The sequence below is a fragment of the Netta rufina genome (genome assembly GCF_964035555.1).
Source record: "Netta rufina genome assembly, chromosome: 4".
NCBI classification, from domain to species: Eukaryota; Metazoa; Chordata; class Aves; order Anseriformes; family Anatidae; genus Netta; species Netta rufina.
In genome coordinates, this window is record NC_140127.1 from 19,606,703 (window position 1) to 19,750,881 (window position 144,179).

Genomic DNA, 144,179 nt, shown 5'->3' on the forward strand with positions numbered 1-144,179 from the left:
TTTTTTTTTAGCTGCACTTGGTGTAGCAATTGCAACTGTTTCTGCCCCATAGAGACTGAGCCATAATTATCCTTGCCTTTGCCATCAGTTTGAGCCGGTACAATTCAAAGTACTGATATCAATCTTTAATGCTTTATGTAGCTTAAAGTCCCTACACATTGAGATTAACTTCTCTTCTCCAAAATGGGAGCTGGGAGATCAGTCCAAAGTACTCGAGATAGCATTCCCTGTGTGCATATGTGGGGCTGGAGGACACTTGACTTCAGTATTTACTTCCTAATTATTGACTTGCCCAGTTCATATATCAGCTCCTTTTTGTTAAATACATAGCAAATAAGAGTTGAGATCTACAATGTTAGGCTTTGAGGTGGATTAGTGAGAGTGTTAGTGCTACAATGTCTTACAGGGAGAGGATAATTAAGAGGGAATGCCATTTCTGATTTTCTTTTATGACAAAGATTCTCTAACACAACTGTTCACTGGCAGTCTGATACCAGATTTCTATTCCAGTTCTTGGGAACTAAGTCTGAATTTGAAGTATCTATATGTCTCTTAAAATAAAACTATCTAATCTGAATAACTGTATTTATTTATTTTCCATTTACAAAATGAGCCAAAAATTGCTTCATCTTAGACAGTATCATAAGAACAAGGGTATGTTAATAGATCATAGCTAACACCAAGTCTAGAACATATTTTGCCACAATGGTTGTAAGACTGGAAGCTTTTTACAGCAGCGTATTGAGCCCTAGGCACTGAAGTGTGATTTCAAGTATTCCCTTTTATAACAGCCCTATAGATTAGCACAATGCATACATTAGAATATACTAATATACCACAGAATATATTAATTTATTTAGCACATTATATAAAAAAAAATACTATGGGCGGATTCATCCTTAAAAGCGTAACAATGATTGTACTATCTTTATTAACACTATTTCTGAGGGGAAAAAAAAAAAAAAAAAAAAAAAAAAGGGAGAGAGAGAGCAGAGAAAACAGGAAAAGAAAATGGAATATCAAGCAACTATGTTATCAGAATGGCTTTGTCAATATTATTCACGATATTAGAAACCTGTTTCAGAAGTTAAAATTATATATATCAAGATGACTTATGTATGCACTTGCTTGGACATCTTGGCTCCAATGTTTATCTGAAGTGCTAAGCCACTGCCCACTGATAGAGAATGACAGCATATCCTTTTATTCTTCATCTTTATCTTTATCTGTCAGCACAGCATGAATATACCAGAAAATCCAAATCAAAAGCCCCTATATTTTGTCTAAATTTACCAGATACTTTTGAAAGATGCTTCTGCCCCACTTATAGGAGGTTAGTTTAATTAACCACTAACCTTCATTACTCATCTCAGAAATCAGCTATAACATGGCTATAAATCTGAACAATAGCTAATTTTATACTCCGAAAATATGAACTATTTGCAACTTTACTGAGTAGTTGTTTCTAGCCCTCAACTATGAAGTCTTTAAAATGTTCCCTTGTCTATCTCTTTTCAGGAATGCTATTTTCAGTGCAGTTTACTTTACGAAGATCCCTTTGAAGGAGTCCTCACAGAAGGAAAGATCATTTGGCCCAGTAGCACTTGGATAAGGACTTAGTATAATTCCATTTAGGATCTTCAGAAAGTACCTCTGAGATGCTCACTAAATCAATCAGCTGTGTCTGTTGTGGAAATCTACAAGGCCAGAGAATTTTGACATTAAACTTTCCAGACAGGTTCATTCAAAGTGATCGTTCCCAGGGTGAATTGGCTTGCGTGCACTATTTGGAAATGTACTTAGTATTTATGCACTGCAGTATGTATCTGCTCTTCCTAATACAGAATGTACTGCATGCTCATTTGGCTGGTAGATTTCACTGGTGTATCTTATAGGAAACAATGACCCAATGACTTCAGAAGTCAGTTTGAGTTTTGGAGGAAAGTCCAAACTTCTAGGTCCTTAGGGATAAACGGTGTCACAAAATAAGATTTTACTTTCTGAGAATCTCAGAGTGCTTTACAAATTTAACGTTACTCTCTCTCTCAGGTGAGCTGCTTTTAAAGCCATTTCTGTAGTTTTTCCAAAATCTGATAAACCCCACCATTCAGTATTGACTCAGCCCCTGCTTGCAGCTCACTTTGACTTCACAGTGCCACCTCTGCAGGTCTGTATCAAGAGTGACTGATCGGTGGTCACTCAAAATGAGGGGGCAGCACAATGTAAATATGATAACCATGCCTTGCTTGGTTGTGCTTTAGTGTTTTTTTTTTGTTTGTTTTTGGGTTTTTTTTTTTTTTTTGAGAAGGAACTGCCTTTTTTAAATTGTTGTTCAAGGTGGGAGGTAGACAGGAAGCCGTTTGTGGAGAGGAGAGTTCAGTCAGAAGGGACCCACGAAAGACGGAGAGGGAGAAGGAGAGAGAGAGGGAGAGGGACAGGAGAGCTCCAGCCCTGGCGTGCCTCCGGGAGGCGATCCCCGTGCTCGGCCCCCCGGCAGCCAGGCGTCCCTTCCAGCGGCAGTGCCCCGCCGTGGACCCGCTGTGCAGGAGGGGTCGCGCTGTCCGGCCGGCGCGGCGACGGCGGCGGGGTCGCCCCCGCGGCACGGTCCTGCGGGGGCAGGGGGACAGCGGAGGGGGCCGCCTCGCCCCACCTCACCTGCGGCCGGCCGCGGCCCAGGTGCGCGGCAGCGGCCCCGCGCGGAGCCCTGTCGGAGCGGCCGACGGGAGCCCGGCGGGGTGCGCGCCGCCGCCGCGGTGAGGGGAAGGAGGGGGTGGCGCCGCCGGCAGCAGGGTCCGGGGGGCGGACGGAGCTCCAGAGAAGGGGGAGAGGGAGGGAAGGAGGCGGGGGAAGGAGGGAGGGAGGGAACCAGCGATCCGTCTCAGCTTCCCCACTCACTCTCTCCGCCGCTGTAACTCCGCAACTCTCCCGTTCTTTGCCTGGACATGTCTTGAGAAAGTTGGATCTCTCCTTTTCGCCTGCTTTTCCTCCTTTTTATTTTTATTTTTTTCCTTCTGCTTTTAATCTTTTCCCTCCCTCCCCATCTCTTCTCCCCCCTTCCCACCGCCGTTCGAGTAGCAGGCAGCCGATGGGAGGGAGCCGACATGCCGCGCTGTGGCGATGGGGACGGGCGCCGCGCTCGCTGAGCGCCGGGGCCGCGGCCGGCTGCCCGCTGTAGAGGTGCGCGGCCGCCCGGGCTGCTCCCGTTCCTTCGCCGAAGGCCAGGAAAAAATAAGAAAGAAAAAGAGGAAAAAAAGAAAAAGAAAAAGGAGGGGAGGGAAAAGGACGCGCGCGGAGATGAACTGAGCTGTGGAGCAGACTTTGAGAGGGGAGCGCCGAGTCCAGCTGGCCTGGTGAGTTCTTTGTTTGAGGAGTTTATTCGCAGAGGTGCTTCACGTGGGGCTCGCCGCGCTGCTCAGCGGCAGCGCTCGGGGGGCTTGCGCCTCACAACCCCGGCTGCTGCAGTTTAAAGCTGCTGTGTGCGTATATCTTTGTATATATGCACCCACGTATATACGGGTATATATATATAGAGAGAGAGAAGCACGGCGACTTGACCTAGACGCACCCGAGGCACCACCGCCGCCTTCCCGGACCGACCCGGGAGCCGGGCTGTGCTCCGCGGGGCTCCGCGCCGGGCTGGGGGCTGGCGGCCGGCAGCGTGCCCGGCCTGCGGTGCGCTGTGGCGCGGCGCCCCCTGGCCGGTCGCTGCGGAACTGCGGCGCCGCCGGCGGCTGCGAGGGGGCTCCGGGGGGCTGCCCCGGGAGGGGGCGAGGGCGGCTGAGGGGAGCGGAGCGGCGCTCCCCGAGGGAAGGAGCCGCCCCCCGAGGGAAGGGACGGCTCCGGGAAGGGGCCGCTGTCTGAAGGCGCCGCTCTCTTCTGATCTCCAGCCCCGGGGCGCGCAGGGCTCCGCTGAGGGAGGGTCCCCCCCCCCCCCCCCGCACAGCTGGCTTTATTTATGTACGGGGCTAATAAAGCGCCCCACTCGCGCCCCCGCCGGCTCCTCCCGCCCGCAGCCGAGCCGGGAGGGATTCCCCGGCGAACGTTTGATCGCTGCCGAGCGCGATCGCTTCTGAAGGAGCGGGGAGCGCTCCTGCGGGGCGTTCATCTGCAAAGCCGGGCCCCTTCAGCGAGCCCCGCGGGCGCCGGTCGCTGGAAGCAGAGGGCAGCAGCAGTTAAATGCCCGCTGCGCTGAGCGCCCTGAGCGGGGACTGCGCGTCCCAGCGGCGTCCCTCGAGCTCCCCTTCCCTCTGCAGGCGCCGCTGCCCGGGCGAACTTTCCCAGCCGCCTCCCCCAACCCCCCCCCCCCCCGTTCCGCACTTCACCGCCCGGGGGAGCGGCCGCCGGCCCCGCTCCCGCCTACCCCGCGCCTGGCCCGGCCCCGGGCGGGGCGGAGGGGCCGGGGTGCGGGGGCTGCTCCCGCGGAACGCCGGCACAAACGAGATCCGGAGCGGCCGGCGCGGCGGAGGAATACGGAGCTGGGGGTGGTGGAGACGGGGGGGGGACACGGCCCGGAGGCGAGGGGCAGCGAGCGGCGGGACGGGCGGCCGGCGGCGGAGGAAGGCGAGCGGAGCGCGCTGCGGAGCTGCCCGGTGCGGGGTCGCCATGCGGGGCTGGTCCCCGCCCCGCGGGCATTGAGGTGGGGGCGGCTGGGAGAGTCGGGGGAAGTTTTGGGGGGTCTGCCGGCCGAGAGGGGAGGGGAGGGAGGGAGGCGAGGCGGCAGGTTGCTCCGAAGTTATGTCGAGGAAAAAAAAAAAAAAAAAAAAAAAGGGTGGTGATCATATTTTCCCCCTGGAGGCAAGGTGTCTGCCGTGGGATGTGTGTAATGGGCCATTGTGAACTTAATTCCCGGGTAAGCCGCGGGGAGAGGCTGGCAGCGAAGAAGTGTCTCGGGGTGATTTTCTCCCTTTGTTCCCGCTGGAGCGCGGCGCCTCCCGGTGCTCCCCTCGCCGGATTCCTCGGCGAGATGAAGGCGAGGAGGCGGCTCTCGGGGACCCCGGCAGCTCGCCTCGCTCCGCCTGGCTTCTCTGGCAGCGCAGACAAAACCAAGCTTTGTTGGGAAGGTGTCCTTAGTTTCCTGGGGTCAGCAAGTGGCAGTGGAGCTTCCCATAGCCAATGCTTATGAACTTTTTTTTTTGGGGGGGGGAATGCATTAAGAATTTTTTTTTAAAAAATCAACGCTGGCTTCTAACAGCAGTTTTTCCTGCGGTTTGAGGTACTTACAAGTTGTTCCCAGGCGGCCGCATGGGAAATACTGCTCCTGCTGTCTTGCTGTGAAAGAAAGGAATAGTGTGTAATGGCTGTGTCTCCTGCTCGCTACATACTGCCTTTTTACCTGTCTAAGCATGTGGTTGTATTATCCAGCTATTTAGTGTGTAAAATTCCCTGTTTTATCGCTGAATAAGACTATTTCAAAGCTTTTTGTTCTCTGTGAGATCCTGAAATCTCGCATTTAGGATACTGGAAGGTGAGCTTTAGTAGTTGCAGCAATAGGCTACTGCTTTTATAACTTAGCATGAGAAAGAACCTTATATGGCCAAGTTATAACTGGTTTCAGTGAAAGCAAGGAAGCAAAAGAAAAAGCAGAGCTCTAAAACAGTGAAGATTTATATCTGTTATTTATTTTAGTTTAAAGCTGAGTGCAAGCTCAGTAAAACTATTTTTGGTCCTCGAAAAGTTGTCATCATATTGAATTTCAACCAAACTTCTTAATTCCCAAAGATTTGCTTTTCTGTGTACAATGGATGAGTTCAGTATTAGACACACGGCAGTTACTGGTATATGTAAATAGCTAAAATTGCCGGTGTGAAACTTTGTTTTGCTCAAGCTTGAGAATTTTTCCATGCTGTTTGAATACAGCAGCTGCATTTCATTTAACAGCAGAGATCTTGACTGCACAAATCAAAGTATCTCATGAGATTAAATCCTACCGTGGGGAATATAAACATAAACCTTGCTGGAGTTTAGTCACAAGATGGAACTGCGAAGTTAATCTCTACGGCAACGTACATTTTTTGAATAACTTACTAGCTTTACTTAAGTAACTTTACTGTATGCTTTCATCATGTGTTAATTTTCTGTCTACCAACACACAGATGCCTCCCACTGTTGTCCCTGTCCCTTCCCCCTATTCCCAAAATCAATGAAAGCCTCTTTCAGTGTTTATTTCAAAAGAAAATCAGATATTTATTAAGTTTTTGGTTGGAGTTCTGAGGATGTTGAAACGGTTAAACCTGACTGGTCTACATAAATGATTGCTTTTAAAAAAATGAAAGAGAAGGTGTAACTGTACAGTTCGTACAGCCCACAAAGCCACATGATCTCCCTTAGACTTCTACAATAGGAACCCTGTCATGACAGTTTAGTTACTGCGGTAATAACTTTTCACAGTGAGTTTGTGTCAAATGGCATCACTTGTACGTGCTGATCAAAACTGACCTTTAAAGTAAATTGGCGATGTTTTGATCAGTAGAGACATTTTAGTGTTAATAATGTAAAGTTGCTATTCAGGGAAGTTGGTGTGCATGTGCCAAAAAAACATAGAGAACAAAGCAAAGTGCTACCTCATTTGTTACAAATTAGTAAAAGTTTTCAGAAGACAATCATTGCACAAACAGCACTAAAGGACTTATTTTAGTCCCCAAAATGCTCCCTGGTGTTTCCCAAGTGCAGTGTTCACAGGCCGTGTTCTGAGTCTGGTTTGGCTAACACAAGCAATGTAGCGTAGTGTTGCAGGAAGTCCTTCTGGGCTTAACTGGCAGATCTTGTGTGTAGAAAGGGGATAACAATGGCACTGAGGCTCGTAGTAACAGCCTGTCTGGCCCAGTTAAGGGGCTTTTTCTGCCCGTGATTTTTCTGTGATTGGTTGGGGAGTAACTCCCACAATGTTTGTTCACTCTTGATACATTTTGTGGAAGACAAAGCTTGTTTTGCCTGTTTGGCATTGAGGTTGCTACATACTGTGTTTGATGCTTAAAACAGTTAAACTTGCAAGTTGCAAACTACATGTATACAGGTTGAAGACCATGTACTGCAAGCATTCCGCAAAGAGAAACATGTATATAACTTGCATCTTAGCCAAATTATCAGCATTTGAAAGTTTTTAGTATAAGGTCACCCAGCCCACCTGATTCTCTGATTCTGTTGCCTTTATGAAGTTAGTTCATATTTTTAAGTTGTGTTAGTATTTTTTTCCCCATATGTGAGTGACACTGAGTTAAATCATTTTGTTAATGCAGTATCTAAGTAGTAAAACTGTCATTGGTATGAATATGCACATAATAATAACCATCCTTCCAAATAGGAAATCAGAGTTTGTTTGAGATCAGCCTTCCAGAATAAATATGATGTACTTCTTGTAAACCTAGGGCTATGATGTTTTATTAAGCAAACAGTTGCGTTATGTCTTGGAAATGGATGCAGAAAATCCTAAAGTGGTGATACTCCAAAGATTTATTAAAAAAAAAAAAAAATAAAATAGTTCAAAGCGTAGCCCTTGGCTAAAATGTTTGTGAAATTTAGTCATTCTGGCTCCCTGTAATGAGCCATCTGAGCTTGCATCTAACACGCTATCATTTTATCTTAACGCTTTCATGCTTTCTCTTAGTCGATAACTTTTTACATTGTTTAATACTTTAGATATTTATCAAGATTATATTATATGTGGATAATAGTCTTGGTTCAACAATTTTTAATTTCTGGTAGCTCTCCAAATTATGGCACAAGATGGGGAAAATATAATGTAACAGAAATATCTAACTTCTTTTTATTTAGCGCAGTTAACTGTCCGGTTGAGGGATGCTCTTCAGTTGTAGGTTGTGACTCAGCAGACATTAGAGGTTGCTGCTACAGAATGGACTCTTACTGGTAGTTGCATAACTGTGTTCAGTAGCCTGCCTGTTGCCAGTTCTGAGCAGTTATTACAGAAAATAAGCAAAGAGTACTTAAGGTATTATGGCACAGAAAAATATTTATGTAATAGTAAAACCTACACATATGTTCAACTTAGAATTTTAATGAGGAGCTTGGATATCTTAGTGTAGTCTAATGCATCATAGTCTAACGTGCCTGAGATATGAGGAACAAATGATAAAAGATGCAGACAGATAGTGTTTTACATAATAAACACACCAGTTCTGACAGCTTATTGCCAACTGCTAGTACGTAAGAGCTGTGAGTTACAGGATGCTATAGCTTCAGAAGACAAATGGGGTTTTGGATTTCAGCATAAATAAAAACAAACAAACAAAAAATCCTGGTGCAACTGACGAAGGAAAAGAGGGAAACTATGCAGTATAAGACCTGATCAATAAGTAGCTTTGGGTAGTGAAGAGCTGCTAAAATTCCAACAAATGGAGTAAAAGAACTAATAGCAGCCCCATAAATACAGAATCAGAGTTGATGCTCTTTGCTACTGAATTTTAATAGATTATAGGCCTAAAATGTGTCCAGTTTTGACAAGAGTGCAAAATGACTGGTGAAAGCTTAAGGAATTGTATTGAAGTGACTAGAGAGGAGCTACCTTGGCTCTGAGAAGAATGCAAGAGGTTCACAGAGAAATGTTCTGATAGGTAGGAAAGACTAGACAGTAACTTCTGTTTCCCTGAGTGTATGGTTTTGGAAGTACCACAGTTTTTGGAAGGCTCTTGTGGACCAAGTCAGGTGGTGAGCATTTTCTCTTTAACAATTTAATTTATTTGATAAAGCAGAGCTCCTTTCACCTGTCAGAGTTGAAGGTCCCAAGACTTCCACAGGGAGAGTTTTTTCTGTTGATTACTTCAAAGGATGTAATCACTTTTGATGTGTGTCTTAGTGCAGTATAATGACTTCTTAAATTGCTTGAAATTTTAGAGGTATTGATATAGGTTATTTATTGCAGTAATTTTTGTGATGAAAATATTCATTTATTTAGTGGCATATTAAGAAAATGAAGCCCTGGAGTCCCAAGTGTCTGCTTATTCTAAGGATAAACCATAGCCTAGGGAAAACAGTAGAAAAGAGAGAAATGATATTGTTAACCCATTGAAATCGTGATTGTTGCAACCTCGTTCATTTGCCCTCCCAACCTTTCATTCTTCCAGCTTTAAGACCTTTTAAGTAGTGGTTCTAGCTAGTGACTTACCTTTTATTTTCTGCTATGGTTATAGCCTTAATCAAGTAAGTTAATTGCTAGATTTGGAAGACAGACCACAGATTTTTGCTTTTTTTCTTCCCCAGATGGATTTTTCTTATTCCTCTCTAATATTTCCTTTATCTTTGTGAATCTGAGTCCTAAGTCCTTAGAAGTCCTTAGGACTTAGGACTTCTCAAAAGCGCTGATTTAATAATGGCTGTGACAGAATCAGCTGCTTCTGAGGCTTTGGAGTGAACTGTTAACACAGGCAGGTTAATTTGCTCTAATATCTCCTAGTGAGCAGAGATGATCCGTGGAATTTCAGCCAATATGATATTTCAGGTATCTAATCAAGCAGGTAGGAATTAAGGGAGAGACAAACAGCAGTAAGAGAAAATGTGAGTGGTGGAAGACGACAACAGAATGAGATGCACTTGAAGCTGAGGTGAGCAGAACCAGTGTGAGGATAGGCACAGAGGAAAGTCTGGCAGGCAGAGGTAGAGAGTGGGAGAATAGGGATAAAATGGGGAGAGAATAGGGATAACATGGGGGAGAAAAGGTTGGGAAGAATGAAAGGAGAGTATGGTTGGGAATTAGTATGCAAGTTGTATGAAAAAGACCAGCCAGGGAAGGAAAGACTAAAGAAGAGGCAAGGGAAAAATACTGAAGATAAATAGGGGAAGGTAAAAGAGAAGAATGTATGGTACTTAATCAAGTTAAAGATAAATGGCTTTCTACTTGCTGCAAATAAATCCACCCCCCCACGCTTTTTTATTTTATTTTTTTGTTGTTGTTGTTGTTTTGAAAGGTTGGGTTTGTTGAGGAAGAATTTTAAAGCTTTGATTTATCATCCTGTGAGACATCCGGGAGTAACAACTCTTGCTGTAAACCCAGATGAAGAGGGTGGTCTTGAAGGGTCTTGTTCCTGAGGTTTCTACCTTTTGTTATGCTGCAGTCTTTCCTGGATTTAGACATTGGAAATTATATACTGACTTCTTCCTCAAAAGGTACAGCTGATGAGGCATGTCTCCATGTCTGTCTTGCTGTTTCAGACGTTTTCCCTGTCATTTCTGGAGTGTGTTTAAAAGAAACGCATCTCCATAGATCTTCCAGTTATTTTTATAGATTCATGTTCCTGTAGCTCTTGATCCTCATTTTTCAGATCTGTTCAGAGAGGGGAATAAAGGAATATGCCTCATTCTTTATTGATGGTCGTATAGCTTAGTGATGAGCTTGGCTTTAAAAAAAGAAAAAAAAAAAAAAAAGGCAATGCTATCAACTGTTCTTATCAGGGTACTGAGACAGGACAGAATAAAACAGGTATGGAATAATTCCCTGTTTATAATTTTTTTTTTTTTTCTGCATCATTAGATATTAGTCATTTTACAATCTAAGTGAAATGAGCAAGAATAATTTACTATCAGAAAACTAGAACTAGAGGACTGGAGAGAGTACTCCAAATTCATGCAGATCAAGTTTGCTCACTTGCTTACTTCAGTACTGGCATATTTCTCCTAACAGTGTTGCTTCATGAAGTGTTTCAGATGAAGTTAACTGAATGCATTCTCCTTGTGTCTAATTCTTAGAATTTGGTCTTAAGGATTCTTGAGAATTTGGGGGGATTTTAATTTACCTGCTTTTTTGTTACTGGAAATCACATTGAAACTTTCAGCAAAAATGGTTATAACGTAGATGTATAACTAATAGTGTTTTTGCAAGTGTGTGTTCTAAACTAAGCATCAAGGTCATCTAAGTAGTATTTGAACAGTCATAGGTCTTAATTCTTCTTTCTCTTGTTTCAGGTTTTTTTTTGTAATTGCTGCCATGGGAAGATACTTGACTATGCTGTCGCTGCTGATGCTGCTGGTGCAGCATTTTGGAAACTGTGAAGGAAATCAAATCCCACATCATGCTCCACCAATGCAATTTACACAAGCACAGTATAATGCCACTGTGTATGAGAATTCTGCAGCAAAGACTTATGTTGGGCATCCAGTGAAAATGGGCATTTACATCACAAATCCGTTATGGGACATAAGATACAAAATTATTTCTGGAGACAATGAGAATTTGTTTAAAGCTGAAGAATATGTTCTTGGAAATTTCTGCTTTTTGAGAATACGGACCAAGGGAGGAAACACAGCTATCCTTAACAGAGAGGTAAAAGACCATTATATGCTGACTGTTAAAGCAGTTGAAAAAAATACAAATGCTGAAACACGCACGAAGGTCAGGGTACAGGTACTGGATACAAATGACTTGCGGCCTTTGTTTTCTCCAACATCTTACAGTGTTTCTTTGCCTGAAAACACAGCAATAAGGACAAGCATTGCCAGAGTCAGTGCAACAGATGCAGATATAGGAACCAATGGAGAGTTCTACTATAGCTTTAAAGAAAGAACAGATGTGTTTGCTATTCATCCAACTAGTGGTGTGATAGTGCTAACTGGTAGACTCGACTACTCGGACACTAAGCGTTATGAAATGGAAATTCTTGCAGTGGATCGTGGACTGAAGCTGTATGGTAGCAGTGGCATCAGCAGTATGGCAAAACTAACTGTGCACGTAGAGCAAGCAAATGAATATGCGCCCATTATTACAGCTGTTACACTGACTCCCTCAGAATCAGATAAGGATCCAACTTATGCAGTTGTAACTGTAGAGGACAATGATCAAGGTCCAAATGGAGAAATAGCATCATTAAATATTGTTGCAGGTGATCCACTTCAGCAGTTCAGAACAGTGAGGTCTGTTCCAGGAGGTAAAGAATACAGAATTAAAGCCATTGGTCCCATCGACTGGGAGAGCCACCCCTTTGGATACAACCTTACCCTTCAAGCTAAAGATAAAGGAAATCCTCCACAGTTTTCATCTGTAAAAGTTGTTCATGTGACATCACCACTGTTTAAGTCTGGTCCTGTCAGATTTGAAAAAGAGATATATAGAGCTGAAATAAGTGAATTTGCTCCTCCAAACACACCTGTGATAATGGTAAAAGCTCTGCCTAGTTACCCCCATTTAAAATATATATTTAAAAACACACCTGGCAAAGTAAAATTCAATTTAAACACTCACACTGGTCTCATTACCACTTCAGAACCCATAAAAGCACAATACTCATCCCATTTTGAACTTGAAGTTGTGACAAGTGACAGAAGAGCTTCTGCAAAAGTATTAATTAAGGTACTAGGCATGAACAGCAATCCTCCTGAATTTACTCAGACATCCTATAAAGCTTCTTTTGATGAGAATGTGCCAATAGGTACTAGTGTCATGAGAGTAAGTGCAAAAGATCCTGATGAAGGGGAAAATGGTTACGTGACTTACAGTATCGCAAACCTAAATCCTTTGCCCTTTGTGATAAACCATTTCAGTGGGGTTATTAGTACCTCAGAAGACTTAGATTATGAATTGATGCCAAGGCTTTACAATTTAAGGATTCGAGCTTCTGATTGGGGTATACCATATCGTCGAGAAGTTGAAGTTCCTGTTACTATTATTTTAAATAACCTGAATGACAATGTACCTCTGTTTGAGAAAATAAATTGTGAGGGAACAATCCCCAGGGATCTTGGTGTTGGAGAACAAATAACAACGGTATCTGCCATTGATGCTGATGAGCTTCAGTTGGTGAGATACCAAATTGAATCTGGAAATGAACTGGATTTATTCAGCCTAAATCCAAATTCTGGAGTACTTTCTCTCAAGCAGCCGCTAACAGATGGCCTAGGTGCTAAAATTTCTTTTCACAGTTTGAAAATTACAGCTACAGATGGAGAAAACTTTGCAAAACCATTGTATATCAACATAACTGTAGCTACTAGTCGCAAACCGGTCAACTTGCAATGTGAAGAAACTGGCGTTGCCAAAATGCTCGCAGAGAAGCTCTTGCAAGCAAATAAATTGCACAGCCGTGGAGAAGTTGAGGATGTTTTCTTTGACACTCACTCAGTGAATCTGCATGCACCTCAATTTAGAAGTACGCTCCCCAGTAGCATTGAGGTAAGAGAAGACCAACCTGTGGGCTCCAGCATAATACTTATGAATGCTACTGATCTTGATACTGGCTTCAATGGAAAGTTAGTGTATGTTATCTCTGGAGGTAATGAAGATAGTAGTTTCATTGTTGACATGGAAAGTGGAATGCTGAAAATCTTGTCTCCCCTAGACCGGGAAGTAAAAGATAAATATACACTGAACATTACTGTCTACGATCTTGGAATACCACAGAAGTCTGCCTGGCACCTTCTAGATGTAAGAATTTTGGATGCTAATGACAACCCACCAGTGTTCCTACAAGACAGCTATTTTGTAGAAGTGAGTGAAAACAAAGAGCTGAACAGTGAAATTATTCAAATTGAAGCTACAGATAAAGATTTGGGGGCTAATAGAGAAGTAAAATACTCTCTTCTTACAGATACAGACAAGTTTACTATTAACGCTGTGACAGGAGTTGTGAAAGTTGTGGGGGTTCTGGATCGTGAAGAACAGTATGTCTATTTCTTGAAAATAGAGGCTAGGGACCAACCTACTGAAGAACCTCAATTATTTTCAACAGTTATTTTGAAAGTGTCTATAGAAGATGTTAACGATAATCCTCCTAAATTTATTCCTTCAAATTATCATGTGAAAATTCGAGAAGATCTTCCTGAGGGAACAATTATTACATGGCTAGAAGCCTATGATCCTGATTTAGGCCAGTCAGGTCAAGTACGGTACAGTCTTTTGGACAGTGGAGATGGCACGTTTGATGTTGATAAACTAAGCGGAGCGCTACGTATTGTACAAAGACTGGATTATGAAAAGAAACAACTTTATAACCTGACTGTGCGGGCCAAGGACAAAGGAAAACCCATTTCATTGTCCTCTACGTGTTATGTTGAAGTGGAGGTAGTTGATGTGAATGAAAACTTGCACCCGCCACGGTTCTCTATATTTGCTGATAAAGGCTTTATAAAAGAAGATGCTCCTGTTGGCTCCTCAGTAATGACAGTATCTGCTTATGACGAAGACACAGGACGAGATGGGGAGATTCGATATTCTATCAGAGATGGGTCTGGTGTAGGAGTCTTCCGCATAGATGAAGAAAAAGGTAAGGCATTTTTATGTTATCTTTATGCTCTAAGTAAAATGATATGCTGGCAAAGAGATGATAAAAGCTGCATTGTCACTGTTGAGAGAGGTGTTTTTGTTAGGACCAAAAAATAAAAAGTCACCAATAATGAGTACAGTTCCATCTGCCACTAGTGAAATTGTAAGTGTATATTTGATAAGTACTTTTCCTCTGTCCTCATTTTCATCCAGCATACCTAAATGCATGGTAGATCTTAAAATATCTACCATGTGGCAAAAAGAAGAATGCTGTTGATATAAAATGAAGGTCTGTTTCAAGTAAACAGTTGTCTTGAGGACTGTGGGGCGTGTGAAATAGAGGGATTAAATTGATTTCTATCCAAGGACTGAATTCTGACATTTTTATGCTTTGCATTCTTAAACTACAGCTCTGGTGCTTCGTTTACTAGAAGTATTTATCAGTGCAGGTATTTATACTGCCATACTTGCTGTTTTTGTATCTACCTTTTATGGTTATAGGTGCTCATGTTTATGTTAGTAATCAGTACTTTCTTCATGGAAAGGCTCTTGTAAAGAAAACATTGATGCAGCCTTTAAAAAGCTTGTATAAATCAAGCAGACTGAACTGTTGGCTTACCTCATTAGTGATGCATAAATTGAGGAGCAACTTTGAGTTATTCAAATGCCATGTATTCAGAAAAAAGCAGAAGGATGGTTTCTGAAGAAATCTAGTGCTGACTTCTAGTAGTGCGTCTCTGTAACTACCTGTTCTTTTACATATCTGATAAAGATAGAGAACACTGATATTGTGTTACTCTTCGGTGGGTGTATGAAGAGGGGTTGCTTTTTTTTTTTTTTTTAATCTTAGGGAACAAATTCCCTCTTAAACACTAGAGTGGGGAAGAATTTGTTTGCATTTGGTGGATGTGTTTGTCTTCAAACTTCGATCTAAACCAAGAACCTGGTGAAAGAATGTAGAGCATTTTAAAGCTTGACAATGTAGCTTAAAATGTCTTTTTTTTTCTTTTTTTTTTTCTAAGAAATCACCAGCATTGTTACAGAAGGCACTCTTTGTGCTTAACTATCTGCATATTTTTCATTCTTTTCAAAATGAACTGTCCTTGATATAAGGTACAGACTGATAATTAGTCAAGAAAGCATATTAAAGAATTTGTGGAAAGATGAGATGCAGGAAGCAACTTGGTGACTTTTTCAGCTTGGTAAAAGGCTCTTCTGACTTCACCTTTTAAGTTTCCTGCTGTCTGAGAGAATTGTACTGCACTTCCAGTTCAAAATTTGATAAACTGGATTTTGGAAGTCTACTATTTTCAGTGGTTGAAAATTGTTTTATCCCCTGCTTCTAGGAATTGAGGACAACAGTCACATTTTCAGGAAAAAAAAAATAGATTACTGATGGTGTTAGAAGCATCAATTAGAAGCATCAAGTTCTAGACATGGAATTGTTGCTGGCTTTCAAGCTATTGTTTCTATGTTAGTAGTTTTTATTCTGTACTTCAGAAGGTATGAAATTGTATTAGTGTTTGGTATTTTTACCCTTAATTCTGAAATGTTCTGGCATTTTTCCAAAGATAACTTAATATAACTTTGCCACTTTTTTTAAGACTTACCATTGACTTAGGCCAGCTGGTTTTCATAGGTTGTCTGTCTGCAGTTCTGTCCAAACCCTTAGAAGTGAATATCTTAATGGGGGCCCTAATGCGCCCATACTGCTAAACTCAGGAGTTGCTTTGATTACTTTGTTGTCTAATTGCTTCAATCTGTGATGCTTTTCAAGAAGACACAGAAAAAGTGCATTAGGAATGAATTGGTAGGTGGTCATATTATAGCTTTCAAATAAATATTTCTTAGCTCATAAATATGACAACAGTAGGGAAAGGTAGAGAGCAAGTTGATAGCCTATAAAATTGCAATAGTTTCTGTAGCACCTTCCCCATCTCACTTTCTATGTACTACAATGTAAGAAATGGTTGCATACAGTTAACATGCAGCCAACCTAAAAGGAAGTATTTTTCACATGCGGTGTAATAAAGTCAAGAAGCTCATTTCCCCAGGAAGTTATAGAGACCAAAAGTATGACTAAAGTAAATAAAAGATACTAATGAGTTTATTTTGAGGTTCAGCCTTATGTTATCTCCAGCTTATAAATTGTTAATTGGAAGCCAAGTGGGTGAGGAAGGAGATCATAATTTGCTACTTGACCTGTTCTTTTATCCTTGTACTAAGTATCAGTGGGTTGTTACTTCTAGGGAGGGCACTGAGCCAAAGGTCATGTTACAGAAGTTCTTAGGTCGTCATAAGGATGTCTGAAACATAGAGTGTTTCCTGTTTTCACTGCCACTTCAGAGATGAGGAAGATGGAAAATCCTTTCTGTTTTTGCTGTACACATCATCTTAGGGTGCTTTATGAGTCACTCGTACAGAGTGCATGCTGAGATAATTAAAGTGAAACAGTTGGTTATCACTGTAGTCGATGAGGGGTTTAGCAAACTCCATCTCCAGAGACCACTTAAAGTGGGAGGTCATACAGGGAGAGCATGTCAGGGAGGGTTGCTGACATTCACTCACGATGCTAGAAATAAAAGCAAGTGTAGGATTTGAGAGATTGAGTCAGACAATTCAGTTTTACAACTAATGAGTGAATCTAACAAATGAGAGAAGAAATGCCTGGAGGAGAACCTAAAGCAGAAGTTATATGGTACTAAGGCAACATTGAGTCCTTTTTCTTTCTCCTCCCAGATACCATACCAGCAGGCAATAAGGTAAAATGTCTTCCTATTTGTTGTTGTTGTTACATATAAAGATGAGTGTTTTCATTAAGTATTTGCACTTCTCAAAGGTGAAATAAAAGATGGAAGCTCTAGTACGTGAAAAAAGGTGTTGGAAAGAACTGCTAGTATTTCTTCCAGTTGTATAGGTTAGGTGAACAAGGCCATCCAGTGTTACCACCGGGGTGTATGTGATACTACTGTAGGATCAGCAGCATCTGGTGAACTAGTTTCCACATAGATTTTCAGTTGTTAAATGAGAGGAACCATTACTAGTTTTGCGCAGTATCTGCTTGTCCTTCTCCAAGGAATTTGTTCCAAGCAGGCTGTTCTCTTCCTGAAGATAGCAGGACTTCTGGGTTATTACTGTGAGCTAGTTTTTATCTCGTATCAGAGTTTTCTTCTTTTGGTTTTGGTTTTCTTTCTAGTTCTCAAAATCTAGACAGCTGAGGGAATCAGCAGGCTCAGGAAGTATAGATGCCCTAGGACATTGCAGTGTTTGTGGAAAACAGGAGCCCATCTTGAAAGCTGTTCAGAAACGAAGGAAGTTTCAAACTGAATTCCTTTGTGTCCAGTTGCGTCTAACCTGATGTGTACTGGAGTGGCTGGACTCTGAGCACTTGTGCTTCCAGTAAAATTTCCCTAGTGATGATTTATTTGAACTATTTTAATAAACCATGGATAATTTTACAAACATCTTTATCAGAAAATTCCCATGTAGGTCAACTGGCAAGGCTACCACCAGCAGGTGTTTTCTCAGTTTCTGCAGTTCTGGATATTTCCCAGAAGGTAGCCTAGTTCCAGAAAGGTGTCAAGGGTGATGTGGCAGTCTGAAGTTTGTGCCTGATAACCTTTGTACTGCTCTTGAATCACGTAATTTAGTTACCTGTTACTAGGAATCTTAGTTTTTTTTTCAGTAACCTGTGTTTAAGTTGCTGTGTGTGAGGCTTACAGAATAATAATTCAATTCTAACAGTAACAAAAATTTCAGATGATAAAACTAATTTGCTGCTTGGAAAAGACACAAGTAATACTGTGTTTAATTAGAACAAGGGTCTGTTTAACCTGCTATACCATCTCTAGCAGTTTAAGTAAGAACTAGAACAGAGCAGACAGGTGGTACTTCTTTCTAATAGTTTCCCAAACTGGTTGCTTTCTGTTACGGAGTTCTTGAATTAAGTGGGGCTTGCAAATATTCAGTGGCCGTTAGTGGATTCTTTCCTGTGTTGTGCTCCCTTGGAGTCATGTAATTTTTGGGTGTAACCTTACTACCTTAATAAGGAAAGATTATTTGTTTTGGTAAAGAATGTTAAGGGAGCAAGTAAAAAAATATTAAGGGGGCGGGGGAATGTAGAGGAAAACTCATTTTACTGCACTATCTCTGTGCATAAAATACCATCAATAAAGCTTAATGGCTATGAGACACTTTTTAATATTACCAGAACTATTTCCAGCAGGGAAGACAGTAATTCATTAAGGAGAATGAATAGGATTTTAACTACATGGAGCAAAGTACTGAATTATGTTCTTAAAAGGTACAGAGTATTGCTAACACATAATAAGCATGTTAACATTTCTTTGTAGTGCTCTCAAAATTGCATTAATTAAAAGGCAGGGTATGGTTTACATTTGCACCTAAGGGACAACTTCAAATTCTGTATCTTCAGCACTCATTGGCTTTTGAGCTTTTTTTAATCATCCTACCGCTCGCTGGTTTTGAGTTTTAATGATGAAGACAGGCATTAGCAAATATTAGATACGTATCATCAGTGGAGCAGAACACGTAAGTACCTTTTGGATATCTACTAAACCAGCGGTGTTTTCTGGAACAGAAGCCAAATGGGCTGTGTCTGACCTAACGGCTATGATACCTTCCAAACAGGGTGGCTGCACCCAGACTGTTGGGTATGGTCGCTGCTGCTCGTCGGTTCCTAGCTCCGTCCTGGCACTGTCTGGGAGAGCAGTGCCTGGCACAGGCCAAAAGCTGTTTAGCAATACAGAGAAGCAAGTTCCAATGCCTGGGAACATTTTCTAGGCTTGTTTTACTAATACAGTCTTAAACCACGTGAAGGTGGAAGTGGTGTTTTTAATAAAAGCTGAGAATGGTATGATTTTGGTTAAGTTGATTGTAGTTCAGCAACCTCATACTTGGAGTTCAGCAGCTTTACAAATATGGGCCTTTCTTTTCACTTTCAGTGAGTGCCTCATGTTGAAGTTTTCCCTTCTGTTTACCTCTGTTTGTTACCTTGTTTATGTAAGTCATAAACACCAGTATATGTAACAACTTAATTTCATTCAGGTTAAATTTAAAACAAAAACTCCAGGGGTTCCTAACAATCTCCGAATTTCTACTATGCATATTCCAGCCATGCTGCTGTCAAAGCTATGTGGTGACTATATGCTCTGTTTATTTGTAATTGTTACATTCTGTAATTCTGTGATCTATCAGATTAATAGTTTTCAGTGACCTATGACCTGAGAAAGTGTTGAACAAATCATGTTTTATAAGAAACAGTTAAACAAGAGATTTAAAAACTGCAATTGATGAAGTTGGTGTTGATAGCCAGGAAAGAATATTCCTGGTGGGTTTGATATGGCAGACTATGAGGATGTGTTTTAAAATTTCCTGATTGCTTGCATTTGTCAGTGACATTTCTAGCTTAGCTTCTGTCCACGAATAGTCTCATCAACACATAAGTTTTGACATTAAAACTTCTCATGTGAATATTTTGACGAGGTAAAAATGAGAAGTAAATGGGGAAAAAGACCTTCTCTGAGGGGATTCTCAGTGTTTTCAACTTGCAAAGTTCAATGCTTCTTTCCACTTTTTTTGAAGAGAGAGCTGGATTAGGAGGTGCTCTGTTTCTGAAGAATACTAAATGGTTGCAGCTTTTTGCACAGGAAATTCTTGTTCTAGCTAGTTCAGGTACTGAAGTCAATAAAACTCAGAGCACAGACTAATCTCCCAAGTATCTAATTAGCTTTGCAGAAGTTTTTTCAGCCTCCCACTGAATTCTGTACTGCCACATTACTTTGCTAGTGGTACTTATGGTAAATGATCTGCCCATGTAGCTATTGCAGCTAACCTCCTTCAATGACTGAGGTCTAAATGTACCAGATTCAGAATTTTTAAGGTTATTCTGAAGCATTTTGTTCAAAACAAAGTCTAGTGGAACAATGACTTGGTTCTACAAACTCTAATTTAAAATTAAATTCTTAGGACTATGGATGTTGATTTGGAAGGTTTTTCTTTTCAGTAAGGGGCTGTGTCAGCACTACAGTTAACATCTGAGAGCTGAAACCTGACTGTAGTGTGTACACTGGGGATTTCAGTGAAATTCAAATTTCACTCAGATGAGAGTATGAGGAGTTTCTTTTAATCACAGGATTTATGGAGGTTGTTCTTAGATTCTGGGATTGATCAGTCAGCTGCCTATGCTAGCATCTGAAACAGAATTTCAGGTCAAAACGTGGAACTCAAGCGCAACTTATTAAACTCATTCTTGGGAAAATTATACAAGAACTGACATCTTTTATTTGTTTGAAAAGGTTATGATTAAAGCTCTGAAATTCAAAGGACATTTTCTGAGTTTGTGATAGATGTCTTCTATGCCTTTTTTTTTTTTTTTTTTTTTTTTTTTTTTTTTTTTGTAGAAGTGTCAGAGTTATTATTAAAAACAAACATAGGCAACTGTCCATGCTCTGGAAACAGGAGGCATTCAAAGAGAAAGACATTCTCTTTGTAAACTCTACTTTCATGGAAAGCTTAACAAAATTGTGTGTGTGTGTGTGTATATATATATATATAGAGAGAGAGAGAATATTTTAAAAAGGTGAAGAGGGGCAAGCAAAGACAGATTTTGTAGCTGCCTGCTCTTGAAAGATGTTTTCATGCTGATGTATTCGGTGTTTTTTCCAGTGGCATGTTTATTTTATGCTGTAGCTGGGCATTCCCTAGCTTTGATACTGAATTGGGAAAGAACAACAGCATAAGATCAAGTTGAATTAATGTAACTGAAAGACAAGCTTTGACCATTTCAACTTCTTCATTGGTAGTCTTTTGAGTCCTTACCAAACTTCTCCAGAGCCCAGCAGAAGAAAAGGGTGGTCGTGGCAATACCTATTGAAGGCAGTTAGCAAATTATAGCCACTCAAAGTCAATAATTTGTCTTCTAAAGCATTTATCGTGTATTTTAATGACTTATTTTCCATACCAGAATCTTCAATGATAGTCAAACATGCAATAAGTAGAGCAGAGCTGAAAACCTAGTTTAGTCTGCATGACGAAAGAGACGATTGTGTCTGTTGTGTGCAGGACATTTAATTTGTGGAGGCATATTATAGTGGTTGATTACAGCTATCATAAAATTTTGTTGTGTAGGCTATTTTTAGAATGGGATATCTTCTGCTTTCTAGGTAATGATATGTGTTGGATTTGAGTGTGCTCAGCATCATCTCTGTATAATCTTCACTCTTATTTTCAAGGAAGATCTGCATGCCTTCACTCTTCTTACAGAATTTTTCTTCAGTGGCATTGAGCCAAACTGGGGCCATTCTGCAAGGCAAAAGTAGTTATGTTTAAAAAGAAAAAAACAAAAACACCCCACACATTTATATACTTTGTGCCTAGATTGAGTAATAATTTGCGTTCAAAAACATTTGTTTAAAATTTCATGCAACTAAAATATATTTTCCACCAATTTGTTATGGTTTTATAAATGAAGTGTTTGGCACATAGATTTAATTTTACTAGACAGAACAAATAGCTGTAACAGAAGCTTACTAAGAGTAACTTTTATCTTTAAATCCTTTTTAGTATTGTGAGAAATTTCAAAACTTTTTTTGAAGATATATAAAACCACTTCAGCACAATTTGTGTCTGTTCAAAGAAGTAAAGGTTAGAGCCAGAGACCTGCTGTCAGCTAGACTGAAGACAAGTCCTAAATTCACTGCTATCCAGAAAGCAATCCAGAAAGCTTTTCTTTAGGAAATAACTAACTTTGTGTGAGTGTTGTGTTGCATTATTGCTGGTACCTACAGCCTGGCTGGGTGCTCACGTTTAGTTGTGCTTGTAAATACTCGCGTTCAGAAGGAATTACCTTGTTAATTTTTCAGTCCAGTCGCAACTCCAGCCTGCAGTTATTTAAAGCCTAATTATGTTCATTCAGGCTAAGATCTGGCAGTGAAGGTGCAGCTGGGTTAATTTTGGGATAATTCTGTTATGTTTAGGTTACTGTTCAAATGGGTAGATGGTGCTAGAGTAGAGCATGGCATTTGGAGCTAAGTTTGTTTGGCAGTGATTAAGGAGCCCTGGATTATGCCCAGGTTTGCACAAGGGTAACCGAGGTCCTATCTGTCCTGGAGCTAGCTGATTACCTTGCCTTCCTAGGCTTGAAGGAAATCGTATGATTTGCATTTGTGATGGTGGTAAATCAGAGTGCTATTAGGTTGTTAATGTGGCTTTGACAAGGTGGCTTTGGAAGAAGCTAAATTAGTTTTAAACATATTTATCTTGTGTTTTACTGTTGGCAGGGGTATCTTCCAAAGTAGTTTGAGAGTTGTTTTAGGTATCCTGCTGAGCAAAACATCACCTCAACTGCCAAATAGAGATTCTACACAAAAGCTTGGGTTCCCATCCTCTTCTGCTTCTGCTGAAAGTGAGGGATTGTTTTGTTGTGCAAGGTGTTGATTGGGCTGCAACTTGGTCTGATGAAAACAGAGCAGCCTAGGGGCTGCCTCTCTGTAGGAGATGAGCTGAAGCTGAGCCACATGTGGTTGCAAAGATTACCTTATAAGCAGCAATCAATTCAGCCAGTGGAGTACATATTAAGGGCCTATTAACTTGTTTAGGCCTCTCTTTGACTTGAAAAGCACTTGTGAGCAAAGGAATAATAAAAGGGAAGGCTTGCCAAAAGCTATGGAAGGTGCATCTTGCCATATTGCTGTTGGTACATCTGTTGAGTTGGGGGATTTATTTCCTACTAAGCATCTGTTTAGCTTTTGAAGTACATATTAAGGTCAAAAGAGAGGAGCTTGAAAATGGTTACGTAATGTTTATTCTTTTCTTTGAAGATTTTAAACTTTAATCATACAGCATTTGGACATATTTAACAAAGGACAAACCTACATGAGTACTTGGCAAACTTCCACAGTTCATAACACGCGGTATTGCAGCTTTAGATCTTGGACCTAAAAATACTTTTGGCCTTGCTGAAACTACAGTTTGCAGGTCCATTTTACAATCTCCATGTAATTCGTGTTTCATCTGTGATTTTATTGCACTAGTCATCCGAAAGTGACCAAGAATAAAGATCCAACCCAGCAGTCTCTGTGTGGCCCAACAAAAATAAAAAATCTCTAGCATTCCAGTGTCATCAAAAAGGAATTTGGGGAAAACCAAAAGTGGCCAAAGAATCTAGCCACAGGACTGTAACAGATAATTTCCTTACTCAGAAAGGAGGTTTCCCTGCTTTGTTTTATCCATGCTTCTACTAGCTGCTTCTGTTTAATTTTAAATTTTGTGAACAAGGATAAATGATACATTTGCAGGTTTTGTAAAGAGTTGCCTAATTTTAATAGACCTTAGGGCTAAAGAGCAAACTGCTGAGCTAGTGGGTATAAATTGTCTTGAGCTACCAGTAGAGATGAGCATTTGAGTTCTTTCTGCTTAGAGCTGTGTCCATGCAGACTTGTAGTTGTGGCATCACTGATGCCAGAAAAGAATCTCGCCTGCCTGACAGGCGACATTACACACAGAACATTTTGTAGTTGCATTGTTCTAAGGCCCAGTGTACTTTTTAGAGTAATCTTTGCTGGCATGGATTGGCTCCAAAATCTGCATGTTTCCTAAATCAAGCTTTAGCTTATTTATACAAAAGGCTATTTTTATTTTGCTGATGTAAAAAGCCTGAATCCACCTCTACGTGGTAAACTAAGAACAAACAACAACAAAAATATTCCTGGAATTAAATATATGTACAGAAATTATTATACAAAATTCATATTTTGTACAGGATTTAAGGATTAGGAGATTATGATATTAAAAGTTCTCAGAAGGCTATTCTGTTACCTATATGTTTTACACTGACTGTTGTGTTAATGTGTATGAGCACTACAGAACTGCTACAGTTGTGTGGGTAAAGAAATGAAGAATTTGGTAACCTAGTGTGCTAAAAATGAACACAATTCTCATGTGTCGCCTGTAGTCCCAGCTGTATTTATGCACAGAGGGAGTTCTTGGTAGTTCAGCTTGAAAGAGTTGCATTATAAAGAAGCTATGATGGAATGTATGAATGGAGCTATGTATGGGATCTTATATTTTTATACCTTGTCCCCTCTATTTCTCCAAAGTTGTGAGAGTGAGGTGCATAGCTTTTTCAGTGAGAATACATTTCCATTCTACAGATTTATACCCCTGTCATCCTGTCCTGTCCCCCCTCCCCTCCCTCCGATCCTTTGCCTGTAGATTTGCCATGACAGGGTATATCCTGTCTCTATGAAAATTAGAGATTGCTGTCTAATGATAAGGGTTTAATCTGCAACGAATCAGACATGTGGAAACTTCTGTCTATGGAATTTTCTGTTTGATCTGAGAGGAATGCCCTTGCTGTGCCCTTCCTGTAATGAAAGCAAGGTAGAGTGAATCAAAGTGATTCTAGATAAGGTTGGAATGTGTTCATTGGTTATGCCTCTATTATATTTGGTGTTAAAATTTTGGTTATATGTATTATTTTACTTCCCAAGAACATCATAGTTCATCTTTTTAAATATACCTTTTTTCTGTTTTAGTTCAAGTGCTATTTTTATTGATTAAATTCCTGAGCTAATTACTCAGCTTTGAACCTTGGAAGTGTCAAAAAGACAGATATTCTTGTCAAACATTGAGCATGCTCTGATAATACAACAGATTTGTTGTTACTTTAAATAATTTTACACTATTAATTAAATTTTCTGTCTTAAAGATTTCTCTTTGTGTAATGTTGTGAAGAACAGCTAACATTTTCTTTCCCTGTGCTTTTTTTTTTTTTTTTTTTTTTTTTTTACACAAACAGTTAATGATTAACAAATGTCCAGCTGCCTGTGCAAGGAATGTTAATTACTTTGGGTGGGGGAAAAAGATGACATGCCTTTGCATAAGGATGTTTGGTATCATAGTTCACTTTAAAGGTACTTTGAATAGTACAGAACCAATTTCAGCAAATTAATCAGAAATGGAAGAAAATGAAGTGTGTCTTTCTTCAATGGCTGTTTGGATATGTACTTCCATACCTGTGCTACTAGCTAGGACAGGAATATTTCTGTGTTGCCTGGGTTTGTGTAGAACATTTTAAAGCAAAAAAGTGTGTAAGAAGAAATAACAGCTTGCTAAGAAGTCCTCAGAATTGTTTTGTGTATGCATTTAGGGAAAACATGGGAGGAGAGGAGGGGAAATAATAAAGACCTAACCAGTTCTTAGTCCCTACTACTTAATACCATTTCTGACTAGTTTTCCAAAGTTGGACTTGTGTGTCAAGTAAGGACGGAAGCCCAGAGATCAAGAACTGTGCTTGCAAATGCTAAAAAATATCTTGGACCCTGCACTTTTCAATTTAGTTTCTTGCTTACATTAAAAAATATTCATGCTGAATGGTGACGTTTTGGACTGACTTAAATCTTCCAAAGGGTGGTAGCAAAAAGAAGTAATTAAAAGATCTGACATGGAAGAATGCCTTTGTTAAAATTAGTGTTAAAAATAAATACAGGTGCTACAGTATTAGGGGAAAAAAAGATGAGTTGTCAAGCTGACAAGTCAATTTTGAGGTGCACTGTTTCTTAATAAGAGAATGATGATTACAGTGAGAACAAGATTACTGCAGATTATGTGGATTAAATTTGAAGTGAATATTGACCTAGCATGTGATGATAGGAGCAAATGGAGTTAGCAATGTATGCCATGTAATGTCTGTAATTCCAGAGGTGATTAAAAATCCTTTTGAAACTGAGTAGCTCAGTCTAGTCAAACACGAGAATGGCCAGCATTTTTGAGAACAGTTGTGCACAAATAAAAAGACTTGAGGAGGTCACCTGATGCAATTCCATCTCTAGTTTCTGCATATTATTTGAATTACTTAAAACAAGAAAAAACCTTCAGTGGTCCAGGAGCAAAATACATTTTGTGCCTAAATAGTCTGCCAGTTACCTACAATATCATAGTACCCTTTCACTTGCATTAAGTGTTCTACTGTAGAAGGAGTTGATCAAGGTTTTATCATGATTTTATGACAGTTAAACTTAAACTTCTTGTTTGACCAAGAGTTTTTCAGTCACATAACTCATTCTCTTTGATGTTTTCACTAAAGGTGCAGAATCATCTTCATTGAAAAATGTTTCTGTGGAGAGTAATTAGTGGAGGTTTCCAGCAGAAATTCTAACAGAGATGCTCTGTGTTTATGCAAATGCTTGCAAGTTCTATTATTAAGCAATAAATATGGGACAAATGAAATCTATAGATTAAATAATTTTTAAACTGTTAACTTGCATTAGCTTCTACTACCTTTAGTTATTCTTTTTTTTTCCTTCCAGAAAAGTTCTAATAAAACTCTGCAGGCAGTTATACATTATTTATGTGAAGGAAAACAAGCAGAAAAAAATCGCACCAGGAAACTTGCAATTAAGCAAGCTTGAGATCTAATAAGTCATTTATAGTTTTCTAGGTGTAACTGTACTTTTTACTTGTTAAGTATTGATTCTTCGGTGTATGTGTAATAATTTGTTTATATGTGGAGGATTTCTCATTTTCTTGTTATGATCATTGTAACCAAAGAAAATTAACTTTTTTCAAATCTCAAAGTTCTTTGTCTTCATGAATGATCTGTTCTCTCCTGTAGTCAGTGTTCACTCAGAAGCAAGTTCAGAAACACTTCTTTGACTGCATTTTGTTTATTTTGAATCATACACAAAGGCAAATAACATAAAATTAGTATGGCAATTACTGATTGGTACTAGATCCCCTCTAGATACATGAATAGAAATAAAGCCTGAATAAATAAATGGATACTTTGAAGGTTAATAAAACTGTCAGAACGAGGATGAATGTCTTTTGATGTCACTGGATCCCAGATGCTTTAATCTCATGACTTCATTGATTTGCTTTGTTCTCTAACACTCACATACCCACAGGTACACCAGCTCTTCTTTGTACACACTAAGCTGTTTAGGAACAGTGTTTCTTTTGGCAGTCATAAGGTGCTGTTGTGCATACAGCTGCCTGGAGTAATAACATGAACAGCAATAGCAGCCTGGGTTGCAGTATTTCCACAGCATGCTTTTCTTGTCTTTTCATGTGTATCAGTATGCTTTCTAGCACAGACTTGCTCTGGCAACTGTCACTGTTCCCAATTAGTTTCTGCACCTGAAAATAGGCTGGAGACTGAAAGCTTGAACCACAATTGCAGTAGTTCAATACACAAATTAGTATAGCTACCACGCACGTGCTAAACTTCTGTTCCTGCATGTAATAAGTCATGAGCCAGTGGTGCTGTGAAACGCGGCTGTAATTGCTTCTTACTGCACAATGGGACTGCTCTGCATAACTTGTTAGGCTTTCAAATTATTTATATGGAGGTAGTATGAGGTAGACTGCAATTGTTGAAATTGCAACCAAAAAGGGAATGTGAGAGAAATGTGTTGTATGCTGGAGAAAGATTTTTGGGTTGCTTAGGACAATTTTCCTTATTTAGGACAGTTGTTGAATTTTGAGATTTACAGACAAAAAGCAAATATACTTGTAGAACTGTCCAGGTATTTTAATAGTTTGCAGAGGCCTAAACAACTGCATCCTTCTGGATCAACAAAATCACTTTCTGTACAATTAAATATGTTTTTCCTGTGTGTAATTGGCTTCCCCGTGTGTCTCATTATTTTCCTTGTAGCCTCTTCTTCTGCCTAAGGGGGGACCTAGGTTAATCTGTCAACTCCAGTTAGTTTTGAAATTCCTGAGGCTGTTTGCAGAGGAATTTCCCCTTCAGAGGCTCCCCATTTCCCAGTTAAATTTATTGGAGTGGTAACACAACTATTCACATTGTCAACAATTCTTTAGTACTGGGAAGGCTGACAGCAAAGTTAAGATTCTTACTGGGTGAAGCTGCAGTTCTTAAGGATACCTGCTTATTTATATGTGAGTATACATACACATTCTTACAAACTTGCTGATACACAAGCAAGTACATACACACACACACTAAAAATTTGATGAAATAACATTTCGTTCTTGGGTAAACAAAGCCTAGGCCCATACAACCCTTTGTTTCTAAACTTCAGACAGCTTCAGTCAAACTTCTACAATTGCATGACCCGTGTTTAAGAGATCAGGATTTAAAGGTAACTGAATAGTGTAGCCAACATTATCCCAAAGTATTTTTGTTTAAATATATTGAATTATTTAAATTTTTATGATAATTGTGTAATTATATTTCTTGGGACACAGAAACCTGTTGTGTCTAACTGAAGACAAGCGTTCACCCTGAGTAAAGGGGTGGACAACTGGGACTATGATGTGCGTCACATTTCTGCAGTTTGCTCGTGCTAGAGGGTAAGATGAACTGCTTTTGTGGATACTGAGAACAGCGTTCGGCACACAATCTGCTGGCCATTTCTGTGTTTGCTAATATTTCACAAACCTGCAGTAATGCTGGTTTCCAAAAGCTTCCGTGGTGGAGTCATGTTTTGCAGCATGTTTTCTCTCAAATAACATATGACTGATCCCATCAGAAACAAAGCTTGTTTTACATGCTCTCTTCAAAGAAATATAGTTTGTATGTAGTAGCATTACAATAATTTTTCTTAGTGTCATAGGAGTTGATGCTTTGTTTCCCTAATGTCATCGGGGGAGGTTGTCCCTCTACACTGAGCTTCGGCAATATGGAACTGTTACTCCCCATATTAGAGTGCCTGTCTGAAAGCCTGATGTACAAGTAGCCTAGCTGACAGAAATAAGCTGGAGCTATTAAAATAACCGTAAATGAAGCTGACAATAGGAGCTGTCTGCCATTGTCCCAAAAGATTTTTTGAACTGGAAGTAATCAGCCGAGTTCTAAGGCAACCCCGTCAGGGATCTTCTAATTGCAAAAATTCCCCCTCGCCACCCCCTGACTTCCTGAAAGCAAGTTCACAATCTTTGGGGGCCTTAGCACATTTATTACTTTTAGCCCAGACTACATTAGTATGGAGTCATAATTTCTGGGCATAATCTTTTATGTAGACAGTTTAAAGAACGTATTTTTAGAACTTCTCTAGAACAGACTAAACACTGTTTTCAGTTCATTTGACTTGTTTTTGTACAAATGTGCTGAAAGCAATGTGGCAAGAACTGGAAGCCAAAACCTTGCTGGGTCTAATTATTTATAAATCTTTTTCTTGGACCCTAATGTGTTCTGCTTTGCCTCCTTAACTAAGATGTGCAAAATCTGTTTTCTTAATGTTTTAAAATAGAGTCCTGTGTTTGTTGCAGAGTTGTAACTGTGCGCATCTTTTCTCCTAGGTCTTCATACTACCTCTAGGTATTTGATTAAGTAATAGCTGCTCTCTAAGCTATTGAACGTTTTGTATTTCTTCTTAAAATATCTGTATCTATCTCATGTATAAGCTGCACATAGGGGAGATCAATAGTGACCCTTTCTCTCCAACACAATTCAAACTGCTGCCATCTGTTCGTAGTTCAGAAGCGATTCATAAACTGTTCTGTGTTTTAAGCTTTATGTCAAGGTCTGGGTTTGACCATATGCTGAGGCTCTCTGGATGCCAAGTTTTTGTCCCAAAATACTGTTTTATTATGAATGCATTGGGAATTTCTATGCATTTATGAAGGTGAGTCTGCCAGGTTTGACTGGACACTGCTAATTTTTGGCTGTTCCAACTAGTCTCACTGTCGTTACATTAGTGTCATAGACAGAAATTATTTCATTTTTCATACAGTAGATTATTTTATGGAAGTTGGGAGTTTTTAAAACTTATATCAAATTTACTTAAAGTAATGGTAGAAAACTGGATTTGTCTGTATCCTTTGTTATATTTCACCTTTTCAGTGGTGAAACTTAATGTTCATAATTTCATGATAAAAATCATAATCATAAAACTGATTATGCTTGAGCCTTTAGTTCATTATTATTTTTTTTCTGTTAAAATCTCAGATCTGTTCTAATGGTGATAATACTACTTTTTACGTGGTATTAAAAGTTGTGTGTGCTCTAGGGACCATGTATGCCCTACAGTGTTATTTTTCCCCTTTCACCTTTCTGAACTTGCAATAACTGGACCGTGGAAAGAGCACAAGCATTGGTGGACATGACATGTTTGAAGTTCCTGCAGCTCCACAGTGAAATGTCATCTACCGGTTAAAGAACTGGTGCGAATTCATTACAGTTACATCAGCTTGCTAATACTGCTAGTGAGAAGTTATTTGAAACTTTCTAAGCAGTGATTTATGCTAGAAAATGAGCCATTTGTCCTTGAAACCGTAACTAGAGTTGCTTTCCATTTAACAGTACTGTCTGAGCATGATTTTTCAGATGGTAGTACACAAGATGACATGAAACTTATCCAGCTTTCTCTGTCAAAGAGCTATACATACAGAAGTTTCATTCAAATTTCTGGGTATCTGCTTTTATAAAGGGTGACAAAAGACTTGTGATTCCAGTATATTAATTTCAGCTTATTTTTAGTGTTTTTTTCCCTAGGTAGTCCTGAGAGAGATTTTTTGAGTTTGATGAAGCAGAAATTATAAAATCTGATATTTTATTACTTATCTTCAATAACATATGCAAGAAATATGTTTTTTAAAAGAAAAAACTAGGATACAACCACTGTATAGAAACATATTGAGTGTCTAAATAAATAATTACATAAAATCTAAACATGTGACAAGCTGTAAATGTTAAAAGAAATATTGATGACACAATAGATGACATTTAAAGCCTTTTGGGCTGCAAGTAATAATCCTAACTATAGCCTGTGAACATAACCTGCTGCAGAATTTCTCAAAGGTAGTTGTTTTTCTGGAGGGTTAAGGTTTTGTTTTTAATATTATTTTTGGAAAGCAGTTATCCAGGATACACACGAAAGGTAAAGGCACAAAGTTACTGAAAAAAGAAATCAGAATGTGTTAACTTAAGGTTCAACTATACTCAGGCAAAATCAAAGAATCACTGAATTGTTAAAAAGAAACAATGCAACTGTTTCAAACTAAATTGAATTCTTAGTGATGCATATTCATATTCCTTGGATGTTTGCAAACAAGTAATTTGAATTCTTCATGAGTTATGCAAAATGCAATATTGATGGCTTGTTGCTAGGCTGCAGTCTTCCTGCGTGTGCCTAATGAGATGCTCCTGGAGAAGAGGAGAGAGAAAAGTAGCGAACACCTCCCATTTATGTGTGATTCAAAGGCAAGCAATAGCTGCTGCAACTTCTTCCTCTCCTTCAGGGCTGTAACCAAGGATTATTTATATTCTGAAACAATACAGTTTAGTCTGTTGTGTGAATCAGACTTCTTGCATCTGATATGTGTGTAGCTTGCATTGTCAGTGATAAGTTTTTAAATTACTACAAGTTCAAACCATATTTCTCTGGGTGGCTCTTGCACTTTTTTCCATAGAAGCATAAACAGGTGATGCTTCCTGTTACAAGTGCACATGTGATACAGGTACGCAAGGCTAGCACTTTTCCAGTTCAGTTTATTTATCAAAATACTACCACTCTTATAAGAGAGAGGTTGTATATCATTTGTAAAAGTTTGTGCTGCCAGCCGCAGGTCTTTAGTATTTCACAAGTTAGAGTGCAGAGCCTTTTTTGGCATACTGCCCTGTTTATACAGGGGACAAGCTGACATTTCACTTCTGCAAAAAGAATCTCATTCCATTCCTTCTTCAGCAGGAGATTGTTTCAAGTTCACAGGATGCAGATTTTGGTCTTTTCAACTGACATTTTAAGTGCTGAGTAGTTCCTTGTCTCTGTGACAGGACATACTCAAAATCTTCAGTACTTAAGGACAGTTGGTTTGTGTAGTATAAAGACCAATGTTTTATTGTGCTGCCTTGTTTGTATTGGTTTTGTTAAGTGGTTATTATTTGGCTGATCAAATAATATTAAATTTTGTTGTCATTGGATGCTATTGTAAAGGAACTGTAGGCTTAAGGCTCAGTTGTTCCTCACAGGATGCTCTGCAGAGACCTAAGTTACAGTAGCACAGCAGCCACAGGGAAAGTAAGGTTTTCTTTTTCTTTTTTTATTTTTCCCCCTTGGAAATTCAGTATGTTCCATATGTCAAAGCTTTCTCTTTTCAGTGCACTCTATGGCACATAGGACTACTTGGCTGTACATATGGCCATACTTAGCTACTTCATGGCATTTTCAGTGTTGGACTGTAGTGGCGGTCAGAGGTTGTCTGGCCCATCAGAAATACAGATAAATTGGCTAGAGGATTTTTTTAAATTGTATTAAAAGTGCAAAGGATCTGAGATATTTCACTGGTGATAATTAGTTCTAGAATCACAATTTGTACCAGGTACTACAGACAGGTATAGTACTTGTAAGTAGTGTGCCCTGGTCTGCTGTAGTTTCTTTTATCTTGTGCACCATAACTGTTACTAAATTTTCATTCCCCCCACACCCCTTTGCTTCCCCCAAAACTACTTTGCATAAAGTGGAGGAAAAAACAACAACATACATAATACACAGGGTTGCATTTGCCTACTGTCCTGGTTTGACTGTGCCTCTAGAAATTACTTAAGGGGAAAAGGAGAACGAAAGAGTATGGATGTTATTTGACTCCTCTGGGGACTGCAGAGAAGCAGATAAGTACCATGTCTTCTATTCTGGATGCTTGGATGCTCTTTATTTTTATTTATTTTTTTTCCTCATCCTATCAGATCTGTTATAGCCTCTGTATTTATACAGCTCAGGGAAAAGATGGTATAAATTTCTTATTGTTAGAAGACAAAGCATGATAATGTTGTAATATTTAGTAAGATTTTACTTTAAAAAGAAATAAAAAAAAAAAAACAACAACCACACCAAACCACTAATCAAGGACTCTGATGTGATTATTTCGTTGTTCTAAATGCCTAAGTGAAGTTCCACAAAACTTAAAGCAGCAATTTGACCAGAAAAAAATGCAGACTTTTGAGATGGGGTTCTTTTGACCCGTGTCCACGTAAAAACTAATTTTATAAATATTGGTAACTTTATAGAAAACTGTATGCAGCCTATGTAGTGGTAAGAGAGATTCAGGTAGTAAATGGCAGTGTGTACTAAGCTGAATACCACCCCTAATTCTAGTTTTAATTGAAAAGATTGTGTAGACTTTAGTGATGGCTTACAAGAGTAAGTGACTTACTCTTTGGTCAGAACTCGAGCCAAAGTTACAGTCTGTGTTGGTGTAAATGCAGGCTTGTGCCGCTGAGGGACAGCATGCCGTTGGTAATAACGTGCTTAATCTGCTCTTTTTTTTTTAAGTCTTTAATTGGGATTGGCTGTTCATTGACGGTCATATTTGATCAAAACCTGTGTTCCTGCAGTTCTTAAAATATTGCCTTTTCCCCTCAGAGATGGCATTTAGGCAGCTGAAGAAGCTTTTTGATTTGTCCAGCTTATTAGAATTTAGATTAATTAAGTTTGTAATCAGATTTCAAGAATCGTGTTCCAGGCCAGGGATTTCTCTTAGTGTGGTTCAAACGTTGCTCCCAGGGCAAGTTCTACTAAACTGTGTTTTCATGCTTTGCTGAGAAATGATTGCAGGTTTTGATTTCCATTACAGAATCATTAATATTGTTAATGAGAGTTCTCATGGATAAGTACACTTAAGGAGGATCATCCCTGGGAATTGGAGGTATTATAGTTTAGGCATTTGTTAATCAGATAGAATTGGCAAAGGTAAGACTGTGAGATTTGAGATGGATTTATATGTTTATTTTTGTTTTAAGAGTGACTGGTTTTAGTGATTTGGGTTATGGGATTAAAGTTGGAAGTGATGTTGGTTCTTGGCCTGAGTGGGGTTAATGTTCTAATTTTTCCCCATTTGCTGTATTCTTAAACCAGCATGTTCCTCCATACTGAATGCTGTCTTATTTCCGTAGTATAGTATTCACTTAGGACTTTTTCCTTCTTATAATAAAATCAACAGAAAAGTCCAGTTGCATCAAACAGTAGCAATATCTAGTCTAAAATTTCAGACTCACGGAGATTATAAAACTCCACTGTCGTCTTGCAAATGACTGAGAAACATTTCATCAGAGCTCTTTTGTATTCCCCTTTGGCAGTTAGCAACTGATGAATATTAATTTATTTTTATCCTAACCACCTGAAAAGCTTAAAGATTGCATGTCCAGCGAAGTGAAAATGTTTTTGGAATACTCATTTCAACATATTTTATGAAAAATAATATTTACAGGTCTTTGGGATTATCGTGCATGCTAAAGATTCTCTGGTGGAGCTCTGTGGAAGATTTATCTACTCGTCTTGCTACATAGAAAGCAAATGGCTTGTAAAAGTCAAATGTACTGATTTGCTCTCAGCATAGAGAATAGGAAATTTGCTGACTAAAAAAAATTTTTTTGGATGTGAGAAGAGTTGGAGATAGAGCCTTTAATACATTGAAAATATAATAGAAGCACTTAAACTGTACTCCCTAAATGCGATTTGCACCACTGGAAGAAAAAGGCAAAAGTACTTCTAAGAAGACGAAACTTGCTGCTGAAATTGATGATACTGATTAACATCTTGCTGATACTTAATGGATCTAGCTGATTGTAAAATTAAAACAAATTAACTCTTACTTGGATTGGTTTATCACTTTTTTGACGTTTGATTTCTCATCATTATCTGCTGTAATGACTGGTGTGAGGTTAGATTGTGCAGTAATGTTAGAGGGGAAAAAAATCCAAGTTCTCCTGATTGTGTTTTCTGACACCAGAAGAATTCAGGTGTTGGTAGTCAGTGCTTCCCCCCCACCCCTCCCAATCTCCGCCCAGGCTTGTGTACCGGATCAGTATCTGCTCCATTTTATTGTTGGGTGGCAGCAAAGTGCAGAAAGTTGAGTCACGTTAATAGACCAGTCATGCCTTCTCTATCTGCTCGCCGAGCTCTGAGTAATGAAGAAGAACAAGGTGTGGTGAGCTCCCCCACCCCCTCAACATGCAAGCAATGAAAGGAAACTTTTGCTCTTATATCCTCCGGTCTTCTTTTACATGTTTTTTATACCGGAGGTATGTTATTTTGGGTCTTCATTTTAATATTGTCAAAGTAATCCACTTGTCATGCGTGATGTCCATCTAATACATTTTCCAACTTCCATACATGCCTGTCTATTCCATCTATTTTAAATTCTTTAAGTGGGAGGGGTGGAGTATTTTTTTTTTTTATGTTTTTTAAGTAACCTTTGCCTCTAGGAAGTGTTTGATTAGGAATTAATCTGTTAATAACAGTAAAATATAAACAGTTACGTAGGCTTTTTCGCATATCTGAATGCTCGTAATATGTTATTTCTAGCTACTTTATACTTCCATTTGTGGTTATAAACAGCAGAGCATAGAGAGAAAATGTTCATCCAGTGTCTGTTGGGTAAGAAACATGAGAAAAATGGAAGAGTAATTTTTAGTGAATAACATTTTGTGTTACTTTTGCTAATGCACACAGCCTATCGGTGACCCTGTAGAAAAATGGAGATATTCTGAAAACCAGAGCTACCCTGTTGGACGAAAATCTGTGTTATATGACTTGTTGAGTAGTCAGGTACTCAGACAGATTGCAGCCCTTTTCATTGGGCATTTCTGCAAAAGTCAGTGTCAAATATGCAGCAGTAATGCCAGATAGCCAGAACTAACTTGAAATGAAAAATGAACTGAAAATAAAGTTGTCCATTTTCTCTATTGTAAAATTAGTCACTATTCCTGTATCCCAGTAATGCTTCTACATATTTCTTTCTGAAATACTTACTGTTGTTGGTTTGGTGTGGTACTTTTTTCTTCCCTTTCCCCCTTTAGAATACGTGATATAAGAGAACAGAGACATGAGAAATGGCAGTTCACGAAAGCATAATTGGTTCAGTCTTCCTTTCCTTGAGGGAGGCTTTGATAATTAAGGTGGTAGAATCTATTAATGCCAGGTGAACAGATTGCGGGAGAGCTCCACTACTGTGAGAGTCTCTTTCTCTGTTTCTTTAATATCAGGCAAGGCTATCTTAAAATTAATCTGCCACTTCTGATGTAGTTACTGTTAGGAATGCAGGGCAGGTGTAAAATGATAATGGTTGCTCAGTTCAGCACGTAAGCATCACCACTGTGCTTTGCACAGACTGCAAGCAACAGAGCAGCATTGCTGGAGGCCCTGCAAAGAGGGAATTACAACAGGCTAGGCTTGTGTTTGGGAGGACATGAATGTTTTACAAAATTTTCTGAGGCATGCACGGAATCTACCCAGACTGAAGATGAAGTGCTTGCATGCCACATCCAGCATTTAGGTTTAGAAATGAGGCCACAAGAATTAACACATTTATTTACTCCCGGGCAAGTCTCCTGGCTGAAGCAGAGAAATGCAAAAGGTGTAACATAAGCAAGTTACAAAAACAGAATCCAGGTAACTGTGCTCAAGACTAGGTCTCCTTTTTTGAGAGAGCAAGTTCATGGTATCCTATTTAAAATCACTCTTTATATTAAATTGAGAAATTGTGCTATTAGCCACAGCACAAAGCAGCGTCTTTATAGGATTTTTTTTTATAACAAACTGAAATTAAACAATGCAAATAAATACTGAGCTAAAGAGATGAATTGTAAAATGTCAGCGTCCTTAAAGTGAACACCTTGACTTGGTTTCTGACGGTGTTCCTCTTCAAAGAAGGAATTTATAAAGCCACCAGTTAGCTTTCAAGAAAACTTGTATCTAATGCATATAGATTTTTTTTTTTTTTTTTTTTTTCAAAGTGCAGTGTGTTACTTGCCACTTTTCATCCCAGTGGTCTGAGACTGTATACAACCAATTTCCATACTGACACCTGGTGGTAGTTCTGGGATACTGTGTTGCTTAAAATGCTATATATGGGCATTTTGCAGGTTTAGGTATTAGACGCTGTTTCTTCCAGTCTTCCTAAGATCTTACTGACATCTTAAAATATAAGATGGTCACCATCAACCCTTCATACATTCTCGCAAAAAGCAAAGAAAGTAATGAGTAAATCAGTAATTCCTCAATATTTATCTAATTTTGTTTAGCCTGAATATTTAAAAAATAAAAATGTCTGGGATACGTGAAGGAAATCATATCTATAGTTAGTCATTTTTTGTAGGATTTATTGTGAAAGGATAGTGGCATAGTTCATCAGAGTGTTACTTAACTGACAGTATGCATGTTTTGTGAGTGGCTGGGCTGAGGACAAGGGCCACACCATATATTAGAGTATATAATAACATTTTTTCTTATCAGTATAAGAAAAAATAAGAGCCATGTCAGAGCCTTTCGAGATTGCCACAGGAGTGGCTGCAAGGTGTTGGTCTCTTCCTTCCTCTGGAATGTATTTAGCTTCATTTTAAGTTCTATATAGAAAATGATTGATTAAGACAGCCAGTAAGAGCAACTCGATTAAGAAAATAAAAGTGCAGTTTTATGGTGCAGTAACTCTGTGAATCTGTGTAATGTTCATCCCTTGACAAATAAGTTATGCCATGTCACAATTTTTTGATATACAACATATGCATTTTATGACTGTAGATTGTAGACTAAGGTGCTTGTAAAAACAGGGCTGTATTTCCTTCACAGTGGATAAAAATTTGAGCCCCTCATTATTTATTTAGTTCTGGTTCAGACAAACTGCTGTATGAGGTTTGTCTAGGTGTTCCGTAAATGGTAATTCATTTTATGGGTGCTAAAATGAGCTAGGTGTTGCTTTCTATTATCAAAGTAATGGCAACCAGTGGTTGGTCATAATGCTACAAAGGTTGCCTTCAGGTCTAACTTTGTTTTCCTTTTCTGTGAGATTTCTGTGTGAGTCTAAATACTTATGCACATTAAGAAAATTCAGTTAAATAATTTATTTGGGCATGTAGATAAGAATGTTTTATATTTAAGTATATTAATATGTGTAACAGTAAACAGATCAAGAGTCTGGTATCCAAATCAGTTTGATATACTATAATATTCAGTATATTAATAAGAGAGTCATTCAAGCCCCCCAAAATTGTGTATTACCCATTATATTTAATCCTTCCAGCAAAATAGTTTTGTGTTTTTTTTTTTTTTTCAATAGTGTTAATTGATCTGATAAATCTCAAAAGACAATGGAAAGGAAGTTAAGTAATATATTGCTTTAATATCTGGAACACGTAATCGTTGAAAACTGTTTTATTGATTTTGGTTTTGGTGTTTTCAGGTTAGCTTTAATGCTTGTGTGTGTATATTAACGCAGCTTGTAGAATCAATGTCAGCTATCCTGAACTTGTTGATTTTTTTCTTATTTTCTAAGCTTGTTGCTTGCTCTGTTTCTGCAAACTTCTGTATATTTATTGATCGTTCTCTGTTTATCTTTTGTCCTGTTAAACAGGTATTATTGAGACAGCTGATCGCCTGGATCGTGAGACTACTTCACATTACTGGTTGACTGTTTATGCAACAGACCAAGGTGTTGTGCCTTTATCATCTTTCATTGAAATCTACATAGAAGTTGGTGATGTTAACGACAATGCTCCTCAGACAACAGAACCAGTTTATTACCCAGAGGTCATGGAAAATTCACCTAAAGATGTATCTGTCATTCAGATTGAGGCATTTGATCCAGATTCTAGCTCAAGTGATAAATTAACCTACAAGATTACAAGTGGAAATCCACAAGGATTCTTTTCGATAAACCCCAAAACTGGTAAGTACAACACAATGTTTTATTTTAAATATGAGTGAATCAATTTATTTGCATAAATACATAAAATGGACAAAATCAACATCTCTAATATTGTAACCATGCTTCACAGTAGTTATAAATGGGTATCTTGGTCTCTGTCAATATCAGTAATGTTTACAAACCTGTAGAAGACTATCTGAGAGTGAAACTGTTCAAAGTACTTGAAATCCGCACCCTGCACATTTAGGGAAGGCTTACTTCAGAGTAGCTTAGCTTTAGACTAGTCAGTGTCCATTTCCATTTGCAGTGCTGTGATTGTGCTCTTAGAATGCTTTAGCTTGGCTACATCCAAACTGTTTTTAGTGATCTCTCTCTTCAAATTTTCATTCATAGTTTATTAGCCCATGCCCGTCCACCAGCTAGTGTTAGCCAAGACAGTGCAACGGGATGTATGCATAACTGTTGCCGCTGTACAAGATACAAAATCTGGAAGGTAATCTCTATGTGTGGTTGATGTGTAGTGAAAAGGAAGTGTGAATTCAGTGCTTGATTGGAAAACTTCAGAAAAACTTACTGAGGGTTTAACAGGAAAGTACAAATACAAGAAACAGCTCACCTTTTAGTATCTGTGAATTACAAATACTGAAATCTATGTAGGGCAGAGAGACAGCAAACAAATAATCCATTTAAACTGAAGCTGCAGAGTGAGTTTAAAAACAACATAAATGTTGTTCTCCATCCCTTGTGAATGAATACTGAGAAAATAGGTATTCCGGATGTTTTTTACGCAAATCTTTCCTGATATTAAAAAAAGAGGTAGCTGGGTAGAGCATGGTTCAGCTTTTCATATGTTATGTTTAGGTGCCTTTCTATAGTACAAATTACAGGAGACTTTTCTGATTCACTCAAATTTCTCAGAATCCAGAGATTTTTATACTAGAGATGCTATAGGAATATAGATGGTGATTTTAATCTGTAACAAGACTAGTAAGTAGAAAGGCATGACAAAAACCTTGTTATTCATTTAGCTCTTTGTTCACTGATGGATGGAATTTCAAGGGGATTTAGAGGAGAGAGAGGAAAAAAAACAACAAACTATGAGTGAAAAGTGTTTTGTAGGTTGTGTTAACACTATAGCCTTCATTCTGTTTCATAGTTGTTTCAGCTTAGGGTATGAAAGACTTATATGCTGCATCAGCTGCAATTGCTGTGTCAGCAAAGCTCTGACTGCAAACAGAGGTATGTTATTTGGGTTATTTCTGACAAAAATTTCTTAGTGTGTAAGTCTACTTGTGAGACGCTGCCAACAGGCACATATGAAATAGCTATAGCAAGAGAATGTCTTTAGTATTGTTAAGGCCTATATTGACTATGTTTACAGAAATGCTGGTTTGCAACAAAGGCAGCCTACGAAATAAAACAAGAAATATTCAAAACCAGTCATCTAAACTGGGTGCAGTAACTGTGTTTCTTTTTCTTTCTCTGCTCACACACAATTCAAAAGGAAAACTTTTATGGTCATTCTTTATACTGTTACTCCTCCCTTCTTTCTGTTTTTGGAATTTATCATTTGCCTGCTGCTTTGATATTTATTTTTGTCTCAACCAGTGATACTGATTTAAAAAAAAAAAAAAGGCAGAAAAAAGTACCTGTGAGTTACCTGGAAAGAATTTGACTGGCTTTGGTGCTCAAACTGCAAGTGAACATGAATTCTACCTACATTTACTCTTTACTGTATATAATTGGCTGATCTGCTTTTGTGTGCTATGTCCTTATATCTTCTATACTGCATTTTCTCTTCTTCTTTGTTCCGGTCCTTTCCAAGTCCTCTCTGCCTTCCCTTGTGTAGCATTTTCCAGACTTTGTGTAAAGGACAATTGCATGCCTGCCTCACATAAGTTTGGAGGTGAAGAAACATCTTTATTCTTATTTTACGGGTAGAAAAATCAGTGTAGGAAGGGACTGTGACTTATCTTCAGACAGAGTTTGTAGTTTTCCACATCAGTAGCTTACTGGTGATCTCATTTATGCTAGAAAGAGAGCTTGAAGGAGCCCACACACAAGATGTTGAGGTGATAAAGAACACTTAATAGAAAGCTAATAAAGATTTTCTGTCAAGAGAGTTTCTTACCTGCCTTTATTGTGGCATACATACTGTAGAAGTAAGTATTGCAGTCTGGAGTACTGCTCAGCTCTGCATTAAAGGGGAAAAACAAATGGAAATAATTAAGTCAATAGATTGTACAATACAAGCACTGCAAAGAAAAAATCTCCCTCTGATTTACATTCAGCAGAGGAGGAAATACTGCCTTTGAGGGTGGTTAGAATAGCAGAGATGGGTAAATTCCTTGGTGTCTACTACTGCTACAGTTAGATAGACAAAGTTAATAAATGCAAGAGGAGGGAAAGAGAAGAGGTGGGCAGAGGAAAAAACTCTCTTGCTGATTTCTGTTGTGTTCCCAGAGTTGCATTCAAGTAAGTTCAATGAAAATTAAATAGTTAGACTTCATACAATGTCTCCCATGCTATACAGGACACTAGATTTCATGTCATCTAGTGGATGGTATTCTTGCTTTCTTCTACATGTTCAGTTTGAAACTAAATCTGCAGTAGATAGTAACATAGTGATCAAGGTGAGTTTTGAGGTTATCATATTTGTTACTTCTAAAGTCTTCTGTCTACTAACAATCAGATCTGTTTAACCTGGATAAGTCTTACTAGGGGTGAAAGCTCTTTCAATAGGACTGCAATGTTAAGGACCTTAAAGATCACTTTAAAAGATTTCAGTTATTGTTGTAACTGATAAAATACACAGTGTATTTTATCCCCCTCAGTTAATTAAAACAGGACTCAGCTGAAGAGTACATTTGACCACAATTAGTGAGATCAAATCCTGTTATGTTTGCTTCTGCAAATGTGTTACCCTTGTTGGACCTTGTCAGGCTGTCACACTGACTGTATTTGTCCAAGCAAGAGAAACCTTTGCAGGGCCCCAGGTTTCCCGTCCAGCTGAAAGGGAGATAGGTCTGGAATATGAATCAAGCTTTTAACTGTATGCCATTGTAACATTGAACGTGACAGAGTGAAAGTTAAGCATCTGTTACGTTTGTTACTTTGGTTGGCTCTGCAGCCAAGGACTGTGATGGCATTCAGTCCAAGTAAAGCAAAGACAAGTGTTTGGGTTCTTAAAATATGTGGTGAGTGCTAAAAATACATTTCAGCTGATACTATGTTATTGTCTCCTCTCTAGGTCAAGGATCCATCTTTTTCTGTCTTTTTATAGATTTAAACACTGTTGTATCATGGTCTGTGGCTACAACTTCCACACATTATAGTAATATAGGTTATAAATAGCAATAACCTACATGCAAATTATGTCGAGTAAAGTACTGCTGTCTGTTCTCATGCATGTAGCTAGTTTATTTCTAGAATTTATAGCCTCTAAAATAGGATGCATGTGTGTATTTGTGCAGTAAGCATGATTTTTTAGGTGGAGAAACTGACATGGACCTTTGTAGGGGATAGTGCTTCTGTCACAGAAAGAAGATTATTTTTATTACAAGAAGTATCGATTTAACTGATCTGCTGGAAAGAAAGTGCTACTAGCTGAAGTGCTATCTGCATGCTTCTTAAAGTGATCAGTTTCTGAGTTTCCAGTAGATCTTCATTGGCACTTCAAAATATTTTTATTATTTTAAGTTATGAAATAACTTCCTTGAAAAGAAGCATTGCTAAGTTTCTCTTTGCATGCAGAAATGCTATTTCACTTTTTGGAACAGGATATACGATGCAGTATATTGCATGATATCTGTAATCTTTTCAGATACACTTAGCCTTTGGTTAAAGTAAATGAAATACATTTGTCTTTAGTTTGGGAGTTCCCATATTATGGAGGGAGAAAAAAAAAAAAAAAAGGAAAAGAAAAGCTGCTTTACATTTAAGCTAGCTAAGTGTAATAAAAATAGTTGCCATAATATTATTTCCAGGAAAGAATTAGAGCAAAAACTAATTGCACAATTTTCATAGTCAACCTGAACAGAACTGTAGATGAATATGTCTACAAGAGCATAGATTTAGACTGGATATAAGGAGGAATTTTTTTCATGGTGAGGCACTGGAACAAATTGTGCAGAGAAGTTGTGGATGTCCCATCATTGGAAGTGTTCCAAGTCAGTTTGGATGGGGCTTTGAGAAACCTGTCCCTGCTCTTGTTGGGGAGTTGGGAGTAGACTTGATCTCAGAGTCACTTCCAACCCAGACTATTCTATGAAACTATGTAAAGTCAGAGTAAGTACTTTATATCTAGTTAACTTCTTGCAAAATAGCTTATAATTAAATATGAAAGGTATTGTGAAGGAGTTGGAATTGGCAGAAATTGATAGCTATTCAGAACACATCCTGGGGACTACTGTGCTTTATCTTACCACTTAAAACTGGAGCTATTGTGCTCCAGGAAAGGTTTGTGCTTTTAACAACGTTCATGTGATTTTCTAAAGCAAAGGATTATGTTAAAGTAAACATTTTCTGTTTTTTGTGCTCCAAAACTCAGTCTGTGTTGTTTTTTTTTCTGGTATGTATAATAGAAAACAGTGATTTTTTTACTTACTGTGGGTGTGGCTCACGTGCTTGTAGGGTTTTTTTCTTTTTCTTCCTCTTTTTCTTTTTCTTTTTACATTTTGTTATTGCCTTCTAAGAAGGTCAAAGATTTTGAAAATTAATTATTGAAATACTCTTTAGTTGCTAACTTTCATTTTTAGAGGTGATGGAGAGTTCTATAATAATATTGTTCTGCTTATATGGCAGTAAATATCTTATAAGGAACATAAGCTGCCAGAGTGCTCATCAGAAAACATGTCTTTTTCCTAGGTGTTTTATTCACAATCTGCTGCTATAGGTAAATTACAGGTACTACACCATTTAAATGCCTTTTAAGAGTTCTTAGGCTTCTTGTGTACAGGTAGAGTTTGACAACTATCCATCCTACCTACCTACAAGTACAGGTGGTATCTATTGGATACAATTGTGTACATTTTGTCTGAGAAAGCAACAAATTGGGCAAAAAATCTATGTGTTAGAATAAAGTATTTTACATCTCGGTGAAATCTGCCTCTCCTTTAACAAGATCTCTTACTTTAATAAACATGTCTGTTCATCTTCTACTTTTTTGAAGAACTGTACTCACCTACCTAAAGTAAGCAGAGAAAAATGTGTACCATCATTAATTTGAGTCTGTCAGCTCAGCGGGTGTTTTATTATCAATTTATTCATTAATATATGCAAATTCTGTCAGGGGTAGTATATTGACTTCAGACTCAGACTAAATGGAATGCTTATGTAGTATTTGTTTTACATCTGCATATATTTTTTTTAGATGTGGATGTTAAAAACTTGTTATTGGAAACTCTTTTCTTCAAAAAACTACTTAAAAATCTGTATTGGTTCCTTTGGGAAACCTTATTTTGTTTGTTTTGTAGACAAGTCTCTTACTGGTCTGGAAAACAGAGATCATACTTTATAGCATTCCAGCTATACGCAGTGAATCACATCCATGGTTGTTTTTGTAAAATATTCAATGCAAACATTTAATATTTTTATTTTGACATGAGCACAATTGCACTGGACAAATTTATACTTTTGTTCCATCTTTTATTCCTTCATATTATAATATCTTGATTTTCTTTATTGCTTTTGATGAGGAATGTTTGAAGCATGATGGTTAACATGCAGTAGTTCTTAGAAAGCAGAACAGGTATTTAGTATGGCATCTACAAATAATAGCTGATAATATTGTATACAAGCGTATATTTATAAGCTGTTTATGAATTATGTAGTTGCTAGTCTATATTGGATTAATCATTCAGAAATTGATCTGTTAGTACCAATTCAAGAGAGTTATTGTATTCATTTTACTAAGAGCTTTCAATCGAAACATGTAATTTCATTTCTATCTGAGAAATGAGAGGAGCATGAATTAGATGATTTTTGCTGTTGTACCTGGCAGGAATTGTAAAGGTAGTAGCCAAGCCAGCTCCTCATTGTAACTGCAAAGAGGAACTTAGAGTTCCTCAGTGCTCCATTGTAGTGGACTGGAATGGAATTCTTGTTCTGTCCTTGCTTCTTGTGTTTTGTAGTTTTATTTTATTTTTATTCTTTCATGCGGGGCAATCCCAAGCACAAATACAGTCTGGGTGAAGAATGGATTGAGAGCAGCCCAGATGAGAAGTACCAGGGATATTGGTTGATGGGAAGCTCAACTTGAGCCAGCAATGTGTGCTTGCAGCCACAAAAGCCAACTGTATCCTGGGCTGCATCAAAAGCAGCGTGGCCAGCAGGGCAAGGGAGGGGATTCTGCCCCTCTGCTCTGCACCTGTGAGACCAATATAAGAAGGACATAGACATATTTGAATGAGTCTAGAGGAGGGCAACAAGGATGGTAAAGGGGCTGGAGTGCCTCTTCTATGAAAACAGACTAGGAGAGAAGAGTCTGGTGAGACCTTATAGCAGCTTTCCAATACCTAAAAGGTGCTTACAGGAAAGCTGGGGAGGGACACTTTGTCTGGGAGAGTAGTGATGGACATGGGGCAATAGCTTTAAACTAAAAGAGGGGAGATTTAGATTAGATATTGGGAAGAAATTTGTAGGATTCTGTGATTGCAAACTTGAAGAAAGGTATTCAGCTTTAACTGACGAACAATAATGGTTCAACAAAGTCAAAGCATGGATATGTAAGAGCTAAGAACATCCTTAATTGCTGTAGAGCTAGAACCATTAAACTCAACTCTGTAAACAAAGACATCTAACTGAACTGTAGGCCTTACTCTGTGTCATTTTCACACAGATAGTATTGTTTTGCCATGTCATTATTTTAAAAGATAGCTACTCCTCAATGATACAGGCTTCATCTAAATAGCATGTCAAAGATTGCTGAGATGACGTATCTGAAAGAAGCCTGTACTGCTTTCTTTTAAGTGGCAGGATATACAATGGAATGGCAAAGACTCCATTTGCAAAGCTAAAAGAGTTCCAGCTCTCCTTAGTATTACTGAACAAAAGATTGGATCCTAATCAGATATATATAGGATAAACGAAGACCCTTTCACACTCTTTTTGATTACCTTGTCCATGTATTCAGCCCAGAAATAATTTCTTATCCTGTGAAATAAGGTTTGGATGTGTTTTTTCTTTTGTTGTTTTTTTGTTTTGCCAAATTGATTTGCTTACTTCCACTCCCCTGGGACTTCTGCTACATTTATTGTACTGACTAGATTTGGCTTGGGGAAAGAATTGGGTAGTAAATAACATTTTCTCCAGAAGCCATCCCTCAGTTCAGAAATTGAAAACAATAATAGCAAATGAGGCAGGGAGCTACCTGATGTTGCTTCATATAAGAATTTTGAGTCAGACATGCAGAAATGCTGAGTGCAAAAGCATAGCTTCATGCCTTGATATGAGAGTTGGTGTATAAATTCAAAAACTAGAGTGGGATTCATAACCTGGGTAGGAAATTAACAACATTATTTTTGAGTGCTCGCTACCCAATACTTCAGTTTTGCAGGTATAAAATAGGAATAATTGCACTACCTAATTGCATTGGAGTGTTGTGAACGTGTTCATATTTATGAAGCACTTCAAGTAGTATTATGAGAATTCCACGGTCATTCCTTTGAAATTAGTAATCTGCTGGTGTAGGAGTTAGACCATTTAGATAAGGCCTCCCTTATCCAGAGAATTCCAACAGAAACACTGAGTAATTACCCATTTTGGAACACACTGTGTCCTGTGATCTGAACGAGGCCTGAGTCTGTGTATCTTAACACACACTTACCAGAAAGTCAACTTCAGATGACTTTGCAGCCTTGACTCTGGAATTTCCAAGCTGAGTGACTAAATCTCAAGATTAGTGTTTTGTATATGATTTAATATTATTTGATTCAACTTCTAATCATCATATTTTCTTTTTTTCTATGTTCTTTTTTAGTATCCAAAGTTTTGAAAGTACTTACACTAAAGTGATCCTGCGGTGGTTTAGGATTGTGGCAGTTTGTCTTCTAAATAATACATTCACCTCAAATATACATTATGAAGTTCACAACAACCTTCAAGCAGAGATAAAAACTTTTCTGCATATACAATCCTACCATATATATATATATATTTTTTTTTATATAAAAAGTTTGTTCTATCAAATGGGGATAAAAGTTTTGGTAGCGCTTAGTCTATGGATCTTGCTCTCTGCTTATTAGTTAGTGTCTAGCAAACAGAGCTTTGAATGTATAAAATTATAGTAGCTCATGTTTGTACCTTTAAAGCAGTATCTCGTGTGTGTGTTTGATTTGGAGACTGAGTGAAGTGAAATAGGAAATGGGTACAGCTGCAAACAACTTCCATGGGTTTCCGATAATGCTGGAGAATTACTCAGTGAGGAAATGAAGGGGCAGTGACCACACAATAGTATACACTTCATTTTGACAAAGGAAATCTTTGTTGCTTAACTACGTGTGGTTTTTAATCCCAATTGAGCTAATAGTTTAGAACTCAAATAAAACAGGCACTACTACATTACACGCAAATGTGATTTACAGTTAAATAAAAACCCCAAACACTGAAATTATTTTTCTTGCTACTTTAGCTGACAACAAATGACATGCTCCATTATTGTTCATTCATGTCCCACAGCTCAAAGTGTATGTAACGAGTATGTGCCCAACTATTTGTCACGTGCAGAGAAAATAAAGCATTTCATTATATTGACTGTAGAAGAATTTTTTTTCCTTCACCTTTATTGAATATGTGAACAGAAGTAACCCAAATGTTTGTTAAACTTCTTCTGCAACTAGAGAGGATTACATGAGTAGACAAAAGTTTATATAGATTTTTTTTCTTGAGCCTGGGAAAACAAGTTTATATCTGTAAAATTATTAATAACATCTTCACAGTCACCGTACAATTTTTAAAGATTTAACATTTAAAAAGATGGAAAATCTGCTGTGTTATAGATAGTTTTTTATTACTATTTGCAAGCACTTATGTAGAGATCACTTCTTTTAAATTTTTAGATGATGCTGTTAGAGCTTTTTAAATTAATATTCTGTTATATCTTTAGAAAACTGAGCTGGGAAGAGCAAAAGGGGGAACAAAGTAGCAGTGCAGCAGTCCTTCCCCTCCCTCTTTCTGTCCTGGAACCACATAAAACCTTCAGGTCATACTCTATGATTTATGTAATGAAGTGGGAATTTAAAAGAAATTAAGATTTTCTTTCCATTATTCACCCTTACCATACCGTGTCACAGAAATGGTGATGGAGACATAGTCACTGTATAACTAATTTTTATAGTAAGAGCTAAGAACTCCATTTTGAGATTGAATATATAATGTGGGAAATTACAATTCTGGCCAGGGAAGAGTTGTTGGTGAGATAGAATTATGAGCCTCTTGCATAGTACCACTGCGTATACCAGAGTATAATGGCTTGCAGAGGTGTTAGCCTTTCAATGATAGGCTGTCTGAGTAGCATAACTGTAATGAAGTTTGTATATCTAAAAACACTACTACATTAGTATCGATTTCCTATTAAGAGATGTTTATTCAGTCAGAAGTAGTGCCCATGTTAACAAACTTGGCTTGATTTTTTGAATGATGAAAATAAAAGATCAAAACCTGAGTGATTATAATTTGTTTTAGCTAAAAAATTCACAGGAGTCAGTCAAAATCTAAACGAGCTAAAGAATTTCTCTCCAAATCTTGAACCAAGACATTTGACAGCAGTTTGTAATCATCTCTGTCATGAGTGTTGCACGGAGGACTTTACATATGGTCTGGTTGCAAAATCAGTTTCTTCTAAATCTGTAGGTCAAAGGCATTTCAGGATTGTTATAGTTGTATTCTGTCTTGTAAATATAGAAAATAACACGCAATTAAAAGAAAAAGAAGAAAGAAAGAGCATTGTGTAAATCAAACACTCACTCAGATATGTTGGGAGTTGGTTGTATAGACAAGTACTGCCCTCAAACAATTACCTGTAATGGTGTAATAACAGTAGTGTTCTTAGTGACATTTGAACAATTTTCTGAGTAATTTTGTAAATTCATATATTATCCTTAACCCCTTCTTAACGTCAATGAGGAGGATAATGAGGAGGATTACATTGCACAGCATTGTTGCCTGAACTTTGCTTTCATTTGAAAGATTGAAATGAGTAGCCAAAGAAAATTCCAATAAGGTTATTTGTAGGCTGTCTAAAACCCTGAAATATCTCAACATGATAATTTGTGCCTCATTTATCCACATACTCACACTATTTGAATTGGAAGAAGGCACCTCAAAAAAAAAAAAAAAAAATTTTGACTGATTGATTATTGATAGTGTTAGAACATACGATGTTACTACCAGCATGCTACTCATAGTTCTTGCCTTGGTTCCTTCAGAATATAAGCTTTTGCTTCCAGTGTTATTTCTGTGATAAATGATTGAAAAGCCTCTGCCAAATCTCATTTTCAAATCTTCCTTTGCATGTTGTCCAAAAGCTATCTTTATTTTACCAATAGAAAGATAGTTCTGTTTGTTCCTTTCTTAAGGAGACACATTCTTGAACTTGCCTACGTTTAAAAATGTAGAAGACTGTAATTTTAAAATTGGATTGCCACTTCCACAGTTGACAAAGCAAGACCAGCCATCTTTTGCAGCTGAAGAGCTTTCTTAAGGAAATCCTTGTGATTTAATGTAGCGAAAAACAAAAAATTAAACAAATAAGCCACATAGATAAAAATAATAAGTATCCATGGATGGGGGTTCAGAAGGTGAATTTTGCTCTTCCGTAACCCGTATTTTCAAAACTGTAAAGGACTGGATTTTGTCAATAACAGTCAGTTAGTTAGTGTTATATCCTTTCTGTGCAAATCATTTAAGTAAATATTATTTTTTCTTGTTTCTATGTTTTAAAATGTAAAATTAGTTGCATAAAACATTGTGACCTTCACAGATCAGTTTATATTTTATTAATTAATATTTTCATTTAATTACAGTTAACAAACTGTATTATGTGTGTCTTCTTACTCCCCTGTGTTTGTTGTTGTTGTTTGTGATGGTGTCAATTACCCGCATGGTTTTGTCATGGAAATCTAAGCTACATCTAATCATCAAGAAGTTCTTGTTTGCACTGGCAATACTTTATGGTCTGTGCACATTCAGGTCCACTGGGTGGTCTCATTTGTATAAAAATAGTCTTAGATGCACTACAATAATTGAGATCAAAACCCACCCTTTAATGTTTTGTTTCCATGGTTGTTATAGTAAGAGAGACCACATAGGAAACTAGTACTTCTGTTCCATTTTCTGGCATCCCATAGGGTTATTTGGAAACTACTTTCCTGAAAGGCACTTCTTCATAGAATAAATGCTTTTAACTACAGATTTTAATTTCCTGTTTAACATGGAACATGCCGGTATAATTTTTCAGAAAATTTTAAACCACAGTACTCATGGTTTAAAACAAATCTAGCAGTACTAAACTTTACTCTTCCTTCTACTAATATACTTTACTGTTTGGAGAATTTATTAAATATCAAAAAGAGTTCCATAGTTTCAAGAGTTCAAATGTTACCTAGTTGTTCTTAACCAAAGCTGTCATGATGTACATGCTATAATTGCACCAAAACAGACACTGGTATCTATCTTAGTAAAAATGGTTGAATTACACAAGAGCAAGTTTGACGTCAAGGCGATAGCCAACACAGAAATCTGCTCCAGTATTTTCTTTGAGGTCATGTATTCTTAATTAGCTGTAATAACTTCTAAAATCTCTCCATTAAATTTTAGGTTTGTGTAGCAAGATGTAGTTGAAATGCATGAAGGCTCTGATTTTATGGTTGTTGATATGCACCTGTAACTCCAAATCTGTTTGTTGATTAATATGTTCAATTAACTCAATGCAAAAACGTCATGACTAAACTTTGTTTAATTTCAGAGACAGCATTTACCAACTGTTAATAGCAGTTAACAACAGACTGAAGTCCAAAGAGTATTTTTTTTCTTTTTTTCTTTTTTTTTCTTTTTTTTTTTTTTATGAATTTGCTACTTCCTGGCAACATACATAATCCATATATATATGTTTCAGTGGTATTATGGGAGATTAATTATGGAATTGTAAAACTGTGACAGAGAAAGTGGCCACAAAACTCATCTCACTCCTTTAATAATTGTTTTCAAATATTTCTCTCAAATAATTATGACTTTTTAAAGCATAACTCAGCGATAGCCACAGTGAGATAAAAACTTCATTTCCTTGTTCAGGGGAAAAAAAAAAAAAAAGCCAAGTTTGGAAAGGAGCATAGGGTTTCTTTATTCAAACACTACAAATGCAGCAAGATTATGTTACGTTGGAAAAGGTTGTTCAAGGTGTTGTGAGATTTTATAGCAATAATCCTGCACTTATTTATTGAAGATAGTAAGTCTCAAAATGAGGGAATAAAGGAGAGTGATGAAGATAAGGTTAGTAAGAGAGTTAATTACTCTAGGAATTTGGGCTTTGAATGGGTGTGACATCACTGTACCAGATAGGGCTGATGGCAAGAGTATTTTTGCAAGGTCAGCAAAGAGATAACAAACTTACAGTTTTCTGTTGATAATAAGATCAAAGTTAATTCTATGGGAAATTTGTCATCACTGTTACTAGCTTCCTTTTAATAATTAAATTTAGGTTTAAGGTTCTTTTTTCACACAAATTTATTTTAAACAATTTTTATAATTTATTAAGTTGGTTTGTGTGTGTGTGTTTGTGTATGTGTTTGTGTGATTTTACCTTATACTGCTTATGACTTCCAATTTTTTTTTAATCTTCTCAAGTACAAGAGAAACAACCTAAAAAAAGTATATGATTGCCAGTAAAAGCAGCTACTTACTAAATGCTCTCAAGTATTCATCTTTCGAGGTCCCTTCCAACCCCTTCAATTCTGTGATTCCATGATTCAGAATGATGAATATTAGACTTAGGTTAGTTTTTCCAGTGTAGCTATTGTGCATGGGGAAGGGTGTATGGGGGAGGAGGAAGTGGTGTGATTATTTATATAATTATATTATTCTCCAAACAGTTTTACTAGTTAAAAATAAAAAATAAAAAAATGCAGTGGTAGTTATACCATTATCTTAATAAATAAAGGCTGAACATAAAGTACTCCATGACTGTAAAGCTACACAGTTAATGTTATAGGATACGTTTTGAACAGTTTCCTATAATTATATGGTTACTAAACACAGATTTTATACTTCAGCTGAAGTATAGCTCAAATTCCACAATATTTATTGGATTAAATGACTTGGTTATTTACGTAAATCGTTTTTTCCTCTGTATACCATATGTTAATAATCTTTGGTGGGTTGTTTGTCTTTGCTCTCTGCTTGCAGTCACTAAAATGATTAATGAGCACTCTGATCAGCAAATTCCAGGTCTTTGTATCTGGATGCTGTTAAAATAGTTGAGGGAAGTGATTCTTAATAAGTGCAAGGTGCACATAGGAAGTTATACTTTGTAGTTGTACCTTTGAGTACTTTGAGTAATTAAATTGCCTGGCTACTGATTAACTTGAAATGTTGCCAGAGATCTAAGTAACTTACTTTTTGACCCTATATACAAAGCTTTCAGTCCCTCCTAGTAACATGTAACAAACTTATAAACACTGATGTAGTTGTACCTCAATAAATGGCTAATGTGCTGACACAAGCAAGACCCTATGGTCTAGGCTTGTTATCCCTTATTTAATGCAGTCTTGGGCTGGGTGGAACCAAGATCTCAGTTACTCATTATGTTTCTTTCATAGAGTACTGTTCAAAGGGCAAGACGTTTATTCAACTGGCATAAGTGTGACAAAAATGATTTTTGTGTATGAAATTTAGAGTATATGCATCAGCATCTGAAATAGGAAAGAAGTAACTGCCTAAATAAAAGAAGGTGATCTCCAAAGCCAATGAAGTCTGGACTCCTGTGAAGCATTTTAGCCCTTTAAGTCTCAACTTGACCTTGCTGCATGTGCACTGGGAATGGCTGCTGGCTTTTGCCTCATCAGCTGCAGGTGGGAAATGAAGACAGAAAAGCAGCTAAATGCTGAAAGACTGTGCTGGTTGAGTGCAATCATGCTATACTTAACAGAAAAGGAAAACTGATTTCAGCACAGTATACTACAGTAGCATCTCTGTTTTAATTTTTCTAAAGCTAGCTCTTTATAAGTGGTGAAACCCTTTTCTGTAAAATAATCAAATCATGCATGAATCAGGTTCATACATGAAGTGGAAAACTTCCTTAAGCCCCCAAAGTAGATTTAAACTGCCTAGAAAAGTCTGCTAAGCACCAGAGTGGAAGGAGAAACCTGGGCTTTCAGTCTCAAATTTGTCTCATTTTTATACTTCCCAGTCTTTTGTTAAAATAATGGAAATGATTACTTTTAAATGCTTCACTTGAGCAGAAAAGGTATTTCCAACCATTTAGCACTTTTAAGTGGTATAGCTAGTTTCTTTTGGGACTGTATGCTTATAATCATATTTTCAGCATTTGAAAATTATTGGTGATGGTTTTGTCAGTGGTTTTATTGAGAGCTGTTAAGGCACTTAGGTCAAGGAAGAGTTTGAAAAGCAAGTCAAATTGCTAAGGAACAATCTTCAGGGCCATGTAATAAAAGAAAAACGTACCATTTCTTCATGGTATGCTCTCTCTAGTATGATAGTTGATTAAGTTGTTCATTTTTGGTTTTTGTTTTTGTTTTTTTTCTGCTCAGCAGCCTGCATTCATAGTGATATGTTACAAAGTCTCACTGTCTAGCTTGAAATCATCTATATATGACTGGTGGGACATGGACTTTAAATTTTAGCAGCTGCAAAGCTGAAATCTGATCTAAAATCCCTCTTCTATTGCTTTCCATTGACTTATTTTTATTAACCTGTTTATTTACTTCACTTGTGAAGAAATGTTTGGCTTACGTAGAAGACAAGGTTTGACTGTAGTCTTGCCAAAAGTATATCTGAACATAGTATCAATAAAGAATTTATTTAGAAAGGAAGTATGAACCTTTTTTGATGGTCACTGTAAAGTAAATTAAATGCAAATCATAATTAATTTGAAATCAGTTGAAAGAAGATCGGGGGAGGGAGGGGGAAACACACTTGTTTTTCCATGGCCATGATGAAACAATCATGGATTATTAATCATTTTATCCATTCTTTCAGAAAATGTTGAAATACCAAAAGCAGTTCCAAACATCCTAAGAGGTCTTCCTGACAGTGGGACTTGAAGTTCAGTGTATTCATTTATCAGAGAAGTCTAGGATGTGACTTGATCACATTGAGTACTTTAATGAGGAGGAAACTACTGATCCCATACCTAAGGGCACAACAGCCTTTTTTTTTCTTGAAGAGATGTAATTGGTTATCACTGTACAGAGAATGTATCCTGTAATTGACCCGGTATGTTAGGGTTGTGTTATGCAGTAGTCAAAACTAGGTTATCATTAGAGCCACATGTAAATTTAAAATCCATACTTAAATTCTTACACTGATCGATATTTTTAGACATTGTAAAGAAAATTCCAAGATAATAGTTTTTAATATTCATTAGTAATTCACCATTTTGGAACTCAAACTGGGGGAATGGAAGTGTAAATAATTAAACTGATCTAGAGCTTTAAATTGAGTTGTACTTAAACAGTCTAGGAAAAAAAAACATTTCTGCAGACTGGTTATGGTTTGCATTCAGCAGGGAAGACAAAAATCTCGTCAACAAAATGTAACTGTAAAATTATGACTACCCTTATCAGATTTAATTCCAGTGTCTTGTGTCTGTTGTTGATAAAAATGTTATATCTGCTTTCCATTTCCTTAAACCTTCAGTGCCAATGCATTCAAAGATCAAAGAAGCTGTATTTATTTTTGTATACTACAGTTCAAATACCGTTACACTGCATTCAAACCAAACCAATCAGCTCCAACTCACTGGAAGCAACTAGCAGACTTGGCACCTGGTTTAGTCTTTTGGATTGTGGGGTTTAGGGTTTTGGCTATTAGCCAAACTCCCACCCAGCTGCTCACTCCAGTGGGATGCAGGAGAAACTAGGAAAACCGGAAACAAAGAAGGCTCATTCATCGTGATAAAGACAGGAGGATTGCTTACTGACTGCCATCGCTCCCAGGCTGACTCAACCTGAGGGAAATTAACTTCATTCATTCTCAATCAAAATAGATTCCAATAGAACCACTGAGATGATCCATGTGGCTAATAGAGTGGCGTTACTATTTTTATCATGGTACCTACCTACTGTCCTAGAATTTTTTAAAAGAGTTTGCCATTTCAGTATTGATTGGAGTTGTTGTTGAGGTGTTATTTTTCAGATATGGGACTGAGATGCAGAGGTAATGGGATGTAACTAGGCACTGAGATGAAAACATGTGGGATAGAATAAATCCCTACTAATGTCAGCTCCCTTGTGCTATTTTCTTGTAGCAGTTTTCTTAATATTTATGCAATTCAATGCTGTACTTGCATTTTTGTCTGCTTAATATTGTTTGAAGTGAACAACTGAAATAAATTGTATTTGGATACAGTTGTAACTGTTTTGATTTTGCAGTAGACCTCATAGTAGATATCCCCCGAATGTAAACTCTAAGGAGGAAGGAAGGAGGAACAATACAATTGTTTGTTACCTGGTGTGGGGTTTTTTGTTGTTGTTTTTCTCAAGGATGTTTACAATTAGTTTCAATTCATTACAGTATTTTTCCATCTAGTGAGGCATAACAGCTGTGGTTTTATCCAAAGACTCTAAATTATACAGCTGCTGTTATGAAAATGTTACTGGTGAGGTGAGTTTTAAAACATTACTGAATGCAAAGATTGAACTAATTTTCTAAAGGCACCATTTTCTCATCATTAGCTTAGAAATGTTTGTTATAAACTTGTGTTTTCCCAAGGATGGCTGACCTATCTTGACTTACTGTGCACTGATTCCCAGGTGGAATAACAGTGATGGAAATTACTGGAGCTGATAGTTCCTGTTGTGTTCTGGGGAGGACAAGAGGGGAGAAGTGTGCAATAAGAGGGCGCAGAAGGAAAACAGGAAAATATGACTGCAAAACAATGCTCTGTGAGTCAGTTTTGCTTCAAAAAGGAATGCATTGTCACAGTGAACAGATTCTCCACACCATGTAGTAAGGATCTCCAAAGTGATTATGTTACACACTTCTTCAGAAATTAATTAAAAATCATCTTTCATTGTCACTTCTGTGCTTTGCAGCATTGGTAGCTAGGTAGCCAGGGCTCATCACAACCCCAGACTAGCAGCAGAAGAGTAAAACATTTGCTCTAACACAATACACTGCTGTGAGTTTAAGGACAGTGGTTTGGCTTTCCTGTAATGGTGCCTTCTTTTATGTATTTAAGATGAATATCTAAAAATATTTTATTAGAATTGAGAAGCATCACCATGGATGGAAGATGCAGGAGTTGGCTTAGCTAGAGGTTTGCAGCAGTTTTGGCAATAGAGGCAGTTGATCAGACAATTATGAATATAGTCTAGTGAAAGTGAGGTGCAAGTTTCACAGGACTAGCATGATGGGGACAAGGATCACTTTGCTGAATGTTTGTTGGGCAGGAGAATAGGAACAGAGTTAGGCTGGAATTGAGGGCCATTTAATGGTCAGGTGGGGATTTAGTGTATGCAGAAGTGTGGATATTCATTTATGTGTGTAAAGGTAGGGCAATGAGATCTCCAAACTGTTACAGGAAAGAGGGGGAACTCGATCTAAAAACTTTGAGAATGTTAACTCAGTAGAAAGAGCGGACTGTTGGCTCCTGTCATGGGGAGCTGATTTACAGTAAGTCCAAAGATTCTCTCCAACCATCTTAATGAGCAGTCAGAAAAGCCATAGTGCTTGGATTAGGAACGCTGGACTTTACCATCCTGGCTGTAATTCTGAAATGCTCTAACAACAAATTAAATCTATCAGTGCAGCACTGGGTGTTTAGAATGTACAAAAGCTTGAGGGGAAAAAAAGAAAAAAAAAAAAAGGAAAATCTCAGTGTTTGCTATAATCAAACCCTTTATAATGTTAAACTGTTGTGAAACAAACCTCACTCAAGCTAATGTTTCACTTAGGAAAGTGGCTAGCAGTAAAGGGTTAAATGCAAAGAATGTCATGCATGTGTATGTGATTCTAAATCCAGAAGTGTTACATTTCCTTTGTTGGCACTAGTTTCTGCTGAATTTACAGGATATATATGGTGAAGACTAAGCCCTTCTGTTAATGGTCTGAAGTGTTTTAACAGCAGTGTGGCATGCTTGGTTGAAAAGGTTGGAAGATTTAACAGATCAAAGCATTATACATTTTGTTCATACTGTATACTTATCTATCTGCTTACCTTTTTGAGTTCTACTGAGCAGCTTCATTAAGAAAAAATATATATGGAACTAGCTTTTCTTTAACAAACTACTGTATGTAGAATAGCGGAACAAGATGGAATTCTTTTTTGGAGTGCTTGCAGCAAAGGGTTTGTGTTTGTTGTTTTTTTCCCCCCCCCCCCCCCCAAAGTATTAGCTGGCATTTATTAGCAGTGGTTCCAGTCTTCCAGTCCTTATGGCTCCACTGGGGAAAAAGTGGGTAGGAAACTGCTGAAAGATGCTGTCTTTCTACTCTCGTGTGCGCAGTTCTCTACTTGCTGCTGCCATGAGAGATGGAATCTAATATTGTGCAGAGGGTGCAGAATGAATATGGGAAGTGTATTCAGAAAAACACAAGCATAATGAGTTGTTTCTGCTGGAATTTCTTTATTCTTGGTCTTTTAGAGACACCCCCCCCCCCCAACCCAGCTATTCAATAGCTAACTCATTGAGTGGCTGTGCTGAAACTTACCATTCTCCCTTGCAACTCCAATGAGCCTCAGGGGATTAATGCTTCATGGGAGGGCTTGTGATGGCTTTCTCCAGAGGTATTTGATGGAAGGGAGTGGTTAGGAGAGCCTGTGTTTCTTCAAGTCTCCTACAAGTCCCTTTGCTCAATGGAAGTAGATGAGGCATCTGCTTGGCCATTTGTTCATTTCCAATTAACGGTTCTGTGCAGCTCCTCATAGAGCCTGTGAAAAAGAAGTGGTGTGGTTTGGCCAGCCTCACCAGGAAATAAGAAGAAAGCTTTGTTTAGAGTATGTGACAGTAAATATTTCCAGTTGTCATTGTTCACAGCTCTGTAATCTCTGTGGGAAGATGTTACCTCAAGGACGCTAATACTTTGACACATACTTTCCTCCCTCCCTCCTAAATTCATAGTACTACCACAACAGTTCCCCCCCCCCCCCCTTTTTTTTTCATTCACACTTTTCTTGGAATTAAGGGCAATTATTTTATAATACTGAAAATAGATACCACAAGGATAGCATACAAATCTTCTGTGTTGCAAAAGTATAAAAAGGTGAAGTAGAAGATGATAGAAATTTGGTCAGAATACTAGGTGTATGATAGATTTGATAAAATGGCAAGTCAAATTGCTTGAAAAACAGGGGGCAGATATGGCCATAATTGAATGGTTGTTCTTTGAACTATTTTTTGAAGAACAGTTGAACCTTTGACAGCTGTAATATTGTGTTATATGTTTTGTTCATATTATTTAGTACAGGCTGTCTGTTTTGTTGGAATATGTAGACTACAATTCTGTTTTGACATAAGCATTGGATAGCTATGCACAGATGGTGTAAAATTCTGTTTCTGTTGGCCTTTCTCTTTTAAGTGAAATTGAAATATTTATTGATGTTGCTGTTCTTAATTATATGCTCAGTTTTTATCAGCTGTGAGACAACTGCTTGAGTCAGGCAGAACTAGTGCTGCACCTGAGCTAATGAGCATGTTTCTTCTGGGAACTGAACCCAAATACTGTTGTTAGCTCGGTTTCTTTGCCACACAAAAGCCATTAAACTGTTTGCAGGTACAAGTTGGCCCTACAAACTGCCATCAGTGTGTTCACTTGGCACTTAGCCTGAGCTAGTAAATCCCAGCTTGGCTTTACACAGAGTTCTGTCTTGTATATTTGAATGCCTGGCACATTTAACCCCCACTATGGGCAAGCCATTCAGCTATAACTGAAAGTTGACTGAGTTTACTTTTCATGAAACTCAGTAGCTAAAATTTTGAGCCTGCTATTAGGGAGCATTGTATAGCTTAGTTCCTTTTGTGTTTAGATCTTATTCATTTTTCACCCTGAATTCTTTGACTTCCCTCATTTAAAGCAAAAAATATCATACCTTCCTAATATTGCATCAAATTTGTATCAAACTCTTGCAACAATATCTAACGTCTTGCACCAAAAACTCATCCTTCTTCTGTGTTACTGCCAGCAGCACTACTGTTTGAGTCTTCATCTCTGCTAAATCAAGCCATCAGGTGTGTCCACATGCACACATACTCAAATTGCTGTTTCACACTATTAGTGCATCTCTTCAGGTCATCCTTACTCTGTTATTGTTGGTAAAAAATAAATACAAGCAGACGTTTCCACTGAAGTGATTATTCAAATTATTTATGTAGTATGTGTAATCATTCTTTGAATAAGGTATATGAACACCCTTTGAAAAAAGACTTATTGTGAGAGAAATACATAAATTCCTGCTGTCAGAAACAAGACATGGATGGGTCAGAAAGTAGAACTGCATCTGTTGTCTTAAGGACTACTACAGCTTAGCTTTCAAATAACAAAGAATATTTTCACAGACCTTAAGGACTGGAAACCCCTCAACCATTCCTTTAATGAAAGCTAAGTGCTGCAAAAATGGAAGGGACCACCAAAGAAGAAATTGAGATTGGATATATTAGTGACTACAGGTTTAACATAACCCCCATCCGGATTATTTTCTTAGAGGATCTGATGAATTATTCTTTTATGTTACAGGTCTAATTACAACCACATCTAGAAAACTAGATCGAGAGCAGCAGGGAGAACACATATTGGAGGTAAATAATTTCTTTCATTCTCTGAAAAACAGTGACTACAAGTTAATTATTCTTTTACGGAAAGTTAAGTATGCCATACTTGATTACCATATAAAGAACTTAGATAATTGGATTTCAGAAGTAATTTGTGTCTGTGTTATATTGCAATGCACAAAGCTATGCATTAAAACAGTGTGTTGGGACTTTTTATTAAGAATTAAGATACAAATAAAGGGTATTTTTTTGTTTTTATATCAGTAAGCCAAGATCTTATTTCAAACAGTACAAAGACATGATTGTTAGAAAGAGCACTGTGATTCTTTTTTCTCCTCTACTGAAACAGTCAGTGTCACCCTACTGAATATAGACCTCTGAAAGATACACAGATTTGTTTTCTTTTTTTTTCAACATTGAGAATACAAACAGATTAAGTAGACTTTTTTTTTTTATATAACTTATTCATCAATCACTTAAATAGATCTGTTGACAATGTGCATGACAGATTCTAAGAAGATGACATTTGTGACACAATTCTTTTATTTAGCTACTTTTGATTGATCATCTGGAATTTATGCAATAGATACTCTCCTTCTCTGTCAAAGAACTTGGAAGAAAATGTAGACAACTGTGAGTTTGCCAGTTTCCCGTTACTGTCATGTAATGTGATGGCATTGCCCTTCACCAGCAACTTAATATTCACAGTGATTTTAACATTGTACCTAAGATCTGGAACCATTATTACACACTCCATCTGAGTGATAGGTAAAGGACTGCAATATGAGTCACCAAAACAAGCTTTAAAACTTATCTGGTTTTTCTCCAGAATTGTTGGAGCAAATCTGGACTTACTCAGTACTTGTAAAACCTGTAGAAAGGTTTTCTGATAGAAATATAAGCATAAAAACTGCATAGATTTGTTGGAGAATGTAAACCTCGTTAACATGAACTATTCTTTTGCAAAACTCTGGAGTACAGAGAGTCCTCTTGGGTCTTTTCAATCCCTTAGGCACATTGGAAGCTGGATTAATATGATTTCTTATCATGATTTTAACTTCTATACCAGAATTGGAATGAATTCGCTTAAGTAGCAATAGGGTGGGATTTCCTCTAAAGTGTGTAGTAGTAATAGAAGCTAAGTGAATTAACTGGCTAAGCTAGAAGTAATAGCAAAGTGAATTAACTGGCAAGTGCTGTTTAGTACTAGACACGTTATTCTTGTAAATTGTAAAACCACTATATTATTCTCTTTTAAATTGCCTCCTGAAATCTGCTTGTGTAAGTTTCCAAAAGCAATTCCTGTCACTTATATCTTATTTCTGTGACCCATTGCTATGTATATTGATTGTAAAATTGGTATCTAATGACTTTTGCTCCTATGCATATTGTATTGGCTTTTCTGTTGGACTTACACATTAAATAAAATGAGCTGTGAATCATTCTCTGACCCCAAAGCCACGTGGCACAGTATGGCTTTGAATGCATATAACTTATCCCTAGAACAGGCTGGCTATCTCCAAGTTGCCTGTTGAGAGTGGTGCCTGAATTCGGTGAATTCCTGACTGTACCTAGGCAATGTTTGCGAGAGTGCTATTTGATCTGGACAAAAGCTTGTCAGAGGTCGTAGTAGCAGTGTAAAGGTATGGACAGTTGTCCACTAACACTCATGCTTGAATTTTGGATCCTGCTTGGTGTCATGCTGTGAACACAATAAGATCAAAGCCCTGCCTTTTGATATTGCAATACAAAAAATAATAAATAAATAGATAAATGAACTGAGCTAATTATTCCAAGATGACATGTACAGAACTCAGGCTGTTCTAAGGTTACAGTATCCCACAGTGGTACATAAATACTCATGCTTTCACCATTCTCTATAAAGATAGCAGATTAAGCTGCTTGTGCTCTAGTTTGGAATGTTGGTTATTGCCTGATGGTATTGTTTATAATTCTTCATTCTTTCTTCAGTTTGAATCCCAGCTGGTTAATAAAGTTGTAAATAAAAGTCTGCAAAATATCCAGTGCAAAAGTCCTGAACTATGGTGTGATAGTGACAGGCACTATGGCCCAAAGTAGCAGTTTTCCCATTTGTTAGTTTTATGTTGACACCTTTGAAAATAGATTGGAAAGAAACCCAGAAATGCACAGAATGGTGGGCAATGTTGTCAGCCACTCAAGCCAAGTGCTGTGCATGTGGCTAATTAATTGAGCATTGAAATGTTGACCAGATGGGTTGGTGAGTTTATTCCTTGTTTGCTATTAAAATTGATCTTTGATTGCACTCCTGCTTATGTTGTAGTAATTACTATGCCCCATTTTTTTATTCCCAATTTGTAACTATTTTCGGAGTTCCAATTTGATGGATTATTTTTCATGCTATTATTTTAGATCAGCTTCATGCCGTTCTCTCATATCTTAGCATTCTTTTTGTTTTATCGGTAATGTCTTCAAAACTCAGGTTGCCATTAAATCAAACTTCATTTTCTTTAAATTTGCCATTTTTCTTCTTGGCTCAAAATTAAGCAATAATGGAGCAATATTAATTTTATGTTAACAGACAAGTTATTCTGTACCCCATGATGCACATATTTAACTCCTTATTAGCCAATAATTATAGCAATTAATTATTAGCAATTATATTATTGGACAATAATATATTACTCAATAAGGGGTTAAATAGTAAAAGGTAAAGTAATAAGGTAAGATTGCTATATATGATATGTTTTCATATCAGTTTGGTCCATTTCCATCTTTTTCTATGTTTTCTGATTTCAAATTAACAGAATTCTTAATTTTGCTGTATTTTTATTCAATATGCATACATCAATAACATCATATCAGTGCTAGAGTTAATATTGCAGAAGATTCCTTATTCATTTCCTGGCATTTTTATTAGAAAATTTGACTATTGCTTGAAGAACAGATTTCATTTCATTTCCCAATTCAGTTAGGCTACAGTAATAGATTGTTATGTGTATTGCTTTAAAAGGCTATTTTTTAAGCTTCTTTCAAACAAGATAGTGATTTTATGTCTTAAAATATAGTTTTTTAATGCATAGGCCTGTCAAATTCTGAAAATTATAGTATTATAAATTGCATCTTGGAGATGTAAAATCAAATGATTAAATTGAAATGTTGTAAGGAAACAGTAGGCTGAAATTACGTTAACATATTATTATTACAGTGAAACTGTTATTAAAGATACTATACTTGTGTGCTGTTCCTGAACTCAAAAATTTAATATTTCCTCCACAGTGCTGCAAAACAGTAGAATAGATTTAATATATATCTATGCTGCAAAATAGCAGAATGTATTTAATATATATCAACTCCTTCATGCCGTATATAAAGCATGATAATGTTAAGATAGTAGCTGAGTAACTCTTTGTAGTTCTTTTTCTAAGTATTTACCATTACAGCTTTATTCAACAGTCTTTATGTAACTGAAGTTAGAGAATTACTTTGCAGTCATAGGAAAATCTGATTTTAAAAGCGCGTTGTCAGAAAGACCATAGTTGAATTGAACACTAACTGTATCTTTTTTTAATAAAAAACAGGTAACAGTAACAGATAATGGTATTCCTGCAAAATCAACAGTTGCACGAGTGATTGTGAAGGTTTTAGATGAGAATGACAATAAGCCTCAATTTTTGCAAAAGTTCTACAAAATCAGGCTTCCAGAGCGCGGTAAGCCAGAACGAGAAAGAACTGCTAGGAGAGAGCCAATCTATCGAGTTATTGCTGCAGATAAAGATGAAGGCCCCAATGCGGAGATCTCTTACAGCATTGAAGATGGTGATGAACATGGCAAATTCTTCATTGAGCCTAAAACTGGAGTGGTTTCATCCAAAAAGTTTTCTGCAGCGAGGGAATATGATATCCTTTCCGTGAGTCAAAATCTCATATATCATGAATATGTGAAATATTCTTTTATCTGTATTCTCATCACATTTTATTCAGTAGCTGGCAGATGAGTTACTGCAGTATCTGGAGGAAGGAAAGCATCAACAAATCGAGAAGTATTGCTTTGTGGGTTGGTACTGTTTTTTAAAGGATGCTTTCAGATGCTTGTATTGAGCAAGTGAATCAAGAAGCTACAGTTCTTTTCCAGAACTTGACGGATAATGAACAGAATGAGGGAGCATAAACAATCACATTGACTCTCTTTCAGGAAGAAAGTGAAATAAAAGTGAATTTATGGTAACAGTTTATGCTACTGTCAGGTGCTACATTTTTTTTCTCCATTTGCTCCCCAGCTAATGAGGGGCAAGTAGCACTCTGAGAGACACTTAGCCATTCTGGATAAATCTCACACAAACAAACATGCCTGGAGCTTATTATTACTTTTCCATTTATGTGACATAATGATTTATATGACTCTGTAGCCTAAAAGTTGTGTCTGTTTCACAGATTAAAGCTGTAGATAATGGTCGTCCACAAAAATCATCAACTACACGGCTTCACATAGAATGGATTCCAAAGCCTGTCCCACCCACAGAGCCCATTTATTTTGAGGAAGCATTTTTTTCTTTTACGGTGATGGAAAGCGACCCAGTTGCTCACATGATTGGCGTAATAGCTGTTGAACCTCTTGGAACACCACTTTGGTTTGACATAACGGGTAAGGATGCCTTAAGGGCTTTTATTATTAGAAACGAATGCATGGAGTCTGAGATACTGGAGGGCTCATTGCAGCTTGGTTTCTTAACCACTCTTCTAAGTAATGCAGTTTTGGCATTCTTCAGCAGTAGATATTTTTTCCTGTAGGATTTATTTTGTTGTAAATCAAAACGACTGTTTTTATCAATGCCACTATATATCAAAAAATAAAATTGCATTGCAAAATACTTGCCGTGTTGCAGTTTTGTAAATGACTTATGAATATTGTGTCAGTAAAATTAAAACAAATCAAATCAATCTTAAAAGTTATATGATAGGGAAAGAAATAAAATGCCACTTTTCTGCAAATAGGGATAGTACACCCAAAGAGAGATTACACTGTTCACACTGATTTCTTTTCCTCTGGGCTGCCCCTCAATCTGCTGCTGTCCTCTGATTCAGTACTAAAAGGAAAGCTCGTGTGCTACTAACCCCAGCAAACTTTTTCTTTACATATTCTTCCTGTTATAACATGCTTTAATCTCTGCCATTGGAAGTGGAATTCTAGTCAGTAATATGACTATACATAGATGCTCTGGTGACAAAATTAATAGTACTTTTTTAATTTTAGACTAACTCATTAAACCACTGAGTACCAGGAATACAGAGAGAGTTCACTGTATAACTGATACTAAAAACAAGTTCTGACCTGTGTTACATTTCAGGATCAAGTTGAACATCAGAGCCTTGTTTCAGGAGAGGTATCTGTAGTTAACTGTTTCTGGTCTTAAGATAGCCCTGTAAGATTCAGATTTTCCACCACATTCACGAGAGAGATAAGGGACCTTAGTTACAACTAAACATTTTATCCATGGTTATGGAGTGAAGTTGTCCTTAGCTGTTGGGGCGAACTTTTTAAAAAATCACTTCTTACAAATCTAATCAATTTAAAGATCTTTTCTATTGGTACTTTTGTTTTAGGGGATTCTGAGAATGGCAGCAGTTAAAGACAACGTTTGTAAAACTGATAAGTGTAGCATGAATATAGAAATGCCAAATATTTGAAGGTGTTCTCAGAAAACATTCAAGCACTCACTAGTACAGAGAACTATTTCCTGAATGCATGCTACATATGTGAACAGCATGTGACAGTACTGATAAAATTGCCAATGTATTAAATAGTTGCACAGAGTTTTTGTTCGATTCCTTTGAATCTATTCCAGGGGAAAAGAATAGTTTTTGTCCGAACAGATCAGAGTCAAATAAAAAGAGTTTGCTTTTAGACAAGTAGTGGGAAAAGAGATCTGTAAAACTTGGTAAAGGAAATAAAGGGTTCAAAGATGCCTCCTTGTATTCTTGTAGGGGCAAAGCTATTTTCATTAGAGGTATTTTGAAACTGAGACAGTTCTTTTACTGTTCTCCCAGACATGCATCCACATAGACATAGGAACAGAAAATCAGAAAATATAAAAACAGCTTAAGTGAGCCAAGATGGAATATGAGGAGAAGGCTCCAATTCAGACAGGGTCATCCAGTCAACAAACAAGAACATCTGTAGACCAGATAGAGACCATTAAAGGAAAGGTGAAGAAAGGGATGTTGTCAGAAAGAGGTGAGTGGTTCACAGAGATGAAGGACAGTAAACAGAAGAGGACTCAGATATCCTTTATCCCAGTCTTTAGAGTTTCTACCGAGTAAACCAATAGCATTTTCTGGGGTCTAATTAGCAGAATTTGTTAACTAGACTAGAGATGCATTTTTCTAATCTTTTTAGTTTGTTTCAACTGTTGTGCACTCTGAGTAGTGTGTACAAATGAATAGAATTCTGATGATAGTGTTATTTTGAATTGTTGCTTCAAAGCATGTAGCATAGTTTTAATATTTACAGCATTTTTATTTTGTGCTTAACAGAGTAAACAGATGGTATTTTTAAAAAGACAAATGCAGAAAACTCCAAAGGGGAAAGAACAGGACTTGTCCACAAACTGTAGAAAATGAAATTTTTCTGATTGTTTTCTTAGTGAAAGTGTTTTTGGAAAGTTTGATATATGACCATGTTGATGAGTTATCAGCTACTTTTGTAGACTATCACTTTACTGCCCTCTTTTACTGTTTCTAATAGCATGAATTAATTTGATTGACAGCTTTCCTTTGTGTTCTGTGCTTGCTTTCCATGCTTTCTTTCTTTTTGGCTGAGCCAGGAGACAAGCTTGCTAGTGAAGTATTTTACATCTTTCAGATGGCTTGTGACCTGAACTGTACAGCAGAAGGTATCTGCTGAGATCACATAATTTATTACCAGATTATGAGATCTGAAATGAAAGCGTACATTTATAAAATATTTATTTTATTAACCCTTCGGAAATCAAAGTGCTCACAGTTGCATTTGTGACAGGTTCGTTTTTGTTTTGTTTTGTCATCATTACATTTATACTGCATCAATTCATAGCTTCCAGTTTTGGTTTTAACCAAAACTGTTGCTGTTACACTTTCAGTGTACCAGATGCAGAAGTTTGGGTTGAGTTCTGCTTCAGCGGATTACTACTACCACCACTACTGTAAAAAATTAGGGAATGTCTTTGTGATTCCCTTGAAAAGGGAAGAAAATAAAGTTGGTTAGAAGAGCTTGTCCTTGTATCAGGGAAACTAAATGAAAAGGTTCATTCACCCTGTTCTTCCCTTATAATGGAGATTACTCCATTGAGATACTGAATTCTACTTTCCTAGCCATCTGAGAAATTGGTATCACATACCAGCTATAAAAAGTTAGACTCATTTTCTGAAGTTAACATCTTGCACAAAGCCAAAGTATTTTTTTTTTCATGTAAACCTGCTCAAAACAAAGATGCTATGTTTCATGCTATTCAGTTTATATCTGTTCATGTCAATCAGAGCCACTAAGAGAAACTGGCTTTCAGTGAAACTAAAAAAAAAAAAAAGTCATTATGTTTGTCATTAATTGTTACCAACTATCTTAAATCCAGTGAAGCAGAATCCAGTCCATCTTTCCCAACCCGATATGTCTGTCATGCAGTGGAACCTTCTAAAGGTGAAATCCTTTTACATGTGAATGGGGGCCCATTTCAGTATTTACTGTTCTTTCTTAGATTAAGTATGAATTTGCAACCTTGGGAACTTTACCCACTCGCTTCTAGCCTTGGTTTTTCTTAAAAGACATTCCATGATTTACAAAACATAGCATGTAAAAACTATTTAAAAAATAATAAATAAACAGAGTATGCAGAACTTATCTGAATCCTATCTTTGTAAAATGCAATTAGAAAAACAAATGTACATAATCAGGAGAAATTGGTTTGCCATATCTAGCACTGGCGTGACCAAAATAAAAATTGGCTCGTCCATTTTAGGCAGTTTATTGAGAGGCCTAAAGCAATTGAAGGTAAATGGCAATATTTATCATTGTTAAAAATATTTGGACATCATGGACATTGTATTCTCACAATGGTCTGCTCAGAATGGCTTGATGATGATGATCAATTAAATGTTTAAATGACTAAGTGTAGCTATTGATCCTCATGGTTATTTAACTATATTTCAAAGGGAAATTTGAAAGTTAGGCAAAGGAAGATAATTTGCTTCAGAAAAACAGCGTGGGCATTGGTCATTTAAACATTTAGCACTCATCTGAAATCCTACTTCAGTAAGGAGGGGTTAGGTAATGAGTTCTTCAGATACTCTGCATTGACCTGAGTATCCTTTGGAGGTATTGGAGCTTTTTCAACCTTATCTATATTCATGTATGAGTATAGTAATTTATACTCTGATTCAAGAGATATAAATTTGACAGTATTTCTGATTTGGGGTTTTCATTTATTTCAATAAAAGTATGTTTTTCACTATTTATCCTGAATGTCTGCTCATAAAATAAACTATCACAATTCACCTGGTAATTCTTAGTTTCCCACTATTTGGAATCCTAAAATTCTGATTAAAAAATAGAGAATCCTGTCTAAAAATCTATCCTACTAAAATAGACATATGTCATAGACAGTAGAATAGACAAATCAGTTTTGTCCAAAATTAGTCAGTTTCAAATATTTTAAGTAGCACCATACTGCATTACCAGGAAAAAGAAAAGAAAAAAAAAAAAGGATTTAAAATAAATGTGTATATAAGTACATGTGTATATAGTTCCACCTTCATTAAGCATCTGAAGAAAGAACATGACCATAACGTGAAACAATGATGCTGTGTTTTATGAACTTCTCTCTCTCCTCATTTCCTGAACAAGGTGGCAACTATGACAGTCGATTTGATGTGGACAAGGGCACTGGAACTATCATTGTTGCTAGACCTCTTGATGCAGAACAGAAATCAAATTACAACTTGACGGTGGAGGCAACAGATGGAACCAGATCTATCAGCACTCAGGTAATGGACTTAATGAAGAAGTGTTTGTAGAAGGAGGAATATGGAGCTGCGTGGGGAGAGAGAGTTTCCTTTTCTATGTAATTTTTTTTTTCATTCTGAACAATTAATATGCTTTATAATAAATTAGGTATTTTGTCTAAAACAGAAGTGGATTATGATATTCATAGAGCTGTGGCATTTGGCAGTCCAGGAAGGTGTATTTTAGTATGCTGTAGTTTGAGTTGGCAGCTTTTAACTTATATCATGTTTCTACATTAGCTAAGAAAATGAAAGTAGAAACAAAGCCTTTCAATTCATGATTTACTCAAAAGAAAAGGGTTAATACTTCTTATTTGAGTTATCCCCTCTTTATCCTACTCCTCCCAAAGCACCACATTATATGATTACTTACAATGGTCTTTAAAATCCAGGGTAAGTTTTTATATTTTTTTTCCAAGGTCTGTGGCTGGCAAATGGTACAGTAACCAATGACTGTTTTTTGAAACTGAGTTTCTCCTTCTGCATGGTGTGCATTATAGAAATGAGGTTTAGGTGATAGCATCATTGTATATCCTCCTGAGTAGTATTGTTTACCTTCAGTAGAGGTAGAGATAGCTGCATTCTGGACAGTGTTTGGCAATATATGACAAGTCACATTTCTGTAATTTCTTTGCTAAGACTCCATGGCAGTAGCAAGTGTTTGCAGTCAGGTTAATAGAAAGTTATCTGTAAGGCAGAAGTATTTTGTGACACTAATGGAAACAGCTCATAGTAAAGGGAGCTGTGATGTATTATCCCTCCTGTTTCTCCCATCTAGCTTCTTCCCCCAGCACACAACCTGATTATAGTTGGAAATAAGGTTTACCTGAGGTTGGTGTGAATGGAGCTGTAAGCATGGAGGAGCTCTCCTTTTCTTCCAGATGGAGAAGAAAGGTTTTAGTTACTGCATTAAAACTGTTGGATAAAGATGGTGATATATTTGTGTTATCTGTAATTGGGTTACCTCTCAGTTACAGAGCTCAAAGAGCAATAAACATGTTGGTACTCTTATGTACATAGAAATCTGTGTTATGAACGTAATTTCTTGTTCAACTTTTGTATGATATGTATGTTCTTCTGTTGTTTTACCCTGTGTCTTATATGTCATCTTCCCCCTTCCAGCCAGAGCAAAAAATAGCTTGTCAACATTTAGGATTTGAAACAGGGTCTTTATTGAGATGACTGCATTTGATAGGTCAAATATACTAAATTCTGTAGTTGAAGAGTACAAGAATAGCAGTTTTGTTCGAGAGCTTGCTTTTACTTTAATGGTGACGATTATGAGTGATATGGTAATCCACAAATCTCCAAATATGACAACAGGTCCCTCAGTAGAGCTTGAATTAGTAAAGGATGAATTTATGGTCTCAATGACAGCAGATATTCTATCCACGCTGTTGCTTATATGTAGCTGAATACATAGCAAGCATCCTGAGCTGTCACATTTGAACCATAATCTTTTTTTGTCTCCTGAAACAACCAAGAATTGGAAGGTCACAGAAATACTTTAATCCTCACCCCTTCTCTTCTCTGGGTTATGTGATTCATTTAGTTTTTCTCAGAAGTGCACCCTGTAGCTTTTGTCCAATTTCTTTAAATGAAACTGTTGTTTTAGCATTTTGTAAAGCTGGTTGAACATTATAACCATTTGCCACAACAACCTTCTGCAGAAGAGTTAGAATACTAGTCTTGAATTTGAAGTCCTTTTATTTCTGATAGCTTTTAATATGACTTTCATTTGTGTCTCTACTTTCCTCTCTCCGCTACAGTTGGCAAGAAGAGAGGTTGTGGTTTCTGTTGCAAGAGCACAGAAACTTCCTTGTCATTATCATCCTTTTTCCTCTGCCTGTGGGAAAAGGACAAGTTACACAGTTGCTGTTTGAGTCTCATGTTACTGTGGTATACAGATTGAGAAGCATGGATTAGTGCAAACTCTGTTGGTGCATGTACAGACTCCTGATTTCAACAGATTCTCTTATCTCTCCCCATAACTCCTGATTTTCTTATCTCTTCCGTAACTCAGCCCACCCAAATGGACTGATCTGTTAACATAGCCCTCAGCATTGTAGTTTAGAAGATGCATTTCAGGAATGAGGCTTAACTTCAGAGAAATAAAAAATGTTAATGTGAAATCAAAGTTGAAGGTGTTATTTATGGCTACCAGCATGTACAATCCATTACTTGCTGCTGAAATAATCCTGGTTAAATTTTGAATATTGATGTTGTTTTGGATCCTCCTAAGAGCTGATAAACAGTTAATAAGGAGTGACAGACACAAAAACTGAATACTGAGTGCATACATTAGTAATAATAATTATTAGCAATAATAATTATTATTATTATAATAATTATTAGTAATAATAATTATTAGCAATAAGCTGTGTGCAGCTTTTAGCTTACAAAGTAAACATTTGAAATACAGTAAACAATTTAACAGGCCTTGATTAACAGCATACTAAGTAATTTTATAATTCAACTTGAAAAAGCTAACGACATTTTCAAGATATTGGGAAGGAGGACGAGACACAAGAAACATCGATCTCATTGTGTACAAGTAGTGTATTGAATCTGACTTTAAACTAGAAGGCTTTTGCTGGCCTTGGGCCCTTAACATCTGTAGAGCATTTGACTCTTTCAGGACTTCAGTTAAATAGCTTTTTTGAAAAATACAGCAGCCGTAGGCGTGGAGGCTATTAGAATTCTGTGCACATCTAAATGCCAAATGCATGATGCAAAATAAGGACAAGCAAATTCCAGGCCTACAGTAGTGGTGTTTGACAAATGATATTAGAGATGACTTGGAAGGATTATAATTTGAAAAGCAAATCAGTGTACTAATGTTTTCAGATTATTATGTTTTGGTCTTAAATAGAAAAGGTTATTCACAAGATACGAGAAGCAATATACGAACTATTGAAAACAAATAAATAAAAGTCCTGTTTTGAGCTATGCTACTTCCAGTCCTTGCTATGACTATCAATTCTTTTCATTAGAAGTAACACTTGAAATGGTGTAAAGCTAATTGCGGCATTTTACCTATTGCTGTGCTTTGCAGAATATTTAATGTTGCTTTGTGCAAAATTTATATGGACATTATGCTTTGGGGTTGACTTAGGAATGAAGGATAGAATGTTCTTCATTGATTAAATGTGCATTTTTGCTTGTGATCACCACTCTGCTCCACAGAGGCATAAAGGAAACAGAATGCATTTTTATTATCTCTGGATAATAAAACTTTTTGTTTATGAACATGAATATAAACATGTCAAAGTAACTATAATATTATTATGAATGAAGAGAGGAGATTTAAAACTCAACAAGAATTCAGCAAATGAAAAATTAGTTTAAAACAATCCAAAAGAACATCATTTTTAAACATTACACAATGTGTTTTGCCAGTGACACATATCCACTCTATAACATACTAAAAATCAATGCATTCCTATGCAAATTTCAGTTTCACCTGCTATTTAAGTAATTCATTTCAAGTCCTTCCCCTAAGTAATCCTGGTTTGCTTTGTTCTCTTTCTGTATCATCAGACTGTATTGTTCTCTGAGAGATCTGTGAGGAGAGAAAAATTGTGCAATCCAGTCCTTACATAGCCCTGCAGAGTCAGTCAAGTCTCTTCAGTTCCACACTTCTTCATTTCAGAGATCACATTATGGTCTATTAATGTCAAACTTTTCTATTGTGTGCCTCTTCACAAAGAAACTTCTTTCTTAAGTGATAATACTCATATAATTAATTTGAATCTTTAAATAATTTCATTGAAAATTTGCAGAATTGTCTTTTATTATACATTTTACTTTAGAGTAGCACAAACTCTTCATGTAGTTACTTTGTTCTCAAGCACACAAACCCATCTCATAGTGTGTGGGTCTTTAATAACTGAGAGTTCAATTTTACTTTTGTCTTCTGTTGCCTCATGTTTAATGTGAAGGCCTTAACAGTTTACATGACAATTTGGTCTTTTCACATTTGAGAGGAAATTGCACATCTAGCATCTGTCACTTAGCATCATCAAGAATATCTGTCTTGAAAGCAGGGTTTCCTTAGTCTATTAGTTCTTAGACCAAGACTTTAGATTGGAGGGAAGTCCTGGAGCTCATCTAGTTAAGCCTAGTGGCTCAAAGCAGAGCAAGCTGTAAAGTTGGATCAAGTTGTTCAAGGACTTGTCCAGCTCTGAGCACCTGAGATGACAGGACTTCCACCTCTTTATAGAATTATTCCTGTTGGAAAAGACCTCTAAGATCATCTAGTCCAACCTTTAGCCTAATACTGACAAGTCCACCACTAAACCATGTTTCTAATTTCTATATCTGCACATTTCTTGAAGACCTCCAGGGATGGTGACTCAACCACTTCCCTTGGCAGCCTGTTCTAATGCCACATAACCCTTGCAGTAAAGAAATTTATCTTAATATCCAACCTAAAGCTTATCTTCTTTGGACATGTTTTTATGTCAGTGTTAGGCAACCCTTCTTGAAAATAAATTTTTATTTTTATCTTATGTCTACTTGTAATTTCCCTTATTGAAGCTTGTCAGTGTTGCTTCTTGTTCTTTCACTGTGCACCTCTGAGAAGTCTGAATTTTAACAGCATTTAACTGTTTTCTTTTCAGTTTGTCAAGATCCGTTTTGCTCAGCAGGGCTCAAAACTATAGTGGATCTACAGTCCTACAAGCAAGTGCTAAGTAGAGGGGAGTAATTCCTTTCCCCCTGCCAGCTGATCCCCTTATTCAAGCAGCCCAGCATGTGGTTAGCCTTCCTTACTGCAAGAGTGCACTTGGATTCATGTTACGCTTGTCCATCAGATAGGCATAAAGTAACAAATCAGTGAGTGAGAAATGAATCCTAAAGTGTGTAGATAAAAGACCTTTCCAGCCGAGTCAAACATGAACTCTGAATTTTAGGTGCATTTAAAATGATTACACTTATAGATCAGATTGTTTTTGCAGTTGTGTTTACCGGTATTCAGAAAAGCTGCATGCCTGAGCAAGTAATTTGACAAGTAATTTGAATACCTGAGCAAGCAGGTCATTGACTGAGTCATTGTGTTAATTCCTTAGCAATATGTCTGTTAATAATACAATTAGTTGGCATCACAGTCACTACATTTCAGGTATTTCATTTAGTACTTTGCAAAATTTTTTGGGTGCTGTGTTCTAGAAATTGTTTTCCTGCACTGGTTTTGTGTAGTTCCAGCAGCACGAATGGCCACGTCTTCCACTCTGCAGATTGATCTAACACAGTTGCTCTGGAGTTGCATTCCCCCTCACCACCAAGTTTTACCATAGTTTCCATGTTTTCTTATCTGGAGAGGAATACACATGAACTTAAATAATGATTTTGATTTAGATTCATCAAAATTTACACTTTATCTTATCACTCACTGTTTTTCTGAGTCTGAACTTAATAATCTGCGAGAAGGTGGGAATTGAATAAAAAGTTGTTGAGGTGTACTGATTTTGAAAGCACATTATCTGTGTATGAATTGTGTTGTATATGGTCTCCTAAGCTTTTATTTATACAACGTGTACTAGTCTAGTTTGATTTATATTGAGGTTGGGGTTTTCTGCTTTTTCATTTGTTAGTCGTCTTTATTTGGTTTCATTTTTTATTTTCTTGAGTGTGAGTATTCAATGTGCAGGTATATATTTTACTAAACTACTGTGGAAGTGACTGTACTGGACCATTCAGAATTTGATATCAGTTCTTCTTCCAGGATGCATTAAAATGTATTAATTTATACAGAATTAAAAAAAAAAAAAAAAGAGAGAGAGAGAGAACTTTTTTTTTTGTGTTGCTCTAATAATGATAATCTAAAAAATTGCATACGTAAGGTCATATTCTCTTCATGCTTGCTGTTCATTTTCCAATTGAATTTGTTAATGAATATAACTTTGACCTAAAAGACCTCCTGGATAACCTACCATTAATTTTCTCTCTACTGGAAATCAGTATTTTTTCTTTTTATTTTCTATCTGTAAGTAGTTTCTAATCAATGAGAAAAGAAGCCAAACTCCTTAGTTTCCATAGCAACCTCTTGCGAGGGATTTTATTGATGTGCCAAAGAATTGGTTATTTTCTATTTCTTCTGTTTTCTGAGAATTCTAGTAGGTTGTGGGAGGCAGCATTTTCCTATAAAAAGTGGTGATAGTTTGTATTTGTCACAGGAGGCAAACACTGAAGGATGTGCCATATAGTGGATTATGTCTCACTGATCTGGAACGCCTATGAGTAAAATATTTAGGGGGCTGTGCTTGTGGCTGCAGATACCAGTGTGCACACACGTGTACATGCGCATGGCCCTGCTGCCTGGCAGTGGAGCTCAGTATTAATTAGCAGTGCATGTTACATTAGGAGCATTGCCATCTATTTGTTGTTCCTCTGCAATTCAGCAGAATCTGTGTGTGGTTCTCATCTTGTCTTGCTGATTTTTTTATTTCATTTAGCAGCTTATTCCAGCCCCACTGCTTTACCAGTATCACATTTTTATTTTGTTTTGTGTAGGGTCATGCTCCCTGTTCTTCTTAGTAAATGGGACTGAAGCAGAATTGTAATTTAGCACAAGCTTCCTTTGTTTTAATTGCTTTTTTATATTTCCTGGTGACCTTGTTTACCCGCAGGTTGTTTTGTGGTTTCAAATAAACTTACAACTTCTTTTTTTTATTCCTTGTGTAGCATTTTATTCTGTATCTAACTCTTAAGACTGCACACTTGCCCTCTTCAACTCTCTTATATTACATTTTATGTGCTTGTCTATCCTTTTTTTATTTGAGGGCAATTATTGAAAATAGTCTTTCTGGTAACAATTATTTCAGCTAGCAGAGTGGGTGACATCCCAGTTTTTGGGAAGACCATTGTATTTTATAATACAGAGTTACCCAAAAATTACACACCCACTTCTGTCTTTGTATTCCCAGATTCTCACTTCAATTCATGAGGCTATACTGTGGTGCCTGCAGGGTTTGGTTCAAGACTTTGGTAGTTATATGCAGCTATCTTTTTGCTGTTACTTAGAATAAAATCCTTCAAATCTTCTTAGAAACTCTTTTTGACTTTAAGGAAGGTGAGGCAGATTTGGATTTAGTGAGTCCCTTTTTTCCTCTACCTCTTCCCTATACCTGTCTCTCCTTCTCTGAAAAGAGAGGAAAAAAATAATAATAATAATAAATGCTTCCATTGGAATTGTATTAGCATTATGATCTAATTTTCATCTTTGCTTCCCAAATATGATTAATGTTTTTCCCTCCCTATTGTATCATTTCAGGTATACATCAAAGTTATAGATACAAATAACCACAGGCCTCAGTTTTCTGCATCAAAATATGAAATTGTTATACCTGAGGACACTGTACCAGAGACAGAAATTTTGCAAGTCAGTGCCACGGACAGAGATGAGAAGAATAAACTCATTTATACTATGCAGGGCAGCACAGATCCCATCAGTCTTAAAAAATTCCGTCTGGACCCTGGAACTGGATCTCTTTATACTTCAGAGAAACTGGATCATGAGACCATGAACCAGCATATTCTCACAGTAATGGTAAATAAGCACAATATTTGTTCTGTATCCTATAAAAGTTTTTTTCATTAATGTCTTTTTAATTTGTCCCCATAATACAAACATTCATTGATTTTGTGTGTTTAATTTGTATGCAGGCTTTGTCTCTGGTACAGATTGAACATTGAATTATTACTAATGTTTGATGAACTTCAGAGTTATTAGTGATAATTACTAGTGTTATGCTAATTGTTTCAGGTTCGAGATCAAGATGTTCCTGTAAAGCGCAACTATGCTAGGATCGTCATTAATGTTAGTGACACGAATGACCATGCTCCATGGTTCACCAGCTCTTCTTATGAAGGACGGGTATATGAGTCAGCAGCTATTGGATCAGCAGTGCTCCAGGTTACAGCATTAGATAAGGACAAAGGGAAAAATGCTGAAATTGTGTATTCTATTGAATCAGGTATGTTGACATTCTTACATCTTAGTTCTTGCATCTTTCTAAAATGTTATTTGATGATACTTATGATATCCATATAGTTCTGCAGAAATAACCGCTGAATTGTCCCAGTTTAAGTTAAACTTTCTGATACAAGTAGCAGGGAAGGGCTTGCTTTGCAGGGTTCCCTCTAGCCGATTTTAAATCAGGATTGCTATTCTCGTTCAATAAAATATTTAAGAATTCCTTTAATAGCCAGTCAATTTACCATAGAGAGTCCTTCAGATCATAGACCAGAGAAGAATGTTAAGTGCAGCTACTTATTTTTCACTTCATAGTGTCTTCCTGAATATGCCTATAACAATGATGTTCTAATGACAGTGATTTCGAATGGTGTGAATATGGGATGGCACAGATTGAGTTCACTTAGCATGCAGAAGTGAGTTTTGGTTTGGCCCATGAAATCTAGGTACAAGCCTACTATAACTAAGGTCCTGAACCTCCCTATGCCTGAAAAAAAAAGTCATTTATATTTCATTAACTATGTGCTGTACGACCTTCAATCTAGAAAGTGATTTAAAACAAAAGTCCCAGTCACAAGCATAAGAAATTGCATTTTAAACAGAACAGTAGGTAAAATTTGTTCAGTTACGGTTGCATGCAAGGTGTTATACACAAGTGTTTATTCTTGTTTGACATAAGTTATTTTGTAAAGGTATGTAAATTGTATTTTGTAAGCATTATTCGTTTCTTCCTCCAAAATGTTATTTTGTTTCGAAAACACATTTAAACACTATTAAAATGAAGCTGCAATTATAATTGTTTGAACAAGAATAATGTATTTGATAAAATTCTAAAAATATGTTTTTTTTTTCTGTTATTTGTAAAAAATACTACTTTTTTGCTAGGCAGGACACTAATGTTCATGAAACTTTCCCCTTTGCTAGTTTAGTAGTTCTTGTTTTATCAATGCCAAAACATTGTAAGAAAAATATGTGTATGCATGCTGTCTAAAATTAAGTTAAACCCTGTTCTCTTGATTTCTTCTAGCTTTTTATAGGAGTAAATGTAAGACTTAGGTTAAGTTTATTTTATAGGACCGGGAGGTTAAAGCATTATAATTGATATTCTAAGCTTATGGAAGGAACATTCCTTAAATGTTTGTAATTACTGTTTAGATTTGTAATGGGATATTCTAAGAATGCCACTGTGTTTAGAGCCTCCACGTAAAAAAAAAAAAAAAAAAAGACCAACAATCTTTTGCCTACTTGTATGCATAACTCAGAAGTTCTTAAAATTTTTTTTCCATGCTGAGAACATGGCTTTAGTAACATAAATTTTAAGGAAGTAAAATGTTAAAACTCACTATATTTAGTGCATGAGCTGAATATTGTGTGCCGTGTGTTCTTTATATTTGGAAGTATAAAGAAAACAAATGTTTATCAAGTGGCAGCTGGCAATAATTAGCAGGTAGTATTATTTTTTTCCCTAATACTTCATCACAAGGAATAACTTGCCTATGTATTAATATGAAATTAGAAATGCAACTTTTGATACAGTTCAGAAAGATTAATTTTGAAGCAGTGCTTTAATGCTTAAACAATTAACACGATGACAATTAACACGTCATTAAAACATTTCAATTTTTCAGAACAGTCTAGTTATTTTAGATCATGAAATTTAACTTGTCTTCCACTAATGTTAATTTATGAATATAATTTTTTCAACTTCAGTAGATACTTAAGTGGGCTTATGCACAAACTCAGTTACAAAGATAATTTAAAGAAAATAAATAATTTATAATGTTGAAATTTGCAGAGTACTTGCCATCTTTTGAGTTTTTTTTTTTTTTTTTTTTTTTAATGAAAAATGAGTCAAATATTTTGCATTTATTTTCAAGTCTTGGATAGCTCTACTAACTTTTTATGGTTCCACAAATAAACTTAGAATTAGTGCGAGCTCTTCATGACAGAAAACTTTGAGAGGCTACAAATGATTGTTAAACAAAATTGTCTTTATTTTCTCTGTCTGTTTTAGTACATGGCCAAATAAACTTTTGTTTTTTTATTAATTTGTATATACCTTTATCTTAATTACTTTTCTTTTTTTCTCATAGGCAATATTGGAAATTCCTTCTTTATAGATCCCATCTTGGGTATGATTAAAATTGCAAAGGAATTAGATCGTAGTAACCAGGAAGAATACAACTTGATAGTAAAAGCTACAGACAAAGGAGATCCTCCAATGAGTGAAGTGACCTCTGTGCGCATATTTGTTACAGTTTCTGACAATGCCTCACCAAAATTCACAGCCAAAGAATATTCTACAGAAATTAGTGAAAGTGCCAGCATTGGCAGTTTTGTTGGAATGGTTACAGCATACAGTCAGTCTTCAGTCATTTATGAAATAAAGGATGGTAATATAGGTGATGCCTTTGCTATCAACCCCAACTCAGGCGTCATTGTTTCTCAGAAGATTCTTGATTTTGAAACTTTGCCCATTTACACATTGACTGTGCAGGGAACAAACATGGCTGGCTTGTCCACTAATGCAACTGTTTTGGTCCATCTTCGCGATGAGAATGACAATACACCAATTTTTATGCAGGCTGAATATACAGGACTCATCAGTGAATCAGCTTCAATTAACAGTGTGGTTCTAACTGACAAGAATGTCCCATTAGTAATTCGAGCTACAGATGCTGATAAAGAATCAAATGCTTTGCTTGTTTATCAAATTGTTGAACCATCTGTCCGCAAGTATTTTGCCATTGATTCTAGCACTGGTGCTGTTCGAACAGTAATGAGTCTGGACTACGAGGAGACAAACATTTTCCACTTTTCAGTTCAAGTACATGATATGGGGATACCACGTTTATATGCAGAATATGCAGCTAATGTTACTATTTATGTAATTGACATCAATGATTGTCCTCCTGTGTTTTCAAGAGAGTTGTATGAGACATCCATTTTGGTTCCAACCTATAAAGGCGTGAAAGTCATCAGCGTAAATGCCACTGATGCTGATTCAGGCATTTTTTCACAATTAATTTATTCCATTATCGACGGCAACATTGGAGAAAAATTTGCAATAAACCCTAAGACTGGAGATATAACAGTACAAAATACAACTCAGTTACGAAGCAGATATGAATTAACAGTGAGAGCATCTGATGGCAGATTTGCAAGCACTGCATCTGTAAAAATTAATGTGAAAGAAAGCAAGACAAGCCAGCTGAAATTCACACAGAGTTCTTACTCTGCAACAGTGCAGGAGAATTCCACCGAGGCAAAAACAATAGCTGTGGTTACTGCTATAGGGAATCAAATAAATGAGCCTTTGTTTTACCATATTCTAAATCCAGACAGCAGATTTAAAATAAGCCCAACTTCAGGAGTCCTTTCAACAACAGGAATACCATTTGATCGTGAACAGCAAGAATCTTTTGATGTGGTCATAGAAGTGACAGAGGAACATAAACCATCAGTTGTTGCACATATTGTAGTTAAAGTGACAGTGGAAGATGTAAATGATAACGCTCCGTTTTTTGTTAATCTTCCGTATTATGCTGTTGTTAAAGTAGACGCTGAAGTAGGCCATGTTGTTCGACGTGTCACTGCTGTAGACAAAGATACAGGCAGAAATGGAGAGGTACATTACTATCTTAAAGAACATCATGAACATTTCCAAATTGATCCAACTGGCGAAATCTCACTGAAGAAGAAGTTTGAACCAGACACACTAAATAAGGAGTACTTGATCACAGTAGTGGCAAAAGATGGAGGAGAACCTGCTTTTTCTGCTGAAGTTATAGTCCCAATTACAGTTATGAATAAAGCTATGCCAGTTTTTGAAAAGCCTTTCTACAGCGCAGAGATACCAGAAAACATTCAGCTCCATAGTCCTGTTGTACATGTACAAGCAATCAGCCCAGAAGGACTTAAAGTGTTTTACAGCATCACAGATGGAGATCCTTTCAATCAGTTCACTATCAACTTCAACACTGGAGTTATAAATGTTGTTGCCCCTCTTGACTTCGAATCTCATCCAGCCTACAAGCTGAGTATTCGGGCAACAGACTCCCTAACTGGGGCACATGCTGATGTGTTTGTAGACATAATAGTGGAAGACATCAATGATAATCCTCCTGTGTTTACAGAGCAGTCTTACACTGCAACCCTTTCTGAGGCATCTGTCATTGGAACATCTGTTTTACAAGTGAGCGCTACAGATGCTGATTCTGGAACAAACAGGGGGATTTCCTATTATTTGGTTGAGGATAACAGTGAAAGTCATGACTACTTCCACATAGACAGCAGCACTGGACTCATTCTCACAGCAAGAACTTTGGACTACGAAAAAATTCAGCAACAGAAGTTACTAATAAGGGCAATAGATGGTGGCATGCTGCCCTTGAGCAGTGACACTATTGTAACTGTTGATATAACTGATCTCAATGACAATCCCCCTCTTTTTAACCAATTGCTTTATGAAGCTAAAATTAGTGAACTGGCTCCCCGTGGACATTTTGTGACATGTGTGCAAGCCTCAGATGCAGATAGTTCAGATGTTGACAAGCTGGAGTACTCCATTCTGACAGGCAATGACCAAAAGAATTTTGTAATTAACAGTAAAACTGGCATTATCACTGTCTCAAACCTACGCAGACAGATGCTAAAGTCACATTACAATCTTAATGTGTCTGTTTCTGATGGGGTTTTCAGAAGTTCAGCCCAAGTTCATATAACTGTAACCAGTGCCAATATGCACAGCCCTGTTTTCAGCCAGAATGAGTATGAGGTTGAACTAGCTGAAAATGCTCCATTGCATACTTTGGTGACTGAAGTTAAAGCAACAGATGAAGATTCTGGTACTTATGGCCACATCACTTACCACATTGTAAATGACTTTGCCAAAGATAGGTTTTATACAAATGAGAGAGGGCAATTATTTACCTCTGAAAAGCTTGACCGTGAAACACAAGCAGAAAAAGTTATTGCCATTAGTTTAATGGCCAAAGATTCGGGAGGAAAAGTTGCTTTCTGTACAGTCAATGTAATACTTACAGATGACAATGATAATGCTCCTCAATTCCGAGCAACAGAGTATGAAGTAAATATTGGATCTGATGTTCCACGGGGTACTTCTGTCATTAAAATCTGGGCTTCTGATGCTGATGAGGGTACAAATGCAGATATCACATATGCTATTGAAGCAGAGTCTGAAAATGTTAAAGAGAATTTAGAAATTGATTCATTGTCTGGTATCATTACTACAAAAGAAAGCTTAATTGGATTAGAAAATGAGTTTCTAACCTTCTTTGTTAGAGCAGTCGATGGTGGATCCCCCCAGAAAGAGTCAGTTGTTCCTGTCTATGTTAGAATACTACCACCAGAAGTGCCTCTTCCAAAATTTTCAGAACCGTTTTATTCTTACACGGTTTCCGAGGACATTCCAATTGGAACTGAGATAGATGTTATCAAAGCGGAGCATAATCAGACTTTGGTATATAGTCTGATTAAAGGAAACACTCCTGAAAGCAATAGAGATGATTTTTTTGTGATTGACCGACAGACTGGAAGGCTGAAACTTGAGAAGAATCTTGATCATGAAACAACGAAGTGGTACCAATTCTCAGTGCTAGCACAGTATACAAATGAAGATTATAATGTTGTTTCCACAGTAGAGGTAAGCATTCAGGTAAAAGATGCAAATGATAACAAACCAGTTTTGGAGTCTAATCCATATGAAGCATTCATCGTAGAAAACATGCCAGCTGGAACAAGAGTCATCCAAGTTAAAGGCACTGACTCAGATTCAGGACTCAACGGGCAGGTCACTTACAGCTTAGATCCTTCTCAAGAACTGGACATTATAGAGTCTTTTACCATAAACATGGAAACTGGCTGGATTACGACTCTCAAAGAACTTGACCATGAGAAGCGAGACAAATACAAAATAACAGTGGTCGCATCTGATCGGGGTGAAAAAATTCAACTGTCTTCTATGGCTGTGGTTGAAGTTACTGTTACAGATGTGAATGACAATCCTCCACGCTTTACTGCAGAGATATATAAAGGAACAGTCAGTGAGGATGACCCTCCTGGTGGAGTAATTGCCATCTTAAGTACAACCGATGCTGATACAGAAGAAGCCAATAGACAAGTCTCTTACTACATTACAGGTAACTCTTTTTGAGTAATGTCATAATAATCATTTGAGTAGTCCTGGAATGAAGTGCGGTATAACTTAATCCTTCAAATTATTGAAGAACACTGGAAATCATGTAGCTGCAGAGAAAGAATGTGTGTGCCTTAAAATGAAATAAGGACTTTGGGGGGGGGGGGGGAAGGGAAGAAGAGTTTTAGAAAACAGGTCTTTGACTTTCTCTTTGACATGTGCTTTGCTTAACATGCTTTCCTATTTTTTTGTTTGCTTCCTATATATTGCATTTTATTAAGAAATATAGATTTACACTAAAATCAATGATGCATTTAAACAAGGAATCCAAGAAATATTGTAAAATAAGTATTGCTTTCCAGTGGAGTATTCTAATGTTATTCTTTCTGTGTAAGTGTCTTATGATGTTATCTATAATGCTACATGAATCTCTATATTGATTTTTATAGATCCTATTGGCAGCAGTTAGGTTTGTTGTATGAGCCATCTACTGACTATATCTACCTGAAAAATGAAGCTCTTTCCATATAAAGCCACAGAAAGTGCTTGATTGCATTTGGATTTTTTCTTTCAAAAACTATGTTGACAGAGCAACATTCTCCCTCGTCTTTAATTAAATGCTTCTTTTCGTATTTTAGGAGGTGATCCCTTGGGACAGTTTGCTGTTGAAAATATACAGAATGAATGGAAAGTCTATGTGAAAAAGCCCCTGGACAGGGAAGAAAAGGACAATTATCTTCTAAACATTACAGCAACTGATGGGACATTTGCAACTAGAGCTGTGGTGGAGGTTAAAGTCCTTGATGCCAATGATAATAGTCCTGTTTGTGAAAAGGTAGGCACAGTCTTCTATCTTCCATGTCCAGCTGCTTCTGTAGGTAAAATGTAAGCACACTTTAGCTGAAACTGCTTCTCAGGAGTTCTCAGGATACAAATAGGTATTCGTTTTATGCTGGTAACAGAGCTTTGGACTACTAAGATACTGGACTAGTACTGCTGTCAAAGAAAGCAATGGACAAGTTTCTGTTAATAAAAAAAAAAAAAAAAAGCAAACAACAACAATTCATTGATACAATTTTAACACTTTCTGGGTGTTAAAAGAGTACGAGGAGTATTTTAGTTCATTTCTCCTGTGTTAGTGCATGCTTTCCCAAATATGAATTGTTCTAAGCTACTGCCATTATAGTTTATATGCTCTTTTTTCTGTAGGAAGCAAAGCCAAAGAAAGCCACATACCATCACTTAGTTGATGTATTTGTGATAAGAGTAGATGAGTTGAAAAGACTGGAATGTTTTCCTGCAGATGCACTCAGCAACATCAAAAATCTGTAATCCATAAACGTTTTCTTTTTACTAAGCTATCTACTTTACCACATTTGATAGTCTGCAAAAACAGATATGAAAGGTAGAGAATGGGAAAATGAGGGGAAAAAAAAAAAAAAACAAGAAGGGGGAAGTATGGCTACATTATAAGAAACCCCTAGATTTTCATAGCCTTTTTAAAATTAATTTTAGCATGATTGGATTCTTCATAGCTGTCTTGTTGAGCACAGATTTGATGTTACTGGGTAGAAAGACAAAATCTTTTCTTGTCCTAGGAAGGATCAAGTATACAGTGACTGATTCTTTTTAATAGTCAGTGATCACTTGCATACAAATTATTGTAGTTAAATACAAACTGGAAAGTCAGTGTTTTTAGCTTTATTCTTTTGATAATATTGGTGTTATAAGTCTCAGTCCTAATTGAAATCACATCCCTCATTTAAATGAACTGTTAGAGTGCTCAGAGACTTTTAAACTGGAAGCTTGTATTTCATGCACTGTTACATAAAATATCGACGTCAGTTTCTTCTAGATTGAGTCAGACCTAGACAAGTTGATTTACTGAAAGAGGAAAAAATTGCCAAAAATTCAGAACTCCTACCTTGGGAATGTACTTAATTAGCAGTTAATCAGTGACAAGTGGTTAGAGTTCTTAACTATGCATTGACACCCAAGAGTCCCTGTGGTTTCAGTAATAATTAGCTTTATGTGTAATTTAATAAATGTGAGGTAATTAATTGGAAAATCATAAGCCCTTATCATTTTCAGGTATTTCATTCTCCAGTTCACTTCATGTTTTTCCAAACATTGAAACAGAATATTATCTCATCTGTCGTTCTTTCCATCCCCTTTCCAAGCCCTACTTACTCTACGTGTTATGTCCTTCAATGAAATTTTAAAATCTTTCAGGCTTTATACACTGACACTGTTCCAGAGGATGCCCTTCCTGGCAAACTCATAATGCAGGTATCTGCTACAGATGCAGATATTCGTTCCAATGCAGAAATTACTTACACATTGCATGGCACAGGAGCAGAGAAGTTCGGACTCACTCCAGACACAGGTAATAATGCTTTGCACACAAAATTGTAATTATCATGTAATTTTATAAAATGTTATATGATTACATTAAGACATGCATAAAGGTCAGTATTTTAAGCTTTGCATTATGGTTGAGTTTGTTATGTAACTGTTATTTAAATTGTGAGTTTCTAGTACAAATACTAATAATATATTGATTAGAAGTCAGGGAAAAGGCAAGTGTTTAAAACACAAGGAACTAAAGAGTAAATAAGGTAACTTCCCAGAAGCCAGAAACTTCATGCAGAAGGGACTGGAGTAAAAGTACACCATGAATGTTGTGCTTTTTATATTTTGTTAGTAGCGATCATAGTTTGTAAACTGAGAATATCTTAATTCAGATTCTCTCTTTGCCATCATTTGGTTTGGTATGTTAAATAGGCTGAGGTTAGAATGAGCAACACATTTCCTTTCTGTAGTAAATACCAAAATTGCCTCCAATTTCACTGGAATCATTTTAAAAGCAAGATAAACTTTTAAATTCCCTGGCTTTGTTTGGTTTTCATTGCATTCATATCTTCTGGGTTATAAGGTAGGTCAATGCAATGTTCACTTTTTATTTCATAGGGGTAGACTTTGTCACCTGTGTGCTATGCTTGCATGTTGTTACATAAATTCAGAATTGTTGGGGCTAGAATACTTGCAAACAACATTTCAGAATACTTTTTTTAATCAGTCAAAAGAAGACAATGACTACACTTTATGCCTGTCATCATGTTTTCTGTCACTTGGGTAAGAAAGTATGTGTTAGGCTTCTAGAAATTTTTCTGTAGCAGCATGTTATATTTGATGGTGTGAATAGCTCTGTTTATTCATTAAATGTTAGAGGAGAGGGCCAAGTCAATACCTGTGGAAGAAACAACAAAATAGCCCAGGACTTCACCTTGCATTTTATTAAAACCTGTGTTCTCATATTTTAATTTTCTTTACATAGTAACTTATTAATTCATGATTGTACATACATTATCTCTGGACTATTGGGTATTCTTACTCTAGCTAAATTCTTTTCTCAGAAGAATTTGGGGAAAAAAAAAAAAGCCAAGGGTTTTAGTATTTAATCTCCTCAAGCACAAAAGGCAGGCCAATAACATGCTTTGTCCAAAGTGGAACTTATTAGTGCAGTACAGCTGCTGACTTAGCCACTGATTAAATTATCCTAAAAAAGAAAATTGTTGTTTTGTTTTTCTGAGTACAAAGATTTTAAAAGAGAGCATATTAAAGTTACTTGACTCTTGCAATTTGTATTAACTTATATTTGTTATTCTGTTTATAGGTGAATTGAAAACATTAATGCCACTTGATCGTGAGCAGCAAGCAGTTTATTACCTTCTAGTGAAAGCCACAGATGGAGGAGGAAGATTCTGCCAGGCTAATATTATTCTTACTCTGGAAGATGTGAATGATAATGCCCCAGAGTTTACAGCTGATCCGTACTCCATTACAGTATTTGAAAACACAGAGCCTAAAACCCTTTTGACAAGAGTGCAGGCAACAGATGCAGATGCGGGTATGCATTCTTTGACCAATACTTTTGTCGTGGTCTCAAAGTTACAGTAATGTTTATTTAGGCTTACCCTGAAAGGTGTTAAGTCTTTCAGTGGAACTGACAGATTTTCAATACATCTCAGGATTAGACTCCTGAAAGATATATTTAGGTCTACTAAAGCATGTAACACCTGACATCCATATGTGAGTGGCTTGGAAAACATCCCTTTTGTCTCTCTCTGTTAAAAAGAAGAGGGAGGAAGGAGACAGAATTTAGATTATTTTTTGTGTGCTAAACTGTTACGGTCAGTTACATCCTTTTACTCCTGATGTAAGTGAAAGAAGACCAAATATACTTGTGTAAATATTTATTCATAGATTTTGAATGTGCATTCCTCAGGAATGGCATTAATGATCACACCATAAAGATAACCGGTCAATTAAAATTTTATGTAGGGAGTAGATGATCTTAAGAAGATTTTAAGAAGGCCACTTCCAACTGCACTACTCTATTCTATTCTAAAAGCATATGCTGCCCATTAAGATTTTTGCTATCTCTTTCATCACTGTTTAGTTATAATTATTTAAGTGAACGTGAACTGAAAATGACTTTAGATACATGTAGAATTCGTTCTTAGGCTTTGTTTTTGGAAGGAAGAACAAAACAGCATAAAGTATTTAAAAGTGTATGATTTCCATATATCAGCAGTTTATTAATCACATAATTAATAGTTGCCTTAGTCTCTTGAAACAACTAACCTGCTTTGTGCTATGATATAGCTAGGTTGCTGAATTGAAAGGCAGCAGACAGATGTTTTCACACTTCACTACTCTTTGAGACTCTGGAGCAAAATACTTGGTCCAAAACCCTGTAGGCTTTTTGTTTGCTCTACTTTACAGCAGTGTTTGCCAGAAATGACATTCCTGTTAATTTTGGGTTATAGTTCTTAAATAAACTTACTGGAATGATGTCTAGTTATTTGATACAGCCAAACTCTTCCATATCCTCCTGTGTTATTTTTTAAGCCTGCTAAGCAGATGCTGTTGTTCTAAAGTTATAATTAGATTTGTATTACTAATCGTTTCATATTAGCTAGTACTGTGACTGAAGCAGAACCATGCTTCATATTTTTTTGTCTTGCAGAAAATTGGTGCAATGAAGTGTTAGCTTAATTTTTTTTAATTAATTACATCTTTTTGTAAATCATTCTGGCCTTGACAGGAGCCTTTAACTCCTGTTGAAATTTACTTTAGCGTGAATGATAGTATTTAACATGCATATTATATTTCTATAGCTATCAGACCTGTTATTACGTTGGTGTATTTTGACTGCTGATTCAAACTCTGCCAATGTTTTCAAAATGCAGGGATGAACCGTAAAATCCATTATTCACTGGTGAACTCTGCAGAGGGCCAGTTCTCTATCGATGAATTCTCAGGAATCATCCAGTTGGAGAAGCCTTTGGATCGGGAGTTACAAGCTGTGTACACTCTGATTTTGAAAGCTACAGATGAAGGTTTACCTAGAAGACTTTCTTCCACAAGTAGCCTCATAGTTTCCGTTTTGGATATAAATGATAACCCACCTGTATTTGAGCATAGGGAATATAGTGCAAGTGTATCAGAAGACACTTTGGTTGGAACTGAAGTTCTGCAGATCTACGCTGCAAGCAGGGACATTGAAGCCAATGCTGAAATCACATACTCAATAGCCAGTGGGAACGAACATGGAAAATTCAGTATTGATTCAACAACAGGTAACAGATTGCAACTGGTCTTACTGCAATGTTTATCCTGAAAGGATATGTTAGTCTCACCAAGAATAGTGCTTATACTATGTTCTGCAGTAATTCATCCAAATATATAATGCATAATCTATGTGCATCATCCATACCACCATCCTGGCTGTGAAGCCAGCGCTACTGTCTATTTACCTGTTTTGATGGGATGCCTACTAAATGAGTGCAACAGAAGGTAGAATAGTAACTTCATTTATTGCTATTATTATTATTCGAGTTAGATTCATAGACACAGATCCATATAACCTGACTGATCCATATAACACCTGGCTGGCAGTGCTGGGCCTGATTCACCCCAGGAAAGGGAAGGGATTGTCCTGCTCTGCTCTGGGCTGGGGCGGCCTCACCTCAAGCACTGTGTGTAGTTATGGTGTTCCAATGTAAGAAGGACATAAAACTGTTAGAGAGTGTCCAAAGAAGGGCTGTGAAGATGGTGAAGGGTCTAGAGGGCAAGACACATGAGGAGTGGCTGAGGTCCCTTGGTTTGTCCAGCCCAGAGCAGAGCAGGCTGAGGGGAGGCCTCATGGTGGCCTGCAGCTCCTTCAGGAGGGGAGCAGAGGGGCAGGCGCTGAGCTCTGCTCTCTGGGGACAGTGACAGGACCCGAGGGAACGGCATGGAGGTGGGACAGGGGAGGGTCAGGCTGGGGGTTAGGGAAAGGTTCTGCACCCAGAGGGTGGTCAGGCACTAGGACAGGCTGCCCAGGGCAGTGGTCTTGGCACCAAGCCTATCAGAGTTAAAGAAGCATTCAGACAAAGCTCTCAGATGCATGGTCTGATTATTGGGTTGTTTTATGTGGAGCCAGGAATTGGACTCGATGATCCTTGTGGGTCCCTTCCAACTCAGGATATTGTATGATTCTAAGATATAGCTGGCAAAAGTAAAGGTTTCCTAGCTGGAATGTTCCCCATCCAGGGAGAAAGACATGGTTTTGTAATGATAGAAGCATAATAGTCTTTTCACAAAACCCATGTAATCAGAATGAGTGGCCAGACTCAGTAAAAGAAAGATCAGAAATTAAATTGGCAGGGAAAAATACTCATTGGCCTACAAAGACAGTAATTCTAGAGGAGTTTGATGCAGCATTAAAGAGAGATTGGAATATTCTATTCAAGCGTATATCCAGCGTGACAGTGGAGATTTTAGGCTTGCGTGTTAATCAGATTTAGTCTCTGGAAGCACTTAGGTTCTTAGGAAAAATTTACCCTACTAATGACAATACTTTTGGGTAGAAATCATGACTTTTTTTAACAGTTAACAGCAGTTGTTTATACCAATGCAACAGAAATTGTAATTCTTCCTAATGCTTTTTCCAGCGTGCACACTGGTGTTGTAGTGTAGAAATACTTTGCTAGTTTAACTTCTTCACATATTTGAAAGACGATTCCAGGAAAACACTCTTCCAGCTGTAAATTATTGTGTATATTAGCAACTGAACTATTTTAACTATTTGGTTAAGAGCTCGCACTTTAACTCAGGTATCTCTATCAATCAAAATCATGATCAGGCACTTCTGTTACTGGAGTATCCTTCGTATTCTCAATACCTGAAATTAATGTTGGTCACAAGGAAAGTCAAGCTAAAGGTGTTTTTGTATTTTGGGTTAATTGTAATTGAAAATATTGAAAAGGACATTTTCTAAACTTCTTCATTATTTTATTCTTTTTTAATTATATAATGTGAGCCAGGTAGTTTTAAATTATAAGAATCTTTTGTGGTAATGGCAGGAATTTTTGATTATTTTTTTTTTTATGTGTAAAGCCTGATTATCTCACTGTGTAGCTCCAGCTTTACAGGGACAAGTTGAGCCCTGAAGAAGCTGAGTATTCATCAGAACAAAATCAGAAGTTGCAATATATAATACTACAGTAACAGTGGGATTTCTATGGTTTTGTCTTATTTTCTCCAATAGGAGCCATTTTTATAATTGAAAGCTTGGATTATGAAAGTTCTCATGAGTATTACTTGACAGTGGAAGCCACAGATGGAGGCACACCTTCATTAAGTGATGTTGTAACAGTGAATATTAATGTAACGGATATCAATGACAATACTCCAGTGTTCAGCCAAGACACCTACACTGCAGTAATCAGTGAAGATGCTGTGCTTGAACAGTCAGTCATTACAGTACGTATTGTCATTTTTTCCCCTTGAAATATGCTGTCATAACAATCATACTTTCAGTCTTGAAGGAATAAATATTGATTTGAGAAAGGGGATAAATGAATAGATAAGTTTGCCACTGAGTAACTGAAAAATATTTTGAAGAATTTTCAGAACCAGCAACATGAAATGCTGTGGGGAAGTATTATATTATTTTGTGTTTGTTTTTTTTTTTCTCCTCATCAGAACAGGACTTAAAATAATTTTCTGAATTCATTCTGAAAATTAAGTGATAATAATATGTTCAGAATACTATGATGTTTCTCCTGAGAACTACGTAATATGTTAGACCAAACCAGCTATGATCATCTTCAGGCTGAGTTTGTTTGAAAAATTATAGAACATACTTAGATTATTTTAAATGATCCTATAATATTCCTTAGGTTATGGCAGATGATGCTGATGGACCTTCCAACAACTATATTCACTACGCCATTATAGAGGGCAATCAGGGAAATCCTTTTACAATTGACCCTACCAGGGGTGAAATAAAAGTCACTAAACTTCTAGACCGAGAAAAGGTAAGTTTTCTATACTTATTGAGCAGTGGGGATTTAATTAGGTATTTGCTTTTGATAACCACCATTTTTTGATATATTTGTAAATTAATATTTCAAACATTCTAAAATTATTACAGCCATAACAGAAGTGAAAGCACCTATTTATGTCAATGCCTTCTGGGGTTGGGAGGTAGGGGACATCTGCAAGGGGAGAGAAAGGATTAAATATATAAAGGCAAGCTTTAATGGAGGATTGCACTAAAATATTTCTTAAAAGAAAAGCTGAGTTTGTTATTCTTTCTTTATTCTTCATTGAATATGTGATTTTTTTTTATTATTATTATTATTATTTATTAGATTTCAGGATATACTTTGACAGTTCAAGCTTCAGATAATGGAAACCCACCTAGACATAACACAACCACTGTTAACATTGATGTTTCTGATGTAAATGACAATCCTCCAGTATTCTCAAAAGGAAACTATAGCGTTATCATCCAGGTAAACACATGCAGTAAAGTTTTAGTAATTAAAAAATAGTATTATTTGAGTGTTAATTTGTGACTTTAAATATTCTGCAAGATAAGGTAAATTTAATACTTCCATTTTGTTTTACTGTGTTTTTAATTAATGTTGTCAGTGAGACTGCCTGCTTGAACAAGTATTAAGGGTTACAAAATCCATGTTATGCAGTCTATGTAGAAACTTATTTTGCAAGTAGAGTGTGTCCTTTTTATGTACTTCACGTGTGTACATGTGTATCTGTGATACATTGAATTCATATGTACAATGTCCTTAAAATCATACATAATTTTCTATTTATTTTTGATCTTCAAGTTACTGCTTGGGAAAAGATACTTTAGGTATGTGTTACTGTGAAGCAGATACTCTGCATTGTGACACATAGCTCAGGAGTTAATTCATATTGTTCTCTTCTGGGATCAGAGGCATTACAAAACAGGAGTAGTATTTTGTATGGCTACATACCAGTCTTTTGACTAATTTTGCACCTTAGGATGTTAGTAGTGGGCTAGATTCTCAAATGGCTGTCAAGTATTGGCCTGATTCAGAGAACTCTCTACTAAAGCAAAGATAGCAGAGACAGCTTCTGTACTTTTCTTCCTGAATCCAGTAGAGAATGAATGGAAAGGAACAAAAGAATCACATTAAGAACTCTATACTGGTAATGTAAGTCAGTTCAATTCCTTGGGTCCTTTTGCTGTCACTCGTGTCTGGCCTGGCCTTGTATGACAGATAAATAAGGATCAGGCAGTGCTATCTGGTACACTGTGCCATCCAAATGTACTACTTCTGTTCAAGACCATGTACATGATTTGTAAAGGTACTTTTCCAAAAGAGGACAAGAGGATTCATTTCTACCCAACATTTAGAGTATGCAAGTAAGGTGTCATGATTTTTTTTTTAAAGCGAGAACTGTATTTTTGTGTGTTGTTGAAGGTATTTTGCTTTCCCCAAATACAGTCTTAAGCCAATGTTAGTAATGTTTCCTTTACTCAACTAAAAAAAGAAGACATTTTATTTTTCATTCATATTAGCCCATCCCAGTATAAGGGACATGGAGAAGAAGCTGAAGGAGTTGCCCAAGAATGCTGGTCTGCATTTCCTGTTACGTTGGAAATGTACAAATTTGGTCACAGTTGAAAATATGCTTAGCTATTATGAAAACCAAATTAACTTAGTTGTCGAAATGTAAATATTTGTATTTTTAAATTGTGATCCTTGTCTGCTTTGCTTAAAAGGAAGAAAAAAAGAAAAAAGGCCAGGCTGCAGTATCTGATAAAATTAACTTGACAGAATGTCACCTACTTAATCTCTCAAGAACAGAGAGTATGCTTGTTAGGTTTTGCAAGCACGAAAGAGTAGCATTTTGTTATTGTTGTACTTTGGAATAACACTTTTTTGCATTTAAAATATGTATATATAAAAATCTGGTAAATACAGCATAACATAAATATTCTAGGAGAGGTATTATGATTGTTAGATAAGGTTGTATGTGTGTATCAGATGCACGATAAACCTAAGTGTGTGAGGTGTCTGAAACCTGGGGCATTCACATGATGCAAAATTGACATTTTATGGTACAAACTTTTAAACCAGGATTTCATATTTTAACCAGACCATAGCTGTAGTCGGAACAATAATAAGGCACACAGTGGGTTAGACAGAATAGCGTGCTTTTGTAGTCCTCCCAAAAAAAGGCATTAGATTATTCTTAACAGGTGTTTTAGCTAAATTTGAAATCTTTGACAACTAAGTAATTAATCTACTATAATTTTAATTCAAACCAAAAGTAGAAATAGATGTACAAGGCTGAGCTACTTTTAACAATCTCAAAGTAAAAAAAATAAAGTTTAAGAGTGTGCTGCCTTTTATTGTTTTTGTCATTATAAACAGAGGGTGGTGTTTTTTCATAATGTTGTCATTCTGATTTCACTGATACTGATTGACTGGATTGAGAGTGATTTTTTTTTCTGTTGTGAAAAATCAATCTCACTGTATATCCTCATTTACAACAAAACCAATGTGGTTGCATTATACATTTATAGGAAAATAAGCCTATTGGATTTAGTGTGCTGCAGCTGGTGGTAACAGACAAAGATTCTTCACACAATGGTCCGCCTTTCCTCTTCACCATCCTGAGTGGAAATGAAGAAAATACTTTCCAGATTAACCAGCAAGGAATACTGACAACAACTGCTGCACTGAACCGAAAAGTGAGGGATCACTATTTACTTCACGTTAAGGTAGGATACACTGTGTCTAGCTGTTTTGTGTTATTAGTATAAATACTCAACTTTTTCCACTCATGCTAAATCCACCACCTTTTCCTGTTACTTGGAGGATAGCCACTTGTCTTTCTCAGAAGATCTTGACATGCTAAGTAGTTATTTGAGGCATGTCCCTTGTGGGAGAATGTTCAGAGAGTCTTGATTTAAATGGAAATCTACACAGGTGTAATAGTAACCTTAATTAAACTCACTGCAAGTGAACCTTGTCTTTCACATGGGATGCATTTTTCAGCCTATGCATTTTGTTTTACTCTGGCATCTATCTAGAGAAGCCAGCAGAAGATGAGTCTCTTGAGCCACCTACTATTTGTTGCAAACTTCCTCTGACAGCCATCACTGTGATGCTTGAAGCTGTGAGCTGGACTGCAGTGATAACAATGGAAACAGGGATTTTAAAAGTTTCACGTCATAGCAGTACTGGCATGTTTTTCTGTAGTGCTACATTGTTCTGTCAAGGGCAGTTGAAAACAAATTAGTGGATGGTATCAGATAGCATTCAGCCTTGCTGTCTGATTCTCATAAACAGCACTTTACTTGTAGGTCTCAGAATTTTGCAGTGGCAAAGAATTCAAAAGTGACCCTGAAAGGCAACTATCTGTAAATAGTTGCTGCAGTTGTGCCAAAAGACCAGGCCATGTTCAAAAATCAGTTACATTAACAGAGAGTATATAGCAAAGTTCTCTAAATACTTTATGTAACCTAACATAAAGTTTAAGCCATTTTTTTAAAAATCAAATCTAGCCCTTTATAATTCAGTAATAAATTAAGAAACTGTGACCAGGGAACTTGAAATTGATAGGCTAAAAATAGTTGGCCTTAATTCTTACACTTCATTTCCAGATACATGTTTTTAGAAAACTTCTCACCTTTATTTTTACATGGCCTACAGGAATTTCTTTAAATCTCCATGTTATTCTCCTGTGTAATATTGCACATAATTTATGAGCAAATGTGCAGAGTGCTAGACCAGTACTATTTGCTCCAGGGCATAGTGAATTCTGTCCACACTGGGGTAATAATCGTGGTGTATTTGCACATCTCTCTCTTTTCTTTGGGCAAGGAAAAAAAGTCTCACAGGTACTGTGATTTCCTGCTTGAGTCACTGAAATGTGGTATAAGGAGACATCAGTATGAGAATCAGCATAGATAAAGGCTCCATTTCAGTTCTAGATAAGGAATATGAATATTCCTTATATAATATTAAAATATATATATATATATATATATATATATTTCCATATACATGGATGAAAAAGGGGGTAAGGATATAAATCGTCCCCCTGTCAGCTATTTTCTTCTCAGTAATGACCTTATGGGACAGGTTAGCCTTGAAGTGATGGCTCTGTTGGCCTTCCTAGGCTGCATGAGTCCAAAAGAGCAGTAGAGGTGGGCTTTGTTACTCTTACGTAATGGGCTTTCCAAATTTTTGTCACCTTTTTGCTAAGGGAAGAATGTCAAGTAGTATTTTTCCTGTATGTGCTCTTAGTATCATACAAGATTTGTATGTTTTATATCTTTTTTTTCTGAGCAGTAACTGATTTCTATGTATTTTGCTTCTAAAGCATATTCCTATGAATGCATGCAGCTGTAATTATGACTGTTCTGTGGAGCCTTACACTGCCTTTGTCCCTTTTCATGACTTACCTGAACATTTGGTCCTTCCTAACGTGTCTGCCTGTATGAGGAACCTATCTAACACCTTTCTCTAGGTGGATTTATTTTCATTTCCAAGTCATCTAGGCTGTAGGATGCCTGTAAACAGCCTGTCAGTACTCTGTCTGTCTTATCTTTAGCATAGCACTTGAAGAGTGTCTTTTTTCTAAGACTTTTTCTTCTTTGTTTCTAATGAATAAAAGGGATATTTTAATGGTACACAGTAATTAAACAAGCATCTTAAAACAAATATACTAATTTAGAACAAAGACTTTTCAAAGATCATACATCCTAAAGCAGACTATACTAATGTCATTTTTTTTAATGCTGTTATCACGCAATCTCAATATTTGTACCTGTCTTATCCTTTGATTTAAACGTTCCCTGTCTGGATTCTGGAAGTATGTCACCGTCTTTCAATTGCCATTTATCATCATTTATTATGATAGCTTTTTAAATTGACACAGTGCTATAATTTGCTATTATCTTTTCTTTAGCGAGTCAGCATACACAAGTATGAAGGCATCCAAGACTAAAACTAGGCATTTCCGTATCACAAGCCTTCAGTTTCAATGACACACAAAAAAAAAAACAAATAAATGACCTTCTGGAAAAAATACTCTTTCCACTTAAAAGAATGACTTTTTTTTTTTTTTTTTTTTTTAACCCCAAAGGCATCTTCTCAAGTTTACCAGGTTTTTAATTTTTGTTTTGTTCTTGCAGCTCTTAAGTTGATGGCTGTGCATAATCCATTGATGCTTGGTTTTGTTTTTTTAACTGACCTTCATTGCCCCTGCTTTTCAGTACTCACAGCTTTCACCTTCATTACTTTCTGAGTGGATTGCTGAGGCAGAGGTCTTATTTTACACGTTTACTCTAACTGAGAAAACCCTTCCCCCCTACAATACTTATACACACAAACCAGTACCACTAAGAATCTTTTACACGATCCTTTTATTTAACTTAAATGTTTTTAAGAAAAATAAGGATTTTTTCCAACAGCCACCTACATGTTCATGCCACTCACATTTGCTTTCCAAAGGAAATAGATTATCCATTAACAAATGTCTCACAGCATTACTGTGTGAAATCTTCAGCTATGAGTCATACAGTCTTTTGTGCCACAGTCTGAAGTCTTTAGTTTAAAACCACAGCAGATTTTTAAATAACTGAACTATTGAAAAATATTTTCTCCTGGGGCTCTTCTTTCCTTCTTGCTGTCCATTTGTTGTAATTTTGCTTGCCTGTTTAAGTATTTTCTTGTTTTCCCTTGGGCATTTGTCCTGTAGCTAAACTGCCTTCCTTGTCTTGTTTCCAGGCAGAAATCTAGGCAAAACAAAACTTTGCCAGCAAAAGCTCTCTTTCTTTCTCTCCTTATTTATGTTTGGGTAACTACAGGTCAAGCTTCTAGCCATGCCTGGCTTTTGGAGTTACTGATAAAAATATGTAGTTCTGTGACACATAAGTTACCTTCTTAAAATTCTACAATTATGTATATATTTGCAGTAATCTTGTGCCAGAGTTTTTCTTTTTGCTTAAATTTAAATGAACAATCAAAAGCAGCTTCTCTGCGTAGATCTGCAATGTGTACCACCTACCTGTAGTCATCATAAAATTACTGTAAAATCTTCTGAACAGTGCAGTATATTTTCCCTCTGTTCTTTCACATCTGATCTACTTCTTCTTTGCCTGTTTCTGTAATCTCACTTTCAGTAACTGGGAAACAGCTCTGGGAAAAAGCTAGAAGCGAAATAAGAACTGAGAAACAGCAAGAGAGAAAGAAAACCCAGGGGAATGCTGTTTTCTCACTCTTCTCATTTTTTTTTTTTGTTCTCTCTTCATCCATCAGCAATGTATGTTTTTGTGAGAAAAAGAGTGGAGGGCAGGAGACATGATGTTTAAAAAGGCTTTAAAATTGAATTAGGCTGATTTTTATTGATTACTTTACTTGTCTGAAGCAAATACCATTACAGGCTGCTTTCTTCCTCTCCATGATTGCTAATCATCAAAGAGAGCATAATTAATTATAACTTTCTATATACATTGTTTTAATTTTGCAGTACTGTTTGGTATACTACATTTAGATTGTCTTCAAGACCATCTCCTAATAACTCTGGTGAAGCATGTTGTAAATGCATAGTCCATGAGTCATTTAGAGTTGGTAATTTTTTTCCATGCTTGAAATAAAAAAGCTTCAAGCACCATCTGCTGTCTGAAATCAGCTATTGTGCATTTCCTCTGTATTTGCCATAAGTGCTAGTAGGCTTCCTTGCATTTCCAGGTATTAATAGTACTGTATCCTTTTAGTCTTAGAAATGAAAACATGTTTGTGTGTGTGCACTTTATGAGTTTTCTGAAGTTTCAAAATTAACTTTTCATAAATGTGCATTTATGAATTTTTGTAAAGCATTTTCCTTTAGGAACATTTTAATTTTCTTTTGTATAGAAAAATACAACACTACTGCATAGAGCACAGTATCTACAGTAGAATTTGATGAAATAAAGCAAAAATTGAATTCTGTCCTCATCTTCCACTAGGTCACAGATAATGGAAAGCCACCGTTGTCATCTCTGACTTACATTGATATTAGAGTTATCGAGGAAAGCATTTATTCTCCAGCAATTCTGCCTCTGGAAATCTTTATTACAGCCTTTGGGGAAGAATACTCAGGTGGTGTCATTGGAAAAATTCATGCAACTGATCAAGATGTTTATGATACTTTGACATATAGCCTGGACCCCAAAATGGAATCCTTGTTCTCTGTTTCCAGTACCGGGGGCAAACTAATAGCACATAAGAAGTTAGATGTAGGACAATACCTCCTAAATGTCACAGTTACAGATGGAAAATTTACGACTGCAGCTGATATTACTGTGCACATCAGACAAATCACACAAGATTTACTAAATCACAGCATTGCAATACGCTTTGCAAACCTTGCTCCTGAAGAATTCATTGGTGATTACTGGCGCAATTTCCAGAGAGCTTTAAGAAACATCTTGGGTGTGAGGAGAAACGACATCCAGATTGTTAGTTTGCAGCCTTCTGATCCTCCTTCAAACCTTGATGTCCTCCTGAATATTGAAAAATCTGGCAGCTCTCAGCACCCAATGAGAATTTTGCTCCACAAGATAAACTCTTCTGTGCCTGACCTAGAGGAGATTTTAGGTGTTCGGATAATTGATGTTTTCCATAAGCTATGTGCAGGCCTAGACTGTCCTTTGAAATTCTGTGAAGAAAAAGTAACGGTGGATGAGAACATCATGTCAACCCACAGCACAGCCAGGCTGAGTTTTGTCACTCCCCGTCATCACAGAACAGCGGTTTGTCTTTGTAAAGGTAAGAAAAGCAGAAAAGATAACAGTATCCTTCAAACGATTTGTCTGGTTTTGAACGGTCATAATCCACTGGGGAAAATGAATATTACAGGACAAAGAGTAAGAATGTCCTGTAACCCTCACTGCAACATTTGCCTAATTTTATTCAGAGTAAGGAGTAATTCTTCTCTTAAAATGAGGCAGCAAGATTTTATCTAATGTAAGTTGATGGGAAAGGATTTTTATAGGTACCCCATCATTTTCCAATTTATGAAAGAAGTTCTTTTGGTTGTTGCCTCTTCTAAATTGTCTGAAATAATGGCTATTCGGTCTTGCATGCACAAAAGTTCTTGCAAAGTACCTAAATATTTCCTAGTTTCTGCATGGACAAGTATCTCACAGACCTTCCTAACTTGGCTCTGAATGACAGCTTGAACTGGGAAATGAATATGCATCAAAATACATACAGGTTTATAACAAATAATGAACTTGTTTTTCGCTCTTAGGAAATCAACATAGCTTTTAAAAATCATTAACTAACATTGTCGGCTGAAATCACACCTGAAGTAAATATTTAAAACCCATTCATTTTCTATCTCAAACACACAACTCTTCTCCTCTCCCTAAATGAATGTATTCCCTAAATTGAGTGTATTTCATTTTACAGAAGGGAAATGCCCCATAGTAAATAGTGTGTGTGAAGGAAACCCATGCCCTGAAGGTACCGAATGTTTAGGAGATCCAAAGGAAGGAAAATACACCTGTGTTTGCCATGACAGCAAAGCTGGACAGTGTCCTGGTGAGAAATTTTCTTAAAAAAGATCTCTGCCTAAAGCCATATTATTACTTTCCAATGGTAAATTTGATTCCAGTCCAGTGTTAACACATTTCATGCTTTTCTGTATCCCTCAGAATCAGTTGGCTCTGCTGTGACATTTAGTGGGAGCAGCTATGTGAAATACCGTCTCATGGAAAACGAGAACAAAGAGGAAATGAAGCTGACAATGAGACTTCGAACCTACTCTGCTCATGCAGTTGTTATGTATGCTCGAGGAACAGACTACAGTATCTTAGAGGTACACATCTTAACCTCTTTTATTTTTACTATAATCTTTGTGGAGTTGTTACAGTTGAGAACTGCCTTCAAAGTAGAGTTTCTTGTGGATCCTGGTGGCAAACTTGTACAGAATGTTTTTAATGTGTACAAAGAATCTGTTTTCTTCAGTGTTTAAAGTTAATACTTAAAAAAAAAAAAAAAAAAATATGAAGGATCTATTTTAATTTATTTGTGCATGGTACTCTATAAGTCCACACAGAAAAAGTTTTTAAACTATGTGGGAGATTAGTCACATAAAACACGAGATTAAAGGCACATCTTCAAGTGCTGCAATCTTTTGATGATGATCTGTGAGTTCTTTACTGGAGAAAAAAATGTACTAACTATGCATTTTAATTGAAAGAATCATATAAAATGAATCATAGTCACTGTGACTGTTTGGAATATAATGTCAGTAAACTGCTCTTCATGAACACCATCATAACCTTGTCTCTCCAGCAAACAAAAACTTTTATAGGTGTTGATATTTTGAAGTTCTACTTTTTGCAGGGATTCTCTGTGTGGTCCACTTGTTGATGATGTGTCTTTCCTCCATAGATTCACCATGGACGGCTGCAATATAAATTTGATTGTGGCAGTGGACCTGGGATTGTCTCTGTTCAGAGCATTCAGATTAATGATGGCCAGTGGCATTCAGTATCTCTTGAAGTGGATGGAAATTACGCACGACTCGTTCTGGACAGGGTGCATACTGCATCTGGTACCGCTCCTGGTACACTTAGGACACTAAACCTAGATAATCATGTGTATTTTGGTGGTCATATTCGGCAGCAAGGTACAAGACATGGTAGGAGTCCTCAGGTTAGCAATGGTTTCAGAGGCTGCATGGACTCTATTGTACTTAATGGACAAGAGCTTCCCCTGAACAGCAAACCACGAAATTATGCACACCTGGAAGAATCTGTGGATGTGACTCCTGGGTGCTTACTCACCACAACAGAAGGTTGTTCAAGCAACCCCTGTCAGAATGGAGGCATCTGCAATGCATTGTCAAATGGAGGTAAGCTGTGCTGGATTGTTCTGCTGCTAGTTTTCAAAACTTCTTTTCCCACTTACCTGCCTTGGAAAGCCAGAACAGTTTTGTAAATAATTTTTGCTTTTCCAGTGAGTTAAAGAAGGGTGGTTGTTAGCCAGGTAGAAAGGCTGTGTCTGCCTGTGGTCTAGGCTCAGTTCCTTGGGATAGGAAGTAGGCAAAGCTCATGAAGCAAAGTTGGGATTTACTCATCTGTGGCAACACCTGAGGTCTGTTCTCTGACTGCCTGCTTTAGAGCTTAAAAATTTCTGAAAACATTGTGACAAGCTTCAGTTCTGTGAGACACGTGGAAGTTAACCTTGAGTCATACCCAAGAAAAACTAGACTGTTAGACTTTCATTCATCTTTTGATAAAATATTTCTATGCCTATTCTCTCTCTCTTTCAACTAGTAGGCGGGCAGGGAGGATTTTGTCTTGAATCCAGTAAAGCCACATGTGTCTTTCAAAAAGACTGTATTTGATTTCAGGTTACTACTGCAAGTGTGCTCCTCTGTTCATGGGAACTCACTGCGATGTAAGCGTCAACCCATGTGCTTCCAACCCCTGCCTTTATGGTGGTACTTGCATCTCAGTCAGTGATGATTTCATCTGCCAATGCCGAGGACAATACACAGGCCAAAGGTATGTTTGTATGGCTGGGCTTTTTTGTACAAATGAACCCATTAGATCAAAAAAGAAATCAGGGAAATCTAAAACAAAACAAAAAACTGTTACATTTATAGCCTATTCTCTATTTTCTACTTAAAGCCCAGACTTTGAAACCGACTGGAGTTGGTTAATGCCAACCCCTATGTTGCAGCCTTGAATCCCATACTACATACTGAACTTATAGTTAGTAGCTCTTTTCATTATTGTTGTTTTTTCTCTTCTTCAGGTGCCAGCTGGGTCCATATTGTAAAGACAATCCTTGTAAAAATAGCGGCAGGTGTATTGACAGTTTGGATGGACCTGTTTGTGAGTGCGAAGCGGGCTTCCGTGGAGAAAGGTGAGTATAGTATCATACTAATTCCATTTAAGAATTATACAAATTTTCCTTAAATTCTAGGGGTAGGAAGCAGAGGGAACACAGTGAAACAAACCGTGGGCTAAGATGCACACAGACACATGTGCACATTTATTCAACCACATCTAGTGGACCATGGAAGTTATTCCTCAGGCGTATGAATTAAACCATTCTAAGACTTTGCGGATGGAAGCACACAGAAGATACAGAAAGATATGACACTGAAAAATGGCAAGGTGGCACATTCTGAAAGAGCCAGGAAAGAGGCAGACCCAATGCAAAGTCTCCTCAGTCTAAAGGAAACATTCTAGTTAGAAGTCCCCTTCAAGAGAAATTCCTCAGCACTTTACAAGGAAACAAACTTACGTCATTGTTCTGAAAAGCCACATAATGCTCTGAGACTGGAGGCCATGTGATAATGGCAGTGGGGCCACAGATAAGTAACATGGATAAAAATTTCGCTAACAGTTTGAGTTGATTGAAGTCTGCAGTCTTGATAACATAGCAAATTACCTGGTACTGTACGGTACTACATATTAAATATATCTAGAACTGTTGAGAGCAAGGAGACAACAACAGTGACTACTGCTGTAAATTAACCATTATTTCTTTACTCTGTGTCTGGTAGGTGCCTGACTGATGTTGATGAATGCACAGAAAACCCCTGTCTTAATGGTGCCCATTGTGAGAATACTTACGGTTCATATCACTGCAATTGTAGCCATGGCTTTGGAGGGAAACACTGCACAGACATTGTTCTTAACAACTATGTTTCAACACCTTGGAACATTGGCTTAGCCGAAGTAATCGGAATTATTGTTTTCATCGTGGGAATATTCTTGTTAGTTGGGATTTTTGTTGTTTGCCGCAAAGTGATCAGTAGAAAGAAGAAACACCAGCCAGAACCTGAAGACAAGCAACTGGGAGCTACAACAGCTTTCTTGCAAAGACCTTATTTTGATGCAAAAGTGAACAAGAACATCTATTCAGACATCCCACCACAGGTTCCTGTTCGTCCCATTTCATACACTCCAAGCATTCCAAGCGACTCCAGGAATAATCTGGACAGGAATTCTTTTGAGGGGTCTGCTATCCCTGAGCACCCAGAGTTTAGTACTTTTAACCCAGATTCTGTACATGGGCACCGGAAGGCTGTAGCTGTTTGCAGTGTAGCACCAAACCTACCACCTCCACCTCCCTCCAACTCTCCTTCAGACAGCGATTCAATACAGAAGCCCAGCTGGGATTTTGACTATGACAGTAAGAAGTGTTCTTATTTTTTATCTTTCAGTTCAAGATAGTGATAAAGTTTCTGAGTAAGGACTACGGTACAGTTTTACTATGAACTCAAAGTCCATCTGTGTTATGGTAGAAAAGACACTATGAGTTTACAAGTTTGTGAGTCTGATTAGGCTTCATACTACTAAATTTTGTTAAAATGCATAGATCTTAGAGACCCTTGATTTTTATTGATTCTTTTAATCTTAATTTTTAGGGTCTGTTAATTGTCTCACTTTTTTTTTTTTCTTTCAGCTAAAGTAGTAGATCTTGACCCCTGCCTTTCAAAAAAGCCTCTGGATGAAAAGAGCTCCCATCCATACAGTGCTAGAGAAAGCATGTCTGAGGTCCAGTCTCTCAGCTCCTTCCAATCTGAATCATGTGATGACAATGGTATGTAAACTATAATCATGCCGTGCTACCACTTACAGTCATTTGTTCTGTCTTTGCATCAAAATCTCTCAGTATCAATAGGAGTTACACATATCTAATATATATTAAATAATAACCTATTTAATATATATTAGTATTTATTTTAAAAACTAACAGATTTGAGTATTAAAGGGTTTTGCCTATCTTACACCTCATGTTAGTTACTTTACCTTAAAATATATATTTTTTTTTATTCTGTTAGAATTTTAAGTGTGAACATGCAGCACAAGGTGTTTGGAGCCTTGTCTTAAACAGCGTTAAAAATGCATTCTCAGATTTGAGAAACTCTTCTAGGTAATCATTAGTTATCAATTTATGCAAGAATACAGTGAATTTAAAAAAATAGCCTCTGCACAAATATATCTTTAGCTTTTGACATTCAGCTTTCAGTAAAGCTTTCTGGTGTTACAGTTTCATTTGTCTCCTTCTCTTTTTCTTGCTGCGACCTCAGCTCCCATATGGATCAGATCAGTTCTGAGTGAGAGCAGAGTTTAAGGGATTGCTTGTAAGTTTGATTACTTTAGTAATGAAGGAAGCTGCACAAAAAGGAATTTTATTACAGTAGAGCAGTATACTTGGCTTTCACCATGATTAAACTGAATTCATTAAAAAAAAAAAAATCATGCATTGAAAAAAAGCCTTATGAAAATACAAATATTTTAATCACAACTCCAGTCCAAAATCAGCGTACTTATTTGTGGATTGTGTTGTTGTTGTTATTAATTGGAAGTGTTTTATTTTTCCATTGTGATGACAGATGCTTTTACAGTTGATACGAATGCATCTGTGTATTCGGAAATATTTCAGACTGATTGGACAAAACCACAGCAGTCTCAAAACACCTTATCTTAGTGAATTAAGCTATGACTCTTCATTCCGATTCATGCTTTTGTCTCTGTATGGGAAAAAGAATTTGAAATTCCTTTAGCTTAGGAAATAAAGAACATTCTGCTTCTCAACAAAGGTAGAGTGGTTTGTTCTTTAAAAGCATGGAAAGAAACATCTTTTAATGATTGGTGAAAGTAAAACGGTATGCTTATAGTACTCATCATTTTATCAGTAGAATTGATATCAACTTTCTTCCTGTGGTATTAAGTGTTGTGCAGTACATGTTGTTCTCCCCTCCCCTTCATCCCATATATTTCATACATGCCTACTGGTATTTCTTGTATTACTAAATTATCAATATATGGCATCGTTCTAAGATAAATAGCTGTAGCATCATAGAGATTATTCCTTCCTCCCTTCTAGGTAGATTCTGAATTTATTAGTTTGAAATTTTAATCCCTCAGCCTTGCAAAAAAATTGCATGTGCCTACCTCATCCTACTCCTTTAAAAGTAAATCCTTCTCCCTTCCAAAAGTATATTGTGATTAATTAATCTTTTAAATATTTTCATTCTTATTTAAAAACAATCAAAATTGTCACAACCTGAATTTCGCATTCTTACTATGATACCACTGTTCAAACACAAGTAGGTCAGCACAGGTGTTTTCATATATATTTTCCATATTCCAGCATTGTAGTTCATTTTAGTGAAAGATTCTACCCCTCCGTTGTGGGGAAAAAATAGCAGTTGGCTGCCTAAAAGGGGAAGCCTAATGTGTTATTCTTTAATTCACCCTACTCAAGCAATAAACTAGACCCTTCTAAATGCTATCTAGATGAAGTATTATACAAACACTCTACTAAGGCAATATTCCAGAAATTCTGATGCAGTTAAAGCACTTCTGTGCTTTTGCAGAATTTGTTTCAAGAGTAATTGTAACAAGTACTTTACCATGTTTATAAAGAATAAAAGTCAGGTTCAGAGATGTGTTTTAGATGTTGTATGCAATTGCTTTCTAGATAGAGAGTATCTCTATAATCTTGCTTTAAAAATAGTAATAAACTGCAATTTTACAGTATTTTTTGTATACCTGTATGCTGTTTAAAGTGATGCTAACTATAGGTTTGTTTTAATTTGCTCCTTTTATACCTTTTACAAGCTTCCGTAGTGACTGTAATACACCTTGTCAATGCTGTTGTTGACTCGGTGGAAAAAGAAGGTATATACATGTTTTCATATTTATTTACTGCTTTGGCAGAATAATGCATGTTTGTCTCTAGTAACGTAGTCCTAGCAGGTTGGAGTTATAAACTTTACTTAGACTTCCTGATAAGTTTTAGTAAATAATATACTAAATGTATGTGTATTATATTTTCATGCGAATGCTGTGGCTACCCTGTGGACAGGTTCAGAATGTGATTTCTTGGAAAACATATTGGTGTACAAAGGTCTTCGTTCTTACTGTTGTCTGACACTATTCACAATAAAGCTTCCAGCAAAATTGAGACAGCATCAAAGGCAGATATGTACACTGAAGTTGATGAAAAAACAGTGCTCCCTGTTCCTTTTCTTTTCCCACCTGCACCAAGTGTCAGTGGCTGGGCAGAACATAAGTAGTCCAATACCCACTTCCTTGGTCTTTAGGTCAGTCTGTCTCTTTAGCAGAAAATGCTGATTTCTAGTATGAAGTTGATTATTCGTATCATATATATATATATATGTATATATGTGTATATGTATAAATATGTTTTTATATATTTTATATTATTATATATTATTCATATTCATTATATATAATGTATATAGGCATACACATCCCTAACAATTTAAGTAGTTTCTTGCTACTTATTCTTACTGGAATATCTAAAACCTGTGTTTGTGTGTATGTATGTTCCAAATACATACACACATACACAAACGTATTTATGTGAAGTTAGATAGAGGTAAAGTAGAAATTTTCACTGGATTTTTTTTTTCTTGCTAACATTTAAGAAGAGGTCACTCTAGAAACTACAAACTTTACAAAATTATAGTAGTAATAGAGGTGCCAGTGAGCCCATACAAACACTAACATGTCAATGGACTTGCATATCACTGGAACTTTCAGGATATCTAAGTAGTTTTCTCCTTTATATCCCCACACACACCACTACAAGTCTGCAGAGGTTACTTCTGAAGTTACATCCACAGTGTATGTTTTTTATTTCGTAATAAAAAAGGTCTACTAGTCTGTTTTAACTCCTACTGGAAATGAAGCCCTTTTAAGAACATAGAAATGCTTACAGTAGCTACAGATTGGTTTATTATTTGAAGTACAACCTCTTTTTGTATGTCTACACATTATAAAGTAGACAGATGCAAAAACTTCTAATCACATGAGAGCAACATTAATGTTTACATATAGAGTGTAGTTCTCAGTGCTGGAAAATTGTAATGTGCAATAACCTATGAAAGGGTGAGTTACAAGACTAGAAGCAGCAAAACATGAGCAATAACAACTTAGATTTTCTCTGAGATTTTAATGGATAGAAACTAAAATTGATGGAATTAGTCCTCAAGATACTCAGAAGTACTGTTCATTGGTTTAGTATCACTAAGATAAAAACAACTTTTATGCATTGCAGGCTATTCAGAAAGGATGGAAAGGTTAATATGTCCTGCTCAGCTGTTTCTCTTTCTGATTTCTAGTCTTAACAAGCATTCCTTCTTTCAAAGTATCATAGCTAAAGAATTATGCTTTGGAGCACCCTAAGAATGCTGCCAGTTTGAGCAGCAGAGATCCTTGCTGAAGCTTTCAGAAGGATCAAGCTCTGGGACAAATGGTCTTTTCCTTTAGGCCCCGCAAGTGGCTCTGTCCAATAAGTATCCTGGAAGCACGAGTTAGAGCTAGACACAATTATAGGACAGTTGTAGGCCTGCATTCCCTGCAGTGCTCCTCAGGGAAGGTTATAGCTCTCTGCACATCAACGGTGCAGAGTACAAGAGGAAATACAGTGCCAGTTCACAATGTGTCACCTAGAAATATGACTACATCAGGTTCTATCTTATTTCTGTATTTTATGCTAAATGGTCTCAGAAGCAGAGTACAGGACCCAAATCTCCTCCTTTCTTGGTTAAAAGTGTTCTAAATTATAAGGCTACAGTCTGTAAGTTGACTTCAGCTTTGCACCATTTCGCTAGAAAACCAAAGAATGCTGTCTTCTAAGGAGACCAATAGTTAGAACGTTATCCTGGTGATGAGTCCAGATATCTTAGACCATTCTGAGAATAGATAAAAGGATCAATTCTTAGAAGATTCTGGGATTAGGATAGGCAGTCATCCCTCTTTTCAGACCTGTACCAGGAATATAAATTCCTGAAAATGTACAGGTTTAAGATGTCAGACAGTACAGAACATTTCTGTGCTAAACATAAATTGTTGGGATTGCTGTACAGCAGCAGGCAGGTCTCCCTGTGCACAGCCTTTGGAAGCTAGAAAATAAGATAAGTTCCTTTCTTTGGGTTAGACACAGTGCTACATCTATTAAGATTTATACCTTTTAGTATTGAAAACCAATGGGAAATGGGAAAAGAATAAAACCTGATCAAATCTCATTACCCAACTTTACGAGAAGTCTTAAGTTATTGGAATGAAATGAGGATTTCAGCAAACTATGGATTCCAGATTATTCCACTACAAAACAATGTCCCAGGTAGGCTATGCTTTGACTCGGTAGCCATTCTACAAATCTAATAAAGGAGGAGCCTTGGAGAGAAATGCCAAGTTTAGTACTGCTAAATAAATAGGCATATTTGTCTACAGTACATTAAAAACAGACAAAAGCAGCATCATAGGATAGTCATTACGTTTGTCTTTACAGTGGTTTTAGTATTTTATTCCTAACGACAGATGTTTTCTCCTTTTTCTTCTCATTCTGCCAACTAAAGAATCTTTTGCTGTTCCTGACCTCAGCAATTCAAGAGGTGACTTCTGCATGCAGTTCATTGATAATACTTGGCTTTAACACAGACTCACCACCAGCTGCTTGCTGTGCATTTGTCTGCAGTGATTATTCTTTACTAGATTCGCACTTTATTCCAATTCTGTATTATTTTCCTTTGGGGTGTTTAGGTTAAAAATATATACATGTATGTTTTTAATGAGATTAGGTTTACATCTAGTTTCCAGCAGAACAATAAAAACTTATTCAAGGGAAGGATGCAAAAAGAGGATCAAGTTGTCATTCATGCATGATTAAGCTTGATTTTGCTATTTTGTTCTTGTATTCGAATGCGGAATGTCTTCACTAATAGTCCAAGATAAAGGGATTTTATCAGAGGGGTGGAAGCACTGAGAGAAACCGTTTTTTGAGTTACTGTGGAGCTAACAGCATTTTGTGAAATTAAAATTAAAATTCAGCCAAGTGGTAAAGTCATTTAAAATGGTCTAGATACTTTACCAGTTAGCAATTATTTCTTTCATGTTGGAAAAGCAAGACTTATGCATGCTAGATATATTAATAAGAAAAACAGGCAGCTGTTAGCAACCTAGCTGTAATTACTCAACAGTTGACTAAGAGTCTAGATGCACCAAGGAGGCTGTTGGTTATTTGCTCTCCAGTGAACAATTTGTTCTATACCATTATTATATTGTGACAGCATATTCCATAGGTGACCTACAGCTCTTCCTGTGTTAGGTGAGATGTCTGAAAAAATTTACCAGTTTAAATGTGAATGATGCAATACCTAATGCATGGCATAATGTAAAGTTGTGTTGTGTTGAATGTCTTCTGTGGAACTGGGCAAACTGTTCTCCAATTAACAAGCAGTATCCTAATCACAGTGATTGCATTGTCTTAATACACATTTTGACTTCTCAGTTCAGACTGACTTGAAGACAAGATACTAATATTGCTTTTTTAAAAAAATGTTCACTTTTCAGGTTATCACTGGGATACATCAGACTGGATGCCAAGTGTTCAGCTGCCAGGTATCCAGGAGTATCCGAATTATGAAGTGGTCGAGGAGTCAGCTCCCCTCTATACGGATCCAAATGCCATCGATACAGACTATTACCCTGGCGGTTATGACATAGAAAGTGATTTTCCACCTCCACCTGATGACTTCCCTGCACCTGATGAGCTTCCACCATTACCACCAGAATACAGCGACCAGTTTGAGTCAATACAGCCACCCAGAGACATGCCAGCCGTAGGTAGCTTGGGTTCTTCTACAAGAAGCAGGCAGAGGTTTAACCTTAACCAGTACCTTCCCCATCATTACCCTGCAGACATGTCAGAACCTCAGACCACAACCAGTGGTGTCAATGGCAGTTACAGAGAACCCTATGCTCCTTACACGCTAGGGTACAATAGAGACTTTGAAGCACCCACTGTAGACAACATGTCCATGTCTGTGTATGCTTCCACAGCTTCATGCTCTGATGTGTCAGCATGCTGTGAAATGGAGTCTGAAGTCATGATGAGTGACTATGAGAGTGGAGATGATGGTCATTTCGAAGATGTGAAAATTCCTCCACTTGATTCCCAGCAACATACAGAAGTTTGACACTCACACTCAACAAAAGTGCCTGGACTATTAAACTATCAATGCTAGATCAACCTCCACAATCTTTTATTTTCCCTCCCCCCTCCTTTTTCCCAGCCACAGTGAATGCTTCTATTTCAGTGAGCTAAACTGGCATGGTAACATTGGATCATGCAGTTCATTTCACTAAATCAGCCTGTTTCCATTTCCTGACCTACTATAATTGGATTGTTCCAAGATTTCCATTGACTGTGCCATTTCTGAATGTGCTTTTTGTACTTGCATTGTCTATGTTAAAAAAAAAATCACATACCACTTCTCCATGTTAGCATGATGCATATTTATATAGTTCTAATAAAAATTAATTTTCTCCTACTTTTTGTAAATGTTATGTACAGTTTTGATTTTAATAGTTTTAACTAGATTTTGTAGATATTTTGTGAATTTGTTTTCCACTGAAAGTAGTGGTGTTTGTGTGCCATTAAAAACTAGCGCCCTGACTTACTATAATCAGGGTATCACTGTATGTATTCCCCCCAAAAAAACTAAGGTTTGACATTTCATTATAAAATCTCAGCATATTCACACAATTCCAATTGTACATAGGTTAGGTCTGATATTTTTCTGGGTCAGCTACATGGAAATGTCTTAAATGGGTTGCTGTATTTTAGAACTGTAAACATTTTTTCCCTTCTTGGAAAGTGTGTTGAGGACCCTCTACATACCAGTTTAGAACCAAAACCACCATGACACAGTTTTTATAGTGTCTGTATATTTGTGATCCAATGGTCTTGTAAAGGTTTTTACTGGAAATTACCATTAGCTGGTCTTTCTTACAATAAATTATTAATAAAATACTTTAGCTTTGCTCTGTGTATCTCTATTATATAATATACAATTGACAAAGCATTCAGTGCAGCATTTTTAAAGTCTGTGTATGTTTTGTACTGTATTAAGTTAATTGCTCCAAGCAACACCTTTTTTTCTCCTCAGAAACCAAACTGCAGTTATGTCAGAGATGCTCACTAGATGGCAGCGTGTGTCTACTTAACGGTGTTTTAAAAAGTAATTGGGCCAGTATGAATAAAGATTGATGGGTATCAAACTTGTTAGCCTTCTCGGTAGTTTGCATTTTTCTTTAAACATATAATATCAGCTGTTATGTAAATTACTGAGTATTTTTTCTGAAGTCCCAAATACATAGCTAAAGAGAAGAACCCAAACTTTAAAATAGCTTCCTCCTTTCCAAATTACCTTAGTGATTTTCATTACTATTTGTCTTTTGATTGTGCACTTCCATGCTGGAACTTGTGCTAATTTTTGAGTTTGCAATAAACATAGTGGGGGGCAGTTAAGCAGTTTATTATTTCATTTGCAGTTTCATGCCGTATGTTAACACTGAACATTTACTTTTAAATCAAGACAATATACAGTTTGCCTGTATATTGCCCAGCTATTTTTTCCAGAGAAGAACAAAAGCCTCTAACAAATTTCTCCAGTGTAAATTTGTCCTGATGATGAGCTAAAGGAGTAAGAAAACTTCCATCTACCACATGCATGAGGGACACTAATATCAGGGCAGACTCCATAGCACATCAGTTTTGGGTTTTTTTTTTGTTTGTTTGTTTTAATCATATCTGTCAATCTTTTCAGCTCTAACTCTATTTCTTCTTACTATCAGAAAATTGTGCAGCCTGGAAAGGTTCAATATCAGATTCTCTCAGGCATGAGAGAGTTAAGCTTAAGCCTTCCACCACCTGGAAGAACAGGGTACAGGATTTGTATTTCTACATAAAACAAGTCAGCCTGGCAAGCTGCATAACGGAAACAAGTGGATTACAGGACAGACCCAAGCACTGCACAGCCATTCCTTAGTGTTAACTCACCCATATGCAGGTAAGAAGCTCTTGACATATGTAAAAAGGGAGCTTAAAACAACATACTGGCTTTATGCTATAGCATACACCCTGATAACAAAGAGCTTTTTGTACAGCAGGCCCACTGTTGGTTAAAACATTTTCTTATTTAGAAGCTTAGAAAGAGCTGAATAAAGGGTAAAATGTTCTATATTGGTTTAGATCACTGCATAACTTCTGGAGCTATAAAGGTTAAGTTTTGTGGGAGTTCTGCTCAACATTTCTTAGTATCTGGTTCTCAGTAGAAATGGGACCTGTAAAATCAGTAAGGGGAAGGCAATACATAGACTCACATCATTTCCTGCTTAGAATAACTTCCAGGCAAGATGAAAACCTATCCTACAAATACATTTTCCTAAAGTTCCTAGTTTACAGAAGAAAGGTTAGGAAAAGAGACTTTTAAAACACAGATGAGAAGGACAAGCCTCAAACTTGAGCATGCTTTATTAGTACTGTGAACAGAGGAAACTTTACTTTGCAAAGACAACTCCAATTTTCCTTACAATAAAAACCTTATGTGAACAACTAGAATTCCCTTTTTTCTCTCCACAAGACCTATGTTAGGCAATATGCAACACACAAGTTTATACTTCACTGCAGGAGACAAGGCCACATCATAGCAGCCACTTAAAGAAATAACAGGTAGTTCCAACTCCACAACAGCCTAGCAGCTGGTGACAAAAGCCACATTAAACAAATGCTCCCGCTGTAGAAGTACCAGGAGCTATTATCACCCAATTCAAGTCCAGCTAGTACAATTAAAAGTGTTTTCCCACATATACAACATGCAATAAATATTACTGAACTCCTTATAATGAGTCTAAGCTATAGTAAAACAATTCCACAAGTTAGCATCAGTGGTGTTACAGAACGATACCACTGCATATGTAGGGGATTCAGCAGTCCCTCCTTGTTTCCTTCCCCAAAGTGCACTTATGGCCATTGGTCTGCTTGTGTGGTGGCTAGCTCAGCACCGTTAGCCAGACCACCAGACCTAAGAAAGGTTCCCTCATCTTTCAGTCAACTCCCATCAAGATGGTACAAGTTGCTGCAGTAAATAAGTGGAAGGCAAGGAAGGATGCTGGATTTCTCTTTTAGTTGCTGCTAACTGCCTATTTTAAAAGGCATCCTAGCTTAGTTCTCTTGTTGGGAAGGGAACTTGTTGCCAAATGCAGAATATTCCCTTTCCATAAGCTGATTTACATGGAAGGGGAAATCTTCCCATATATTTTCTAAGGCTCTCCATTGACTTGAATGCCTTTAAATAGTTCTGATGTCTGCGTTCAATAACCTGAGTCCTTCCAGCTTCTGGAGAAGGCTTACAGTAGGATCTGGGAATTTAAACTTCTATATTTGGGGCACCAGGCTTTACATCAGGTAGCATTTCTTTAAGGCAGTCAGTACCATAAAACAAAAGAAGCAAACAAAAACCTCTGAAATATTTTAAGCACAGTCGCTTGCCATGTTTCTAGCAAGGATTAAGACCCAGGACTACTGAGCAAAAGCAGCTAATCATACAGCACTTTCAGGTCACACAGCAAAAACAAACTTTGTTCTGCAAGACACACCACACATTCGGAGCAATGGAGTAAGATGCAGTTTAGAAGGCTTTTATGACTGCGTGTTGGAAATCAGCACTGCTGCAAGATAAACTCTTACACAATACGTTAACGATTGCACAAATGCCAGATACAGATAAATAGGAACCTAATTATTAAATGAAAGCTTATCTTTCACCACTTACAAATCTGTAACAGGAATTATTAAGAATTGTTTTTCCCTACAGGATCCTTGTATTCCCTGCATACCAGCTGGCACAAGGTGTGCTGGTAAGGCCGGTATAAGGCATTCAAATAAGCAGTCTAAGACACACATGCTGTGCCCATGATGAGTACTGACACAGTAAACCTACACCCTAGAAATAGAAACAACCTCTTCCAGCACGTTCAGCATTACATTAAGGTTCACACTGGCTCTTCAGAAGTTATTAGACAAAAGTTTCAGTAAATTCATAAGCTGTTTTGTTCACAAACAAAACAGACTAGGTAAATGTAGGGGGTTGGACTAGATAATCTCTAGAGGTCATCTCCAGCCTCTGCCGTTCTGTGATTATTCAACAGTTATATCTTGTAGCAGTGTAAGACAAGATTTTTAGAGATTTTTTTCAAGTGGTTAAAGATAAATAGGAACTTCATCTCTCAGCTTTTGAGTAGTTGGCACATCCATATTTAAGGGTCTTAAAGCAATATCCTTGGTCACAGAACAGGTGAGGTTGGCAGGCACCACTTGTGTATCTTGTGTATCGCACCACAATGAGACTCCAAGATCTCTCTGGGCAACCTATTCCAGTATTCAAACACTGCCCCTGCCCCCCCTCCAGCAAGAGTTTTATATTCAGGTGGGGTCTCCTGTAGCTCAGTTGTGCTGACTGCCTCTTACCCTGTCATGGTGCACCACTGGGAAGAGTACGGCTCCATCTTCTCCATATCCTCCCATTTCTAAGCATTGGTAAGTTCACTGTTTCCATGCTGAAGAGTACCAGCTCACTCAGCCTCTCCTCATGAGAGAGAGTCCCCAGTCCCTTGATGACCTTATTGGCCCTTTGCTGGACTCTCACCAGTTAAGTCCTCATCTTTCTTGCACAGGAGAACATGGAAGTGATTTTTTTTTTATTTGTTATAAAAATAGTTACGAGCTCGTAGAATTTAATCCTTCATTGAGAAGACTTAGGTCAAACTCATTGCCCTTCTGTCCTATGTATGCTTTATTTGGACTGTATGAAGCACTCATTTTGCCTTGGAGCAGAGAACAAATTCTACCTGACTGAGAGCACGAGGTAGAAACAATAACAGACAGAACTGTAAAACTTTCTCCAGTCAATATTCTCACCTTGTCTGAGAACTCTAGGGTGGGGGCACGCATAAACATACAGGAACATGACTAGGGAGTAGCAAGATTTGCCCTCCCCCCCTCCCCAGAATATTTATTCAGTTGTATTTTAGGCTGAAGTACCTAACGCTCAGACTGTTTGTCCTCCAGTCTCTTGCTCTACTCATTGCCTCCATGCAGCACAGGCTGTCCCAAGCACCCACATCTAAGGGGAGTTCCTGCACTGCAGCAAGATATACAAATCTGAATTGACTAAAGACCTCAAGACAAAGAAGGTATTATATCAGTCTCTTAACTGCAAAACACAAATATTCCAGCTTTAGGGGGAGCACCAGGGAGGAAGAATGCATGATCTCCACCTTGAACCCACATACAGCCTTTGAAAACAGTTGCAGGGATTAGTCCATGCTCTGCTGGGCACGGCTGATACCTGCCTGCAGCCCGAGACACAAGCTGACCAGGTGTGAGTCACTAAAATCCCTAGGATGGCTCAGGACATGGCTTTCACTGGCTCTGCCCAGATGCCAGCCCTGCACACCAAGCAGCAGCTGCTGATCACCACACTGAGGTACCCACGTCTCCGCACAAGCAGACCACACATGCTGCATAGCAAAGCTCTACACTCCATGCACAAGGGTCAGGCAGGTGAGAATTAGGTGCTTCAATTACCTTTCATAGTTCTTGCCAATTTTTAGGATTAAGTAGCCTCTAAACCACCACAATCCTTCATAAAAACATTAATCAGATGAAGAAGTACCCATTAATCCAAGCAGGCTGAAATAGCCATCATTTTTGGCAGCATTATTCCTTTCACAGCCAGGATAGAAGAGAAAAACCTGGGAAGACACGAGACCGTACTACAAAGCAAAGCAGGAAAATGGACTCCTTGCTTTGGTCTTAGAGACCCAAATCTATAAGAAAGGGATAAAATAATTCTAATGAGCTTATGCAAGGTAAGCACATTTCTGAACTTGCTGATAATAAAAAATTACTGGTTACCAATGTCCAATTGCTAAATCTGATCCATGAAAGCATCATAATCATAACACAAATTTAATAAACCTCCACACAAAAATCTGGTCTTTGCAGCAGTCACACAGGAGTCAAGACTATCAGTAAAAATGTGGGATTATGACCATTATAGCAAGAGCAAATGGCTTTGTTATCAAAGCTAAGCCATATTTCAGAAAGGACTTTTTAAGCTTTTTGCTGCAGATCATTTCTCAGTTTCTTCATATTTCCTTATATATTTGGAGAAAAAACTTTCACAGTCTGAGGAAGAGCACTGACAGGCCCAATTAACGATCGCATGACTCACTCACATAATCCCCAGGGTACCAATTTGAAAATATATTAAGCTGTCTGAATTGCTTTCAGAGTTTGCATTTAACTTTGAAGAAATACAAAAGGAAAGATCGTGCTGCATCAAAAAGTCTGTTTTCTAGTTTATCTTTTTCTAGCACAGGGAGTCACTGCTAATGTAAGAGTTCAAATGTGTCTCATTTAAACAACGAGCACCTTCCAATGACCACATAGACAACAGGGCCTTCTGCTGTGAGCTTCACTTGGAAAAAAAAAAAAAAAAAAAAAAAAAAAAACACACCTCAGCTCACAGAGAAAAAGCCTAAAAATATAATCAGCCTGATAACTGGAGTGGGGCTGTATGTTTTAATTTTTTGTTTAAAATCAAATGCTATTCACCGATCTCTCCTCCACAAACCCAGTGTAGCTGTTTAGAAACATCTAGCAAGTGGGAGAAGTTTACTTTGCCCAAATTAGATTAGAGTCTTAAAATGTTTAAAGCCACAGCTTTCACTGGTCACCCACCCCGAGAGCTCAGGCTGAGGGAGCCAGAAAGCTGTTCATCTGGGGCAACAGGAAAAGCCAAAGACAAGAGATGCACTTTGCATCCTGAACTAACAAGAGCAAAAGAAAAAGAGCAAGGGGAAAAAAATAGTTCAGAGCCAGCCAAGCACAGAAGCAAAACATGAGAAGTTTTGGAAGTAGAGGAAGGTAGTCACAGAAACTAGAGGGCAACTAACACAGAAGTCCTTCAAGTCCAAGGAAGTATATTCCAACAGTTTCAAAATCTTTTAACTGTAAATAATTATATTAATATTAAGTATTTATACTTAAATCTAAGTATTAATTTATACCTAAATGTTAAGTATAAATACTTAAAGTATTAGACACTTTTTTTTTTTTTTAAACCTTGAGGCTTCCTCTGCTTCAGTGAGGACTAATTCTTGCTCAGCACACAAGCTTTTCTGAGAGCTAGATGTGGCACTGCTGTCCCCAAGTGGAAGTCTTGTCTTACTTTAGCAGTAGTAAAGCTTTTTGGGGTGTCCTTGATAGCCTTCCTTGTAAGGAAAATCTCCTCCTCCTAATGATGGGGCTATTAGGATAAATACATATCACTGTATTACTGCCATGATTTTCCTGTTGGCCATCCTAAAACTCCCACTCTCGGGATTTCAATATCATGAGGAAGTGAGGCAGACTGATGTTTAAGCCCACTCGGTCTCTCATTGGGACTGTGATTCATTTCCCCTCTGCTTCCTCCATTCTAGCTGAAGCCAATAAATCCTGTTCACGAAGCCCTGCTTATCTGCCCACAGCCCCCTGGCAGACTAGCAGCAGTCCCTCCCCACAGCACCAGTGCACAGGGGTGAGGGCTGACCTGTGCCCAGAACCCATCAGTGTTCACACATACTGTTAAACAAGTGCAGAAGGGGTCCTGCAGGAGGGGCTGACACTCAGTTCAGATGGTGCATGGATTCAGATCCTACCAAGTCACCACTCCAACAGGGAAAAAGCATCAGCTATGCAGTACCTTAAATGCCAGGGATTATTTCCCCATATCTAGGGTGAAGCATGCTATTTCAGGCAGCTTCAAGGTTTTGTCTCCCTTTGGCTATGACTAATCAAATTCCTCAGAAAAATGCAGAAATATCTTCCCCTATTTTCATATTTTAATTGCTGTGCCAGAAACATGGCAATCAATCCATTTTAAGACCCTATATAGAAAAGGAAGGTCTTCAGCTAAAACAAACAAACAAACAAAACAACTATCCAACTTGGCTGATCTCTCACAACAACTTTAGAGTCCTCAGGTAAGCTCATAACACACAAGCTTTATCTGACCCTGTAGAGCTGTTGAGAAGGGACGTGATCTGTACGGAAAGTATTTTGAACAGTTCAGCCCTGGTCTGGGGACTACTGTAAAGGGACAAAACCACCTCACTTCTATGACATGCTTAATTAGTCTTTGCCATTGAGAATAACTAGGCACACCAAACAACCATTAACAGCCAAACACCTACAGATTCTCAAAGAAGACAACTTTAAGCCCTTGTCATTAAGAATGGAGACAGCTGACATAATCTTTGTCTCTGTCAGCCTGGATCACAAACAACCATGCTCCACTCTTTCAGGAGCAGTGCTGTTAAGCTTGCTTCCCATTAAACCAGAAAGAAAAAGCCTTCTGCTTTTCTGAATCAAATCAGGTCTTTTTGTGTACAAACAGAGGCAAAATGAGATTCATGGTAATAATGAGATTTCTGGAGTCATGAAGAAAAACAGAACTTGTGGATAAAATCTGGCCCTAATCAATCCAGAAGTGATCCTGTGGTGAACTGAGCATTTCAGAGTACTTCCCAATTATTTTATTCATTACTCTATCCTTCCAACATGTCATTCTTTACCACAAGGTTAACTCTACAACATTTTACCTCAGGAAACACGTTTCCTCTTCCTAATCCCCACGTGCTGGCATTCCACACACATCCTCACAATGTGCAACATCTTTCAAACTGGCCTTGTCAATGACTCTTTCACTGCATAAACATTCCACAAACCTCTAAGAGCTAAGACAGCTCCTGAATTTGTCCTCTGTGGTACACAGTACCCAATGAGTAATGATGCTGTTGAAGATGCAGTCTTTAACGACAGAAACTTGAATTTAAAAAAAAAAAAAAAAAAGAAAAATCATAGGAGCATCATAAGCTAAAATTTCCTACCACTGTGATCAAAAGCACCCAAAATCACATAAAAGTGAGGAAGCTTTTTAAAGAGAGCTAGAACAGGCAGCTATAAAAGGCAATTCTTTGCATGGAGCACAATTTTATACAGAGATGTCATATTAGCAAGCTCGTATCATTTATCCTAACAAGATTTAAAAGATTAAAAGGAGACTGGCATAATAAAGCAGTAGAGCAAGGAAAACTTGCTCTACTTGAAGAGCTAGAAGGAATCCTTCAGGAAGCTGAAGTCATAAAGAATGAGGAAAGTAAGAAAGAACAAACCCTGGCAAATACAATGCAGAGCAAGATGAGCCAAGAACGTTTGAGGAACAGTTTGCAGATGTCAAAAAACTAAAGTTTATTTTTAAAACACATTAAAAACAAAAAATAACTCTGCCAGAGAGTCTATAAATATAAAACTAGTGGGTGATCAAAGCATAAAAGGAACCTCAGAGAATTAAAGACTAACATCTTCCCCACTGCAGCTATGTCTACTGTGGAAGAGGGTGAGCTCTCTGATTAACCTGAAGTATCACACAATCTTAAAGGAGATTAACAAATGAAAATAAGCAGTATCAAAGACAATATGGCACTGACTTCTAAAGCACTGACATATCTGTTGCCCATGTTACCTGGGGCAGAGCCAACTAAAACTGCCTCAGGAACATGTGAATGGCTACAGGAATGGTATTGAGCCAGATGAATCAAACACCAGGTCTCCATGAATGTAGCATTTAAGAAAAAATGTAAATACTAAAACCAGAAGCACCAATGAACTGGTAAATTGAGATGGTTGCACCAGGCAGTCTGATCTGCTGCTTATACCAGGACAGCTGAATCAAATCACACAGTGACAGCGTGGGTGTTTATACATCCCCTGCATAATCCTTTCATGCCTGTATTGTTCTTACATGTAAAGGAGCACCTGCCAATGTGCCCATTATCAAAATAGGATCCAAACCGCTCAGTTTTATCTGTTATAAAAGCAGATCTCACATTGGCACTGTGACGGTAGAACTGTAGTCAGCACCGAGGGACAAAAGCTGCACATTGCTGCTATTGTTCAGGTAGTTGTAGAACAGGGACAGAAATACAAGTTCAGCAAAAATGTTAGATTAAAATTACTACCCAAAGATAAACCTGTTTTCAGAAAATGCTCATCTGGTTATGCTACAGCCAGCTCAGGCTTTGAAAGTGAAAAATAAAGGATTTTTTTTTCTCCTCACAACAGAGTTTTCACCGAGGTCTCCCACATAAGGGCAACTGTTTTACCAGCTTAGAGTACTGAATAAAGGTATAGGAGGAGTTGTGCTAATAACTTCTGTCTGTTTTTGTGAATTATTTCAATTTTCTTCCCTCACTATTTTGTTAAATAAAAGAAACAAAGTGCTTTTCTTTGAAACAGATCTAAAGGTTCAGTTGATTAAAGTATTTTATTATTACTAAATGCTCATACAGCAAGATGAAGTAACTTTCATACCGCTGTACTGAATGAAGTTTTCAGTTTGGTGTCTGGATCAGGAAGAAGTTTTTTTACTGCCCTGTTCCTGAATTTGCTTTTTATCGCCGTTATTACGTGGTGATAATGTTAGTTATGTCCTACAATGAAGTTCCTTCTACAATTTTCTAAAGCGTCACAACACTGAAGTAATTACTTTCTACACTGGAAATAAAGCTTTGAAGAAGTCACTGACAATTGAAAACTCTCACATAGTTTTGACGATATTTTAGTTTGCTGCTTCAAATCTCAGAGGTCTGGTTTCTGGGATTCTCTCTTCTTTCCTCCCTTCTGAAATTCACTGACTAATGCTGCTCGCTTAACACAGCTGTCGACCTTACAGGTAGCAAGCAGAGCCACCTTCCAGTACTCATACTTCTGTTCAGCCATAGCTGAATATAACCAGCGATGCTTATATGGAAACCTTGAATGCCAAAAGCTTTTCTTGATATGAAAAGGGGACACTGTTAACTGTTAGGACAAGATAAGTGGATTTGTGAAGTACTGCATGCATTAACATCAAGCAAAATCCATGAGATCAGAACAATGAAATGGAGTGGCAAGAAGTGCTGAACTGTAACACATGTAGGCTTCTTCCACGTAAAAGGTACTTTTTTTTTTTTTTTTTTTGATTTTGTGCTTAATGCTACAGGGAACAAGAATCAGTGTACCACTACTACTATGCTGCTTATTAAGAAACCACAGAATAAGTACCACTTGGACTGACCCTTAGACAGTGCAGATGGCATGCCAGCCCAAATTAGTGAAACTGGGTGTTACACAGTAATACTGTCATGGTTGCCTGGTACGCAAATTAGCGAGGAAAACTCTTCCCTGGGGAAAACAAACACATGAAGACTCAGAACAAAAGCAATGTGCGTGAGAACTGCAGTCACAGCCAAAACACCGGCCGTGACATTGAACAGCACTGGACAGACAAAAGACACCCAAGGGACCACTGGGTTTCAGCTCCCAGGGTGACATCAGACACCATGACTGAGAGCTCATCACCCATCACTGCATATATCTGCTCTGACACACCCACAGCAATACTGCTTTTAGGATTATTTATACCACCAAAGCAGCATGACACTAAAGGAATTGCACTCTGAACCTGGTTCTGAAATGTTCTCTGAAGCATCTAAAAAGTATTTATTCCTAGTTATAATTAAGGTATGAATGCATTTTAAACTAACTGAGTTTTCTCCTGCAGCTTCCAATCACAGCAGCCAACTGGTTCCTTGTGCTTGAGGTATCAATTCAAAGATGTTTCTGCTATTCTGTTGTGGTTTTTTTTTGTTGTTGTTTTTTTTTTGTTTGTTTTTGTTTTTTTGTTTTTTTTTTTTGTTTTTTTTTGCTACCAATATAGGAGGAGCTGTCCCAGCTGAGCTGCCAGCCATTCAGCATGGAAACTGAAGGAGCTGCACCTGGCCTTTCCACCTACACCTTTGATTGTGCTCAGCATTGCTTGGGTGGGAGAAATAAGTTCCATTTAAGGACACACTACTCATGAGGGCTAGAATTGTCTGAGGTTCAGCATGAGTTGTTGTTCATATACCAACAAAGGTTAGCCCAGGTGCAGAGAGGAGGCCCTCCTCCCATTTTAAAGAGCCAAGAGAACCAGGCACCAAAAGGCACAAAACAGCAACCACCCTGTTCCTCTAGAGTAACAAAGACCTTAACAAGAAAGCAAGTTAAAGCCTTATCGTAAACTTGCCACACGCAGTGTTGACAGCAGTACAAACTGACTGAATTTGGACATCAGGAGGAACAACAGTCCACATCTCCTGCTTCATTAAACAATCCATAAGTACAGTTGTCACAGGTGAAATTATATACTTCACTTGTAAGAGAGAAGCAGCAATACATTTATTGATATAATGTAGTGAACTAACAAAGCTTAGTTGTAAAAATGACAGCAACTTAAGATTAGAGACAGCAAGGTACACTTGATTATTTACTGAATAGAGAACATGCAAGTCAGGAAGACCCTCCCATTGCATCATGAGGTTCAGAGTGGACCCCCTTGCTTTCCAAACCCCTTGAACCAAGAAGGTAAGGAGCTTAGGTGCGGCTGAATCCACTCCTAGTCCCAGACTCAATCAACAGCATCCCAACAGGAACAAGTCACACTGAGACCAGTACTGTTATCCATTCCTTAACTATGCTTATACATAACTGGTGTTCTACCTCCCTGTCAGGATAATAAAACTAATCAAAAATAAATAAATAAAAAATTAGAAGATACAGAGATTTACCTCTTGGTGAGTCCATCGTTGCGTTCCACCGTATAACTGCTGGCTCACTTCACTTCTTCAAGTCAAGCCCCAAAGCCATTTATCTCTTTGCAGCACTCCCAAGTCACACACAACTGCAGCAAGACAAAAAAAAAAAAAAAAACAGAAAAAAAAAACAAACAAAAAAAAAACCACCCTTCTGCAGCAGAACCTATCCCCAGAAGACCTTTTCTTCTGCTCTACCTGTTTTTAAGCCAGGGCCTCCAACCCTCCCTACAGCTGTGCCTCATATCCTTAACCCAGCCCTCATGTGCAGCCCAGGGCACCAAGGATGCCAACTCTTATTAACCCTTACATACCAGCAAGCAGCATTTAGCACACACCTTTGTGGAAGAAAAAAATATTTCACCAGGGATCTGAAGAAACATGGATGAGGAAGAGAAAAAAAAAAAAAAAAGAAAAACAAGCAAAAAAAAACCCCAACAACAACAAAAGAAACACCACACTTGAGGGTTTTGTGTGTTCAGTTGAAAAAGGTTTAAAAAGAAAGACATAACAGTCCTTTTATTGTTAAGATTGCAAAATCAGCTCAGAAGCAATTTTAAGTCCAAAGTGTGGTCCTCTGTTTTACTGGTCACTTGACCAGACAAAAGTTTATGTCAAAATGGGACAGATTAATTTCCCTTTTCCAAATGTATGTGCTGCAGTCTTCCTAAAGTCTCCATACACTTCCTTCAACCATGATCCCATAGTTTGAATTCCCACCCTGGCTAATCTCTGTGTCAAACACGTTCCTCTTGCCATTATGTATTTGTAGTCTTCACAGAACAATGAGCAACATTACGATATCCTTGAAGAATTATCACTTTTTCCCCTGCAAATCCTCTTGTTAGGCTCATCTAGCTTGTTAAATAAATTCTCTTTCTACATTTACTTCCTATGAATTTAGGACAATGATAACTACATTTTCCAACACACTTTTTGTTTGTTTAGAGTTCCCTTTCTTAAATTGTTCACCTTCCTTCTCACTGACTCATCACCATATACACTGGCTTTTAGCATCAGGTTGAAAGTTCAACATTTTCTAGTTCTCTAGCAGCTAACAAATCTCAGCAATCTTAGTATCAACTCTCTTACAATTGATTCAACTTCTAAAACACATGGTTCATTGGTTTTAACAACATATTTTTTCTTTCGCACCAAATACATTGTACCATTCCACATGAAACCAAATGCAGAACAGTTTTCCTGAAATAGCAATCTAGTAGTTATAAAAAGGCAGTATTTGGATAGTATGTTCTCTGAGGTGGCTGTTTCATTTATAAAACATAAAATATTATGTAACATATTTCTGTTGTTTTTACTTCCCCAAAAGTGTATATTTCTTGCTTATGATGCCATTTCACTGGTCTGTAATAGCTTTTTTGTTCATTTCATTTTTAAATATGTTCTGTTGCTCAGTGAGAGGCATCTCAGGACGTGTTTTGCTCTTTGCTTTAATTGCTAATGTGCTGTATCATCATGAAGTATATCCATTTTCTGTATTGCAATAGCACCCTTACGGGTGCACAGAGAAAATGTATGTAAAGGCAGAACATTACCTTGAAAAGCAAATACAAAGATAGAGCTGGAGGAAAGGCTATGCTGAAGAGAGGGTCCACTTACAGGAATCACAGCATGATACAGATACACAGAATGGTTTGAGCTGGGGAGGGATCTTAAAGATCATCTAGTTCCAGCCCCCCTACCAAGTAACTAACAAAAAAACAAAGCACAAGTACAGCTCTGGACGTGCCATCAAAAACATGTGGGTCGCCGTGCCACCAAATGTACTTAGTGCACCACACTAGAGCATCAGTCAGCCTCAGTCAGCATAAACTGTGTCTGGTGCCCTTCCCCGTACTTCTCAGTGCTAATTCCAACTCCTGACCTTTCCACTACCTTGTATTCATACAACCTTCAGCAACATGATGAACACCACAAGGGAGTTCACGTGAGACAGCAATTGAACTTACCAACAAAAAGTACTCAGTTACCATTGGGAAATTCCCGTTTTCCCTTATGATGAACATCATCTTTGTGGCACTTTCTAAAACACTGACACGTTGCTATCCCATCTTGTAATCCACTGACATTTTGGAAATATTTTCCTACCTTTCTTATGTATCTGATCAGCAGAGATGCATTCTCTTCTCAACCCTACCTTATTCCAAGCACTTCTTCCTCCTCCAAACCTGTAACTAATGAGAGGCCTTTGTCACATCTTCTACTGTGGAAGGAAAGATGTATTCTTCCACCTTGCACAGAACATCTGCAAAATATCAGTTGCTTCACCACAGTCAAATCTGAATTTACACGCACTTTCTTTGCAAGATAATAGATCCTCATCCTGTGACATGAGGCCCATGACAGGAAAGATCAGTTTATAAAATATCATACAGGGTGATCACCAGTTCCTCTTTTCATTTGATCCTCATACAGTCATTTGCTCCTAACTATAGCAAGACATTAGGGTGCTCTAGGCAAATAGCCTGAATGTCTCCTACAGGCTGTATTCTTTCCAGCACACAGCCATGTCCATCCATATTCTTTTCCTTACTCACGAGGCTCCTTCCACCACTACTACTGCCTGCTTAGCCCATCTTTTTATACATGCAGATATCCAAACTGCAGCAGGCAAAGTAACATGCAGATATCCAGCCTGGGCAGCAGGTATAGTAACAACATTGACCCCACAAGACTCAGGAGTGTATTTGTTGGCTTTGGTACTTCTCACAGACAAGCACCTGACCTGGACACACTTGCCTCCTAAGCCTCTACTACCCAGGCATTAGCACTTCCCATTGTGAATTCACATCGACTGATGTCTGCTTTGCAGACAGCTACATGTTCTGGAAGGTATCAGAAAGAACTGAGTGTTTCACAAGATAAATGAAACAGTACCATTTTTAATAAATATGTATAATGATTTTTTTCTGAGACTCAATTACTGTGTGACAATTGTATTCACTAGAAGACAAAACCTTATTTCCATTATAAGAGGATTGAAAAACTAAGAAGGCAATACAAGTTATTTGTCTTTATGGACTCTTATAACTACAAGCTGCCATTTATAAATGCTAAGACTGCATCTGTTCTGCAAGCAAACTGAAAAAAAAAAAAAAAAAGTGTATTGGTGTTGTCCAGTTAATAATATACCTATGACCTCAAAGTATTCATGTTAACAGTTACCTATAGCAACATACACCTTGGTATACAAAAAGCAATTTAAGAGAAGCATACAAACAAACTTGCTAACAGAAACAGTGTTTTTTCTAGGACATATCACAATAAGGTTAAGGCTCAGTTTAAAGATTCTTCTTAAGCATTATAGTGTTTATCGATCTAAGCATTTAGGTTCATCTGGTGTACATTTCCATTTCCCTGAGCCCTAGAGGAAAATGTAAGGTTAATAACATACAGGGTAATAAGCAATAGAAATGGTCTCTTATTGATTAAATATATATTTATACCAGATTCATCTCCCTGATTTTGCTGTTTGTGTGACTTTAGGCAGCTAAGTCACATAACTGATCCATTAGGTCCGTTATCCACAGTTCCTTGATTCATCTATTTTCTTTCTTTCTTTCTTTTCAGGACCTCAGAAGTGTCTAACTACAATAACTGTCTGGGATTAAATGCCTAAATGTCTCTGGTATTTAAGCTTCCTAACAGCCAAAACGTGTTTTCAAATATCATTTACTATTCTCTATATGCTATACTCAGTATATTGTATTCATTTCTCACCTCTAATGTCACAGTCAAAGAAGATGTGCTTTTCTGTTGCTGGATCTCCAGAAGGACAATTCTGAATCTATGGTTGCCCTTTGAGGATTATACAGAAAAAAAAAAAAAAAAAAAAAAAAAAAAAATGAGTCAGCCTTGAAATAAGAAGAGCAGAAAAACAGGTTCAGAGGTCAGTGGTAGAAAATGAAAGATAACACACGTATGTTGTGATGAAATGTACTCTTAGACAGCAGAGCAAAAATATTTGCCACTCTTTGCTTTGAAGAACTAGTTCCCATACTCTTTAACTATCCCATTTCTAGTGCATGAAGTGAGGAGCTCAGCCTGAACAATCTCTCCTCTTCCCACCTTCTCTCTCACAACGCTTCTTACACCCAGGTCCCCAGCAAGTGCTAGGCCCTACACCCTGCTCTGCATAGCGCTGGGGTTTCCTTCTACTTACTAGCCATAAGTACACATCTGAAACTCGGTTGCACACTCTGAACTTTTTTGCTTAAATTCTTTCACTTCAGGGTAGAATTTCAGGAAAACTAACATACAAAACAATAAAAATCTCTTCCTCCCCCTAGTCTGCTGTATTACGTAGTGCAGACAGTAGGTTATGCATTCTTCCTCTCCTCCTCCTTTTTTTTTTTTTTTTTTTTTTTTTTTACTTTCTCCAGCAGACCGGAAATTCACATTATCATCTTCATTATAAGTTTTGATTCCGCTACACTGAAGTTCACCTTGTGCTTCAATGACAACATGTTTTCTGGGCTGCTTCCTCCAACTTGTCTCTGAAATAAATCACTGTGGAACTAAACCGCACACTGCATGCTCATTAAAGGCAGTGGCACATATACACCTGACACGATCATGCAAATGCAGGTTAATCTGAATGAAGTTAAACAGAGCAGAGATATTAAATATCTGGTGACTCAATGAGAAATACTTTTTCAAGCGTGCGACTTCACCAACAAGCATTAGAAGTTGCCTAACACCAATGGAAAAGGACGTTTATGATATCCCACAGTAGTCATCTAAATCTAGGTTGTCTTTCCTATGTAGAGAGCAAAAATAAGGCACAGTTAATCTCTGTACTCACCACTGCTGGGTAGGTGGACAAGGAAGATATACCAGTTTTGCCAAACTGTTTTCTGTTTGGCCTTTCTGCACTCCATGGTAGGAGTGGTCCTTACAGATAGCGATTGCTGCTACTGCAAAAGCCTCACAGGGAAGAAGGTAAAAAGTCTCTGCTCTCTTCTGTAGGTGCTACTCACATTTTAGTCCCAGTTCCACGATGTGGTGATCAATTCCATCAGACTTATTGGCATTTTGTGTACTTCACTAGGTTGGAAGAAGAGATTATACTTAACTTAGGCTTCCGGTTTCCAGGACATGAAAGAAGGGAAGGGAAGGGAAGGGAAGGGAAGGGAAGGGAAGGGAAGGGAAGGGAAGGGAAGGGAAGGGAAGGGAAGGGAAGGGAAGGGAAGGGAAGGGAAGGGAAGGGAAGGGAAGGGAAGGGAAGGGAAGGGAAGGGAAGGGAAGGGAAGGGAAGGGAAGGGAAGGGAAGGGAAGGGAAGGGAAGGGAAGGGAAGGGAAGGGAAGGGAAGGGAAGGGAAGGGAAGGGAAGGGAAGGGAAGGGAAGGGAAGGGAAGGGAAGGGAAGGGAAGGGAAGGGAAGGGAGAAAATGTGTTATTCCTTTTTCTCCATTACTTCATATAGACAGCTTTATCTATCTGCAAGTAAAAGGATGACAATGATTCTAATAATCACTGAATGGGTAACAGCAAAATTTGGAAAGGAATTGTCTTATGAGCAGATCACATTACTGATGATAAAAGCCACCAAAACAGTCATAAGCACTGTGATATTGATTATGCTTAATTCTCCGCAACTCTCAAAATACCTGTAGTCATGGAAAAGGTATGCATCAACTAAATAACGGTATTCATAACAGTGCTGAGGTATCTTATGAGACAGTCATTCAGAACACTGCTCTACTTAAACTATTGCTGTGTTTCTCTCCTTAAAACTTTCTAAATATCACAAGTGTTCTGGCGGTCCCTACACTAAGGTAGTTCAGTGCTACCCAGTGAGCTTTCTTAGTGATTACTGGCATATCAGCAGTGCTGACAAAAAGATTACTAATGGTGCAGAAGGCAAATGCAGAGTGAACTAAGCCTGACACTTGTTTTATGTGAACCGTGCCACAGAAATATATCAAACTGAGGATTATGAACATTAGTAAATAATAGCAAAATCTTAGCCTCTAAATTAGTGAACATTTTTGTATCTTAGCAAAAACAGACATGGAAAAGATGTGTACTTTCAACTCGTAATAACTTATCTCGAGGAGCCAATCAGTAAGAGACAAAAAGTATCTTTTTACTAAGTATGGATCTTCCTAGCACTTTTCTCTGTACTGACATTACAGATAATTAAAACAGATTACACTGTTTTCTTTATTTTTCTTATCTGGGTTAGACAGCCAAACAAAACTCCTCATAAAGCATATTCTGGTCCCAAGTAATATCACTGACCTGAAAGCCTGAATGACCCCATGTGAAAAGAATCAAAGTGAGAGATTCAAACAAATAATTCATCTTGTATGATAGAAGAACGAGCTCTTCATAAGCACGGTCAGTGCACACCGACTGACGTATCTCTACATGGTGGGTCAGCCTGTTGATCCATTTTCTCACAGAGGAAAAAACATGCCATGCTTTGTTCCATTAACTAGAAGAAAAGCACTGATTTATTTCTTATAAAACATAGAATGGTGATTACTTATCAGTGGCTCAGATGGAATAAGCATAAGCAAAATGAGTCTTTTTAGGAGATGACATATTAATACAATGCCACAGCAACTGCAGTTTATAGCAAGCTCCAGGGTTTAATACCACTGAAGTGTTATTATGTATTTCCCCTTTTTCTTTGATACTGTATTACTAATAAATTCATAATGTAACTTCGGAAATCTCATTCTCTGCTGATGGCTCTATATAGTTTCTTCATCTCTTACAGAAACAATACAATCAGCCTCCAATCTTTAGTACTGACTTCTTGCACTGTAGTACTATAGACTGGCTCCCCATACATAAATATGGGTATCATATGTGGTATCATACCCACAGCATTTAGTCAATGTCTCAGACTACACAAAAAGTACTTGACAACTTTACACGATGGTTTCCTAACTCTAGATATGAAATTAAACCTAAAAGCAATACATCTCTCCATAAGCACAGTCAAAGGTATATGGGAATTGATATATGGGAAAGGATTTCAGCTTTAGAGAACAACATCCCTTCAGTGGACCCGGTAGTACATAAGCACTGAAATTAATCAGTCATGTCAACAAACTGTAGAAATAATAAACATAATTGAAATGATGGTGATAAATGAGCACTGGATAGCATATAATTTAACCCAGCACAGATGATTTGTGAATAAAACTTCTTTGTTTTCATATTTTGGTTATTGCTGCAGATTTTTTCATAGCTGAAGACTCAGAAAGTCAAAACTCAGATATAATGAAACAGGCATTACAAAAATGACCAGATAATTCACCAAATTTATATTGCTTATACAAAATGTTAGAGCAGTCTTGAGCCTCTAAGCCACACCAGCTTCCTTGAAATAGATGATGAATAAATACTTATAACAATAAGCCTTTGATTAGGTTGGTCACCAGAAAGGGAGCTACTATAACAGTACATACTCAGTGTAAAGATTTTAACACGCACTATAATTACTCAAAAAGGAACCAGGATACATTTGAGACCCTCATTTGGTGGCTATATAGAGTTTCAGAACCTGCCAACAGAAGCAGAACTCAGTTGTACCTGATGAGCAAAACAGGTGGACAACCTTAACATCAACTAAAAGGCTGGCTGTAAATCTTCATAACAAAAACAAGGTACAAAGAAAAACAAGTTTTTGAAGGTGGGAAGCAGTAAAACAAATCAATTCATATGTCTTAGGGAATTTTGTTTTATTGAAATTTTCATTAATACCAACCAGTCCATGGTGTCCTATATAACATAGTTACTATAAGCTCTTGTTTGCAGCACTGATTTTATTATAGTGACTAGATCATGATTTTTTTTCTTTCAAGTGGATTTTTCTGACTTGACTTTACTAATGACTTTAGTGAGGTTGCTGCTGCTGTGCTTGAAGCAGATGGAGTGGCGTAGAAATTGCCACATGGCGGACAATGGGATTTGTCACACATACATATTTTGGCCCCTCTAAATGTCATAGAAGAAGCTGAATTCAGAAGCTCCTTTGTGTCTATGTATGCTAAAGTACACGTTAAATAAATCAGCTGAGGCAAGAGGGGAAATAGAGGAAAAGTAATTAGAAATGGTGTTAGAATTAGGAAGAAGATATTTTCAGATCCTTGTTGCTACTTCAGCTGGAGCTGCTAATGGTTGACTAAGTCTTACATCTGGAGCAAATGTTGCTAAGGCAGAAAACAGAGGATGTTATAGACTCAGCACCCAAAACAGGCTTGCCGAGAAGCTTGTTCTAGAAATTCAGCTTCAGTGGGACTGACTCATTTTTTGGGTAGGAGAAATCCAGACAAATTTGCTGACAAATATCTACTTACAGAGGATTAAAGTGCAGGACTTTCCCATTTAGAGGTCGTATCATGATTGCAACACATTTCATTCTTGCCATTGTCGTCTTAAATAATTTGAGTGTATTAATTATGTTTGCAAAAGAAAAACCCATGCTTTACTCACTTTCATCTAGGCCTAGTTTACAGAGGCCCACAGCACTTTTTCTACTTCAGATGTGACCGTGAACCACAACTGTTAACTGTAGGTCATTTAGTCACATTTGTGAGAACAGAATCAGGTCCATGTTCTGTAGTCACATAATAGTCATTATTGTGCCCACAGCCTCCTTGATACTGGAACATTCAAACACATACCAAACACCAATTTGAGATATGCTGAATTCAATAGTTTGCCAAAATAACGTATTAATAGTCAATCATCACATTTGAGAAATAACAATTTATAGGGGTGGGGAGAAATAATTAAAAAAAAAAAAAAAAAAGCCAAATGAGATATATAGGATTTACCTTGCATAGAGTAAAAGTAAACCATGAATGCAGCCAGCTACTGCTTTCATCATAAACTTGCACTCAACAAGGCCTGTAGCACCTGCTAACCAGCACAGTCTAGGTCCTCCAAAAGCTTGTGTTTTGTGCCTGCACACACTTGCTTCAATACATCTTTATGCTGCTGTAATGCTAATTGAAATGTACCTGCGCATAGCTAATACTACACCTTCACTTGCTGATTAGCTATTCTCAGCTCAGTTTCAAAGCCTGTCTTTGACGTTTTACAGATGCTTCTCTTCTCTTATTTTGCCTTCCTTTGCTCAGAATTCGTTAGTAATCTGAAATTAAAATAGTTCATAAAATTTTACTGATAGGCAGGTGCACAGCATCTAAGTGTAATATTAAAAAAAAGAAAAAAAAAGTGAAGAAATTATACAGATACTCTTGAGATGAAACAGACATTTCCTTAGAGATGGGGAGTAAAACACACAAGACAATTGAGTTTCCATTAGTGCAGCTGTAAGCACTTATGCTTGTTTTTGCTGTAAGCTGAAACCACTTATCATCAAAATAAGTAGTTTGTCTTTATTTTGGGTTGTTGTTAAGTTTTTTATTTGTCTGATTAGTATTTTTTTCATTTGAGCTTCATGTCCTCAAAGAAAGCATGGTCTTAATCCACAAGGAGTAAAATCAAATTAGAACTCAGTTAAGGGAAAAAGCCTCACGGTATAGATGTAACAATGAAGTTGTGATTATATTACTTTTCACAAAGTACAGGCAAAACTGACATTTTTACTAATCCTTACTAAAGCTAAATTTTTACTGAATTGAAGGTTTGCTATGTGTTTTGGATTTTGAATAAGATGAAGGAATAAATAAAAGCTCAACTAAACATCCTGGTTTGACCTTGTTTGTATCATAGTCAAATACAAAGATCTCAAAATGTAACAGAGAAAATGTATAATTATTTACATTTTACTACTGGAAAACTAAAGCATGCAGAGACTGAATGACTTGTCCTGCACCATGGAGTATCAGGCTAAAACAAGACCTGAGTGAAGGTTTTTTATATCCTTAGTATGACACTGTAGCCTCTTTGATGTTGGCATATTCAACCCATCCCAAGCACCAATTTGAGATATGCTGAATTCAGTAGTTTGCCAAAACAAGATATTAGCACTCATTATTAGCACAATTGAGAAACAATTCTTTATAGCAATACAAAGCAACTGGAATATGTAGGGCTGGAGTCGGGGGGGGGGGGGGGGTGGAAGGACTTTTAGCTTCTTTCCTTAGGAAATAAGGCTTATGCAAAGATGTATTACATCTCTCCCTGACACTACCTCCTATACCAATTTCAAATATAATGGTACTTTCTATGGGTCTTAAGCAACGCAAAAGCTGGGAAGACAGCATACATAAAGGGAGATGATTAATATACTTGGTTTTCCCACAGTTTTATGTATGATTTCCAATTAGCCACAACTCTAGTGCTTCTTATCCATCTGGAGTGTCACAGGGCACAGAAGGAAGACGAGAACAGCTTACTGGAAGCTTATTGGACTTACAAGTCTGTGGGAAACCAAGCTCCATTAGTTTTGCTGCTCATGTAATAGCTTGATTTTTATTCAATACTATCTCTGAATAGTGTCCACATTTAAATTCACACAAAAGTGAAGAAGATTTAGTGTAGGAAAATCTTCACAACAATACAGATAATTGGGTATGGTATTCAATGCCATGTGAACACTACAAGGCATCCATCACTGTATGGAAGAGTAAGTTAGAAAGTAATGCAGGAATCAGGTTGACTCTGTCACAGGGTAGTGGAATACATCAGATAATTTCTTAGCAATTGTCCTAAACCTGTTCTCCTTGATAAAAATAAAATAAAATTCTGGTCAAAAATGGTGTGCTTTATGCACAGTTAGGTGCTGGGAAAAATAAACAAAGAAACAAACAAAACTCAGATGGAATTGTTTTGACTGAGTTGTTTTTACTGAAGCATCTATGATTTCACAGGCAATGACAAGGGACTACTTGTGGACTTCAGCTTCTGAAATAATATCCATTCTATAGATCTTTTCAACCGGATCCTTTGCATGGGCAAAATATTCTCCATTTATCCTATCCTTTTGCTTCAGTTACTTTTTTTTTTTTTTTTTTTTTCAATTCTAAGTGTAGCAAGGCTCTTCTTATATTTAGATGCTTCTAAGTTTGTGTCTTTACCTTGAACTAATTATCTTTTTCAGTCCTTCCCATAATAAAGAGGACTGCTTATTCTCCTCAGTGACATAATGAGGAGCTAGAATCTACTGTAATTCTGCAAAATTTACATGCTGGTCATGTGTTATCTGTATTACACTTGGTCTGTTGTCATTCTTTTAAATAATGGCCTCAGACCAGGATTCCCCTCCTCTTCAAGAAACTAAGTGTATTGTACTTGAGAACATTAATTAAAAAGTAAATACTATTCATTTGTAGTAATTGTTATTGGTAAAAAATGAGAATGATTACATATAATAGCATGCTAAATAAGCAAAAATTCAGAAAGCTTAATTTAAAAAAGTGCTACCACAGAAAATGGGCTTACTACAAGTTATCCAAATCAATCAAACTAAAATTAAATTGAATGCTCAGTCATGAAAGAATATTACATTTGAAGAAAAATACCAAGCATTAAAAAAAATGCAGGCATTAATTGCTCAATTTGGGCTTAATTATACATAGAATTCCCATATTGCCATTCATAATGACTTTAACTTCCCAAAGTCACTATTTCCATCTCCCCAGATAATGAAACTGATGAGGACCTGAAATGTTTATGTTACATAGTGCAGATATGCTCTTGCTTGCTATTCACTATTTGTGGCACAATGTGCCCACTGTGTAGCATGTGGTAAACTGTCTGTTTTTGAGAAGTCAGTGGCTTCAACAGGAACACAATCAGCCTGGGACTGGAACCTCCAAGTTTAGAAGAAGGCCCCTGCTTGCTGTTTTGCTCATCATTCACTCTAACAAAGCCTAAAGGATCCACTAGGAATACTGAAGGCAAATCCATGCAAAACTTGATCCTTTGGGCACTAAACGCCTTGAGAAAACAATGATTTCTGTTTCACTCATTTCAGTAAGTTGTCTTGGGGGTGCTTCCAGTGGAGTTTATCAGAGATCAGGGAGAAAGTCTTTCTGGATGTGTCATCTCCTTTTTTTAAGGATGACAATAACTTCCAAAAATGTTCATCTATCTCTTGCTATAGATCTAGGAAGAAAGACACTGAGTCAGAAGAGGTAGTTTTCCAAATTCAAGAAAATATGAAGTGAAAAGATACAAAAATGATTGATATTACAAAGAAAATGAAGATGACCGCCTTAAAAAATAACCAAATCAAATGGAACAGTTTGTATTTAAAGTGTTACAGAAAGAAAAATGTAATGATTCTGATAATGAGTACAGTGCAAACTTCAGAATTCCAGTTTCTGAGCCCAAACTTATTTATATATCCTGAACATTTGAGAGAGATAAATAAAATAAAAATAAAATAAAAATAAAATAAGGGCTAAAACGTAAATTGCCTCAGGATTATGTGAGATTTTAATTTAAGTGTTTCTTCTTTTTCCCAATAGTATGCAGCAAAGAAAATGCATAAACAGAGTGCAACTCCTAAATCTGAGAAGCTCTCGCCTCTTGCTGAGACGTGAAAAAGGTTTAATATGTGCTGTGAAAGCCAAAGATAATTAAGAAAATATCCATTAAAAATTGGTTATGCTTATCCCATGAACAAGCAATTCCTTAAGTTTTTGCATAACTTAGTTTCAAAAGCTCTGAAATAATTCTACAACTGTAAAAAACAAAACAAACAAACAAACAAACAAACATGCTAATGCATCCTCTGAAGAAATGAAGAAGCAGAGGTCATTTGTAAGTAAATACCAATACCTCTGTTTTATCCCCCCAGGCTGAGGCTTCAAGGATGGAAGTGAAATAAAATAACTGAAGTGCAGAAATTATATTGTAGGGTCAGACTGATTCAAAAGTGAAGAGAGCTTCTCCATCAGAAAGCATAAGGATAGGAACAAAGTTGGACAAACTGGATTCCTCAGAAAGAGAATAGAGACGTGTGGAAGGAGATAACATCAATTCTAAATAAAGCTGCAAGATGCTACCTGTTAGATAAGCACACATGCATGCATACGTCTTGCCATGAAGATACTAAGCTGGCAGATCAAATGAATACAATTAACCCTGAAGAGGATGTGTGAGGAACCACAAGATGCAGTTCATATTATCTGAATTTTTGGAACAGGCTGGATCAAGTGTGACAGAATGATGTATTGGTGACCACTGACTTCAGTAAGGTTTTATGGTCCCCTATTGCCACTCCAGCTTTTCTCTAAACACCCATAGTAAATGAAACAGTCTCTTCTTGCATGCCCAGAATAATATTAGCTACAAAATAGCTGTCATCACACTGGCTATCCTGATTTACAGTTTCAGAAAAGATGTGGAGCTCTTACTGTGAAGGCAGAATTGCCCTCTCGCACATTCAGTTAGACTAGTGGCAGAGACAGCATTCCTTTCACCTGGCTGTACTGCACCTTTCACAGGTATAGGAAACATTTCTCAGAGCTCTTACCTGAACTGAACACTGAATTTGCCTGAAAAATAAAAGTGATGTTTGATTACTGAGCAATCTGAAATGTGTTGAATCCCTTCTAAAGGATTTCTGATGTTGTTTGTTTAGTCATGTGATGAAACCACCACATTTGTGGACTTTGAGATCACCTATAAGGTTGAGCAATCTTTGCTGATCCTGTGGCTTACTGTGTGACTAGGTTTTATATTGATACGTGACTCTTAACTAACTGAGGAATTACTGATACTAATAAAGATGTAGTTTGGTGCATCACATTGGGAGGGGATTAATAGGTTACAGCACGATATTTCATTTAGATTATTAGTGAAAGAGTAGCAAATAGAAAAATTAAATAAAACGTGAAAGCAGCAAGAAAAAATAATATAAAGAGAAGATGAGCAAATGCTCAGCACTAAGCAACTGCCAACTCAAGCAAAATTATGTGGATTCTCTAGCCTCCATTTCTTCTTACATGCATGTATTCTTTCTTCTAGGATTAAAATTTACGTATCACTCATGGTGGCATAGAACCAGTGCAACTCAATAAAAGTTTTGTCATTTTCACAGGCAGGGAGAGAAAACTAAATCAATGTCATGACCTTTATCCTCAACTACGAACTATGTCTGAGACTTCTCCAGTTTTATTGGAGGGAAAAAGAAACAAATGAAAAACACTACCACACCACCTCCACACAAAATAAATTTTAAAAAATAATAATAATAAAACAAACACAAACAAAACCAAGAAGTTAGTTGTAGATTCAAGACTGAAAATGTTTTCAGAATCACTGCAGAGAAGGGAGATTGTTTAAAGACCTCTTGCTTGCTTGCTTTACTGATGACACTCTAATTCAAGAAAACAGCTCAGCCTGTATTTGCTGTATTTGCAACCATGCTGATTCCTTTCTTGTGAAGTTCTGTATTATCAAGAACATTCAATACTTAGTACAGCCTCTGATGATTTCAAATCAAACTGTCTTAGCATTTTTCCATCAATCCTAATCACATGTGTTTCCATGTTTCTTCAAGGGCCTGTTGCCAAGCGCTCCACAGCATTGCACCACGGAATTGTTACCACTGTTTTATCAAGTTTTATTCCCCCAAGTTCAGTAGAGTATTAACAGCTTAACACTGCATATTGACTACACACATACAATCACATGTTTTTCCACTGTATTTTAATCTCTTCCTTTTCCCTGCGCTCAGCAGCCCGCCCAGCCAGCTCATTCTCATCTAGCTGCATTGCAGAGAATATCAGTCCCTTCTTTTCTTCCCATTCACTTTTAACGATTTCCTTGAGCTTGAACATATCTTCCTGCCTTTCTGCTACTGGGTGGGAACTGCACTGGCTGGATTTTGATACATGAAGTTTTATTGCAGTCAATGCTTTTTGCAGTCCCTTTCCAGTTCAGTGAATTCAAGTCAGTTAATGTATCCTCTCTTCACCATACTTTAAACAAAGGAAAGCCGAAGAAACCATTGACTCAGGCTGAGAAGAGTCACAGAGACTGCAAGGAAATGGATGATAAAATTGCTGCTGAGAAGGAAAAACAACAAACACAACAGTAGAATATTCAAAGCTAAGTATAAAAATATGCAACTGGAAATATTTTTATTTCAATTTTAAACTATTTCGCGTGATCCACTAAAAGGAATATGCTATCTCCCTCCCTGTCATAGGAAATATGACTTCTGTGTGGGAAAACAAAGCAAAACAAAACAAAACAATGTAAGTGTTTGTAGCTGGTCACAAACACTTTTTGGTCAGCACAGTGAGAACACTAGAGAAATGGGTGAACTGGAATCAGCATGAATTTTAGAGTTGGCTAAGTAATGAAGCATTGATACAAAATATATAAGCAGACAACAGCCTTGAAGTACAAGAGTATCAGTTTACAATCTGTATGTGCAGGTGTGCTCTGGCTTTTGGTAGAACTTTAACTGCATTACAGGAGTATTTCAACTTCTACAGTTAACACAAGTAAATGGTTGTCGTGGTTCCGCTCGAGTGGGCAGCCGAGCTCCACCACAGCTGCTCTCTCACTCCCCCTCCTCAAAGAGGAATGGGGAGAAAATATGTGAAAAGGGCTCAAGGATTGAGATAAGGACGAGAAAATCACACAATAATTATTGTAACGGGCAAAACAGACTCGGCATAAGGAGATAGTAAGATTTATTGCCTACAACTAACAAGCGAGAGAAGTGAGAAAACAAAGGAAAAAAAAACCAAAAGCACCTTCCCCCCATCCACCCTCTTCCATCTCCTCCCCCCGAGCGGCGCAGGGGAACGGGGGAATGGGGGTTATGGTCAGTCTACAGCACTTCTTCTCTGCCGCTCCTTCTCGGTCACTCTCGTCCCCTGTGCTGTGGGGTCCCACCCATGGGATGCAGTCCTTGATGAACTGATCCGGCGTGTGCTTCCCACAGGCAGCAGCTCTTTCAGAACTGCTCCAGATATGGGTCCGTACCACGGGGTCCATCCCTCAGGAGAAAACTGCTCCAACCTGGCTCCCCTACGGGCAGCAGCTCCTGCCGGGTCACCTGCTCCTGCGTGGGCTCCTCTCCACGGGCTACAGGTCCGGCCCGGAATCCGCTCCGGCAGGGGTCTTCCACAGGCGGCAGCCTCCGTCGGTGCAGGGCCACCTGCTCCACCGTGGTCTCCTCCACGGGCTGCAGTGTGGAACCCTGCTCCACTGTGGCACTCCATGGGCTGCAGGGGGACATCCTGCTTCACCATGGTCCTCACCACAGGCCGCAGGGGACTTCTGCTCCGGCGCCTGGAGCACCTCTCCCCCTCCTTCTACACTGACCTTGGCACCTGCAAGGCTGTTTCTCACTCCCTTCACTCTCCCAGCTGCTGTGTGGTGCAGCATTTTTTTCCCTGTCTTAAATATGCTCTCACAGAGGCGCAAAACAACATCGCTTATTGGCTCGGATCTGGAAAACAATGGGGCCCTTCCCAAACATGGGGCAGCTTCTAGATCTTTCTCACAGAAACCACCCCTATGGCTCCCTGCTACCAAAACCTTGCCACGTAAACCCACTACAATGGTACGTACCAGAATGTGTCTGGAACTGTTCCCAGAAGGCAAGGCAATGGAGTGACACGTTGTCATGACACTATAAAATGTTATGGAAATCCCTATTCTTAACATTTAAAATGAAGAACTGCAGCAGGCAGAAGGCAGTCAGAAATGATAAAACAGCTCTGTTTCCTCAGCACTCAAGTGCACACAGATACAGACTGCTCTGTGCCTAGCAGCCCTGATTGTTACCCACTGGGCTGTTAACATTTTGGAACAATCTAAGTCGATCAATTCTCAAAAGCAGTTGTTAGGGATCAGATGGGATCAACAGGGGACAGGGCGAAATCAAGACTACAACGCAAGCCCAGGGTTGGTCAGGAAACAAGGCCAGAGGCAGGGCTGGCAGCAGGCACACCTAACCCATAGTTCAGGCAGAGACCAAGGGCCTAAGCTGGAGCTCCTTGGCCCATAGGCAGGGGGTGTAGGTGGAAGCTCAGGGTGCCCTCAGGGCCCTGGCATTCCTTGTCAGCGAATAACTGCCCACAGTCTCCCAATCCTCTACTTAAACCTGCTTCACACCGTATGCCAACTCTCCCTTCTTCCAAGCACTGGCTATATCCTAATACCAAACTTACTTCCTGATTTCTTTTTTTTGTTGTTTGTTTGTTTTTGTTCCTTTCTTCATCCATCTCATTCTGGTAGCCCTTGGCCCTGTCTGTTTGCAGCATGTTTGCAGAGACTGTACTCACCAGATCCCCATGTTTCTACTGTATCCGTCTTCCAAACTCGATTTCACTTCTTCTCCCCAAGTGTGTCCTCAACAGGCTGTACAATTCTCAGCACAAGCTTATGGTGCTCAAGTTCCATGAGTCTCTGCAAGATAGCAGTGAAGAATTTTAGAAGGTTAAACAAAATTTTGGAAGGTTATTTATGTCTAGATATTATATGTTTTGGTCAATGACCCAGACTCAGTGATGCTCTGCCATGCCCATACGTGCCTGCTCTGACAGCAACACAAACATGTGCCGCTCTCCCAGCACATCCATTCCAGATGAATAATCTGAGAACGATTGCTGTTGCCTCGGAGCTTCTTGCCATTTCTAGCCACTATAAGCAACAAATAAGTAAATATATGATGAATGGTGTTTGGCCTCCTTTTACTATGTCATGCTGACTTAAAGCTGCTGCAGGGGGGAAAAGGTTGATTCACTAAAATCTGGTTCTGATCGTTGTTTGCTTTGCTGTTTACAGTGAAGTTAATCCTGATTTAAACAATTATAATAGGGGGTGACTGTCCTAGTAACTTGCTTGTTCTTATGCATTGATCATTTCCATGCTGTATTCATATAAAACATAATTTAACTTACTTATACATTAAAAATGCATATTGGACAAAAAAAAAAAAAGTGTAGAAAATGTGAGAAAAGAAAGACTAGCCCCGGAGGATATCACAGACAGTACCAGACAAATGGCCTCTGAGACTGACTGAAATAGTGATTGCTGTGAACTAGCCTGATGGTGCTGGATCTGTTCCTCTGCAGTTTTCAGAGCTTGAGCACTTGGGTGGCACCTTAAAGTATCTAACTCTCTAACGTGTGAGTAAACACCTGTAAAACCTCAAAATGCAGCACAGTTTCTAGGATGAGATGTCTCTGTCAAGGTGAGAGAAGGCCAGCCCAGGAGGAATCACAGAATCACAGAACTGTAGGGGTTGGAAGGGGATGTCATGGGAGACAGTATCGAAAGCCTTGCTAAAGTCAAGGTAGATGACATCCACCGCTCTTTTCCCATCTACCCAGCTGGTGATGCCATCATAGAAGGCAACAAGGTTGGTCGAGCACAACTTCCCCTTGGTGAATCCATGCTGACTACTCCTCATAACCAATTCCAATAACCTCTCTTCCAATTGCTTGGAGATGGCATCCAGAACAAGCTGCTCCAATACCTTTCCAGGGACAGAGGTGAGACTGACTGGCCTGTAGTTTCCTGGATCCTCCTTCCTGCCCTTCTTGAAGACTGGAGTGACATTGGCTATCCTCCAGTCTTCAGGCACCTCACCCGTTCTCCAGGACCTTTCAAAGATGATAGAGAGTGGTTTGGCAATCACATGTTCCAGCTCCCTTAGCACACGGGGATGCATCCCATCGGGACCCATGGATTTGTCTGTGTTGAGCCCACTCAGATGCTCCCGAACCACTCCCACGTTCACCACAGGGGGAGCCCTCCATTTCCCAGACCCTTTGTCCTATCGCCAGGGGCGAGGAGTCCCGGGGGAGTGTCCTTGAAGCAAAGACTGCAGCAAAGAAAGCATTCAGTATCTCTGCCTTCTCAGCATCTCCTGTGACCAGGACACCCTCCTCATTCAGCAAGGGACCCACACTATCCCTAGTCTTCCTCTTGCTGTTTACATACTTGAAAAAACCCTTCTTATTATCCTTTATCTCTTTTGCAAGCCTCATCTCTAGGTGGGCTTTAGCCTTCCTCATCACACTGAGATTGCGGCCCCATGGCCGAACACAGATCTCAAGCTCATCCTGTTTATTTCCCATGATCTGTGCATTGGTGTACAGGCACTTTAGGGAAGCAGCAGGTGCAGTTACCCCTGGGGGGATACTAGACGTGTTGCCTTCAGGGGGCAGTGGCGACCTGGTTCAGGAACGGCACGGCGACCAACCCCAGGCCGCTCAGTCCACCGGCTCACAGACACCAATGTGGTGGATGGCAAATGGCGTTTATTGTCGAGTCACATGGCGTTATATACCCGAGGCCCATAGCGTCACTTCCGCTTGCTTACATCACAGACCACGCGCTACTGTCCATCAAGGGAGGGGCTCCACCTTTCCGTACAGCGCCACGTCTTCCGGCCGCCAGACCCTAACCACCCACATAGACGGGGGATCAGGAATGTTACCTTATCTGAAGAGCCCTCAGACATTCCTGTGTGAGAGCTCAGAAGTTTTTCCCTGTCTTCAACAGTGACAGTAGTGACAACTTCCCCCAGCCCTTCTCTGTCACCTTTAGCTCCCCTCCCTTCCCCCATCGAACCTAGTTTAAAGCCCTGGTAATCAGCCCAGAGAGCTTGCTCCCCAACACACTTGTGCCCCACTTGCTCAGTTGGTGTCTGTCCGTAGCCCACATACTCGGCCTCTCAAAGGATGGCCCAAGATCAAAATACCCAAATCCCTGGTCCAGACACCACCCCCTCAGCCAGTCATTTGCCTGTCCTGTTCCGCTCTTTCTATCTGCATCCCAGTCACCCAGCAGGAGGACAGAGGAGAACACTACCTGCACCCCCCATCCCCGCAACAACCTCCCCAGGGATGCAAAGTCCTTTGTAATATTCTTCATTTTTCTAATAGCAGCTTCCCAGGATCCAACCTGAATGACTGCGAGAGGATAGTAGTCCTCTGGTTTAATGAGTCGTGGCAGAGCCTTCCTAACGTCTCTGACACGTGCCCCAGGAAGACAGCACACTTCTCTGGCTAGGTTGTTTGGGTGGCAGATAGGAGCCTCAGTGCCCCTCAGCAAGGAGTCCCCAGTCACCAGGACTCTCCACTCTTTTTTTGTGGCACAGGTTACAATGTGGTGCTCCATCCGTCCCTGATCCTTATGTTTTGCACTTCCCCCAATCTTGACTCTCTTCTCGGGGTTGCTTCCCGGGTTCAGACTACTGTCCAGACCCTCAGCCTCTTCCACAACCTCCCTGAGAGCCTCAAATCTATTTTCCAGGGACACTGTGGGGGTAGGTGGCACCGTGGATGTTGGGGGCAGACGTCTCTTTCTGCTCCGAGTCAAAACAAGGGTCCAGCCCCTTGTCTCTTGCGGACAGTCTGGCCCTCTGTTCTGCATCTGTACAATGGGGGCAGCCTCTACCCCTTGTCGGGACATAGGAGAAGGCTGCAGAGCAACAGCAGGGGCGGGGAGACCCCTCCTATCTGTCACCCTCAGAGACTCCCTCAGGCTGCCAATTTCTTGCTGCAGCGAGCCACCTGCTCAAGGAGTCCCTGAAGCAGGGCACACCTGCACCCGTGACAGTGCTCTCCTTCCTCATGGCTGGGGCTGCGGCTCTCTTCCGCATTACTGGGGGGTTTGGGGTTGGCTTCGTTTGTCTCCCTGCCAGGAGCCCTCGCTGCAGCTGATCCCTGCGAGGTTCCTGATCAAATGAGGAGTGGGAAGCCTTGCTGGAGTGTGACCCACTGATGCTCGGTTCCCACTCTTCTGGAAGCAAAGTGAGCGCACAGAGGGATCTATAGCCCCCAAATGCGATAAACAGCACAAGGGTCTCCAATATGTCTTCGTGTCACCCTTAGCTCCCACAGACTTTTCTGACAGGACCTCCCCAGCTCCCTTTCAGGTGCCACCTTCCCTAAGCACTACTCTCACCAGCACAAGCGGCCCTTGGGCCCCGTGTGCTCTTCTGGCACAAGCCAGTGGGAGCGATGGCTCTGCCTCTCTGGGGGTCTCAGCTGCAGACACGTGGCCGAGCATCCTGGCAACAAGACAAAGGACAGCAGACCCCTCGTGGTCCAGATTCCGTTTCTTTGTAGCTAAATCCTGGGCTGGTCCTCACCTTCACTCTACTTTCTGGTTAAAAATATCTGACCTTGTGAAACTTCCCAGCTCTCTCTGGGCTGTCCCTCCCTGCCCTGTGAAACACCCATTGAGGTCTGCTGAGGACCACGCAGCTTTGTCTGCTTCCACGTGTGCCTGTCCTCGACCTGACGGCGCCCTGCTATTGGTTCCCCCTAATTTTAATCTTCTCCCCCAGCTTGATAACCTATTTTCTTGTGCCTACAAGGACACGCAGACTCACTTTTCATTGTTTGCTGGAACACCTGCAGGGGGTGGGGGGCACAGTGT

At 37.9% G+C, this 144,179-nt stretch overlaps 1 protein-coding gene across 1 annotated transcript; it reads left to right on the plus strand.

Moving 5' to 3' along the window:
- Positions 1-10,933: 10,933 nt before the first annotated feature.
- FAT1 (FAT atypical cadherin 1) lies at positions 10,934-110,276 on the plus strand (the record flags this gene model as incomplete). The annotated part of the gene is made up of 26 exons (XM_084286306.1): positions 10,934-14,201; positions 38,531-38,845; positions 59,729-59,790; positions 63,324-63,653; positions 64,177-64,387; positions 68,618-68,757; positions 76,049-76,324; positions 76,541-76,751; positions 78,844-82,911; positions 83,546-83,742; positions 85,140-85,293; positions 86,584-86,817; positions 88,163-88,552; positions 90,505-90,719; positions 91,139-91,276; positions 91,613-91,756; positions 93,823-94,020; positions 98,257-99,058; positions 99,704-99,835; positions 99,955-100,112; positions 100,691-101,153; positions 101,655-101,808; positions 102,062-102,172; positions 102,819-103,450; positions 103,724-103,861; positions 109,651-110,276. The coding sequence occupies 26 exons, from the start codon at positions 10,934-10,936 to the stop codon at positions 110,274-110,276; spliced, it is 13,767 nt and encodes a 4,588-aa protein (XP_084142432.1).
- Positions 110,277-144,179: the final 33,903 nt, after the last annotated feature.